This window comes from Natator depressus, chromosome 21 (assembly GCF_965152275.1).
Source record: "Natator depressus isolate rNatDep1 chromosome 21, rNatDep2.hap1, whole genome shotgun sequence".
NCBI lineage: Eukaryota > Metazoa > Chordata > Testudines > Cheloniidae > Natator > Natator depressus.
Genome location: NC_134254.1, coordinates 16126454 through 16264761, shown reverse-complemented (window position 1 = coordinate 16264761; position 138308 = coordinate 16126454). Strand labels below are relative to the sequence as shown.

The following is a 138308-nucleotide window of genomic DNA, read 5'->3' as shown; positions in this document are numbered from 1 at the left end:
TGAATCCACACAGTGGCCTGTGAATTCCCTGCCGTCTGGCTAAGACAAAGGAGCCTAGGTGCAGGCAGGCAGGAGAGCGGTGTTGGAAGGGAAGCCGCTGGGGATCACCACTGCTCTATCACTGGCTTTCTGCCTTTAATTTCTCTTGTTCCTGGGCAGGGAATGTTTGCACAGTGCAGTTTGGTCTGGGTGCTGCTTCCTTTGGCACATAGCAGCTGAGAGCCACGGAGCAAGGCAGGTTTAGAAACCGTCCTGATCCCTGGCGACAAGAGGCAGAAAATGTGACAAGGTTTCTGAGATCAACAGACTCTTTATTGCTCACTGTGCTAACATGCAAACCTGATAATCCAGCCTCTCCCACCCACCAACAGCCACTGGCCTTCACCCGCTCCTCAGCACGGTCACTTCTCCAAAAGCCATTGCAGTTTGTTTGCTTTTCCAGAGTGGGCTGGATTTTCCTGACTGACTTAGGAGTCAATGGGACTTGTGCTCCTAAATCACTCTGGCCCTTTGAAGCTGTCACACCCAGTGTACTGTCAGGAGGGAGAGCACAGTGTGGTGTTATTCACAGGGGATGGGGGCAGGAGCCCAGGAATCTGTTTCTGGCTCTGTCGACCTTGGGCTCATCACACCAAATTTTCAAAGGTAGACGCTGGTTTTGGTGTCAAACTTGAAACACTTCGGGCCTGATTTCCCAAAGTGCTGGGCACCACCAAATCCCAGATGAAGTCAGTGGACCCTGGGGGTGTCTGCATCTCGGAGATCAGGCCCGGGGGGTCTCACAAATTCAAGCACCCTAAACCAGTTTAACCCGTCTGTGCTGCAATTTTCCCCATTACAAATAAGGAAAAATGAGCTCCTGACCTGCTTCCCAGGGGGTTGTGCGACTGAGCCCTCTGTTGGTGAGGTGCTTTGGGATCCCTGTGTGGAAGGCACTATATGAATGATCTAAGGACAGTCTATTAAAACCAATTCTATTTTGCACTTCTATAGCGCGCTCCACCCACAGAGCTCAAAGCATGCTTCAGTATCATCACCCAATGGTACAGATACGGAAACGGAGGGACAGGGAGGTTGGATTAGGCTTGCCCATGGCCACGAAGCAAGCTAATGTCAGAGCTGGGACCAGAGCCCCGGTCTGTCGTTAGTCAAAAGAAGTGAACAAACCATGTTTGTGATGCAGCCCGCTTGATTTGTATGTCAGGCGTTCACAGAGGGTCGGGCCAGAAGGGACCGCTCTGGTGATCTAGTCTGAGCCCCTACACAGCACAGGCCAGAGACCCAGCCCTGGGTTCCCGCATGCAGCCCCTACGCTGTGCTTGAGCTAGAGTAGCTCGGCTAGACGAACGTCCAGGGGGACATGTGGTTTAGCAACGAACTCTCCTGGTCCCTGTTGGCAATCCCAGCCTGGCCGGACACCACAGGATGCAGTCATCGGCTTCCCCGTTGTTGCTGTGAGTTGGGGGGAGTCTCCTGTGAGAAGCGAGGCCGAGGCTGCACTGGACGGGGTACCAGCACAGCTCGATCAGTACAGCTGGACTGGCAAACCCTCCTGGTGGGGATGCAGTATCCACTGGCCAGAAAGCGCCGTTGTCAGTATAGATTGTACCAGTTCCCTGCATGAAATACACCCCAACCCACACTGCTATGGCAGCAAAAATGTCTAGGGTAGCCCTGGCCTTGGATTACAGGTGTTGGCATCTGAGACAAAGCCAGATAAGCTTGGCCTTGCTGTGACTGACATAGCAGGAATGCGGAGAGAAGGGGGCGTCTGTGAACCAATGGGATTGATCCAGTACAAGGGAGCATGTGATCTCCCACGTACAAAGCAGCGCTAAGCAATTGTCCGATTGGCTCATCACCTTGGAACAACCTTGGTTTTATTTAACCAGGCGCTGTCCAAATTGTTTTGCCAACTCCCCTGGAGGGGGAAGAGGGAATCAGGCCAGGCTGGAAACACGAAGAATAAAATCTCAAATCAGCAGCATGAAGTTCCAGGAGATTCCCTGACACCGGCCTAGGGGATCGCCCACCCTGCACTGCAGTGTGGACTGTGGGGGGGTGGGTGAATGATAGTGCACCCAAAGTAGGGAGCTCTAACCGCCCCGTGGGGAGGCTGCTGGACCAAATGAAAAGGTAGCTGGTTTGCACTACCATAGGCCTGTTTGAATGAGGTCTTGTGCACCTAACTCACTTTAGGCACTTTGGGGAAATCCCACCTGCAGTCTCTGTGAGTAATATTTCAGAAGTGCTCGGTGACACTGAAAGGCAATGGGACTTAGGCTCCTCGGTAATTGAGGCACTTCTGAAAAAGTTCCCCATAGAGATGACAGGTGGGATTTTCAAATGCACCCAAGTGAGTTAGGAGCACAAGTTCCATTGACTTTCAGGTACTTTAGCGGTACCTCCCTAGCCCAGACAGGGGTGTCACTGGGCCCACACCCTCAGTGGGGAATCGGAAGTCCTGACCTTTGCACCTTCCGCAAGCGTTCTCTGTAACATCAGCTGTAAGGAACGATAGCGTGTCAGATCTTCAGCCGGTATAAATCAGCATAGCTCCATTGAAGTCTATCGACCTAGACTGGTTTCCACCAACGGAGCATGTAGACCAGGGGTTCTCAAACTGGGGGTTTGACCAGGGTGGGTTGTGAGGTTATTACATGGGGGGGTCACGAGCTGTCAGCCTCCACCTCAAACCCGACTTTGCCTCCAGCATTTATAATGGTGTTAAATATGTAAAGAAGTGTTTTTAATTTAAAAGGGGGGTCGCGCACAGAGGCTTGCTATGTAAAAGGGGCCACCAGTACAAAAGTTTGAGACCCACTGATGTAGACCATAGTCTCCTTTTAAAGTGACCCTGGAGGTATACACCACCTCCACCTGGTGAGCGCCTGGCACTGTGGTATCTGGGCTGCCTTTCTGTGCACAATATAACACCCGTCTGCCCGTGAGAGCAGGGAGCTCGTCCTTTGCACGGCTCTAATGCCCATGTGCACAGTCCCACAGCCCCATTGTCGGTGCAGCTCAAGGCACTCGGGTGCAGAATTCTTCTCTGCTGGCAGAACGTGCGCCTTCTGCTGGCTGCCTCCCCCTTCCTGCTTTGGTCATGGCCACGGACGGGCTTGCTCTCCATGGCCCTCCCAGCGGGGAGGGAGAAGATGTCAGGAAACGCTGGGAGGCCACGCACAGGGTTGGGCTTGGATTGTGTTGCTACTTGTGTCGATCAGGAGTGACTCTGCTGAAGTCACTGGCCTTACACACAGGTAAACCGAGGGTCAGCGAGAGGGGTAAAGCCCCCGCCTGTTCAGATCAGTGGTTGCTGTGGCTTTGGGAGAGCAGAGAAGCTTCTCAGGAGCTTGGGACAGGGCCCATCTTCCTTCTGTTCCCCTTTTCGTTGTCTTCAGTCTCATGGTGACCTGTCCTGCCCATATGAAGGGTACAGCCCCTGTCCCACGTGGCAGTCCACTCAGTGGCACTGACAAGTGCCACAGGCTTTGAGGAACAGCATCAGAACCTTTGCCCCAGTTCCAAACACCGGGAGACCACGGCTCTGGCTCTGCATTTATCTAAGAGCCTCTGTGGCCCTTGGCGCTGGAGTATCTGAGCATCTGCCAGCTATCAATGGGCTCCATCCAAGGCAGGCAAGTGTTATCCCCATTGTATGGCTGAGGAAACTGAGGCACAGCATGGGGAAGTGACCTGTCCAAGAGCTCATGAGACTCTGGGGCTGCCCCAGGAACTGAATCCACAGCTCCACAAGGCCAGCCTTCCTCTCCACCTGAACTCAGTGCTGTCACCCAAGGCTACTCGGCCTCTTTGAAGAGCTCTCTCTCCGGCGCCGACGTTTCATGGTTAGTATTTATTTTCAGCCTTCCCAGAGCATGGTTAATAATCCCTCTGCTGCTGCAACATCCCGACCCGTGTGTCCAGTGCCTGCACCAGACAAGGCTGGGCAGGTCAAGTCTTTGTCTTGGACAACAAGGAAAGTTCTCAGGCCAGAACCCAGCTGTGTTCCTTCTGCGGCTGGCCAGGCATTGGCTGCCCTGGCCCATGGCTGAGTTCTTACCGGAGTGGGTGGGCGGGCTGGTGGGTGGGAAGAAGGCTGGCAGGGATGGCACTAGGGCCAGAAATGTTGGCCAGGGATTTTCAGATGTGCGCACTCATTTTTTTTGGCAGAGCCACTTGAGAAGCCAGGGCCCTTCCGAGGTGCTGCCTGGGTATGTGACTCCATCGAAGTCAGTCACCTCATCGAGTCATCGAATCATCGAGTCATCGAATCTCAGGGCTGGGAGGGACCTCAGGAGGTCATCTAGTCCCACCCCCTGCTCAGAGCAGGACCAATCCCCAACTAAATCATCCCAGCCAGGGCTTTGTCAAGCCGGGCCTTAAACACCTCTAAGGAAGGAGATTCCACCATCTCCCTAGGTAATCCATTCCAGTGTTTCACCACCCTCCTAGTGAAAAAGTTTTCCCTAATATCCAACCTAAACCTCCCCCACTTGAACTTGAGACCATTACTCCTTGTCCTGTCATCAGCTACCACTGAGAACAGTCTAGATCCATCCTCTTTGGAACCCCCTTTCAGGGAGTTGAAAGCAGCTATCAAATCCCCCCCTCATTCTTCTCTTCCGCAGACTAAATAATCCCAATTCCCTCAGCCTCTCCTCATAACTCATGTGTTCCAGCCCCCTCATCATTTTTGTTGCCCTCCGCTGGACTCTTTCCAATTTTTCCACATCCCTCTTGTAGTGTGGGGCCCAAAACTGGACACAGTACTCCAGATGAGTCCTCACCAATGTCGAATAGAGGGGAACGATCACGTCCCTCGATCTGCTGGCAATGCCCCTACTTATACAGCCCAAAATGCCATTGGCCTTCTTGGCAACAAGGGCACACTGTTGACTCATATCCACCTCCTCGTCCACTGTAACCCCTAGGTCCTTTTCTGCAGAACTGCTGCCGAGTCATTTGGTCCCTAGTCTGCAGCAGTGCATGGGATTCTTCCGTCCTAAATGCAGGACTGTGCACTTGTCCTTGTTGAACCTCATCAGATTTCTTTTGGCCCAATCCTCTAATTTGTCTAGGGCCCTCTGTATCCTGTCCCTTATGCTTCTCCCCTCCCATTCCCGCTTATCCCGGCAGAGACGTCTGAAGAGTGCTGCAGAGATGGGCTATACATCCCAGTGTGCTGGACGGGGCACGGGGACTGTGTTTCTGGCCATGTTTGCAGGAGCAGATGTGCTGCTGAGCACGGTTCCTGGGATGTGTGTGGGGTTGGGTATGGTAAAGAAAATCCTTTAACTGGGCATTTCCTTGTTTCGAAGGCCTGCTATGCACACACGCTCTCTGCTGGTATCACTGTCCGGCAGAAGCGTAATTATTTACCAGGAGAGTTATACCACTGCGAGCACTAATGCGGGTGCAGTTATACAAGTATACAGGTGCCTTAAGCCAGGAGAGTCTGTTCCCCCTCCTGGATGGGGATGAGTTAGACCGGTAAGAACACCTTCGTACCAGTATAGTTGTGTCCACACTCGGGGCTTGGACCACTTTAACCCTAATGGCACTGTTACCCAGTACAAGTTCTGTGTGGAGACGAGGGCTAAGGGTTGTGGGGGACTGGTGGCACTTACACACCTGGGCCTGGTTAGTGATGAGAACAACTAATAATCACCCCCCAGTGCCGCCCATCAGTAGCCTGGTTTTCATCCGAGGATCTCAAAGCACATTATAAAGGTTGGTTAATTCAGCCTCCCAGCAGACCAGTCTCACTAGCCCTCTTCTACAGGTGAGGAAGCGAAGTTGTGGGAGGGGAAGTGACTTGCCAGCCAGCCAGTTGAGAGCAGAGGAACCCCTGGGCTCTGCTCTGACCACTAGACTGTACTCCCTGCAGATATATCCTCAGAGAAAAGTCACAGTTCTGTGACCAGTCAGCCCCTTGCAAGGGGCGGCTCCATTCTATGCGACCTCTCGCTCTGGCTATGCAGCTACTGCACGTCCGTCACTGAGCCAGCCTAGACGCCGTCCTGTCTGAAGGAGACAGGTGTGGAGCGTTGTTCCAGCCTCGCCATGGAGGGTTGGTCAGAGATGGTGAATTTCCTTCCATTTGTTTCTGTGACGGGGCTGCACTGAAAGAACCGGGCCCCGTGGCCCAGCTCTGGCAGCTGGCTGGAGTTCCTCTGACTCAGGGTGGGTCTAGCCGAGCGTGTGACTGTAAAAACAACAGCCGCCCAGCGTGGGCACTGATTGCAGCAGAGTGTTTGTGGCAGCGGCAGGATCCCGGCTGTTTGGCAGAGTCTCCACTCCCTGGCCTTTGGAATCCAGCCGCTCAGCGTGATTTCCACGAAACAGAAATCCAGCCCTTCCTTTGTCTTTATCGTGCTGTGCCTGTAGCCCGTGTCTCAGATGTGACATACCTGGACTGTCTGTGTCTGGGTTAGCAGGGGAGCCACTTGGGGAGGGGAATGTTTGTACAGGGCTGAACGCACTGGTGCTGAGTAATTATTAGGCTGTGTGAGGGGTTTTCTTGGCAAATGCTGCAGTGTTGTTATTCTGAGTCAGAGATGGACAGAGACGTTCTCCCACGATGCGCTAGCAAAGGATTCACCCGGCAGCTTGGCTTGCTGCAGCGCTCAGACCCAGGCAGGGTGCCCCAGAAGTTGTGCGCTGCGCCTGTGTGGACACAGCGGCTCCAGTGCTAGTTCTCGGAGCAGGCGCTCCAACTGGAGCCAGCCTGCCACGCGTGCAGTCCGCCATGAAGACAGTCCCTGGCACGGCCAGAATGGCGCCAGGCGGGCTGAGACCCGGCTCTGTCTTTGGTGCTCCCCAGGCCGGTGCTGAGGGAAGGAGCAGTCGTGGCAGAGCTTCTCTTTGCCGAGTTTCCAGCTTAGCTTCATGTTTGTTTGAATCTTTGTTAAGAAGGAGTTTTCTGGGACTGTCACGTTCTTTGCTCACTGGAGGGAAGAACTGCCTCAGTTCTCCTGCTTTTTCAGCTGTTCAGGTGTGTTATGACCAGCTAAGAACCCTGGTCCTGATTCTCCTCTCACACCACTTTCATCTTGGTGTAACCTCACTTCCTTAAATGGGATCACTCCTGTGAGTGAGAGGGGAATCGGGCTCAGTGGGTTACTCCTGATTTACACTGGGTGGAGGGAGAGGGGAATTGGGCTCAGAGGGTTACTCCTGATTTACATCCAGGTGAGTGAGAGGAGGATGGGGGCCAGTGGGTTACTTCTGATTTGCACCAGGGGAGTGAGGGGGATTTGGCCCCCCTGGGTTACGCCTGATTTACACTGTGGGGAGTGAGAGGGGAATCAGGCTCAGTGGGGAGGGAGGAGGGGAGTGAGAGGGGAATCGGATGTGTAGTTTACCCAGGCTGGTCCTGCTCAGAGCTCAGTCAGTTCCCGTATCCCTCTGTGACAGCCACTGCTCCCTGGTGTGCCTCTGGCCAGTTAGGCAAGGCCTGCGTTTGGGAAACAGCGTGCAGGGATTCCCTCCCGCCTCACCCCTGCAGCTGTGGGCTGGTGAGCTCAGATTACCCCTAGCTGAGCTTGCACAATCATAGCACTGTGTGCGGGTGTGCGTGGCTGAGCTTCTCCTGTTGCTGTGGGGCAGTGGGAGGGGTGTAAGTGCTACAGACAGAGCAGGAGGGATCCGCACGCACTGCAGGGTGCAGGCGATGTGCTGTGCTAAGGCCCAGGCCGGTGCCCCAGCTGAGCCTCTGGCTGGGTGGGACAGGCCACTGTGCCCTGGCTGTGCGTCTTGTGTGGTGCAGGTTTCCCACTCAGCTCTTGGAAGAGGGCTTGCTGCTCCCTGCCCCGGGAACGCCTTGTGCCGCTTGCACGCTGCCTCTGCGCCTGGCCCCGCCGCGCCTGGCAGGGCTGGGACGGTGTTGCTCACCTGCCCCTCCTCTCTGACTCACTGGTTCCCCTGGCACGGCCAGAGCCAGCGGAGAGGAGCCAGAGCGAAGACAGAGGCTGGCAGAGGGGACCAGTCGACTGTGTGTGGGGGGATTGGGAGAAACCCGTGAGTTGGATTTAAAATCAAAAGGCAGCTCCACGCTGTTTCTGGGCCGGCGCAGGGTGGAGAAGCCCGCCAGGTAAGGACGGCTCTGCTCCTTCCCGGGGGTCGGTAGGTGAGCTGGGGCGGGGGAATGAATGGAAGGGAAACCCGGGGGCCTGGGGTGGAGAAATTCGCCAGCCCTGCCAGCCCCACTGGGGAAACCAGAGCACATGGCTGTGGCCTGGGAGACATTTCCTTCCTGTGCCATTCTGGGGCCCCTGGTTCCACTGGGGCTGCGGGGAGATGGGGGAAGGAAGAGGCGAAAGGCAGCCTCCTTGTTTACCACAAGCCCTTTGTATTCAAGGAGAGTGGCTCTGGCCCTCCCCTCTCTGGAGGGTGCTAATTACAGCTCCTGGGAGGGAGAGGGCAGCTGCCATGGCAGGGCCTGAGAGGCCCCTCTTTGCTGGTACCCCGCCAGCCCCCCCAGTATGGGACTAGCAGAGTAACCTCGCTCAGCACTAAGCCCGCAGAGAGACACCCAGGGACTTCAGTGGGCTTGGCTTAGCTCCGGGGGGAGTGCCAGCCCCAGCACTCACTACAGGAATATGTTCTCAGTGGAGACAAAACCAACCCCTAGTCCTTTCTCCGGAGCCCCCTCACTTTCCCTCCCCTCGTTGCAGTCTCTGGGGCTGGGGACGCTCCTTGGGGTTTTTTATTTCTGCTAAATCCCCATGGCTCAGAGTTTGCCAGCCCCCGGTGCTGACGTCTGGGCTGGCAGGAGGTTTGTGCTGTTCGGCTGGCAGAGCAGCCAGGACATGGCTCTGATGGACGGACCCGTCCGGAAGATTCACACCCAGCGGCCAGTGAGGCAGCGAACGGGGCCGAGTCACTGCCAGGAGCCCTGTGCTGTCAGGCAAGGAAACTCCAGGGCCCAGGAGTGGGTCAAAGACTACAAGTGTGAGCAGGACTGGAGCAAGGGACTTGGGGCCTCCTAAATGTCCCAGAGCCAGACCCTGAGGGAGCCATTCCTGATACAATATGGGAGGCTCCAAAGATTTAGGGGCCATTGGCCACACGGCCTAGAGCAGTGGTTTTCAAACGGCAGGTCACGACCCAGTACTGGGTCATGTCGGCTCTGGTCAGCACTGCCGACTAGGCCATTAAAAGTCCCGTTGGTGGTGCCACCAGGCTAAGGCAGGCTGGTCCCGACCGGCTCTGGCACCGCACTGCCCCCCAGAAGCGGCCAGCAGCGTGCTGCCCCCGCCCCGAGCACCGGCTCCACACTCCTGGCCAATGGGAGCTGGGGCGGGAGGGGGGGGTGCCTGCACGTGAGAGCTGCGCGGAGCCGCTTGTGCGCCTCTGCCTAGGAGCTGGACCTGTTGCTGGCTGCTTCTGGGGCACAGCGTGGTCCGCGGTGCCAGGACAGGCAGGAAGCTTGACTTAGCGCCCCCGCTACGCCGCTGACCGGGAGCCTCCTGAGGCAACCCCGTGTCCCAATCCCCTGCCCCAGCCCTGAGCCCCCTGCTGCACCCCAAACCACGCATCCCAGGCCCCACCCAAGCCTGCGCCTCCAGCCCAGAGCTCTCACCCCCTCCTGCACCCCAACCTCTGTCCAAGCCCAGAGCCCCCTCCGACACCCTGAACCCCTCATTCCTGGCCCCATCCCACAGCCCTCACCCCCACACCCTAGCCCTGAGCCCCTCCCACACCCCAAACCCCTCTGCCCCAGCTCCGTTGGGTCACAGGCATCAACAAGTTTCTTCAACTGGGTCGCCAGAAAAAAGTTTGAAAACCACTGGCCTACTCAATGGGGCACTACACTGGGACTCAGGAGACCTGTCTTCTTTCCCCGGCTCCTCTGGCCTGCTGGGTGATCCTGGCAAGTCACTACCACTCCCCGTGCCTCAGTTTCCCCATCTGTACAATGGGGATGATGATCCTGACTTGCTTTGTAAAGCACTTTGAGATCTGCTGATGCAAAGCACTAGATAAGAGCAGCTATTATTTATTCATTATGATCTTGCCTTGAGTAGAAGTAGGAATCACTGGAACCTGGGCTAACGCCCATCCAGGCTTCTCTCCGATTTGCCTCGCAGCCCAGGGGTGTTTGAAGAATCAGCCTTTTGTGGTGTTGCCTTTGCTCCGCGCGGGTCCCTCTCCCGCTATAGCTGGTGGCCCCTCGCTGGGACGTGTGAACCGCTCTGCATTGTGTCCTGACCTGAGACCTGGCCTCTCCACTCCCCTCGCCACTGAGCCCAGTGCGGGCGTGTCCTTGCTGGCCCCTGCTCCTCTGCCCTGCCTTGCTCCCCCCATGGGCCTGCCGGGTGAAATGTACAATCAGTGACTTATCGCTCTGCATGAGTAATGAGGAAGGAGACGGCTGCTTCGCCTCCTGTGACTTGCTCCCAGTTAACCCCTTCCCTGACGCCAGCGGGTTCAGGAAGGGGACTTGGCTGTCCCTGGGCGGGAGTGGAGGTGTCATGCCCTGGCCCTGCTGCCTCTCCCTGGGGGTCAGGGAACTTAGCAGCGTCCCTAGCAAACCAACCTGCCTCCCTTCCACAGAGAGCACAGGGCTGTGTGGACGCTGCATTCGTGGCTGTGTGCCCACAACAGAGCCACATGGGCTCTCGGTTTGGAGAGATGCAAGTCCGGATTTTCTGGGAGCCCAGCACGCTGAACGCTTCAGAGAATCCGGGACACACTGTTCATCTTGAGAGTCAGACGGGCAAACACAGCCTGTAAGGGGCTGGCCCTTTGTGCGTGGGCAGAGCAGGGAGGCTGGCATTGGCTTGGAGAAGGCTGCTCATGAAAGAATTGCAGACACTGGCTCAGGACGGCTGCCGAATCAAATGTGAAAACAGAGTGAGCCAGACACTCAGACGGTGTCCTCAGGGGCTGCGCTCATGGCAGATCTTCCGTCAGCAGCAGGGGCTCCTCAGCCTGATCCCCAAAAGGGATCCATGCGTGGGCAGCAGAAGGAGGGGTGGCCGTTGGCATTGGCAGGCAGGTGCCAGATGGAGTGACATGCAGGGCTGCAGCGCACAAATCACAGAGGCAAAGAGCCAAGGTTCCAACGGGCCGGAATACGGATTTCTGGTGAACTTTCCAGAGGACAAGGGGAGGGGCTAGGAAGAGGTGGGTGAGAAATATTATGATTTGTTACGGCTGTGGTGGGAGCAAGGCAGGCTTTGGCCTGGACAGGACAGGGGCATGCAGCCAGCAGGGCTCTGCTCTGCTCATGCACCTGTGGGCTCTGCTCTGTTCTTGTTTATGAATTAATCCTGGCTGACACCTCAGGAAGCTTTTCCAGTTTCTTGTTTTTCCCATTAAGAAAGGGATAGATAATAAGACAGAAAATATCATACTGCCTCTATATAAATCCATGGGACACCCACACCGGGAGTACTGCGTGCAGATGTGGTCACCCCATTTCAGAAAAGATGTATTGGAATTGGAAAAGGTGCAGAGATGGGTAACACAAGTGGCTAGGGGTATGGAACGGCTTCCATATGAGGAGAGATTTAAAAGATTGGGACTGTTCTGCTTGGAAAAGAGACGACTAAGGGGGGATATGATAGAGGTCTATAAAATCATGATTTATGTGGAGAAAGTGACCAGGGAAGTGTTATTTACCCCTTCACATAACACTAGAACCAAGGGTCATCTAGGGAAATTAATAGACAGCAGGTTTAAAACAAACAAAAGGAAGCATTTCTTCACACAATGCACAGTCAACCTGTGGAACTCCTTGCCAGGGGATGTTGTGAAGGCCAAGACTATAACAGGGTTAAAAAAGAGAACTAGATAAGTTTCTGGATAATAGGTCCACCTGTGGCCATTAGCCAGGATGGTCAGGGACACAACCCCATACTCTGGGTGTCCCTAAAGCTCTGACTGCCAGATGCTGGGCATGGATGATAGGATGGTTCACTCCCTCTGCAGCACCTGCCACTGGCTACTGTTGAAAGACCGGAGACTGAGCTAGCTGGACCTTGGGTCTGACCCAGTCTGGCTGTTCGGATGTTCTTATGCTCAGTTCCTGCCCCGGGTGCTGTGCAGCTCACACGCCTCCCCCTGAACCAGGGACTTGGCCGTGAGGGAGCAGGGGTGGATTTGTGGGGCTGCTGAGGTTTGGATGCAAAACCAAGTGGAATCTGGATTGTTGTGCTGGGATTCCCAACTAGCCAGGCTGAACTCAGGGGATGAGGACATGGGGGTGGGAAGAAATGAGGGGGATGGGTCCCTCCCCGGAGCCCATTAAAGTGGGGCCGTAGGCCCCCCACTGACATCGGCAGGTCTGGTGCTGGCCTCACACTGGGCAGCTCTGCACCGTGCCCGTTTCCCAGCTGACAGATGTTAGAGTTAAACAAAACCTGGGCTTGGTGCCCAGAGAAACTGGCCATTCCCTTGACTGAACCTGCCAGGGCCAGGGGGCGAATCCTTTGTCACAGGGAGCGGGAGGGGCCCTTCCCCTGCTGCTGAGGCAGGAGCCTGGGAGCCGGACTAAGTGAGCTCAGGGTGCTGGAGGGGGGAGACACAGACAGCCTGGAGCCGCAGCAAGAGGGAGAGGAGAAAGGAAGAGCTGGCCAGGACCGGGGGAGGGGTGGAGGCATCAGCTGGGGGAGGGGTGGGGGTGCCGGCTGGGAGCAGGCGGAGGGGTGGAATTAGGGAGCCAGCCAGGGGCGGGGGAGGGTATGACATCCCAGTGGACATGGGGTGGGATGGAGCAGGGTTGTTGTCCAGCGGTGGGTGGATGCGGGAGGCAGGACAGAGACCGGCGGGGACTTGAGCTAAACTCTCAGGTTATGTCTACACTGTGATGAACCCGTGGCTGGCCCAGCTAAGCTGCCTTGGGGCCGCGAGGCTCGGGCCATGGGGCTGTAGAATTGCAGGGTAGATGTTTGGGCTCAGGGACACTCCCCACTCCCGAGGTCCCAGAGCCTGGTCTCCAGCCCAAGCCCCGTGAGGTTGCGTCAGCAGAGCCGGGCCAGCTGCGGGTGTTCGTGGCCATGTAGACGTACCTCAGCTGCTACTCAGCAGTGCCCCACGCTCAGCGCTAGCTCTGCCTGTACCAGAGGGGAGCGCCAGAGCAGATCTGCAGGGACCCTGCAACCCCGGAGCCGGCACTGTGCTCCCAGGCATGCTCCTCGGCCGACTCGCAGGGAGCCTGGGGCGGGCACAGTGCCTGAATTTCCCCACTGTGTGACTCGCAGCATACAGCTGGTCTGCCCGGTGACTCTGGGGAATCGGTGCCAGCGGCTGCAGCAGCCTCACCAGTTTCCTCACCACCGTGTGGCCGCTGCTGAGCCTGTGCCAGGGGTTGTGCCCTGGACCCGAGTTCCTGGCATAGCCCCATAGGCAGAACACAGCCTGTGAGTGGTCCCGACAGGGGGGCCCATGTGCAGGGTGGTTCACAGGGGGCTTCTGGGGATTCAGCCAAACAGTTTGGGGCCCAACTTTCCAAGTGACCTCTGATTTGAGGGGCCTCCGCTTTGGGGGTCTCAGTGGATCTGATTTTCGGGGTGCGAGGAAGCTGGGGTGACCTGTGGATGTTCAGCACCTTTGGCCCCAGGCCCTGGCTGGGGGTATTTAGGCTCCTGAAATTCAGAGGCTGCATCTGAGAGCTCGTCGGCTGGAGCAGGATGATACTGGGAGTATCTGCTGTCAGGGCTGGGTGCTCGCACTGGCTAGGCACGTGGCTCAGCCTGTAGCTCCCCTCGGGAAACGGACTGGGTTTCTGCCCTCGCGCCGTTCAGAAGAACTGGCTAAATCAATCAGGGCAGGTCTGCAGGAGTACGCGGAGCCAGCGCCAGTCTGGTGGCTTGTGGTTTCCGCTCACAGTGAGGCGAACGGTGAGCAGCTCGGCTCAGGAACCCGAAAGTGCGAGTGAAACTCGGTGGCTGGGATTCCAGCGTTTTCTGAAACTGCTGGGGGGCTGGGCCCTGTGAACCGAAAGGTGGTGTTCTGCGTGCCGTGCTTGGCTGGCAGACTCGGCTGGGATCTGGCTGGTGAGACACCAGCCAATGGAGCGACTGCGTGAAAGTCACCGGCCCCAGGGTCCCGCTCTCCAGAGCGCTGCACACCAGGAGGCTGGCCAGGGGCCACCCAGAGTGGCTGCACTTTTGCTCCATCGGCGCAGGGACCCGGGGTGTAGTTAGGTGGCTGCTTATGCCAGCTTGCTTTCGTCACCCCAGCAAAGGCCGCGTTTTGCACTGGTGCAGAGGGTCTACCCCAGCAGCGTGCCCTGGGGACCCACAGAGATACAGATACGCAGGGCGGGGGGATTTGCTTCCTTTCTGGGTGGGCTCCCTCCGCCCCTCCCCTAGGGAGCCACCAGTCCCAGGATAAGCTCCAGACAGGAACTCTGGGAGACTTTCAGTTTCTCATGTAACAGGCTGACTCAGCTGGCGGGGGCGGGGAGACAGGCACAAACGCCAGCTCTGCCCCCAGCGGAATAGCTGCAGGGTGAGCAGCAGTGAGTGGGACAGGTGGCCCCCAGGGCTCCACTCTCGCAGGCTGGGGGCCACGCAGTGGGATTGTTCCGTGGGACTGGGGCAGCCAGTGCCTGTGGCCCCTACAGCTCCAGAGGAACAGTGCACTCCAGCTGCCCGCAGGGCTTTCCTGCGCCAGGGGATGGAGGGACGGAGAGGCAGGGAAAGGGCTTGGGGAAGGGGATGAGCTGCCAGTCCCCAGGGGTGCCATCTGAGATGCCCTCTAGGGGCCTCAGCAGCTACCGGCCCCAGCTCCCCCCCATACAGCCTGGTGCAGCATCAGAGAGCTTGGGCCAAAGCTCCGGAGCAGCTAATGTTCTAAGTGAACCCGGGGGGCCTGAGGCAAACCCCGAGCCTCGCCCCAGGGCCAGTCTGCACCGTGGGCCCAGCTCCCTTTGCAGGGCAGCTCAGACGGGAGCTTGGCGAGAAGGCACGAGAAGGAACGTTCCAGCTGAACGAATGCCCCTGTGTGTGTGTGTGTGTGTGTGTATGTGCGCGTGTGCGCGATGGCCTTACACAACTCTGTGTGTGTGTACCAAGTATCAGAGGGGTAGCCGTGCTAGTCTGTATCCACAAGAACAACTGCCACCAGACTCCTCGTTGTTTGTGTGTGTGTGATGGCCTTACACAACTCTGTGTGTGTGTTTCTATGTGCTAACCATGTGTGTGTCTGTGCGATGGCCTTACACAACACTGTGTGTGTGTGTGTGAAGCACTTCTGAGTCTTTGTCTTTTATTTAAACAGTTCCCACTCAGGGTCGCCCACTCCCGGGAGCCCCGGCGTGGGTCTCTGCCCCTCACTATTCCTGCCCCCGGGGTCACCACCGCCCATGGAGAGTAAAGAGGACATCAGCGACTCGGACAGCGGGATCATGCTGCACTCAGGTGGGTGAATGGCAGGGAAAGTCCAGCTGCCGCCCTCTGCGTCGGCCTGGGGCTGGAATGTGAGCCCAGGAAGGCGGGTGTGGGGGGAAAAGCTGTTCTGGGTCAGTGTCTCTTCTGGGGATTCCCCTCCTGGGCCCTTCTCAAGGTAGGTTTCCCTGCATTGAGAGCTGTGTCTGGAGGGGGAGGCCATTTGCCAGGGACACGTGAGCCCTGAAGTGCCTGTATATCACACACATCTGTCCTGTAACTGTAACCATAGGCACGGCTGCGCTAGCAGGGGCTGTGGGTTGGGAGTGAGGGGCACCGGCAGAGCTGTGGGGACCCAGGGCTGGGCTGGCAGGGGCTGCAGGTTGGGAGTGAGGGGCACCAGCAGAACCGGTGGGGAGCCCCAGGCTGGGGTAGCAGAGGGGCTGTGTGTTAGGACGGAGGAGCAGCGGCAGATTGGCCTGTGTGAGGAGAGCCTGGGGTGGCTGAAGATCTGGGAGTGAGTGGAGTCATCAATGTATCTGTGAACTTCCAGTTTTCAGCATTTATTTGGCTAAAATAATCAGCTGATACTGTCACAATCCCCCCTCCCACCCCGCCCTCAGATTTTCCAGTTGAAAATCCTGCTCCCTATGTGCCCAGTCGTTCCCGAAGTCAGTCTAAAGGTGTCCCCCACACCTAGAGATGCTGGTCGGAGGGCAGGGGGAGGTTGAGGATGTCCCCAGCTCCATGGAGGTTGAGACCTTACCTTGAATCCCCTGGGCTGTCAGTGAGCGGCGCACGGTAACCACTGCTAAGATTTACAGCTGGATTCACCGATGAGACCACTGCCTTCAGGATCAGGCCCCCGGTCCAGGACCTTAGCTCTGGCAGGGGCCGGTACCAGCTGTGTCAGAGGAAGCTTCTTAGCTCCAGGCAGCTCAGGAAAGTCTGCAGCATGGAACGGAAATGGCCAGGAGTGGTGACTGCACCCGTGCTACAGACGTGCTGAGCTCTCGGCAAAATCGAGCCCCAAGGGCAGGTGCTGAGCCGTAGGAAATTCTGGGCTAAAAGGAACGTCCTGGTGCGAAGGGGAGACATGGCTCTCTCCTGCCCCTCCATTTGCATTCCGCTCCCAGGACCCAGCTCAGCCCCCGCTGTGGATGAAACCAGCAGTGTTTCCACTCAGAAACCTGCAGTCAGGGCTCCCTGCTTTATCTGATGGCAGTGACCCGGAGCTGGCTGCAGCCTGCTGATGCTCCAGCTAGAAACATTCCAGGCTGGGCTGGGAGCCTGCAGGCCAGCCTGTACTTTGAAGTGCCACTTACCCTGAGATGGGCCATTCCTGCTCTGGGATAGCCCTAAAGGTCAGCCTTTTTAAGTACCAGCCCCACTCCCGCTCCAGGGAGGGCCTGAAGGGCAGCTCTGTCTGGGTCATTAAACATCAGCTGTCAGGGTCACCTGGTTCCAGCAGCGCCCCCGCTCCAGCCCACAGAGGGTGAGGAGTGGCACTGGGCTGACAGGCTGGGGCAGGGAAATAGCCTCAGACGCATTGTGGGAAGTATCAGAGCGGGCTGAAAATTGGAATTTCTGTCCCATGGAAAATTCCGGTATTTCTAAATTAATTTTTATCCCAAATTGGGCTGAAAAGTCAAAAGATTGTGGTCACATGACTTCCATGATGCACTGCCTCGGTTAACTACAGGGTGACCGCAGTGCATGATGGGAGATGTAGCCCAGCCAGGAGCCCAGTCCCTAGAGGCCGGTGGGGGCCCAAGTGCTGGTGAACAGATTAACGTAAAACTGACTCGGAATGAAACCTGGGTTTGACAAACCAGAGCGTCGTCGCTGGGCTGGCCCAGCCCAGACCCGAATCTCCCATTTTGATTTTCCCAATAGAAAATCAACACATTTTGGCAAAATTGAAATTTTTCCTGCCGAAAATTTTGATTTGACAGTTAGTGCATCTTGCATCAAAAAAACACATTTAGATGGGAAATTCCAGACCCCCGAGTAAATCCTCAGTCAGATCAGTGACGCTGGTGGGCTCGGCAGCTGGATCAGCCAACACCTCCCAGCTGCTCACGCGAAGTGAGCAGAATTGGAGGACGCTCGATCCGTCTGGACTGGTGGGGAGCTCTGTGGGGCAGTGCCGTCTCTGGGCTCTTTTTCAGCACAGGGACTAGCATCCTGGGATGCCCTTGAGCAAGCTGTAGAGAGCAGCATAACAACACACAGTGAATCCACTTGTTTAGTTAAATCTTCACAACGGCTCCAACAGCAGATTGGTTTGTGTTGTTATTCAGAGGGAGAAACTGAGGCACAGAGAGGGGCAGTGACTTGTCCGAGGCCACGGGGGGGAGTCACTGTCAGTGACTGGAGTAGAGCCATCGATTTCCTGGTGCCCAGCCCTGCGCATGGCGTGGAGGCTGCCACTCTCATCCTGGAAAGGGGCAGTGTCCCCAGCCAAGGTGACTTGTATGAATGAAGGTGCCCCAGCTGGCTGGGGGAGAAACCAGCTCGGGGTGAGCTGCAGAGATGGCACAAGATATGGTGCCCAAGCCCCAGGCACCTTAGAATCCAAGGCCCCAAGTGGCCCCAGTCTGTGCTCAGGGCTGGCCCTGCGTCTCCCCTCTGGCTGCTGAATCGCGACTCCTGCTCTCATCCCCCACAGGCCAGGACAGCCCCGTGTCTCTGCTGAAGGACCTGACCCAGGCGGTGCGCAAGCAGCAGCAGGAGCTGGCGGTGCGGCTGGAGGCCTGTCTGGTGGAGCTGAGGAAGCTGTGTCTGCGCGAGGCAGTAAGGAGCCCTGGATCTCGTGGGCTGGGCCTGGCGGCGGGTTGGCTGGACGGAGATTGTTCAGCCACCTCTCGTTTGGAGAGGAACCTGGTGGCTTTCCAGGAACTTGGGGATCCCTGCGTGTGACGGAGGGGGCTCCACCAGCTAGCCCAAAGTCACAGCTTCTACCTAGGGCGGCCAGTTTTGGTGGGACTTATTCCTGGAGGTTTCATCACAAGACAGTATCTTTAATTAAAGATTAATATTAATTCCTGGAGACTACAGGCCAGTCCTGGAGGGCTGGCAACCCCCTGGCCTTGATCGCAGGCTGCCACGGCCAGGCCGGATGGCTGGGGCAAACCTTAGCCCTGGCACTGAGGGGTTAGTTTGGGCCCATAGCTGCTCTGGTGTCTGGGCTATCCCGGGAGGACGGGGAATACATGGCAGTGCCAGTCAGTTAGTGCAAAGGTAACAATGTGCTAGGGCCACGTGCGCGTTGGCTGGTGTGCCCGCTCCTCTGGGGCCTGCCCCCCCAGGGCCACGTGCGTGTAGGGTGGGAGCACACTCCTACGCAGGACACGCTCCCCAGTGCGCCCCGGCTCCTCACCCATCTCTGGTGGAAAAGACATGCCATGTGTGATCCCTTCTTCCCCTGGTGGTGCCCTGTGCTGCCCTGGAGGCTGATGTCTGTCCCTGCCCTCCCCAGGAGCTCACGGGCATACTGCCGCAGGAGTACCCCCTGAAGCAGGGGGACAGGCCCCCCATGGTGCGGCGGAGGATTGGCACCGCATTCAAACTGGACGAGAAGACAATCATCTCACGAGGAGTGGTAAGGAGCCTGCTGAAGCCCGGGGATCTCTCCCTGGCGTTAGGCAGGGCACGGATGGGTCACCGCCACCACTGCATGGTGGCTCGTGTGAAATGAGTTTGGAGGGTCTCAGAACAGTTCCACAGTCCCCAGCACCCCCACAGGCCCGGTCTGGTGGGCTCTGGCTCGGTCGGTCCACAGCACAGGAACTGCTCCGGCCCCTTGTGGGCTTTCTCAGTGCGGAGGCCAAAGAGTGAGGAGGCCCTTCCAGGTCAGGGGGAGGCAGCGGTGAAGGGACGGATGCTTCCCTTGCTGTACCCGCCCGGTAGATCAACGGAGTCTCCAGGCTGCCCCACCCCATCGGTACTGAAAACGACCCGGATGCCTGTCCCAGCCGGCTCTGTCTGTCCCTGGCCGTCTCCAAGGGAGGAGAGCCCAGCACTGAGGGGTGGTGCACAGCAAGCTGGAGCTGTCCCAGCTCTTGTGAGGAAGCCCAAAGGTGCTGAGGCTTTGACGCTCAAGCTAGCAGGGTGGGGGAGGGGAAAGGGCGTGGCTCCATCAAATGGGCAGAGTCCATTGATGCTTGATTTGCAAGAGTTCGTTAACATGCCAAACTCTCCACCTCCTGGTGACCTCTGCCTCAGCCTCCTCTGCCAGCCCACGCCCCAAGATAATGACCCAGCGTCCAGAGTGGTGCTGAGGATGAGGGGGATGAGGGGGGGGACGACTGCTCCCTCTGGCGGGAGGGAGAGGTGGGAGCATGTTTCCTCTCCCTTGACTCCAGTCTTGGGGACCAGCCTGTTCAGCCTCTGCCTTAGCGCCTCAGGAGACACAGCCGGAGCCGGGAGCCCAGTGCGCAGCGATTCCCGCACCGGGGGGCAGGCGGGGCTCTCTCCAGAGCCTGAATCGTTCCTGGGACTCCCCGCTAGCTGGGGCTGAGCCTGCCTCGTGTGCAGCGCTCCCAGCCCTGCGGGCCCACGCGGGGGAGAGCACAGGGCGGGGAACCAGCTCAGACTCCGTATGGCTGCCTTGGGGCGAGCCCGGGATCTGGACTTCCCTGGGGCCAGGGTGTTTCCTGATCTGTCCAGTGGGGCAGGGGTGGAGTCGGGGCGGGGCCGGGGCAGAGGGGGGTCGAGCACGCACTGGCACAAACAGAAGTCAGCGCCTATGGAAGCCTCAGGTTTCCCCTGAGCGAAGGCCTAGCTGGACGTGGTTCCCCCTAGCCCCAAGCGCTGTTCCATGGCTTGTGTCCTCCTCCCATCCAGGACCCGCTGAGCACGCTGGAGAGAGACCTGGCCTTGCAGCTGCAGATTGCCGCAGCCACGCATCATCTCTACCGGGAAGAGAACATCAGCAAGCACATCAAGAAGCGGCGGAAGAACATGGTGCTGAAGGAGGAGAAGAAGCTGAAGGAGCTGGAGAATGCCCTCAATGAGTGCCGTTTGAGGGCCGCGCAGGAGCCCAGGCCCAGCCCCATGGCCCTCGGGGGTGAGCTGCATGTGCAGGCCAGATCTTGGCCTACTGCTCCATCAAGGCCTGCCTAGTGCGAGAGAGAGCGGGCGTGATCCAGTGGGAGCCCCTGGCACAGCCCCACTGCTCTCCCAGAGATCAGCTGCCTCTGGCTTGCCTGGCTCCAAGGAGCAAAGGGCCTTGTTTGTAGCCTTGGCGTGACTGGGGCTGGCACTGCGTGGCTCAGCCCGTGTGAGGGTTTGTCCTGCCCGAACGGTTGGCATGTTAACCGTGCCACGGGACGTGTCGGCCGGGGGGTAGGTGGTAACATCCATGACTCCTTGGTAGAGCTGTACAGGGAACGCCAGCACTGCCCCGATCACCGAGACTGGCTGGCCGCTGGGTTATTGCTATAACTTCACACTCCGGCAGGGTCTCCTGTAGCCCCAAAGAGCTCCAAAGAGGGTCTCACTGGTCCGCCAGGGCCAGTCTCCCGGCTCTGCAAATGTTCGGTAATGGCTGTTGCTGAGGAAGGAGAGGGCAGGGCCCCTGAGCTCGGCTGCCCCTTGGAGGTACGTGCGTGGGGGTGAGCTCTCCCCGGCTCCTCTGCTGATGAAGTTAAACCCTTGACCAGAAGATGAAGCTACATTTGTCTCAGCTCCCCAACGAATAGCTGGCGGTTATGGAGCTTTCCCAGGGCTCCTGCAGCAGCCTGTTCCAGAGGTCTCCTCTTCCAGCTAAAAGCACCGAGCTTTGCTTTCCTCCTGCGGTGCCTGAAAGAGGGGAGTCAGACCAGTTACTCCTGAGTGACACCAGTGCAAGTGGGAGAAAAATCAGGCCCACCAACTTGCCCGAGTGGTCATCCCCGGCAGCACCCTGAACTGCCCGCCCCAGTCTGGCTTCACTTGCCTTCCTGGACTCCGTTTCTAAAACTGCTGCTGTCTCTCCTGCATGCTTCTGTCTGTCCCCACCCCAGAGCTCCCGCTGCACTCCCCCACCTCAGGGCTGTGGCAGGCAGGGCAGGAGGTGTTTCCATAGATCATGTGTTCATCCAGAAATGCTGATTTGTGCCAAGCGAAGCCGTTCGTGGAGTCCATTTGGAGTCAGCGAATCTCCTGAATCAGAAAAACGTGTGCACGGGGGGGGGAATGTTTCAAAATTGTTGAAGTGGTTTGTTGTGATATTTTCAAAATGAAAAATTCCAGTTTTCCAATTCCAAAAGACTTTTGGTTTCAAAATTGAAGCTCATTAGACAAAACAAAGATTTTAAAAAGAGAAACAAGTGGAAACTGAAATGAAATGTTTCAAAATGATTAAAATGAAAACAGAATGTTTTCAGTCACTCGAACCAAAACTGTTGCAGTTTTTGGTTAACTCATATTTTCAAGAGTTTGACTTTTTGTCCCAATTCAAAATGGGAACATTTTCAAACTCCTGACAGTTTTGGAGGGCTGAGACATCATGTTGCCTCCACCTCTGGCTGTGAGCAGCGCGAAGGAGAGCGGAAGAATTCAGAATAGTATTTTGCCTTTTTACAGGGCCTTTCAGCTGAGGCCCTCAAAGCTCTTTTCAGACATTAATTAATGAAAGCATCCCAACAGCCCTGAGGCAGGTAGGGGATATCCAGGGCAATTCCAATCCTTGTCGAAATGCAGCCTACTCTGAAGTGGAGCCCAGGGGCTGTTGAACAGCTGAAAGCATCCGTGTAGAACAGGCAGTTAGGATTGTCCCGTTGAAAGCTCAGGAATTTGGGCGGGCTGGTGGAACTTGGCCTGTGGTGCAGGTGAAGGGGAGCCTCTGAGCCACATCTGACATCGGCTGGCTCATCGTCTCCACCCAGGGCTCACCCGACAGACCAGAGGCACAAAGATGAGGGGACTTCCCAGGCACCATGGTCCTCTCCCCACCCAGCCCCTGAGGTGATGCAGGCAGAGTGCAGGGCAGGGAAAGGAGAGTGAAGAGGCTCTCGGTCTCCCCAAAAGGGACTGAGCGTGTGTCTGGGCGTGGGGCTGCTTTCTGAGCCAGCAGGCGGGCTGGGGGCTGTGGCGGAGTGGGGGCAAGAGGCAGCGCACTCGACTTCTCTGCACGGGCCAGGGGACTCTCGCTGCTGCGTGGCCTGGGCTGAGCTCTGGGGTCTACGCTGTGTGCCCTCCCCTCTGGTACCCTGCTTCCCCCCCTCGCCCCCCCGCTGGCATCTCCCTTCCAGAGAGGCGTGGCCGGGGCGCAGCTAGTGAGACCAGGGCAGCGATGGGGGTGCCATCACACCTGCAGTGCTCATGTGCCGGTGCCCTCTGGAGGGCTCCCCGTGTCTGGGGATGGGCGAGGGGAGCTGAAACCCGCAGGAGCAGCTGCTAGGCCCAGCTCAGCAGAGAGGAGCGGGTGGGAAGCCTGTAGGGACATGCCTCCTGCATGGTGCCAGTTAACCCTTCAGGCACCAAAGTGCTCCCTGCCTCCACCAGCTTGATCCTGCCTGGGATGGTCCCACATTCCTTTGATGGTGCAAACCCCACAGGTTCCACCACAGAGGCAGCTGCATTGCAGTGGTGGGTGAGGTGGCCCCGGAGAGGTTGGAGCTCGTGGGACGACAGACACTTTCACTCTTGCTGTGTATAGTTAACCCCAGCTCCTGGAGCCGAGGCAAAGCAGCGGGAGACCCAGCCCCGCTCATGTAGCTGTGTTAGGGGTTTGTGCAGCGCTCGCACAGCACGGCCAGTGCGTCTACGTGCTGCTGGAATCCCAACAATCCCCGCTGACTGAGGCCCCATGGAGAGTCAGTGGGATCTGTGTTACGGCCCCTGGCCGAGCCCAGTGAGCGTCGCTGCCCTTCCTCACCTCTGCCTCTTTCCCCATTGCTTCCCTAGAGCTGAGCTCCTCGGATGACAGCTCCCTCTCCGATGCCGTCCTGCTGGAGGAGGGTAAGGCATGAGCAGGGTTTGGATTTTCCCTTCCTGTGGGCAGGGCATGCGGGCAGGGCAGTGTCTGCACCCCGCCACGTTGGGAAAGGGGTATGAGCCCATCTGCTCCGTTCCCCCAGAGACAAGCATTTGATGTGGGGTGAGCCAGGCAGGGCTGCTGGGGGATGGGCTCTGGGCTGTGTGGGGATCTGAGCCTGGAGGCGGAGGGAAGGTGATGGGCAGACACCGTGATTCCTGCACTGCTTTCACCCCCCTCGTTCTCTTTCAGAAGAAACCCAGCCTCCGAATCATCATGCTGCCCAGCAGCTCATGGTGCCAGTCCAGCCCGGCACACCGCACAGCTCCCCGGCCCTGCCCGCCCGCTCTGCCCCACTCCAGCAGCGTGAGGGGCTGCCACCCACGCAGGGCGAAGTCCTAGAGCTGGAGCGCTCGCCCATCCAGAACAGCCCCTGGAAGGAGACCAGCCTCGATAGGCTCTATGAGAAGCCCAAGAAGCAGGTGGCTGAGCCCTGCAGCCTGCCAAGGTACAGAGCATGGGCAGCACCTATCGCCCCATCTCTGCTCTGGGGAGCCCTGCGGATCAGGGGTCTGGGGGAATAGCCATGGAGAGATGCTGTAACCACAAGGGGCATAGAAACAACTTGGCTTGTAAGGCAGGAGAACCACAGGGGAAGTGCTGGTGGGCTGTTGGTGGCCTCTTCCCTCTAAGCTGGCAGAGACCCAACCTCGCACTGGGGCGCTACAGCTGAGACTGGAAGCCAGAGCGCGGAGACCTGCAGCCATTGCAAATCCAGGGCCCCTGCCTGACGAGTGAACCCAGTGTCCTGGCCAGGTGTCCGCTGGGCCTGATGCTCTTCACGTCCTGGCCTAAGCGGCTGGGTTCTGTGCCATTGCCTGGGGCTCTGGACAGGCTAACGTGTGTCTTTGTCTCTCCCGCTCCTCGGGAGGTCACGCCCTCCCCAGCTTCCATTGCTCGAAACTCCCTGGGACACTGAGCGGGGGATCATCTTTTCCATCCGCTTTTCCTCACCCTTCTGCCCCGCTCTCCCTTCCCTCCCCTCTGGAACGTGATGCCCTGGGTGGTTCGCCGGCCGCAGGAGGGAACCGGGACCCTGCATCTCTTGCGGGAGCTACACGCCGATGCTCTGTGGGTCCCTGCAGCGGGGCAGAGTTGCTGAAGGGCAGGGCATCAATGCAGAGGTTTGGGCACTGTCCCCGTCTCCCCAGGGCCCTGGGCCACTCTGCTCCCACAGAAGGAGCCGTGCAGATGTTGCATTGGAGGGGAGGGATTACAGCTCTCCTGCACTGGTTTCTGTTCACTGTGTTTCTCCCCAGCCGCCCATCCGGGACACCCGTGCCAGCGCCTGCCCGCAGCCCAGCCGCTCAGAGGACACCTGAGACGCCCCCCTACCACTTTGTCCCCATCCGGACCTTGGCCTTGTGGAGGCAGGCTGGTTCCAGTGGGCCCCCGACCCCAGAGATGCAGGCGAGGCGAGGGCAATCTCAGTCCATGAGGTACTGCCCAGCAACGGGCTCTCTCAGCCAGCTGGGTGGCACTGGGCTCAGATGGGGCAGGAGAGGAAGAGAGGCTGTGTGGCCTAGCAGCTCTGACACTGAACGGGGAGAACAGGCTTCTAGTCCTACCTCTGTCACTGCCCTGCTGAGTGACCTGAGGCAAGTCACTTCCTAGCCTCATGCCTCAGTTTCCCCTCCCACCCATTCTCTGTTTGGTCTGTGAGCTCTTTGGGGTGGGGGCTGTCTCTGTGCAGCACAGGTGATAGTGGTTGAGGCCTCCAGGCAGTGCTGGTAGGAAATGATAAGGAGTGTGGGATAAATACAGAATGTGGGTGTGAGACGGGACCCCCAGAAGGGAGACAAATGAGAGGAGATGGGAGCAGCAAGGGAGGGACCTTGGGCCTAGCCCCAGAGTTTCTGCTCAGGAGAGCTTCTGATTTTGGTGCTACTGATCTGTCTTCCCCCGAGTGCAAAGCAGGGATGTGGAACCCAATTAGCGAGTCCACCCTGAGCTGCCCTCGCTCTAGCAGAATCAACTCCAGCTGGCTACCTTAGCATTGACCCTGACACTCATCACTGTTGTGTCTGGGCGCCTGCCACATAAAATCACTAGCAAGAGCCATGTCTCTAGTGGACTCCATGGAGCCTCTGGCTCTGCTCCCTTCTCAAGGTCAAAATTCTGCTGTGGGGGAGGGGGGTTGATTTGTTTTGATGTTATTAATGTCCTTGTTTAGTGTCGGTTAGTTGGGGTATGGAGGTGGAAGGGGGGGGTCAGCTAAGGGGGTGGCTGGAACTAAGGCGTGGGCAGAGCTAAGGTGGTGGGTGGAGCTAAGAAGTGGGCAGGATTAAGGTGGTGGGCAGGGTTAAGAAGGGAGGCAGAGCTCAGGGGGTGGGCAGGGTTAAGGGCATCTGGAAGGATTTCGGGGGTATTCTCCATTGAGGTCTGTGGGGAGGGCTGGTGTGTCTGTACGTTAGAATCATAGAATCTCAGGGTTGGAAGGGACCTCAGGAGGTATCTAGTCCAACCCCCTGCTCAAAGCAGGACCAATCCCCAAATTTTGCCCCAAATGGCCCCTTCAAGGATTGAACTCACAACCCTGGGTTTAGCAGGCCAATGCTCGAACCACTGAGCTATCCCTCCCCCCGCCAAAACTAACCTCCTCTGACCAAGGGAAACATCTGCCAAACCCAGGATCAAACCAGGGACCTTTAGATCTTCAGTCTAACGCTCTCCCAACTGAGCTATTCCAGCTGGTACACATTCCCTGTGTGTACACGGTGCTTTGGATTTCTGAGACCGCTTCTCTCAGCTTCCTTCACTCGCCCCTGGTGCTAGAATACCCCTAAATAGCTTCCCTCTGCCCGCAGGCTGGATGTGTCCCGGGACCGAGCGGAGCCCCGGGGGAGGAGCATGTTGCCAAGGCGGCGCCCCACCTACTACACCGTCACCGTCCCCGTCCCCGTCTCCGACTACTGCTTCCCTTCATCCAAACCGGGCTGGGCCTCCCGCTCCGTCTACCACTCCGGTTCCGAGGACAGCAGCTCGGACGTCTCCAGCATCCCGTGCGCCCCGTCGGCTGGCAGCGGCAGCCCTGACGCCTTCCTGAGGCCGATGCCCCCGCCATCCGCGGAGCCGCCCTCGCCGGAGTTCGGGGGCCCGCGCTCCGTGGGGCCCGAGGCAGCGTACTATTACCAGAGCCCCCACACGCGGCTGCTGCCTCCCGGTTACTTCCCAGCTGTGGAGCATGTGGCTGGGCGGGAGTTCTGCCGGGGCTACCCCTTGCTGCGGGCTGGCAGCCCAGCTCCGTTCCCCTGTGAGCAGGGCGTGGTGCAGCTGCGCTGCCAGGGGCTGGCCCCGGCCCCCAGCAGGCTCCTGCGCACCCCGTCCCTCAAGGACTACACCCCGGGCAGCGGCAGGGCCCTCGCCAAGGCGGCCGTGTCGGAGGAGCTGAAGTCGTGGCATGAGCGCACCAAGCTGCGGACCTTGCGGCCCCACTCGCTGGACAGGCAGGGGGCCTTCCGCGTGCGCAACACGCCGGGCAGGGAGCTGTACGCCTCCCGCTCCGCCGGGCAGCAGCCTCAGGTAGGGCCGGCACATGGCACGGGGTGGGTAGCGACAGCCAGGGCAGGAGGTGCTGCTGTACTGGGAAAGTGCTTGGGGAAGGGGACCATTGACTCTCTACGGCCTGGGGCACTCGGAGAAGCTGGGGGCCCCTTACTGAGCCTCACCTCTCAGTGCCCAGCAAGTAAGGGCGAGCTGGCAAAGGAATGTGCCAGCCTTTCTCCTTTGCAGGCCTAGGTTCAGTCATGTCTTGGGTCATGCACTGTCCTAGCATGGATCATTCCCCAGTTCACACAAATCCCATCAGCAGAGCAGGGTGTGAGGGGAGCCCAGGGCTGGGATTGCAGGGGCTGTGGGTTGAGAGTGAGGGGCACCAGCTGAGCTGTGTGTGGGGGGAGTCCAGGGCTGGGATGACAGGGGGTTGCGGGTTGGGAGTGAGGGGCACCAGCTGAGCTGTGTGTGGGGGGAGTCCAGGGCTGGGATTGCAGGGGCTGTGGGTTGAGAGTGAGGGGCACCAGCTGAGCTGTGTGTGGGGGGAGTCCAGGGCTGGGATGACAGGGGGTTGCGGGTTGGGAGTGAGGGGCACCAGCTGAGCTGTGTGTGGGGGGAGTCCAGGGCTGGGATTGCAGGGGCTGTGGGTTGGGAGTGAGGGGCACCAGCTGAGCTGTGTGTGAGGGGAGCCCAGGGCTGGGATTGCAGGGGCTGCGGGTCGGGAGTGAGGGCTTCGCTGGGAGGGCCCGTTCTGTGGGAATCCCCAGTGATCCCTTCTCAGCGAGGGCAGCTCGTACCAGCTTGGACACCCTCAAAACCCAGCATTTGGGCCCCCAGCAGCTCTCGGCTTTCGACAGCGTTTGGTCACTGCTGCTCTGGGCAGGCCCACGCCAGGGGCCCAGCACCGTCCATCAGCAGCTCCCTCCCGCTGGGCTTCTGCAAAGGGATCAGCCAGGGAGTAAAACGCTCCTCACAGAACGGCCACGCTCAGCCCAGTGTGGGTAACAGGTGGCATGTGGAATGGCAGCACCACAGCCCGCGGGCCAGGCCCTCCCTGGTGTAAATCAGCGTCACCGACTGGGACGATGCAGATTGATACCAGCTGGGGCGCTGGCCCTGCCGACTCCACTGGAGCTCCGGCTGATTGACACCAGCTGCGGCCCTGCCCTCCCCGCTCTCTAAGGTTAATGTCATATTATTGGACTAGTCTTAGCCTGCCCGTTTGGGGGGGAATTGAGTTTATTAATGTTTGAACCCGCCCCCTCCCCGTGCCACACGACCCCCAGCAGCAAGCGGGACCAGCCCTTCCCGGCACGTTTCCCCCAGGTCCGTGCGGGCCGGCCCCGGGGCTGGCGATGCGCTGGAAAGCCTCCAAGTTCAAATCTCGCCCAGCTGGGGGCATCTGAGTGTTGCTGTTTTCCCATGGCCAGCTGAATGTGTTGCTGGTCACATCCAGCTCCCAAGAGCCACGCACAGCCTGGCCCAAGTTACTCCCACGGGCAGCTGCAGAGAGGCGTTGCAGAGGGGTTCCCCGGGCAGAGCAGGGCACACTGCCCTGGCAGTGCGTTCTGGGAAGCCCAGGCCCTTGGCGAGCACACTCAGTGCAGGAAGGGGCTCCAGAGCCCAGGTTTAGCCCGTTGCGCTGTGGAACCGGCAACACTTGTCCAGCAGGCCCTTCCCCGAGCCACGTCCATTCTCCTGCCCGGGCAGCTCCCTGCCTGCAGCAGAGGGCAGTGGCCCACGCCAGGCAGGCTGGGGCTTGTGCCTGGATTCCTCCCATCACCACCCCCGCCAGGAACCAGAGAGCTGCTCTCCGCAATGACACGCAGCCCGGCAGCTGTCCTCGCCCCTGGGAGTGCCGCCTGGGGGAGCACGGCCCTGCACACCACATCGTCCTGCGAGCACCGCAGGGTGGGCAGCATGAGGGGTCACGTCACCCGTGAGCTTAGCAAGAGGGCCAAGGAATCCCTGGGGTAACTCCATGCACACCCAGCCCCTCTCCACCCACACACCAAAGGCCAGGCCTGCAGCAGCTGGCCTTGTCAAAGCAGGGTGCTCTGTGCTGGGGGCAGGGGCCTGGGCACCCCCAGCAGACTGGGGCTGAGCGCCTGGCGCTGCACAGGCTCCCTGTGTGACTTTGGGCCAGTCCCTTCCTCCCACGGGCCTCTGCTCCCTGTGTGCGGTGGGGAATAGTGCCAAACCCCCAGGGGTTGTGAGCGGCTGGGACGGGCTGGCTGTTGAGTCACACGCTTGCTTTGCTGGCTGGGGTGGCTGCCCTGAAAGGCTTTTTCCTTCATGCCCATGCAGGTGTGTCAGATCCATGTCCTGAAGCAGTCCCCCGAGGGAGCTCCTGTGCAGGTCTACGTGCCAGAGAATGGGGAGGTCATCACTCAGGTCTAGAGCCGGCCGGGGCCTGCTGCCAAGCTCTCGCCAAGAGAGCCCCGTGCCCAGCTGGTGAGAAGCGGCAGCAGTGAGCCTGGGCGCGGGGGCTTACTCAGGAAGCCAGCTGGTTGCCCTGGATGGGGCTAGCAAGGGGGCAGGACCCCGGGTGCACCCGTCCTGACCATGTTATTTGGACACTGCCATTTGGAAGAACTGGATTCATTCTGGCATTGTCACCTTCTGAGGCGTTTCTCTTTGGACTATGGGGTGCCTCGTCCCACAAGAACTCCCCTCTGTCTGTCTATGGGTTTGTGTGGGCTGCAGCAGAGGAGGAGGGCCGGCTTAGGGCCACAACCTCCTGTGCGGCTTGGGGCTGGACTGGTTCGGCTGCTGGATATTCGCCAAGGGGTCCTTGCTTCACAGGTGTCATGCAGCTGATAAGAATAGCAGCAGTTGCCTTGTGATCATGCAAGCAGCTGCTGGGGTCATGGTACGTTGCTGATAGAGAGACACCTGCAGGGTCATGCGTTATGTGTCATGGTTCAGGCCAGTGCCAGGGAATTGTCCTCTTGTTGATTCAGCATAGAAGCTGCTGGTTTGCCGAGCACCCCACTACCTCCATGCAAATGGCACATTCCTGGAGAATGCAGCAAGGGCCGTCAAGATCAGAGTGTTTGGGCAATTGGGGAATGGGAGGATTTGATTGGCTATTAGTCTTGCTGCAGTCCCATAAACCATTGCAGCTCTCCCACAGGGGTACGTGCCTTGCCCCTTTCTAGGCTCTAGAGCAGTGGTTCTCAAAGCCGGTCCGCCGCTTGCTCAGGGAAAGCCCCTGGAGGGCCGGGCCGGTTTGTTTACCTGCCGCGTCCGCAGGTTCGGCCCATCGCGGCTCCCACTGGCCGCGGTTCGCCGCTCCAGGCCAATGGGGGCTGTGGAAAGGGCGGCCAGCACATCCCTGCTGTGTCTCCCTGTTCCCTGCAGCAGTCCCCTATTGCTCACTACCCTGTGAGTAGTAGCATTTATAACTGCCCAGGTGTCTTTCTGTGTTAGGCTAGAGAAATTAACCCACTAATTACAGTAGCAGACTGAGTTTATTTTCATAGATTCATAGATACTAAGGTCAGAAGGGACCATTATGATCATCTAGTCCGACCTCCTGCACAACGCAGGCCACAGAATCTCACCCACCCACTCCTGCGAACATCCTCTCATCTATGTCTGAGCTATTGAAGTCCTCAAATCGTGGTTTGAAGACTTCAAGGAGCAGAGAATCCTCCAGCAAGTGACCCGTGCCCCACACTGCAGAGGAAGGATATACAGTGTCTGTGGCACCATTTCTTTATATTAACTTATTTGCAATAAGGTACAGTATTGGGTACCCGCCCTGTGGGTTTGTACCAAACAGCGAGGGCTCAGGTTGGTCTGGATTTATTCCAAGCTCCCTTCTTTAATAAATGCTGTTGTTCTTTGGGGTGCTTTGGTATCTGAGACTTAATTTTTGAGGCATTGGGCCCCCCTCAGTCTCATGAATTTCTTGGGGAAGGTGTGGTGCTGTCACGGGCTTGTTAACACTGCTGGGTGCTTTGTGGGGGTGGGCTGACAGGAGGAGCCAGCAGCGAGAACCCGCTGTGACCGTCAGCCGGGTGCCTGCCCCAGAGCTCAGCGTTTGTCAGGAGACGGCAACGTCACTGGGTAGTGAATGGAGCAGCTCTCCCACCTGGCATTCAGCTCAGTCCTCGGCCAGGAACCCGGCCTTCCAAAGGCCCCTCCTTTAGGGACTTGACTAATGCTGTTGCTATACACGCAGGGTGCCCAGGTGCTATGGTGATGGGCAGCAGGAGAAAAGCCTAAAATAGATCAGTGCCAGCCCAGCTCCTGTGCTGGGGGAGGAGGGCGTCGGAGCTGAGGTTAACTCTTAGTTCCCCAGGGACCAGCCGGAGCAGTGGGTTCTCAACCTTTTCCACCCCAGGATCCCCCATGACAGCAGCAGAATATCATGGGGCCTGGTTGCCAAATGATGAGATTTTGATGCAGGGCCAGAAGCTCCAGCCTGTCAGAAAATTTGAGCCCTCTGACTGGCTGCCTGCCCTAACTGCCCGCCTCGTGGGATAGAGCAGCCAATCAGACCTCTCCCACCCCAGCCCCTCAGCAACCCAAAGCCGCTCTCACGGGAGGGGTTGGGGGGGAAGGGACCACAGAGCCCAGCAGCCCAGAGGGCTCCACTCCCTCCCCCTCCTGTGAGCAACGGGGATGGGACAGCGCTTCTCCGCCCCACTCTCCACCACCACTTTGAGGGAACGGGGCTGAAGAGACCCAGGAGGAGCAGAGGTGAGGCTGGAGTGATGGGGACTGGGTGGGAGCTGGGCAGATCGGGGCTGGGGCTGAACTAAGCGGGGGCTGGGGGAACAAAAAAATGTCCTTTAAAAAAAACCCCTCCCTGCTTTCCAAGCAGCCAAAAGAAAGGGGAAAAAAGTCCTTTTAATATCCTGAGGTTTGTGCTTCTGGTTCAAAATGATCCCACCGCTCTGCCACCATGTCAGGGTTCCCTCCCTACTCTGAACTCTGGGGTACAGATGTAGGGACCCGCATGAAAGACCCCCTAAGCTTATTTCTACCAGCTTAGGTTAAAAACTTCCCCAAGGCACAAATCCTTCCTTGTCCTTGGATGGGTACTTCTGCCACCACCAAGTGAGTTAGACAAAGATTCAGGAAAAGAACAACTTGGAGTTCCTGTTCCCCAAAATATCCCCCCAAGCCCCTTCACCCCCTTTCTTGGGGAGGCTTGAGAATAATATACCAACCAAATAGGTTAACAAGGTGAGCACAGACAGCCCGTTGGGTTTTTAGGATATTAAAAACCAATCAGATTCTTAAAAACTGAACTTTATTGTAAAGAAAAAATAAAAGAAGCAACTCTGTACAATCAGGATGGAATGTAATTTTACAGGGTAATCAGATTCAAAACACAGAGGATTCCCCTCTAGGCAAAACTTTAAAGTTACAAAAAAAAACCCAACAGGAATAAACCTCCCTCTTAGCCTAGGGAAAATTCACAAGCTAAAACAAAAGATAATCTAACGCATTTCCTTCCTATTACTTACAATTTGTAATCTTAGATGCTTAGTTCAGGTATGGCTTCAGGAAATCTATTTTCCCTGCCCTGGTTCCTCGCTGTCCCAGAGAGAACCACAAAGAGCACAAAGCAAAAACCTTCCCCCACAGATCTGAAAGTATCTTCTCCTCGTATTGGTCCTTTTGGTCAGGTGCCAACCAGGTTATTTGAGCTTCTTAACCCTTTACAGGTAAAGGAGGGATTTTATGCTACCCTTAACTATATGATTATGACACTGTCTTAACCACTGTGTCTGGAAAACCACCTCTGAGCGATTTTCCATGACATGGTGGTAATAACTCCTTTGAGCCCTGCCTGCGTTCGTGCCTTAGTACCTGCTGCTGCTGGACCATTCTTCATAGTGTAGAAACACCTAGGTGGATGTCATGTTCACGAGGGGTGTTCTGGTGCAGTTTATTCCTGGCCTGCTCCTCACAGGAGTCTCAAATCTCTCCCCAGTTGCACAGAAATGGTGGACTGAGAAGTAGCTTGTGTATCTGTTGGGAGTTCTTACTGTGCGAAGCAGCTGCCAGGATGCGAGGTTCTAACGTAACTCAGCAAGGCAATATGGATGCGATGCCTTTGAGATGCCTGGATGACGCCAGTTCTTTGTCTTCCCTTCTGTTGCACTCATCAATAAAAGGTGGCTATTGTCCATCACACTATATGAAAGTTAGAATTGTTTTAACCTGGGCTTCTGTTGGGTTTAGCTTTAGGTCAGCTGTTTCAAGTTTCTTACTGGAATTTTAATTCTTAGTTCCTTCCCTCACCCAGATCTCTCAGATATCTTTATTTTTCTGACCATAATGTTTCAAAACTGCATTTGAGTTTTCAATCTGTTGTAACAAAATGCTGGTCCCTTAAGACTTTCGGGTTCTGTCTTTCCAGGTACGAGCAGGTAACTCCTGCTGAGCACCTTTGCTGCAGTATCTGAGCGCCTGGCGGTTGTCATTATGCTGTACTAGGTGTGGTCATTTAACATTGACAAGGACAGCAAGAATAAATCCTGATCCTCTTGCTCCAAAAACACAGGCCCCTACCACTTGAGCAAAAGGAGAACCCCTGTTAGCTAGTGGATTTGCAGGACCTGTGGTTTACAACTCAGCAGTTCTGGTCTATTCCAGGAGAGGGCAGTGATAACACATGCATATTAGCCTATCCATTCTAACATTTGTTTAATCGGCCTCAATGCAGTATTCCTCTGGGTTTCTTCCAAAAACGTTTTACAACTGAGCATGGAAAATAATGTTTTCAAACAATAAATAATACACTGTACCCTTTGATTTGTATTTAAACACAAAGGGAGTTTTTGTGGCATACAAATGCAGTGAAAAGCAGCGGTAAACAACTGGACTGTACCTTTCCCAACAAGGAGGAAGTGAACAGCCAAAAAACCAGCTAACTTCTGGAATTCCAGGAGGCTTATGAAACAGACTCTTACTCCTTCCTGGCTGCCTGAATGGAACTGAGGCTTCGAGAGATAGTGACGTTTTCATGCAGAATAGTCTCTTTCAAACCTCATTCCCAGAGTGTCCCAGCATGCCCCCCTCCCCCTATGAAGGTGCAGTTTGGCACAGATGGAGGGGGAGCGCACACTGGCAATTGTACCCAGGTGGGGAATTAGATATTCTGTCTCTGGGCAGCACCTACAGAGGTGCTTGTTGGAGCCTAGATAAAGGAGTGGGGGTTCCCAGGATAGGTAAGTCTTCTTTGTCAGTTAAGGGATGGGAGAATTGGGGTGCCCTGGCCCACCCCATATGTGTATTGTGGTTTCTTTTAGGTCCCTAACCCTGGGGTGGGGAAGGGGTCAGAAGCGAATCCTGGCCAAAGCCAGAGAATGGGGATTGGGGGAGGGCGGGGGGGGGAGGAGAAGAAAGGAGCCCATGGAACCCTTCTCTCAACCACCTGCTGTGCTCCCACCCCAGCCGCTGTCTCCCTGGGCTCCCTCCCCTTCCCAGCCCCTTACCTGTGCACTCTGGGCCATCCCTCGCACAGCTGTGCGGATCCTCTTACCTGAGGATGGAGCCAGGTCTGCAGGATATGTGGGTTCTACTAGGCTCCGCTCCACTCCCCGGGAGGTCAAAGGAGATGCCCTTCTCCCAGCATGCCTGCAGCCAGATCGGCTTCCCCAGGTGCTCCGTTTCCACCCAGACCGGCAGCCACCCAGCTGGGGCCTGAGGCAGAAGTAGTCGCATAGAACAGCGTGTGGAAGGTGTGGGACACCAGCTCCTCGGGGATGCAGCTCTGCCTGCCAGCCCCAGCACAGAGCACAGGAGCTGGAAGCCCAATCCAGGCAGGAGGTCCTGGCAGTTGAAAGTCAGGTGGTGGAAGAGCTCCTGTAGGTACTGGTCAATCCCTGTGGCCAGCACCACAGCCTTGTCCCCCCCAGAGTCCTGGCTGGCAGTGATGGTGGGAGAGAGCTTGGCAGAGCCAGCAGGTGCTATGCATGGGGGTGGAGGGGCAGGGGCTCTTTCTGGCCATGGAGCTGGCAAGGGATGAGGAAGCACAGTGTGAGGAAGAGGAGGGAGAAGAAATCCCAGGCACCTGGTGGCTGAAACTCCAGTTATATTGATCCCTATAAAAGGTCTTTCATCCACAGAGTTCAAAAGCAGGTCTGGATCATTATCGCCCACTAACTCGCAGGGAAACCGAGGAGGTCAGGGACTCCCCCAGGTCACACAACAGCAGAGCTGGGAACAGAACCCCAAAGCCTCAACTCCCTGCTCCTGAGTGTCAACCGCTAAACCATGCAGCTGCGCAGTTTCCCTGTAGCTAGGCAGCAGACAAGCATGAAAATAACCCCACACAAGCCAGAAGAAGCAGAGAGGAGACAATGGGAAGCTGCAGAAAGGGACAGAGATGCCTCCTGTGAGCTCCTGAGCCGGGAGGCTGCTGCAGACCCCTAGGGAGCCCAGGACTGGCCAAGGCCATTTACAGACCCAAGTGGGGAGGAGCTGTAAGCGCTGACAGAGGCCTTCTTCCCCAATGACCAGGATGATCCTCTGCAGAGCCAAGTACACCCTGAGAGGGACCTGGGAAGTGACCCAGGGGTGGCCGACCGCTGTCTGGCTGCAACACTGCCAGCGAGTGAGTCACCGGGGACAAGGTGAATGGAAAAGATGTTGCTCAGGTAAATGAATGATTAAGAAGGGACGGTCGAGGATGGGGTGTAATGGGGTTAGGAACCGACCCGGGGTTGCGTAAATCTAAAAACAAGCAGTGAGGGGGCTTACACTGTTTATTTTCTGAAAATCTCTCAACAGCTCAACAATGCCTTTCTAGAGGCCTTTGAGACTTTACACATCGGGAGCCCTGTGGAAGTAAATATGTCATGCATCAGCTGTTTTTGCTCATGTCTAAGACACAGATCTCAAGAGGAAAATCCAGAAAAGGACAAAATGGAAGAATGAACCAGCTCAGACTCCCTAATGGTAGGGGTCATGGCATCAATTTTCACAGGCGGCCGTAAAAGGTGGTATTAAACCAGGCGAGTAATAAAACTTGTTTAAATTTGTCAATATGCATGTGTCCCCTCCATACTCATGTTAGTAAAAGACGGTACCAGTAACAGTCATGTCTACGCAGATGGTTCTGTTAAAGAAAATATATTACACTCCCGGGGAATTTGGGAGTTTCGGCGGCGTGAACCCTCTTTTTCAAGTGGCCAAAAAGCACAGTAAAACTTTAAACAGAAGACAGGTAATAGCTTGGCCTTCAGACCAAGATGCTTACACTTTACCATCTTTCTCATCCACACCTATGTATTTACTTAAAACACAAAACCTCATAAAATAACCAAACCAATATGCAAAATATATTTACTGGGCTTCATCCTTTCATCAGCCGTTGAGGCTGGTGAATTTTCCTTTTCAGTTCTTAGAATCATAGAATCATAGAATATCAGGGTTGGAAGGGACCTCAGGAGGTCATCTAGTCCAACCCCCTGCTCAAAGCAGGACCAATCCCCAACTAAATCATCCCAGCCAGGGCTTTGTCAAGCCTGACCTTAAAAATATCTAAGGAAGGAGATTCCACCACCTCCCTAGGTAACGCATTCCAGTGTTTCACCACCCTCCTAGTGAAAAAGTTTTTCCTAATATCCAACCTAAACCTCCCCCACTGCAACTTGAGACCATTACTCCTTGTCCTGTCCTCTTCTACCACTGAGAATAGTCTAGAACCATCCTCTCTGGAACCATCTCTCAGGTAGTTAAAAGCAGCTATCAAATCCCCCCTCATTCTTCTCTTCCGCAGACTAAACAATCCCAGTTCCCTCAGCCTCTCTTCATAACTCATGTGTTCCAGTCCCCTAATCATTTTTGTTGCCCTCCGCTGGACTCTTTCCAATTTTTCCACATCCTTCTTGTAGTGTGGGGCCCAAAACTGGACACCGTACTCCAGATGAGCCCTCACCAATGTCGAATAGAGGGGAACGATCACGTCCCTCGATCTGCTGGCAATGTCCCTACCTATACATCCCAAAATGCCATTGGCCTTCTTGGCAACAAGGGCACACTGTTGACTCATATCCAGCTTCTCGTCCACTGTAACCCCTAGGTCCTTTTCTGCAGAACTGCTGCCGAGCCATTCGGTCCCTAGTCTGCAGTGGTGCATTGGATTCTTCTGTCCTAAGTGCAGGACTCTGTACTTGTCCTCGTTGAACCTCATCAGATTTCTTTTGGCCCAATCCTCTAATTTGTCTAGGGCCCTCTGTATCCTATCCCTACCCTCCAGCATATCTACCTCTCCTCCCAGTTTAGTGTCATCTGCAAACTTGCTGAGGGTGCAGTCCATGCCATCCTCCAGATCATTTATGAAGATATTGAACAAAACCGGCCCGAGGACCAAGCCTTGGGGCACTCCACTTGATCCTGGCTGCCAACTAGACATGGAGCCATTGATCACTATCCATTGAGCCCGACAATCTAGCCAACTTTCTATCCACCTTATAGTCCATTCATCCAGCCCATATTTCTTTAACTTGCTGGCAAGAATACTGTGGGAGACCGTGTCAAAAGCTTAGGAACAAGACGTCCACCGCTTTTCCCTCATCCACAGAGCCAGTTATCTCGTCATAGAAGGCAATTAGATTAGTCAGACATGACTTGCTCTTGGTGAATCCATGCTGACTGTTCCTGATCACTTTCCTCTCCTCTAAGTGTTTCAGAATTGATTCCTTGAGGACCTGCTCCATGGTTTTTCCAGGGACTGAGGTGAGGTTGACTGGCCTGTAGTTCCCAGGATCCTCCTTTTTCCCTTTTTTAAAGATGGGCACTACATTAGCCTTTTTCCAGTCGTCCGGGACTTCCCCCGATCGCCATGAGTTTTCAAAGATAATGGCCAATGGCTCTGCAATCACATCCGCCAACTCCTTTAGCACTCTCGGATGCAGCGCATCCGGCCCATGGACTTGTGCTCGTCCAGCTTTTCTAAATAGTCCCGAACCTCTTCTTTCTCCACAGAGGGCTGGTCACCTCCTCCCCATGCTGTGCTGCCCAGTGCAGAAGTCTGGGAGCTGACCTTGTTCATGAAGACGGAGGCAAAAAAAGCATTGAGTACGTTAGCTTTTTCCACATCCTCTGTCACTAGGTTGCCTCCCTCATTCAGTAAGGGGTCCACACTTTCCTTGACTTTCTTCTTGTTGCTAACATACCTGAAGAAACCCTTCTTGTTACTTTTAACATCTCTTGCTAGCTGCAACTCCAGGTGTGATTTGGCCTTCCTGATTTCACTCCTGCATGCCCGAGCAATATTTTTATACTCTTCCCTGGTCATTTGTCCAATCTTCCGCTTCTTGTAAGCTTCTTTTTTGTGTTTAATATCAGCAAGGATTTTACTGTTAAGCCAAGCTGGTCGCCTGCCATATTTACTATTCTTTCTACACATCGGGATGGTTTGTCCCTGTAACCTCAATAAGGATTCTTTAAAATACAGCCAGCTCTTCTGGACTCCTTTCCCCCTCATGTTATTCTCCCAGGGGATCCTGCCCATCTGTTCCCTGAGGGAGTCAAAGTCTGCTTTTCTGAAGTCCAGGGTCCGTATTCTGCTGCTCTCCTTTCTTCCCTGTGTCAGGATCCTGAACTCGACCATCTCATGGTCACTGCCTCCCAGGTTCCCATCCACTTTTGCTTCCCCTACTAATTCTTCCCAGTTTGTGAGCCGCAGGTCAAGAAGAGCTCTGCCCCTAGTTGGTTCTTCCAGCACTTGCACCAGGAAATTGTCCCCTACACTTTCCAAAAACTTCCTGGATTGTCTGTGCACCATTGTATTGCTCTCTCAACAGATATCAGGGTGATTGAAGTCTCCCATGAGAACCAGGGCCTGCGATCTAGTAATTTCTGTGAGTTGCCAAAGAAAGCCTCGTCCACCTCATCCCCCTGGTCCGGTGGTCTATAGCAGACTCCCACCACGACATCACCCTTGGTGCTCACACTTCTAAACTTAATCCAGATAATCCAGGATGATGAGCTCTGATTAATATGAAATGAAATAAAACCTCAGGAGTCCACAGACGCTATTGGACAGTTTAAATATGACCCCAGGAGTTGGTAGAACTCTATTGGACAGTTTAAATATGACCCCAGGAGTTGGTTGAACGCTATTGGACAGTTTAAATATGACCCCAGGAGTTGGTTGAACGCTATTGGACCGTTTAAATATAACCCAGGAGTAGGTTGAATGCTATGGGTCACTCTTTCTCGCAATAAAAAGTCATAATAATAATATATTTACAAAAATAAACGAGGGTCTAACCCAAAACTGAAATGTTTCAAGAGTTCACAAACCTCCACCATACTTCAGAACAAGCATTTGCTCTGAAGACAATCAAACATTTAAAAGCTGTGGGTATTTGTAGGGTGCTTACTATGGTTGTGATACATCCATTTTATTTCAGAAACAGCCCCCAAACTTTAAGCATGAAAGAAACATGTTTAAAAAACAAACAAGCCCCAAGACATTCATTGATATCTGCAAGGGGCCCCACACTTAGGAATGGGTACAGTAACGTTAAGGATTCTTGTGTATGGTGATTTACTGTTTAATACTGTAAGAAGGCCCTACAGAAAAATGTATTTTAACAAAAAGAAAAAAAATTAGCCAAAAGCAGCCCAGTTGTGCATACAACTTAATTCCCCCACCCCAGATCACAAAAAGGAATGTTAGGGGAGAAGGACCTACAGTCCTTAAGTATCTATTAATTCGGAGTTGTGATGATCAAATCAACCTGCTAACTACAGACTTTTGAAGTCTGTTTGAAACAAAGAGCTTGGATGGTATAAAAACCTCCATTTTTTGGAGACTGTCCTCTTTCAACAGAAACTATCATGAATTGAATTGCTGCTGGACTGCAAGAGGAGGTATCCTCCCTGTTTTTAACTCTGAAAATATATATTATATAATGTCACTCTTTGGCCATGCTGTCCTTACTAAATAATGGTACCTATCGTTATTGCAGTGTGATCTGTTTAGCATGGAACTAGTAACTTTAAGCTGCATTTCACCATCAGGCCAAGGTGAAAAACATTTTGAACTACAGTTGAGCTTAATACTGTTAAATTACCAAAAACAAAACAAAACAAAACAACAACAAAAACCTTCTGGTATTACACAGGTTGCATATGTATTTGGGGGTAATAGTAACTAAAATGTTTGCTTGTTCTTTAACCCAAAGGCCCAAACATACATAGGGGGGAACAGAACAACCATGTTACAGCAACCCTTTATCCTGTGGTAGAAGGTAACTTTCTGCAATTGGCTTTTAAATGCATGTGGGTGTATTGAAAAGTATTTTGTTGCAAACCGTTGGTTTTAAACTGCTGGGGTTTTATGGCTGCAAACTGATGGTATGGTGTGTTTCAAACTAACAGGGGTTTCTGTGCAAAATGGTTTTTAAAAGTTGGTTTTTCAAAGCAGTTTGGTTTTTGTTCTGCAAAAAAAAAGAGAGGTTTTTTGTTTTTTTTTAAATGGGGTTGTTTGTCTTCTTAAAAGAGTTGGCTTTAATGTTTAAATTGTTAGAGATTCAGGGGCCTAAGCTAGAGATAAATGTGGGTGTTTAAAAATATTTTGTTGCAAACTGTTGGTTTGGTGTTTTAAACTGCTGGTGTGTGTGTGTGTAACATACATGTGTTTTTTAAAAAAAGTATATGGCTGCAAACTATTGGTTTGGTGTGTTTCAAACTAACAGGGAGTTTCTGTGCAAAATGTGTTTTAAAAGGAATTTTAAAAGTTGATTTTAAAGCAGTTTGGTTTTTATTCTTCAAAATGAGATGTGTTTTTGAAAATGTTCGTGGTGTTGTTTTTTTTAAAGTGTTAGAAATAAACTCAAAACCTGTGTTTGTTGTACAGCCTAAAATGGATTATTTTGTTTTAAAGCTATGACTTTTTAAATAGAAAAACACCCTAATGAGTATTTCATTTTGTTAAGTTTACAAGACCGTTTCATAATAATAATGTTGTTTGCTTCACAGTACGGCACAAGAGATTCTTACACCAGAGGGTAAACAAACTCAAAAGAAAAAGGAAAGAGACAGCTGAAAAGGAAAATTGACCAGCATCAACGGCTGGTGGATGGATGAAGCCCAGTAAATATATTTTGCATATTGGTTTGGTTATTTTATGAGGTTTTGTGTTTTAAGTAAATACATAGGTGTGGGTGAGAAAGATGGTAAAGTGTAAGCATACTGGTCTGAAGGCCAAGCTATTACCTGTCTTCTGTTTAAAGTTTTACTATGCTTTTTGGCCACTTGAAAAAGAGGGTTCACCCCGCCGAAACTCCCAACTTCCCCGGGAGTGTAATATATTTTCTTTAACAGAACCATTTGCGTAGACATGACTGTTACTGGTACCGTCTTTTACTAACACGAGTATGGAGGGGACACATTCATACTGACAAATTTTATTACTCGCCTGGTTTAACACGACCTTTTACAGCCACCTGTGAAAACTGATGCCATGACTCTTACCATTAGGGAGTCTGAGCTGGTTCATTCTTCCATTTTGTCCTTTTCTGGATTTTCCTCTTGAAATCTGTGTCTCAGACATGAGCAAAAACAGCTGATGCATGATATATTTACTCCCACAGGGCTCCTTATGTATAAAGTCTCAAATGCCTCTAGAAAGGCATTGTTGAGCAGTTGAGAAATTTTTCAGAAAATAAACAGTGTAAGCCCCCCCCCGCTTTTTTTTAGATTTACGCAACCCCGGGTCGGTTCCTAACCCCATTACACCCCATCCTCGACCGTCCCTTCTTAATCTTTCATTTATCTGAGCGACGTCTTTGCCATTTACCTTGTCCATCAGTGACTCCCCCGAGCCGTGGTTGCCTTCCTCCACAGGGGCGGACAACGAGAGGCCGTCACGCTCGTCGGTCTTCCTCACGAGTAGTCGGGTTTCGGGGTCAGGTTCCGGAGTATCCATCAACGGTTGAGTCAAAGGGCCCTCGTCGGAACTGTCGCTGATGGAGCGCTTTCTCCACACCAGTCCATATTGCCTTGCTGAGTTACGTTAGAACCTCGCATCCTGGCAGCTGCTTCGCACAGTAAGAACTCCCAACAGATACACAAGCTACTTCTCAGTCCACCATTTCTGTGCAACTGGGGAGAGATTTGAGACTCCTGTGAGGAGCAGGCCAGGAATAAACTGCACCAGAACACCCCTCGTGAACATGACATCCACCTAGGTGTTTCTACACTATGAAGAATGGTCCAGCAGCAGCAGGTACTAAGGCACGAACGCAGGCAGGGCTCAAAGGAGTTATTACCACCATGTCATGGAAAATCGCTCAGAGGTGGTTTTCCAGACACCGTGGTTAAGACAGCCTGTCTGCTCTAGCGCTCATGTTGTTGCTACTGCCCGTGCAGCTGAACCATTGATAGCAATTGCTGTAACGCTAGTAATTAATGTGTCTAGGATTGACAGGGCTTCCAAGTACGGTGAGTGGGAAACTTAGTTTAGTTGGAAAATGCCAATTTGCTGGAGCAAAATGTTTTATTCAAAGTGTTGCAGATTCAACAAAACATAGGCAGGTTTCCATGGAAAACTGCTGGTGTTGCAGGGTGGACAGCCCCACAGCAGAGAGCCTGGCTGGAGGAGGAGTTCTCACAGCTGTTACATTCCCTGATCTGCAGCAGGGAGCTTGCCAGCCCCCAGAGCTGGGCTGGAGCTAGGGCTCTCCAAGCTGGCTAGGCTCCTAGCTCAGCCAAGCTCCCTGCTGTGGAGCGGTAGCCTAGAAACCCTGAGTGCCCTGGCTCAAGCAGGGGCTCAGAGCTTCCAATTCCTTTCCATGGAGCTGGGAGCCTGGCTCCCAGGGTCTGTGGCCCCAAGGCAGTCCCACCAACAGCCAGGGAACCCAGGGCTTCCAGACTCTCTGCCAGTGTTACTCGTGCCTAATAGGGAGATATCTCTTTAAGAGGCCCATTGGGGGCAGGTAGGAGTGAGTTGTGTCTGGTCACTGGTTTTTTCTGTTGTTGTTGTTTTTTGCGGCTCCTTCTCTTTTTTGCTCGTGCACACGGCGGGGCAGGCTCCAAACAGCTCTGGGAAGGAACCGGTCCAGCCCAGGCCGCTAGTCAGCCATCTGCTTCTCCATGGTGCTCAGCCCCAGGGCGTTGTGGGTAAGCTGCCCATAGGTGTGGCCAGACTGGAACTTGTAGCCTGGGAGGTAGCCTGCGTAGTGGGGCAGCGGCCCCACGTCTGTGGAGTACGACTTCAGCAGCGGAGGAAGGACCGTGCTGCCGTTCCCGGCCTCAGGCCGGCTCCTCTGTTCTGGCCAAACTCCACCAGGGCGCGGTGGGGAGTCAGCGGGTAGCCTGCCCCGATCAGGAAGCGGGCACGGGGCACAAAGCCGGTGAAACCCGAGATGAAGCACTTGTGGGGGTTGTTGTCCTCCATGGAGTAGGGGGAGCCCTGCGGTTGGAAGGCGAAGGGCGATACATACGGGGCAGCTGCTGCCAGGCCTGCCGGGACCGGAGTCCTGTACTTGGCAGTGAGGAGTTTGCCCTTGGTGCCCTGGGGCAGCCACCCTGCGTTCTGCAGCTCCTGCTCCTGGCCTGCGGCTCTCAGCCGCTGCCTGGCAAAGTCACTCCTGGCCTCCTTGCAGATCTCGGGGTAGGTCTTGGCGAAGAGGTTCTGGGCCCTGGGAATGAATCCCGGGGCCGTGGTGCGGGTCCGGGCTCACCAGGCTCCGGCTGAGCTTGGGTGCGAAGGCGGCGGCCATGGATGCTGTTGCGAGGCAGATTAAGCACTCCACATCCGGAAGCTTCTGGACTTGGGGGTGGTAGTTTTGGGTCTGCTCCCATAGGTTCCCTGTTGCTGGGGTCAGACTCCAGGAGGGCGAGCGGGCAGGGCAGCTGCTTTGCAGAAGGCCAGGTGCCCTGGGTGAGTTGGGAGAAGCTGAGCCCAGGAGCAGGAAGCAGGCTGCTGTCCCTGCCTCGGAAGGATTTTGCAGCAGGTTAGTGATATTGTGAACCCTCAGCTGGAAGCCTGGGAAATGCTAATTATAGCCAGGTGAAATTGGGAGGGAAAATAACTTCTATTTTAATTGTATGTTTTGAATGTTGTTTTGATTTTAGCCAAACTGTTCTAGTTACATTCTCTCAACTCGTCTGAGTTGCCAACTTTTCTTTCAATGCAGTAATGGGGAAGGAGTCATTTCTAGTTTGCTATTCTCAGTTGTGTATTTTCTTGTAACCGGGTTTTCTTTAACTCTAGACAGGTAACTGAGTGGTTGGTTAATCAGTCAGCTGACTGGCTAGCAGTGATTTCAGCAGAGGAAGAGCATGGATCCAACTGAAGATTCCTACAAGCAAGTGGAGGGAAGATGATGTTTTAGACTCAGCAGACTGTCTAGATTTGGTGATCAAAGACTCTAATGGAGACTTAGGTAAACAAAACCTAAGCTTTTGGGAACTTTGTTTCTTCTCACTATTTCTGTGGGGATTGAACTGTTCAGATTTTAATTTTTCTTTGTGTTTATGTAAAACTGTGAAGGTAATGACTAAAATTTATTTGAGCATAAGCTTTCGTGAGCTACAGCTCACTTCATCGGATGCATTCAGTGGAAAATACTGAATGCATCCGATGAAGTGAGCTGTAGCTCACGAAAGCTTATGCTCAAATAAATTGGTTAGTCTCTAAGGTGCCACAAGTCCTCCTTTTCTTTTTACGGATACAGACGAACACGTCTGGGACTCTGAAACCTGTGAAGGTAATGTCTGTGGATTATAAAATAGCCATGTCATGCTGTAAACATTAAATTATAAAATCTTGTGGTAAAGAAACAAATAATAAAGTTATTTAATTAAATTTATTTCTTTAGTTCCTGTTGGGACTTGAATGTGGGGAGGTTGACCTGGTGCAATCCTTGCTGAAAATCCTTAGAGACTGAACTCTGGGTCTCCAGCTACTTTCTGTGGGAGTTGGGTGTTCTTTTTAAGGCACTGGAGATGGGCAATGAAGTGAACTCTAGCCCACCCAAAGGTTACACCAGCTCAGGAGTTGGGCAGCCCAGAGAGCCAGGTAGGCTGGGAGTCCAGAAGCCCTGGGGTCTCTGGCCCAGGGATAGCCTGTATGGCAGGGCTGCCCTGAAGCCACAGACCCGGGGAGCGCAGGCAGCTGCTCGGTGAAACTGACTGTCTTCTCATTTTCATAGCTAGTATTTATTCAATAGCAGTTCTGTAATCAACAACAATGTCAGTGTCTCATTTCATTTTAGAAACACCCTGTTTAAGTATTTCTGAAATGAATTTTTTTAATTTGCAAAGAAATGTTGGCAAATTTGGTTTCATTCTGTTCCAGAGTGAACCCAGATTCCAAAAAAACCCCCAAATGTCTCCCAAACTGGAGATCACGAGATCTGCTTTTGAGTCAGCGATGAACCAATGCCCAGGCATTGTTTTAGGAGCGCTCTGCGACTAGTGATGCCATGTTTTAGATGAGGCTTTGAATCACATCCTGTGTTCATTTAAAGATTTCAAGCACTTAGAGCCCAATCCTGCTCTCCTGGAACCAATGGGACTTTTACCACTGTCTTCACTAGGAGCTGGATCAGACACACAAAGAGGTAGATTAGATCATCAGAGGAGAGAGCTATTTCCCTTTACATTACCCCTATGGGCAGGAAGCACCAACTTCTCACCTCCGTGAGCTAAAGGAGTAATTCCACTAGTTCAGGGGTGGGCAAACTTTTTGGCCCAAGGGCCACATCTGGGTATGGAAATTGTAGGGCGGGCCATGAATGCTCATGACATTAGGGGCTGGGGTGCAGGAGGGGGTGAGGGCTCTGGGGTGGGGCCAGAAATGGGGAGTTCAGGGTGCAGGAGTGTGCTCTGGGCTGGGGCAGGGGGTTGGGGTGGGGGGGTGAGGGCTCCAGCTGTGGGTGCAAGCTCTGGAGTGGGGCTGGGGATGAGGGGTTGGGGGTGCAGGAGGGTTCGAGGAGGGGAGGGGGATCAGGGCTGGGGTTGGGGCGTGGGAGGGGGTCGGGGTGCAGGCTCTGGGTGGCGCTTACCTCAAGCAGCTCCTGGAAGCAGTGGCATGTCCCCACTCTGGCTCCTACGCGGAGGTGCGGCCAGGCGTCTCTGTGCGCTGCTTGGTCTGCAGGCGCCGCCCCTGCAGCTCCCATTGGCCACAGTTCCTAGCCAATGGGAGCTGTGGGGGTGGTGCTTGGGGTGGAGCCAGCGTACGGAACTCCCTGGCTGCCCCATGTGTAGGAGCCAGACAGGGGACATGCCGCTGTTTCTGAGAGCCATGCAAAGCCACAGCAGGAGCTCGAAAGCCAGATTAAAACATCTGAAGGTGTGGTCCCCGGGCCGTAGTTTGCCCACCCCTGCACTAGTTGGTAACAATAGTTTACCCCTAGAGTGGGATTCAAGAATCTCTGGTAGCATCAGAAAAACTAAAAACTTTTAGAAACAAAGTGAAACCGATTGGTCTAGTCTGCAGGAAGCAAGGTGCAAAAAAGGAAACAGCAAAAATGGTGGAAAGTAAACCAGAATGTCTGAGAACTCTTGGCCCTTTTAATCTAATAGTAAGCTAGGTGAGGAACTGAGAGAAAAGGGTTATGTGATTTATCGTGATCGTGTCTTTTTGTATGTCCTTGGGTCATCTCAGTATAAAACAGTCTGTGTGGGGGGCCCCCCAAGCAAGCACTAATCTGGCAGACTCCAGGGGAACGAGACCATCTAATATGCCCGTTTTTTATTTTATTTTATTTTATTTTATTATAACAGATTTATATGGAATCTGCTGGGGCTGGAATAATTTTGCAATAAAATACAGCGTTTGCGGCATAAGCAGCATAATGAGACATCTGAAATACCTTTAAATTGTCCCATTTACCAGGCTCTCATCTACCTTGATGTCCCATGGTCTAGATCAGGGATCGGCAACTTTTGGCACGCAACCCATCAGGGAAATCCACTGGAGGGCTGGGACGGTTTGTTTACCTGCAGCGTCCACAGTTTTGGCCGATCGCAGCTCCCACTGGCCGCGGTTCACTGTTCCAGGTCAATGGGGGCTGCGGGAAGCCGCGAGGGCTGAGGGATGTGCTTGGCTTCGATCTTCCACGAAGCTTATGGCAAACCCTAAACTGCATCCACTCAAACCATGGCAGGTGCGGATCCTTGATGCACAAATGGAAAATTAAAAATTCTCCAGAGTGCGGCTGTGGCCACCCAGAACAGACCATGGAACCTATAACAACTCAATGCCCAATTTGCAAATACGAAGGCAGCATCATAGCGATACACTCTGCTACTCTTGACATAGAAGAAGAAGAAGACCGCATCCTCCATATCTGAATATTGCCACTCCCTTGTTCTGGCTGTCTGCCTCCTTCTCTGTCTACACTGCTTCATGTGAAGCTTATTCCGGCTGGAGGTAGGCTAGGCTCTGCTTATCGCATATGCTCCCAACCCTAGCCACTTCTGTTTGCTGGCTTTAAAATCTCTATCTTCCATCAAAGGGTGTCACAGAATGGACTGGGCCCTTTAATAGGAAACTGGTCCAGCTCATCTGTGCCTCATGAACAGCCTCTCAATCGGGCCTGAGAGAGGGCAGCTGCCCTGTAGGAACAGCCAGCATGGCTGAGAGGAAGCTGTGCTATAGTGAAGCTGCAGGGAAGAAGAACGCTCTGTAGAGAGCAGGAGGTTGTAGGCGAGTTTGAGACACAGGGACCAAAAGACTCCAGCCAGGTAGGGCTGGGAGTGTCCCAGGGGCATGGGAGGATCCTGTCCTGGGGGGAGCACAAGCACTGAGTGTTTTGAATTGTATGTAAATAAACTAGACCCTGAAGGTAAATGTTCTAAGGACTTTGGATGGGTGGAGCTCTAAAGAAGGGAAACTGAGGCAGGATACTGGTTAGCTGCCCTGGCCTTGAGGGGGCACTCAGGTGGCGGCTGCCTGTTACGGTGTGTTAGTGATTAGACCAGTGACTGTAAAGATGAGTTTCCTGAACTGGTTTTATTCCCCCGCCTCAGCTCATTCCCCAGCTCAGTTTCTAGCTTCTGTCTGGTATTGCCAAGCTGAGCTCTCTCTGCTGCCTCAAGCATCCACTGCAGTGAAGACACTGGCATTGACCTTTAGCTGGTAACTCGGCCAACACACTAAGCGGAATTGAATCCAGCTCGATTCTCCCTGGCAGCAAGAATCATGATGTTGCCAGAGATGATGGGGAACTGAATGCGCCTGGATCCACCAAAAGTGGCCCCCACTCCCAAAGTCCTTGCTCAGCTGATCCCCTTCAGCAGCATCTCTGAGGCTGTTACAATAAAATCTCTCCCACACACACTGCATCATAGAGTAGGTTGAAAAACTAAGCAGGCTCCCATAACATTGAGCAATAAATCACAGTGGCCAAGTAACCTGGCAGACTTAGTGTTGATAGAGGAAAGAGAACATGTATTGGAGGAAAAGGCAGCTAATAGAAAAGGATCCAAGGTTCTGCTGCCAGCATCTATCCAACACCATGACAACCCTCTCTCATCTTGGCACACGAGGTTCAGAGCAGGAGGTCCGGTGCCAGATCTGAGCATGTCTATGCAGAGGAGCGATGGGAGTGAACTTTTGGCACATTGAACCTCTAGTGCTCCTGGAGGGGAGATCTGCCTGCTGGCCACCCATTTACAATGCATCCACTTCCCCCGTGGCTATGGACGCTTCACAGAGGTCTGGATAACAGGCAGAAGCTTAAGGTCAACTGGTTCCTGCTCCTTGATATGCTGTGACGAAGCCAGGAGCAGTCTGGGTTCTGGCCAGGGCTGGGTCACTCTGGTCCCTGCACACAGGCTGGTCTGGGGGCAGTGCAGCGCTGGGCTGTTCAGAGAAGGCAAACAGAGTTTCTCAAATGATTTCCAAGGAAGGTTGAAAAGTGCCCTGCCCCACAGCAAATAATGAAAAACTTAACAGAATTTTTGAATCAAAAATCTAGTTTCTGATGTGACAGGGTCGGGCCAGATAGCTACAGGAGAGTGATAGAAGGCAGATATATTAGCCCCAGGTTAAGTAGGTCCCTTTTCCCTGGGTAAGGTAATAGAGAAGGTTCCAGAACAATTGGGAACCTTCTGGAGACAAGACAGACAGGCTGATTGGCTGCAGGTGTTCTAATCAAGAAGCTGCTAGAATCAATTAAGGCAGGCTAATCAGGGCGCCTGGGTTTAAAAGGGAGCTCACTTCAGTTTGTGGTGTGCGTGTGAGGAGCTGGGAGCAAGAGGCACTAGGAGCGGAGAGTGAGAACGTGGACTGTTGGAGGACTGAGGAGTACAAGTATTATCAGACACCAGGAGGAAGGTCCTATGGTGAGGATAAAGAAGGTGTTGGGAGGAGGCCATGGGGAAGTAGCCCAGGGAGTTGTAGCTGTTGCACAGCTGTTCCAGGAGGCACTCTAAACAGCTGCATACCACAGGGCCCTGGGCTGGAACCCGGAGTAGAGGGCGGGCCCGGGTCCCCCCAAACCTCCCAACTCCTGGTCAGACACAGGAGGAGTTGACCTGGACTGTGGGCTCATGAAAACAGCCAAACTGAGCGCTGCCGTGAAGCTCCAAGGTGAGCAAATCCGCCAATAAGTGCAAGACCCACCAAGATAGAGGAGGAACTTTGTCACACTGACTAACACACCTGTAATCAAGCGTTTGATGTTGGGGTGGGGGGGGAGGGCAAGCCTTGGGATTTTTTCCATAGACAATTGCTACAACATCAATAATATTCATTGAACACTTCTGCCTTGTCTGCATTCTTGATAATTCTACCATTTCCATCTAGTAATGGACCAATACCATTGTCCACATTTTGTTTCTTCCTAATATATTTTAAAAACTCCTTATTGTCCTTAACTCTGTTGGCCATAGAGGTCTTCTTGTGTCCCCTGGCTTCCCTTATCAATTTTCTACAATTCCTAGCTTCTGATTTATATTTGGAAAACCATTCCCAGAGAGCAGTTATCAGTGGTTCACAGTCATACTGGAAGGGCGTAACAAGTGGGATCCCACAGGCATCAGTTCTGGGTCCAGTTCTGTTTAATATCTTCATCAATGATTTAGATAATGGCATAGAGAGCACACTTATAAAGTTTGCAGATGATACCAAGCTGGGTGGGGTTGCAAGTGCTTTGGAGGATAGGATTATAATTCAAAATGATCTGGACAAACTGGAGAAATGGTCTGAAGTAAATAGGATGAAATTCAAGAAGGACAAATGCAAAGTACTCCACTTGCACACATACAAAATGGGGAATGACTGCCTAGGAAGGAGTACTGTGGAAAGGGATCTGGGGGTCATTGTGGATCACAAGCTAAATATGAGTCAACAGTATAACGCTGTTGCAAAAAAAGCAAACCTCATTCTGGGCTGTATTAGCAGGAGTATCGTAAGCAAGACACGAGAAGTAATTATTCCACTCTACTCCGCGCTGATTAGGCCTCAACTGGAGTATTGTGTCCAGTTCTGGGTGCCACATTTCAGGAAAGATGTGGACAAATTGGAGAAAGGCCAGAGAAGAGCAACAAAAATGATGAAAGGTCTAGAAAACATGACCTATGAGGGAAGATTGAAAAAATTGGGTTTGTTTAGTCTGGAGAAGAGAAGACTGAGAGGGGACATGAGAACAGTTTTCAAGTACATAAAAGGTTGTTACAAGGAGGAGAGAGAAAAATTGTTCTTCTTAACCGCTGAGGATAGGACAAGACGAAATGAGCTTAAATTGCAGCAAGGGAGGTTTAGGTTGGACATCAGGAAAAACTTCCTAACTGTCAGGGTGGTTAAGCACTGGAATAAATTGCCTAGGGAGGTTGTGGAATCCCCAACATTGGACATTTTTAAGAGCAGTTTGGACAAACACCTGTCAGGGATGGTCTAGATAATACTTAATCCTGCCATGAGTGCAGGGGACTGGACTAGATGATCTCTTGAGGTCCCTTCCAGTTCTATGATTTTTTACTATCAACTTCCCCTTTCTTCCATTTGTTGTTGGGTTTTTTGTTTTTTTGTTTTTTACAGCTCCCTTCGCTTACCCTCTGTACCAGGTTGGTTTTTTAACCAGCACATCAGAAGAACCTTCTTCCTTCATTGTGGGATTGTGGCTTTTAGAGCATCTAGTAAGGTGTCCTTAAATGATTCCCAATTATCATTCACATTTTTCTGATTAAATCCTTCCTCCCAGCTGTTTTAGCTCATAATTGTTTTCAGCTTTGTGAAACCGACCCTATTCAAGCGTCAAGTATTTATATATTACTGGTCTGGATTTTATTCTGCTTGTACATTATAAATGTGAACAAGTCTTGATCACTTGTACCTAAGCTACCATTAACTTTTAGTTCTGTGATCAGTTCCTCTTTATCTGGCAGGACAAGGTCTAATGTAGAGTTCCCCCGTGTTGGCTGCAACACTTTTTGAGTTAGGAAATTGTCCTCTATAATGTTTAGAAATTCCAAGAATGTTTTCGTACTGACAGCATGAGACCTCCAGCAGATGTCACTCAAATTGAAGTCCCCATGGTTTTTTCCCTACACATTATAGATAGGTGTGTGAAGAGGTGGTCATCCTGTTCCCTGGTGTGATTTGATGATCTGTAGCAGACACCAATGAATACCCCATCTTGTGCTTTCTCTGTTAGAACATTGATCCATAAGCATTCAAGATCATTATCTTCCCAGTGATCAGTGACTCGGAAACAGATAATACCATTTTTGACATAGAGTGCCACTCCCCCTCCGCTTCTGCCCACCTGATCCTTTCTAAAGAGGTTATAACAATTGGTTTTAACATTACAGTCATGTGAATCATCCCGCCAGGTTTCAGTAATATTAACTAGATGGAATAAATGAACAGTTCCAATTCCTCTTGTTGTTACCCAGGCTTCTAGCATCCATGTATAGGCAAATTCAAGAATTTATTCTCTTCTGCCCTTTAGTGCCTTGATTCATTTTGTTCTCAACATCTTGATTTTTGTGCTGAGCACTCATATCTTTGCTCTTTTTACCCTTCCCTTTTGTGATTAGTTTAACCCTGTCCTGACTACTCTAGCCACAGGAGAGTGAGGGGGAAAGAATAGGAGGGGCAAATAAGAGTGGGAAGGGGCAGGGATGGGGGAGGTGAGGGTGAGTGTTATGGGGAGGGGCAGTGGGAGGAGAAGGACAGAGGGTGTGGGACACGGTCTGCAGTCTGAGGCCAGCCCTCCCCCCAATCTGCAGTGCTACTAAACCCCTGATGGAGAAGCCAAGGCTTCTGTATAATCTCCAGGCACCCCTGTGGTGCTTTGCCCCGCCTGTGCTGGGGTTTGGGGGAGGCTGAGTTGCTGGGATCTGTATTTGCTGGTTGTCAGGAGAACAAGGGAGGTGCTGTCCTCACAACTAAACCAAGAAGGTCTGTCCAAGGTCCACACTATCAACAAGGCATCTCTGTGGAGAAAGGAAGGCCAGGGAAGAGCCCTGGACGTGTCTTGAGGGGTGGAGACCAGGAGCCTGAGGGTAAACAGAGAGGGAGGGGTCCTATCCAGGACTGGAGAGGACAGCGCTGGAGACACTGGATTGCTGGGAGGTGACTGGGAAAGGCAGAGTGAGGAGGGAGCTGTGCTGAAGAACCAGCAGGCGGTGGGGCTGGGTTTGGTTTGGAGAAGCCCCCTCCGGCAGGGGTGAATAGCTTGCCAGGGAGGGGGCTGTGAGCCCGAATTCAGAATAAACCACAGGTGGAATGGATCTAGTGAACGAATCCCCCGGCGGCGTCACAAAACCAGCATGTGATCCGCAAGCAGCCAGTGCTGGAGTGGCAAAGTGGGTCAGGACTCAGGGGCACTGCCAGAGCGATGCCGGGAGCTCAGCGCTGTGCGAGGAGGAAGCGCTGGAGGGCAGGATGTTCACAGGAGGGGGGCCAGCAGAGCTGTGCGTGAGGGTCATGGCATTGTGGGAGGGGAGGGTCTGCTGTGCAGGGATCTCCGGAGCTGGGTTAGTCAGGGTGCTGACAATGGGGGTGGAGGTTCCTGGACAGAGCTGGGTGAGGGTCCGCTCTGAAGCTGCTGTAGCCTAGGATTACTATGCGTCGGCAGGGACCTGCAGGGTTGATGATTTCCCTATGCGAGAGAGCAAAGAGCAGCAGGCGTGGTCCCTGCGTCAGAAGCCAGATGAGATTATTATGATTCACTCCCTCTGGGTCCAGTTACCAAGAGAGTGAGTCCAGAGCTGGGGAGATCAAAGTCTGCAGTCGGAGCCGTAGACTGTCCAAGCCGCAGCTCCTGGCCCCCTCCTCTTCCCCTGAGTTTCTCCAGGAGAGAATGCCCCTGTGATCGCCCACTGGGAACTGGTAGGAGCCATCGCCCGACAACCTGCCAGGTAACCAACTTGCAGTATTCCCTCGACGCCAGCTTCTGGCTCCAAGCCTTAGCGAGGGAGGAGTAAGCAGCAGGCAGGTCCAGGTGATGATGGCTCCCCAGGGAGAAGACTCTGTGAGGAGCAGCTAATTGCTCGGGGAAAGGCCCTGCTCTCTGGGTCCGGCGGGCAGGCAGTGCTGGTGTGCTGCGACGTGCGGCTCTGGAAGGGGATCGATGTGAGCTGGGGTTAACCAGCAGCAACTCAGACACATGGTTACTAAGGGGGAGCTCCCTCTCAAGCCAGGCGAGTTGCCCTCCCTCCAGCATTTCAAGCCCTGCAGGGAAAATGCCTGACCTGGGGCTTCTTAAAAGCAAGATGGCTGTCAAGGCCGTGACGCCACAAACTTCCTGGTGCTCTTCGCTAGAGCCAGGGCGGTGGGGAGGCGGCTGGCCAGGAAGGGCTTGGATTGATCGCAGCCCTTGTCTGATAAGTGGCATCGGCGGCTGTGAGGAGACAGGGCGGGCGAGAATGGAAGCCTGATTAGCCACAGGGCTCAGTCGAGACCAAGATTTGTGACACACGAGCACAGGGATCAGAGCAGGGGCCCATCTAGCCTAGTCTCCTGGCTCTGGCCCTGCCCAGCGCCAGCTACTTCAGAGGGAGGTGCAAGAAACCCCCCTCCCCAGCGGACAATTGTGAAATAGCCTGACCCCGTTTATTAAAGGGTAGCTCATGCCCTGAAGCAGGAGAGTTTATAGTCCCTCCAAACATCCAGGGGATCTATTTTCAGGAGGGGAGGCATTTGGGGTAATTGTGGGAGCTGGCCTCGCATTGTCCCTGCCCCTGCGGGGCAGATCCAGCCCGCGATGCAGCAGGTAAGAGTTTGAGGCGTGGAGGCTGGGGAAGAAGACAGGGAGAGAGTTTAGCTGAAGCCCTTTAGTGAAGGCTAAATCATAAGCTTGCCTCCCTGGGCTCCCCCACTGGAAAATGGTGGTTCCAGTCTCCAACCCTCCCGGAGTCCCCAAACCTCACTCTTTGGAAGCCCCTTATTCCCTGCAGCAGGGCTGCATGGCTGGGCAGGATCAGGGTGTGCCCATGTACTGAGGGAGGTGATCAGTGATTCGTGTGCATTGGAGCCGAGGGGGCAGAGGTTGTGGCGGGGGGGGGAAGGAAAGCCGTGCAATTAGGGCTCTGACACTGGAACCAGCACCGCTACTGTGTAGGTGACCATATTTCCCAACGGCAAAATGGGTCACCCTGTGGGGCTAGCCCGAGCCCTCTTGTGGCCCGAGCCACTTGCCCGAGGTCCCCTCCCTGCATGGGGCTGGCGTCACTGCTCGCTGGAGCCCTGCCTGCCCCCCATCTGAGGCTGGGACTGGTGTCGCTGCTCACTCGAGCCCTGCCTCTCCCCCTGCGTGGGGCTGGCATCACCACTCACCGCCAGGCACGTTCCTCCGCACCCACGCTTTTGACAGAAGTGGGCATTTGGCCCATTTGCTCTTGCCAACTGATCAGCTTTGCAAGAGCAATCGAGACAAATGCCCACCCTGGCCAGAAAAGTCAGGACGGCCGGGACAGGGCTTAAAAAAGGGACTGTCCCGGCCAAAATGGGACATATGATCATCCTACTACTGTGGCTCTGCCTCCTTTCAGCTCCCTCTGCCTTGCCCTCCGGCAGCTGATCCCACCCTTGGGTGTGGGCTCTGATGTTTCTGTTTTGCAGGGCCTGCCCTCTGGGACAACGGTGATGGAGCCCTTTGGCCACAGGACCGAATCTGAGTACAAGTGAGTGCCCGTCTCTCTTAGGGCTCTGGGGGTGCCCCCTACCCTGCTGTGGTGAGCTCTGGGGGCTGTACTCCCCCACCCCACAGGCACACAGTACAATCAATGCTCCATCTGACAACTGCTTCTCTGACCATCCCCAGGGCTCTTGGGCAGAGCAGCCTACCTGGGAGACAGGGAGCATCTTCCAAACAGGGCCCAGGCACTGCTCTCTCTGCATCTCCCCATCTGGGTGAGGAGGCAACCCCTGAGATTCCTCACGGGCCAGTGGGGGCCAGGCAAAGGCCGACTGTTGTCAAACCCCACTCACCCAGCTCCGGTGCACAACCTGGCATGTGCCAGCAGGTCCCTGCACTGGGGAGCAAGGGCCCAAGCTCGGGGGGGAGGGAGCAGGGTCCTTGGGATCCTGGCAGATCTTATGACCCAGGTGTCTGTATGTTTGTCTGTCCTCTCTACAGTGAGTTCAGCAATGGCAGCCCAGACCTCATCAGAGCCAACAGCACATCCAGGCCCAGCAGCAAAGCCATTTACCGTAAGAACAGTGTCCCCCTCCCTTCAGCCTACCCATCCCCTTCCCCTCCCTCATGTCTCTGCACCTCCCGTTCAGGAGTGCAAGTAGGGTGGTACACTCCAGTATGCTAGCAAGATTTTTAGCGGGTACGGGGTACCGGAAAGACTTAGCTAGCTAGCCTTAAAGGAGCAGAACGCAGCTAGGGAGAGCATTCATTCTTTATATGGGTTTAACAGCACAATACATATGCTAACAAACTTAAACAAAAGAAAAGGAGTACTTGTGGCACCTTAGAGATTAACCAATTTATTTGAGCATAAGCTTTCGTGAGCTACAGCTCACTTCATCGGATGCATACTGTGGAAAATACATAAGATTGTTTTTATACACACAAATCATGAAAAAATGGGTGTTTATCACTACAAAAGGTTTTCTCTCCCCCCACCCCACTCTCCTGCTGGTAATAGCTTATGTAAAGTGACCACTCTCCTTACAGTGTGTATGATAATCAAGGTGGGCCATTTCCAGCACAAATCCAGGGTTTAACAAGAACGTCGGGGGGGGGGGTAGGAAAACAAGGGGAAATAGGTTACCTTGCATAATGACTTAGCCACTCCCAGTCTCTATTCAAGCCTAAGTTAATTGTATCCAATTTGCACATGAATTCCAATTCAGCAGTCTCTCGCTGGAGTCTGGATTTGGAGTTTTTCTGTTGTAATATCGCAACTTTCATGTCTGTAATCGCGTGACCAGAGAGATTAAAGTGTTCTCCGACTGGTTTATGAATGTTATAATTCTTGACATCTGATTTGTGTCCATTTATTCTTTTACGTAGAGACTGTCCAGTTTGACCAATGTACATGGCAGAGGGGCATTGCTGGCACATGATGGCATATATCACATTGGTGGATGTGCAGGTGAACGAGCTTCTGATAGTGTGACTGATGTTATTAGGCCCTGTGATGGTGTCCCCTGAATAGATATGTGGGCACAGTTGGCAACAGGCTTTGTTGCAAGGATAGGTTCCTGGGTTAGTGGTTCTGTTGTGTGGTATGTGGTTGCTGGTGAGTATTTGCTTCAGGTTGGGGGGCTGTCTGTAGGCAAGGACTGGCCTGTCTCCCAAGATTTGTGAGAGTGTTGGGTCATCCTTCAGGATAGGTTGTAGATCCTTGATAATGCGTTGGAGGGGTTTTAGTTGGGAGCTGAAGGTGACGGCTAGTGGCGTTCTGTTATTTTCTTTGTTAGGCCTGTCCTGTAGTAGGTGACTTCTGGGAGCTCTTCTGGCTTTATCAATCTGTTTCTTCACTTCCGCAGGTGGGTATTGTAGTTGTAAGAATGCTTGAAAGAGATCTTGTAGGTGTTTGTCTCTGTCTGAGGGGTTGGAGCAAATGCGGTTGTATAGCAGAGATTGGCTGTAGACAATGGATCGTGTGGTGTGGTCAGGGTGAAAGCTGGAGGCATGTAGGTAGGAATAGCGGTCAGTAGGTTTCCGGTATAGGGTGGTGTTTTTGTGACCATCGTTTATAAGCACTGTAGTGTCCAGGAAGTAGATCTCTTGTGTGGACTGGACCAGGTTGAGGTTGATGGTGGGATGGAAATTGTTGAAATCATGGTGGAATTCCTTAAGAGCTTCTTTTCCATGGGTCCAGATGATGAAGATGTCATCAATATAGCGCAAGTAGAGTAGGGGCATTAGGGGACGAGAGCTGAGGAAGCATTGTTCTAAGTCAGCCATAAAAATGTTGGCATACTGTGGGGCCATGCGGGTACCCATAGCAGTGCCGCTGATTTGAAGGTATACATTGTCCCCAAATGTAAAATAGTTAAGGGTAAGGACAAAGTCACAAAGTTCAGCCACCAGGTTAGCCGTGACATTATCCTGGCCACTATGGATGTAGAAGCCCTCTACACCAACATTCCACACAAAGATGGACTACAAGCCGTCAAGAACACTATCCCCGATAATAGAAAAGGAGTACTTGTGGCACCTTAGAGACTAACCAATTTATTTGAGCATAAGCTTTCGTGAGCTACAGCTCACTTCATCGGATGCATACTGTGGAAAGTGTAGAAGATCTTTTATACACACAAAGCATGAAAAAATACCTCCTCCCACCCCACTCTCCTGCTGGCAATAGCTTATCTAAAGTCATCACTCTCCTTACAATGTGTATGATCATCAAGTTGGGCTTTGTGTGTATAAAAGATCTTCTACACTTTCCACAGTATGCATCCGATGAAGTGAGCTGTAGCTCACGAAAGCTTATGCTCAAATAAATTGGTAAGTCTCTAAGGTGCCACAAGTACTCCTTTATCTTTTTGCGAATACAGACTAACAGGGCTGTTACTCTGAAACTTGTCATTAAACAAAAGCTTTGTTTAAGTTTGTTAGCATATGTATTGTGCTGTTAAGTTGGTCAGGAGTCATAGAATCGTAGCGTATCAGGGTTGGAAGGGACCTCAGGAGGTCATCTAGTCCAACCCCCTGCTCAAAGCAGGACCGATCCCCAATTAAATTATCCCAGCCAGGGCTTTGTCAAGCCTGACCTTAAAAACTTCTAAGGAAGGAGATTCCACCACCTCCCTAGGTAACGCATTCCAGTGTTTCACCACCCTCCTAGTGAAAAAGTTTTTCCTAATATCCAACCTAAACCTCCCCCACTGCAACTTGAGACCATTACTCCTTGTCCTGTCCTCTTCTACCACTGAGAATAGTCTAGAACCATCCTCTCTGGAACCATCTCTCAGGTAGTTAAAAGCAGCTATCAAATCCCCCCTCATTCTTCTCTTCCGCAGACTAAACAATCCCAGTTCCCTCAGCCTCTCTTCATAACTCATGTGTTCCAGTCCCCTAATCATTTTTGTTGCCCTCCGCTGGACTCTTTCCAATTTTTCCACATCCTTCTTGTAGTGTGGGGCCCAAAACTGGACACAGTACTCCAGATGAGGCCTCACCAGTGTCGAATAGAGGGGAACGATCACGTCCCTCCATCTGCTGGCAATGCCCCTACGTATACATCCCAAAATGCCATTGGCCTTCTTGGCAACAAGGGCACACTGTTGACTCATATCCAGCTTCTCGTCCAGTGTAACCCCTAGGTCCTTTTCTGCCGAACTGCTGCCGAGCCATTCGGTCCCTAGTCTGTAGCGGTGCATGGGATTCTTCCGTCCTAAGTGCAGGACTCTGCACTTGTCCTTGTTGAACCTCATCAGATTTCTTTTGGCCCAATCCTCTAATTTGTCTAGGGCCCTCTGTATCCTATCCCTATCCTCCAGCGTATCTACCTCTCCTCCCAGTTTAGTGTCATCTGCAAACTTGCTGGGGGTGCAATCCACACCATCCTCCAGATCATTTATGAAGATATTGAACAAAACCGGCCTCAGGACCGACCCTTGGGGCACTCCACTTGATACCGGCTGCCAACTAGACATGGAGCCATTGATCACTACCCGCTGAGTCCGACAATCTAGCCAGCTTTCTATCCACCTTATAGTCCATTCATCCAGCCCTTACTTCTTTAACTTACTGGCAAGAATACTGTGGGAGACAGTGTCAAAAGCTTTGCTAAAGTCAAGGAACAATACGTCCACTGCTTTTCCTTCATCCACAGAACCAGTTATCTCGTCATAGAAGGCAATTAGATTAGTCAGGCATGACTTGCCCTTGGTGAATCCATGCTGACTGTTCCTGATCACTTTCCTCTCCTCTAAGTGCTTCAGAATTGATTCCTTGAGGACCTGCTCCATGATTTTTCTAGGGACTGAGGTGAGGCTGACTGGCCTGTAGTTCCCAGGATCCTCCTTCTTCCCTTTTTTAAAGATGGGCACTACATTAGCCTTTTTCCAGTCGTCCGGGACTTCCCCCGATCGCCATGAGTTTTCAAAGATAATGGCCAATGGCTCTGCAATCACATCCGCCAACTCCTTTAGCACTCTCGGATGCAACGCATCCGGCCCCATGGACTTGTGCACGTCCAGTTTTTCTAAATAGTCCCGAACCACTTCTTTCTCCACAGAGGGCTGGTCATCTCCTCCCCATACTGTGCTGCCCAGTGCAGTAGTCTGGGAGCTGAGGGGAAGGGTGGGGGGACGGAAGGTGTTTAGACAGTGTTTTTGATTCCTGCTCCCGCCTCTGGACTATGAACATATATTGATGGGAGCATTCTAACCAAGGGACTGAGGACTTTAAGGTAATCTGGATCCTTCATATTTCCTTGATCCTTTGCAGATGGCCTTATGAGTTGGATATGGTACAGAGACTGTTCTAGCCTCATTGATTGCTGATTTCTCCCTTGCAATGGACAAAGATCAGATCTCTGCTGACTTTCTCACATGAGTCAGCAGCCTTTGACAGCTGTGGTATAAGCAACATAGCCCTTGCTTGAGTGATTTTGTTCTTTCCTCTCCAAATGTCAAAGCCTGTTCCCATTGAACTCAATAGCAAAACTCCTTTTGATTTCAATGGGAACAGGATTTGGTCCCAAGAGATTAGAGAATGTACTTTTGATCAATTGCTTATCTGTCCAGAGATAGTTCTCATGCATGTTCTGCCAGGCTGATTTTGATTGCCCGTCCTGTACGTCATGCTGAGGAAAATAATAAAACAATTTGGGCTGTAGTTCTATCCAGATGTACATGGTACACACAGTTCTATGCCTCTTTTGCATCATACCCAGATGGTGCAGAATCTTTGCTTGCCTAGTGCCTGGCAGAGAGCAATACTTAGGCCTTGTCTACACTGCCACTTTACAGTGCTGAAAATTTCTCACTCAGGAGTGTGAAAAAACACCCCCCTGCGAGCGATGCAAGTTTCAGCGCTGTAATGTGCCAGTGTAGATAGTGCCCCAGCGCTGGAAGCTACTCCCCCGCAACTCCACAGCCACGTTAAAGCGTGGGTTAAAGTCACATTAAAGGGAAAGTGGGTGATTGTCCTTCCTATCCTTCTTTCATTTAAAAAGTTTTCAATTTGGGGTGCTGCTGGAAGTACAGGTGGCACCAGGGGCCCAAAGCATCATTTTACAATCACATCTGTTTAATGGAGTTGTAAAATTTTAGACAAGTAAGGGGGGTGTCGGAGGGGACGGGGAGAGCGTGGGGGCCCCGGGCTGGGGGTGGGGTGGGGAGGAGTCACATGGAGGGTTACGTGGGGAGGTCACGTGACATCCCTGCTGTGTCCCTCCCATGAGTGCAAGAAATGATTTCTCCTTGCACCACGTCTCCTGTCAGCCAGCCCCTTCTTCTCCCCAGATTTTTGCCTCACCCTTTCATTCCTCTTGCCCCTCTCCGCCTGCAGGCCAGCGCAAGAATTACGCCCTCTCCACACTGAAGCAGCAAAGCAATTTCCAGCACCGCGTGGAGGTAGGAGAAGCCCAGGTGGCCTGTTTTCCCGCCCTGGAGAAAATGCCCTGTGCCCCCCCGCTCATCAGAGCCCGACCAGCTGCCCCCGCGCTGTCACCTCCCCTCAGCGGGGAGGGGCCTTCCCAGCATGCTCCGGTGCGCCAGGATGGGCAATGCAGGTGCATGCTGCTTCCTCTGGGCTTGCACCGTGGCTGGGTTCCCCACCGCCCAGCAAAGCCCTGATTGCAGACGAGACATCCCAGCCTCGTGCTCTGCACTGGCCAGTACCACCCACCGCCCCCTCGCTCAGCCACGTCACGCGGTCCCCTCTCCTGTGGTCGGGGCCGGGGTCGGGGGCACTGGGGAAGGCCTGGACTCTGTACTGTGTGTCCCCAGCACCTGCTCACCGCCCACGTGGACTCCAAGGACATCCGTGGCGTGGACGACTGTGTGGCACAGCTGAAGATGATGGATGCGCAGGGACGGGTCTGGGGACAGGACATGATCCTGCAAGTGAAGGGCCCTGAGCTGCTGTTGAGCGACATCGAGACCAAGGTGCATGGGGGTTTCCCAGCCCATCTCAGCCACCTCCCCTCCTCCCAGCACGGCCCAGCCCCACCCTGCAGCATGCACTCTCTTTAGGGTCCTGGGGGAGATAGCAGAGTGCATCGGGGGGCTTACTCTTTTCCTGCAAGCCCTATGGGAGGGGATATGCTGCCTCTGGCCCATTGGGTTCCCCACACACCCCATGTTCATGGGAGAGGAGCTTGGATCCCCAGCAGAGCAGAGACACCCACTGTCCTGCTGATCGGCCCCTGTTCCCTCCCCCTCCCCTCCGCTGCAGGAGGAGCTGGAGAGCTACCCCCTTGAGAGTGTCCAGGAGTGCGCTGCCATACTCAGCCACTGTGTCTACAATTCCATCCTGGCCGTCACCGTGAGGGAGCAGAGCCAGCACGGGAGCAGCATCCTCCTCTTCCAGTGCGAGCAGCTTGGGGTAAGCAGCACGGGCCGGCTACACAGAACCACCTCGGGAGGGCGGCAGCAGGTCTAAGGACAGCTTCAGCCAGCGGCTTGGCCCCCTCCTCGGAGCACGGGAATGGGAGACTTGTTAGCATGGGGTGCATGTGACACTGCAGCCCTGTACTGGATGGAATCAGGATGGCGTTTCATTGTCCCCACACTGCTAGGGAGAGTCTCCTATAGCTCCAGTAGCAGTTGCTTTCAGAGCTGGATGCTCTGGGGTCTATCCCCACTATTGGCAGGAAGTTCTGCATGGCTGCGGCGTGCGGTGTAGGGACTGCAGCTCTCGACTGCAGGGCTGTGGAGGGGAACTCACGGTTCTGCTGTTTCCTCTTCCCTTCCCATCAGGCAGAGCTGATGAAAGCCAACCTGGAGAAGGCCATCAAGGAGTGGAAAGGGGAACGGGAGAGTCAGGACATGCTCAGGTAATGGGGTGCAGAGAGCCTGTCTCCAGCAGGGTAAGTTAGGTGCAACCCCCCAACCACTGTCTCCTGATGGGGCACTTCCAGGTCTGACACAGTCCCACAACCCTGGATTCCCAGGAGCCCCCCTCTCCCCCTCCATACCCCCCTGGATTTCCAGTAAGGAATCCCCCCATAAAGGTACAAAAAATTCCCCACCTTTTGAGGTCCCCAAGGGATACAGCCCACATCCTAGCTCTAGACAGGGGCCCTCAGTCCTTCCATAGAGTTGGGGTGCTCCTAGGGTTGAGCCACACAGAGCCCTCGTGGATGGGATGTGTCCTCCCCACCCCTCTTCCTAGGGGACACCAGGGATTTCTCCTCCAGTGTCCCCAGGGGGTGTAATGCAGTCCCTTCTCTATGGCAGAAGAAGCCTTCTCCCAGCCCCCAGTGACCTGATCCCCCACCCCTTCTGCAGGGATAGCACTCAGTGCTGCATGACTAGAAGACGCCCTCTTTGTTCCCTTTCTCAGGAGCAGTTTGGAGACCATGCTGTCCCAGCAGAGCCGAGGGTCCTTCCACAGCAGCCCCCCACGGATCAGCCAGGATAGGTGGGCTGGACTGTCAGAGCCAGACCCCTTTATTCCTCCCACACCACAAGGGTGGCAGAGCCAAGACCAGGTGCCTCGGAATCCTCCAGCCTTCATGGATTATGGTAAACAGGCTTGGGTGTGGCAGGGAGGGGGTAGTGAGTGGGGGAGGGTTGGCACGGAGGAGGGGCAGGCCAGGGAGGTATAGGTTCGGAGCAGGATTTGGACTCAGGACTCCTGGATTCCCTTCCCAGCTCTGCCACTGACTCTCTGTAACATGGGGCTCATGATACTGACTCCCCTTAGCCAGGCTGCATTCACTGATGTCTGCAGAGCGCTGGAGGTGCTGTGAGAGGGTGCAGAGGGCAATGGGGGGGACAGAGTTGGGGGAGGAGCTGTAAGTCTGAGCCCTGACGGAGCGGGGCGTGGAATGGAAACCCCACCACAAACCCCTGCCTACTGTGACTGACCCCAGCCTCCTGGGTATTGCAGGGCCTGGCCAGCCGCGGCCCCCAAAGCCGAGAGACGAGTGGACAGATCCCAGCTTGCAGGCAATGCAGGACTTGGACAGAGACACTGTAAGTGCCCCAGGACTGCTCCAGCTGCTTCCCTGACACCAGCTTTTCCTGGGACTGCTGCAGCCCCCCTCATCGCCTAGTGGAGCCTGCCCCCAAGAATAGGCTTGGCCCCTGGTGCATCACCAGGCAAACTTGCAGTAGGGCAGAGCTTGTTTGGGTTTGGTACTGACACGCTTCTGACCCTCTCGGGGGCTGCGGTGTTGGGCTGGGACCTGCATGGGAAGGAACTCTCCAAGTGCCCTGCCACACCCGAGAAGAATGGCCTCTGCCTTAGAAAGGCCTAGAGAGCAGCTGGCAGAAGAGGGAGGGGAAGTAGCTGCCAGGGGGTAGCTGGGTGGATTTTTAGCCTCTGCAGCTCTGCTAGCTGGCTTAGGGGACAAGATGTGTCCCAGCCCTGCCCAGAAGGAGCTGTGGGCCGGCCGGCGAGTGGAAGTGGGGATACAGCCAAAGGAGGAGCTGGGGAAATCAGGTTTGCTCGCCTCAGAGGTTCACAGCAGCCCTCAGTTTGGCCACTTTTGCTAGTGGCTCAAACCGGCTATTCACTCAGCTAACCTCATCACTGGCCAGCATAGGGAAACAGAAGGAGAACAATCCCCACAGTCTCTGCTGATCCACCCAGTAGGTTGGGGGACAGGCCAGGGACCTTCCCCTCTGGTGGGACCCACAGTCCAGGAGAACTCCTCCTCTAGCCGATGGGGGGATGGGGGGAACCCAGGCCCACCCTCTACTCCGGGTTCCAGCCCAGGGCCCTGTGGATCACAGATATCTACAGTGTTTCTTGTAACAGCTGTGTGACAGCTACAACTCCCTGGGCTACTCCCCCATGGCCTTCCCCCTAGCACCTTCTGTATCCTCACTGCAGGAACTTCCTCCTGACGCCAGATAGCGTTTGTACTCCTCAGTCCTCCAACAGCACGCCCTCTCACTCTCAGCTCCTTGCGTGCCCCTCACTGACTGAAGTGAGATCCTTTTCAAACCAGATGCCCTGATTAGTCTGCCTGTCTTAATTGATTCTAGCAAGTTCCTCATTGTTCTGGAACCGCCCCTGTTACCTTATCCAGGGAAAAAGGACCTGCTTAACCTGGAGCTAATATATCTCCCTCTATCGCTTTCCTGTAGCCATCTGGCCTGACCCTGTCACAAGCTGATGACTCTTGGCTATGGGCGGTGTTCCTTCCAGGGAGCTCACAATGCAATTAGACTGCTTCAGTATTTTGGATATCAATCAAGGACTTACTACTAGAATTGGTCTGATAACTGCTGAGCTGGATGTGTGCAGGTGTGGGTTCATTAACATCTGGAGCAGAGATCCCCCAGGATGCAGTGCTTCCCTGCTTTTCTGGTCCCAGAGTTCAGTGCAGTTCTTGCCTTGGAATCTCCGTTCTCCATTCTGTATGCTAATGAGGATGCCTCCCTGTCCCATCTTTGATGCAGATGAGGCTGGGGGAGTTGCCTTAATCTTGTCACCCTTGTCAGGAGGGGTGTAGGTGTGTCTCCCACCGCCCTTCACTGCTCTCTGTAAGTCTTTTCTCTGATCAGTTTTGGTTCCAGCAGAGGCTTGCGGGGGGTGTCCTTTCATGAGTCAGACAGGCTGGATACTGTGCCCTGGTTCCCCAAGAACACAGAGCTGACTGGTATCACCTTGCTCTGTGCTCTGGCTGCAGTTAGGCCTGGGCGTTCTCCCCAGAGATAGAGGCTGGCCTGGGGCCCTGCCATGCCTCAGATACATCCCGGCTGCTTCTGTGTCGGCAGGAAATCCTGAACCATGTGCTGAGTGACATCGAGCTCTTTGTGGGGAAGCTGAAGGAGACGAGCGGCTCGGTGAGCAGCAAGAAGAAGTCGAAGAAAAAGGACAAGGAGAGAGGAGGTGAGGGAGGGAGGGAGGGGGAAAGGTTCTGTGGAAAGAAGGGGGCCTGGGACTCCTAGGAGAAGCAGGGTCCGTCTCTGCGTGGTCCCTCCAGGGGAAAGGTGACCTGGGGAGGTCTCTGAGGGGACATCTCCGCAGCTGTGGAGTGAGCCTCCCAGCCTCGGTAGGCAGATGCACGAGCTCTGCTTCAGCGAATGCACTTCAGAGTAGCCGTGTGCATGTTGCAGCGTGCGCATGGCACAGGTTGCTCACCCTATCGTGGAGCCAGGGGCTCGGGCAGGCTTGGACTCCATGTCCCCGCCTGTGCTGAGCATCCACAATGCTATTTATGTGGTATGTGTCCGTCTACCTGGGGTGGGACACTCACTCCCAGCTGTAGTGAGTGTAGACACACCCTGTGATGGGAGAGGAGGATCTGGGGGGCAGGTCTCTGTGGGGGGCCCCTGGGGAGAGGTGGATCTGGGGGGCAGGTCTCTGTGGGGGCCCCCAGGGGAAGGAAGTGTCTCATGAGGCTAGGATCCGTGCCCCTGGCTAGCATATCCATATCTCCAGCCTGCGGTGGGCAGCGGAGAGCATGCGGCTTTCATGACATTGGGGCGGGCGAGGAATTACCCCATGAACAGAGCTCCGTGCCCTTTGGCACAGCCTCTGCCCCTTCCGAATGGCTAGGCGGGGTCCCGGGGCCTGGGCTGCTCCTGCCCCGGCTCAGTCCCCAGGCCTGTTCTGCCTCTCTGAGAGCCAGTTCCAAAGCTGGGGCTGGGGCCCGTCTCTTGAGGCTCCCTGCTGTTCTCAGCTGTTAGGAGGTGGGATGGGGAGGGAGGCGGGCGGTGGACGGATGGATGGACGGATGGACAGGGCCCACTCTTGAGAGCGAAGCTGCCTGCCCTGAGAGGCGTGGGTGGAGAGGCTGATCTGTCTGTGGGCATCTGGCTATCTGCTTGCTGCGATGTGGGAGAGGTGGGCGAAGCGCCCAGCTACCAGGCTGACAGCTCCCTTCTGTCTCTCCCGTCTCTCCCTCCCATCTCTCCCAGTGCTGCCCCCAGAGCCTGAGTGGGAGACCTGCTTCCAGAAGATCAAATATGCCTTAAACCTGCTGGTAGGTCCGGGCTACTGGCTGGGTGGGCAGAGCTGGCTGGGGGTTGAAGAGGGGTGCCCATGGCAGCACCACACAGGGCCCATTGACACCGCCCGGCCCAATTAGCAGAGGGCACGAGGCCAGCGGGGGAACCTATCCCCTCCCCGCAAGAGGCTGAGCACTGGGATACAGTGGAGATGAGCATGGTATAAATGCCTGGATGCAGAGACCCTGTGCACCCAACCCCCTGTGGCCCACTCCCCTCAGCGCCGCCAGGGAATCACGTTAGTTATTGAAACAAAACAGGATCTGGGATGGAGGGATCTGGGGGTGGAGGGCGGGGTCAGAGGGCCTGTAATGCCGGGATAAATCTATGGCTACTTGGCAGCCTCCTGGAGCCAGGAAACCCCTGGCGCTGCTCGGGCCCTATTGCTTGAGTTGAAGAAGTTTCCGTCAGCCGCCATGGGACTCGCGGGGTCATTGGTCTGACCTGGCACAAGCAGTGAGGGCTGGGGGACTGGTCTGGTCTTGCAAGGCAGTTCCCCTGGGGTTCCTCTGCTGAGGCGCTCAGAAACGTTGGTGATGAGTGTGGCATGAGAACCGATATAGAGAAGAGTATCTGGAGCTGACTGTGTTGTATGTCCCTGGCTGTCCCTCCTGCAGGATCGTAAGCCAGGGCAGTGGGGGTATGGTCGGGGGCTGCGTCTGTAGGCTTGGCAGAATTCAGGTTTTATTGTCTCTAATTTCGATGATAATGATTTTTTTCTATTTTTAGTTATTTTAATTGTTAAGGTTGCTGTAAATGAAGTGGGGGGACTGGCTGGAGCTAGGGCTAGGGTAGTGCTGGCAGTGGGGCTGCAGGGGGCTCCCCACATGGCCAAGGGGCCCAAGGCGCCAGAGCACAAGGTGCTGGAGAGGCTGCAGTCGTCTTGGCCTGGAGGGGCAGAGATCCCCAGCCAGGCCTACAAGGAGGAAGAAGAGTCCCCAGCCGTAGGGCAGGCCATCTGGTTGCTGAATGGCTCCTACCTGGGACAGACCATTGGGTGGACTCCCCCATGGCTGGGGTGCTCATCCTCTAGTCCTCACAGTCCTGGCCAGGCGTCTCTGCCCTGCCAAGATCGCAGCCTGCCCACACTTTGTACCTGCAGGGGTCAGATGTCTCACAGCTAGAGTAAGAACACTGCAGACGGCGTAGGTCCTATCCTTGCAGCAGGGAGCTCCTGGGTGCCGGGGGCTCTGCGGCCAACTCCCCTGCTCTACCAGGGCCAGCCACACTTGTTACAGAGCACATGCTGCAGCCAAGTTTGCAACCCCTCTGCATTGCTCCTCCTTGCATTAGCCGCCCAGGGTGCAGCTACCTCCCTGGCGGTGGGGCCAAGGCAGAGGGGTGAAAAGCTTCACCTGTGTTTTGTCTCTGCCCAGGGGAAGCTGAAACCTAAGCTGCAGCAGCAGCCCAGTGCCCCGGAACTGGTTCAACTCATCTTCTCCACCCTCTCCTTTGTGAGTATCCCAGACCGTTCGGATCCATCTCATTGACCCCCAATGGGCTGGCAGGCTGGAAAATACCAGGATGCGAATTGCAGTCTCCGAATGACACCATTATTCCAAATTGATCCTGCTCTCCTTGGGAAATGCTTACGGGAATGCAGGCCAGATCCGCAACTGGTGTCAATTGGTAGAGCTCCATCAGCTTTGGTGGAGCTGCCTCCATCTCCATGACTTCAATGGCACTAAGCCAGCTTATCCCAGGTGAAGAACTGCCCCCAAAACTCATACTCTGGGAGTTGGATTGAGGGCTCCAGAAAAACTGATTGTTGACTGAGCCCAAAGCCCAGGTCTCTGAGCCTCACAAAATAAGGAAAGCTCATAAGCACAGTGCTTTCCTCAGCTGCAAACCTACACAAAGGGAAGGAAACACTGTCCTCGCGTTTCACTGGTGCTTGTAAGGTTCTGTCGTTTACCTTTGCTGTATCCCACATGCTCATTGCAGCAGCAAAGAGAAACCTTGGGAGACAGAGCGCCAAACACCCAGCCTAGGGAACGATCAGCTCCTTTAGCAAGCAGCGGCATTCTTCAGGGGTAGGTGTAACGACTGCCATTGTGGCTTCTGCCAGAAATTCCAGATCTAAGCCCCTTTGTCCTATGTGGGCACAGAGTGGGACCAGCTCACAGTGGACAATGGGTTGCAGGCAGATTTTTCCCCACCACAGGAATCTGAGAGACCCCAGATTTTCCCTGGCAGTAAAATTCTCAGGACATAGCCTTGTGGCTACCAGGAGAGGGCATGGGCTAGTGATTCAAGCACAGGCCTGGGAGTCAGGACTCCTGGCTTTTGTTCCCACCTTTGCCGCTGGCTCGCTTTGTGACCTTGAGCAAGTCACTTCCCCTCTCTCTGGTTCCATGTCCCGATCTGTAAAACTGGCATCCGCCCGCCGCCCCCCAGGGCTGTGTGGATGGGCTCTGTTCATAGAGCACTTTGGAGCTCCGCTGCACAGTGATCGTGTGAATCGTTCCCCCGCACTCAGCGCTGTGCGCTTCCGAGTTACAGATCCCCCTGCAAACATCTGACCACCAGTGACTCATCACCCCCAGCTGCACCCAAAGCAGGTGTGAGCGAGGCACCCTGACAACACAGCTGCCCTCGGACATGACCGTCAGAGCGGGGAGGTACTGGGCTGACCTGACTTATCACTGTCATTCCTCCCCATCTGCCCAATATCCAGATTTTGTCCAACTGTCCCTGGCCCAGCCTGGCCTCCTCCATTGTTTCCCCTCTGCTGACCGAGGCAGCCATCGACCTGGTGGACGAGTCTTTGGAGAAAAAGGATTGTGACACCTGGAAGAGTCTGGGCAAGGCTTGGCACACCACGAGGTGAGGAGAATCCCTCGGCCATCCAGGCCATTCCCTCTGCCGAGCCGGCAGGGCGCGGAGCAGCCGCTTGGAATGTGCACCGTCCGTTGCTGTTAACGGGGAGGATCTTAAGCCGGCGAATGTGGAAAGAACTTGGACTGGGATCCAGTGGAGCCATCTCCCCCTTTAATGTTAATCCAGATTGTGGTTGCTGGTCTGAAGTCCACTCTTTAGCCCCAGGCAACAGCTTCCCCGCATTACCCAGCCCTGTCTGGATCTGAGAGGAGATGTCGAGCCCCATTGGGCTGAGATGGGGAGAGAAGCTGTGCTGAGGGCTTCTGTGTCAGCTCCTCCCAGACGGGCATCAGACACCCAGGAATAGTGTCTGTCTCTCTACCAGCCCAAGCCGGATCTGAACCAGCAGCCTCCACTGGGGTTGTAAGAGACTGTTCTCCCCTTACCAAGTCACTGAGCTTTCCATCATCCCCTCCACCCCCACATGTACCCTCCCGCAGGGCTATGACTGGTGCCTCCCTTCCCAGCCTGAGCCCCTTGACCTGTTCTTTGCTCGCTGCAGCCATTGCTTGTTGTCAGAGCTATGGGTCCCCCTGCGAGTCGCTTCTACCCACCCTGTGCAGCTGCCGGTGGTTAGAGACGTGTTTATGGTCCTGTCTGGAGACCAGCATTGCAAAGTCTTCTCTTTCTTCCCCACCCCAGGGCAGAGTACCCAGACAGACAGTTCATCCCTCCCTACATCCCCATCTTCTCAGATGGGTGGGTGCCCCCCCTGCCGACCCAGAGGGAGACTGCCACTCATGTGGAGAGGGTGAGTCTTGACTGCCAGGCTGTTCGTGGCGGCACAAATTAAAATTTGAGCTGGGTGGCTGAGGGGCGCACTTTAAGTACTATCTTCCCAAAGCTGCTACTCCCCGATTATGATTGATTCCCCTCACATCACTAAGACCACTTTAAGCACTATCACTGGGAATGGGGAATAGCACAAGGGACATCTAATGGGCTCATCTCACAGAAGCAAAGCTAATGAGGCAGTGTGGCCCCAGATCCCTTGTAAGAGAGGGAGGGTTGTCTAGTGGTTAGAGCACTAGCCTGGGCCCTGGGAGACCCGGGTTCAAGCTCCTGCTCTGCCACTGACTGCCCATATGACCTTGGGCAAGCTACTTAGGCACAGAGCCTCAAAGGTATTCAGGTACTTAACTTCCATAGGTGTTAGATGCCTAAATACCTTTGAGGACCTGTGTCTTCATTTCCCATCTTCAAAATGGGATAGTAGCACTGCTCTGTCTCACCATGGGAGTCTTAGGACAGCCTCATTAATGGTTATCAGGCACTCAGATGTTATAGGGTTGGGTGCCATAGACAGACATCGGAACTCCGAGTCCAGGGGAGGGGAAGATGGTTTGCACTGCTGTAAGCCCATCCTTCCCTTGAAACACTGAACAGTAGGTTGTAGCCAGGCCGTGACTTGGCCCCTTGTGCAGTGAATGAGTCTCTGGGAAAGGATTACGTCCCCTACCAGGGGATTTAGTGCATGCAGACTTTGCTGTGTGTGGACTGCTTCCTCCTGCCTCCCCCAAGGGTCTAGCAGTGATAAAAGCCCTACTATTGCTAACAGCTGAGGGAGATTCTTCTGTAGCTTGGAAAGACAGGCTTATGTTTGCAGAGCAGAAGCTGCTGGGGTCACACGTGCTGCATAGCCTCTCCAGGATGTCTCTCTGGCTCTGGGGGTTATCACCCATCTGTTCAGTGGGAGCCATGAAGGGCTCTTGTGCCACCCTCAGCTTCCCTGGAATGCCCCCCTTGGATGTAACTAAAGCATGTTTGCCTTCTCTCCATGCAGCAGCCCCTGGGAAGCCAGCACCATGCCACGTCCAGGTACGTGCTCCTGTCTCCAGGCTGGCCTGGCTTCCTATTGGGGTTCTGAGAAATGTCCCAATGCGCTGTATGCAGGGCGGCCCCTTGGACTTCAGTGTGCATGAATGAACAAGGGCAGCACAGGGCCCCTGGCTATGAGGGGCAAATAACTCCTGCTCAGAACTTTCTGGGATCCCCTCTTGAGACCGCACGTGCTCAACACAGTCCCTGTTCCCCAAATCCTACACACGCTACACACATACTCCCACTGCTGTTGCTACACACACAAGGTTCTTTCTGACCTACCAGCAGAAGAATCTGCCACAGCTGACTGGTTTCAGCCTGCCAGCAGAGCCGGGCTTCCATCCTGGGATGTCTCTGAGCCCGTGGGTGGGGGCAAGGGCAGCTCATTACAAAGGGGCCCTGTTGTCAGCCCTGTTGGCACAGGCTGCAGTGATGCCAGGGAGAGAAACCCAAGGTGGGGGCTTTGGCCACCGTTGGGTTCAGCAGTTCACACTGTGTCAGAAGTGGGGGAAGCATCCCTGGAACAAAAGGGGGTCTGTGTGAGACAGGAAGGCCAAACCCGCTGGGGACAGCAAATGAGTAGCTCATTTGGCTCCCTTGTCGAGTATCTTAATTGCTCACTGCAGTATTGCCTCTGAAAGTGGGTCACCCTGTCCTGTCCCCCCCATATGGTCTGAGAGCTCTCTCCATGCCAGCCTGCCACTCCTGACTGCTGTCTATGCCATCTCTGTGGGCACAGCCCCTCCCGAGCCCCTGCTGTTCACCTTTGGGCCACCTGGCCCCAGCCGGTTGCTCTTTCCCCTTGAGTGTGTCAGGGTAGCCGAGTGGCTCTGTTCTCCCAACCCTGACCCTGCAAGGCGCTGAGCACTTCCTGGGGGCGGGTGGGGGCAGCACCCGCAACTCCCATGGCGAGGGTGACGAGAGCTGAGGGTGCTCAGCACCCTTCAGGATCAGGCCCTCTCGCTGTGTCTAGACAAAAATCCTATGGGACTAGACCTGCTTTTGGTGACTGGAGTAGTACTGAAATCAACAGTTACCTGCCATGCAGAGCTTTGTGAGAGAGATCAGGATGGGGTTCTCTTTTTGTAAGCAGCAGCTGGATCTCTTAGCTGGGTCCCTAGGGATCTAGGACTGAGATGGTCACAGATCTCCATTCTCCTGGGCTCTAACTCCATACATGGTCTCCTCCTTCCAGAGCTCCTTCTAGTCCCCCGCAGCTCATGCAAGCCATGTACGAATTCCAGGCCAGGAACAACAAGGAGCTGACTGTCATGAAAGGGGAACTGCTGGAGGTAAGGCAGAAACTGTCCTATGAAGCCAGGGAATTGTTCACACTCTCTGTAAAGCACAGTGCATTCCTCTGGGACTACTTACAGATATAGAGGGAGGGCGGCTACTAGGGACTGGTGGATCAAGGTGAATGGAGATTGGACAACAGGCAGACAGGGCTTAAAGCACCAAGGCACAGAATGACCTTTGATTGCTGACTATGGCTAAATGCCACCAGCCCAGAGGCTGCACAGTGATCAAAGCACAGCAGTGGCACGGCTGGGAACAAGGACTAAATATCATGCACAGGATCGGCCGGTGGGGGGTTGCTTCTACCGACGGTACTGTGCCCAGTAGAGGAGTTGGGTTTTCAGACATCTACTAAAATGAAGCCCGCTAATAATGCATGCTCAGGTCTCACGAGAGTGGAAGTTGGATGTCACGGATTTTGGGAAGGTAGGCAGGGGATAGGAAGGAAATGTCGCCCCCTCCCTGGGCACGTCTGGCTAGATGCAATCTTGGAGGAGGCTCTTTGTTTTCATCTGGAAACAGAACACTGGACTTGATGGCTGTGACGAAGAGGGACTGTTCTTAATGTTTCCTCTGAATAGTGTGGGGGTGCCTCAGTTTCCCCAACGCAGTTCTTAAGTATCTAGGTGATGGGGCAAGGGTGTATGATCATTGCAGAGCCCTAGAGGGCAGGTGTGTGCAGGGGTCTGGACACAGAGAATGGCCGACACCCTGTTTCCTGGCAACTGATGGCCTGGCCCTTCCCCCCTGCAAGGTGAGAGCTAAAGGGTTGGAGAACAAAGGAATGAGGTGACTTCCTGGCCCGGGAAAGGGACAAAGCCCAGAGGAGGAGGGGCTGGAGGGAGTTTCAGTTTGGGGCTGGCTGGGTCATGGAGTGAAGTGCAGACGTGGTTGTCTGGCTCACTGCCCTCCAAAATGGACCCAGCTGAGGGGTCCTGTTCTCTGCACCTACAAGCTCTGTGTTAGACCATGTTCCTGTCATCTAATAAACCTCTGTTTTACTGGCTGGCTGAGAGTCACGTCTGACTGCGAAGTTGGGGTGCAGGACCCTCTGGCTTCCCCAGGAGCCTGCCTGAGTGGACTCGCTGTGGGAAGCGCATGGAGGGGTAGAGGATGCTGAATGCTCTGAGGTCAGACCCAGGAAGGTGGAAGCTGTGTGAGCTTTGTGTCCTGCAGACAGGCTGCTCACAGAAAGGAGACTGCCCCAGAGTCCTGACTGGCTTCATGGGGAGCAGTTCCAGAGCCCAGGGACTCCGTGACAATGGCCCAGTAGTGTGACACATTACAGCAGGGACTAGACACTGTGCACAATTCTCTGGGCTGGGCTACGAAGGAGGTCAGATGATGGTGAGAGGGGGCCTTTCTGGCCTTTGGATTGATGGATCTATATAGCACACAGTGTCATGTGTGGGACGATAGCACTGCATTACACAGCAGGCACCTGGAGTTGTCTCCCCAGGAACCCAGTCCAATCAGTCCAGAATCTTGTGTGATATTTATTTAATTTGATCCTCAGCTGGTGTCAGCCAGGAATCAGGGGGTGACCCTCTCTGGCCTGTGCTCTGCAGGAGATCAGATTGGGTGATCAGAATGGTCCTGTCTGGCCTTAGTCTCTAGGACTCTAATTGCCAAGAGATGCCCTAGACAGTCCCCGTGCCATGAGGGTGACCCCCCTGCTCTGGTAGCCAGGGTGATGGCTTTCACACATTTCACCGCCTCGGCTCCTGGGGGCGGATTTGAATTATGCTGTGTCCTTTGGCTCAGATTCTAGACCAGCGGAAGAAGTGGTGGCTTGCTAGAAACAGAGCAGGCGAGAGGGGCTATATCCCGAACAACATCGTGGGGCCAGTGGATCAGAAGCCTGCAGAGAACAGCATGAACCAAGTAGGTCGCCCTGTTCCACTCCAAGATGTAGCAACGCAGTGACTGGGCTGGGCCTTTGCCCCCCCGAGCGGTGGTGCTGTCTCCCCCCCCTTTGGGGGATGGGGTTATGGGAACTAGCTTGCTCTCAGTTCAGCGCATGCTGGCTGTAGAATAAAGGTTTCCTGATCTCATCCCCTGCACTGAGCTAACGGCTCCTGATCTCCCAGACACCAGCTCTGAGATGAAAGCTTGTCCCCTGCAGGCAGTGGCTTGCGGGGTGGCTGGGAGGGGGAAGAGGGAAGTGTTCCCTTGTCTGTTTTGGGGGATCGGTGGTTTGATTAGCGCTCTCATTTGCCGTGAGACGCCTCAGTCCCCTCCTCTCTTTTGGATCTAGGCGCCAAGCAGCTCCCCTGGTCTCCAGCAGAACTCCACGCCGGCGGAGGTGACAGCCTGGCTGAGGGACATGGGCTTCTCCAAGATGTAGGTCCCCTCAGTCGCTAACCCTGGAAACTGGCCTCTCTCTGAGAAAGGCCCCTCCCTGCCATCACGCCCTGGTCTCCCTGAGTCACATCGGCCCAATCCTGAAGCCCTGGGGGCTGATCCTGTGCCCATGGACTTCAATGGCACAGAATTGGTAAAGCCACCGTTGGGCAGTTTGGGGTTAGGCCCAGAGCTGTGTGGGTCAAGGACACTGATACCTAGCCGGGGCGGGGGGGGGGGGAGGAGGAGGAACAACCCCCTCCCCTTCCAACCCAGGGGAAGGAAGCACGATCAAAGAAAATATTCTCTTCTTATGCCCTAGAAGGGGCAGGTGGCCACTCCCAGGCATGAAACTGACTAGTGCCTCTTGCTCCAATTAGTGCTTCCCTATGGTACTGGTACCAGCTCGCCACATCTTGGATAGTACATTTCAGCAAATGCCCCCTGCCCCACACCGTCAATCTGCATCTCCCCTGGTGCAGATCTGCCTGTGTCCAGCTCCAGCTGCTGCTAGACCAGAGACCGCGCCCACCAGGCCAGTCTCCCCTGCTGCTGGTCTGACTGGGGAGCAGTTGCCATTTCTTCAGTCCATGGTTTTTCTTTGCAATCCTGCCCTTCACCAGGGAGCTGATCTCCAGGGGTTACTCCAGGAGTTACTTCCCCTGAGCACCCATTGACCCCTCCCTCACCATCTGTCTGTCTGTCTCCCCGCAGCACAGTGAAGTGCCTTGGCGTGCTCAATGGCAACCAGCTGCTGGGGATGAGCCAGGAGGAGATGAAAACTGTCTGCCCGGAAGAGGGGAGACGTGTCTTCTTCAAGCTCTCTGCTGTTAAATCGTCCCTGGGGGTGAGTCTGCTACAGGCTTGCTAGATACATAGCCAGCATCCCAGGGCCCTGCCTGGGCCATCACTGGACATTCTGTAGGGGTCTCCCCAAACATACAGAGGGCTAGTGTGCGGGGGAGAGATGAGCATAGGGGGGCCTAGCTCAGGTATTCATATCTGACTTATGGGAAGGCCACAGTCTTCCAAGGTTGGGTGCTTTAGGGTTCCTTTTGAGACCCTTCAGCCCAGATCCACAAAGGTACTTATTGCCCAGTTTTAGGCACCACTGCACTTTACAAAACCCTGCTTGGCAGCCACCAAACCCCATAGGCACCTAAACTCAGAGCCTAAATTTTTGCTGTAAAAGTTCCCTAGGCCTTTAAGTTTCTGCCTCTGGGCATACGCACTGGTGTCTCCCTCTAAGCTCTGGCCTAGCTCCTGCCTGCACCCCGGTGCCATCTGCAGACCCGGGGAAGCCAGGCAGAGGAGCACCTAGCATAGGGGGCGGTGAGGATAAATACTCTAAGGAGTGCGAGGTGCTTAGATTCTCTGCTGCTAGGGGCTAGGGAAGTACCAGAGCTAGCTGTCTGAAAGCTACTGAAGATCAGTAGCATGGAACTGAGCAAAAATGTTCAAACACTATTTGTCAAAAAAGGGCTTTTCAAACCCCTGTACAAGTTTCCATTTAGAAAATTAATTTTGATAAACTAGGAAAAAACCGAGCAGCTTTTCCAGTTGTTTGAAATGTGGGAGGGGGGAACCCAGTGGTAAAATGCAGTTGGTGGGGGGATGGAAAACCAAAAAAACAGACAAAACTGGGGAGCGGGGTGAAGGAAGTTTCCCAAAATGTGCAGGGGAGGAGAGGGGCACATCCGTGAAAGGTTCCCCCTGAAAACTGGAGAGTGGCACCGACTGACCTTTTCTTCCCACTCTGCTAGCTCTGTGGGGATCAGTCCCGCTGCGCAGAGCGCTAGCCTGGCCCCTGGGCTCCGCAGGGCACAGCCCGAGGCCCAAGGTTTGTCCATCCAGCAGCCTCTGGAACCTCAGCACCCTGCACTTCTCTTCCTTGTTGCAGATTGGCCCTCACGATTAGCTGGCTCCCTTCCACACCATCTCCGGTCTGGCAGAAGCAGCACAGGGACCAGAGACTGAACAGAGGGACAGCAGGTCTCTCCCAGCATTAGCCCTACTGCTCTTCTAGGAGGCTTCTGAGTCTCTTCCCCTGCCTCTTGTGCCCAGTGCAGAGAGTGGGTGCAGTGATCCCCGAAAGCCATGTGTCACCTACTTGTCATGGACTGTTTCTGTTCAGTGTTTGTACAGCACCTCACACAGGGGGGTCCTGGTCCATGACTGGGGCTGCTAGATACTCCTGCACTACAAATCATGCTATTTATTCTTAGAGCTACATACGCTCCAGCTAAGCATGGACTTCAGCATTCTGGTCAAAGGCAGATAAGTTTAGCTCCCCAACAGGCTTTGTCCAATTCTCCCAGTTGTACAGCATCTGCTCTAGAATTTAATACATATCACCCAAGAAGATACACCCCCTAGCATGCTTGGCTTTCTTTCCCTACTATTCTCCCTTTGCAGAGCTGGGTAAGTCTCACGTAGAAAGTTTTTCTTTTAGATGCAATAAGATCAAGCCTGCAGAGCCAAGATGCTCCTCAAAAGCATTTACTGTTCTCCCAGGTTCTTCTAGCCAGGAGCAATTTAAGCAGTTATTAGGTAAAGGTTGTTTAATGGTCTGTAAAGAAAGTTCTTGACTACAAATAAAGTGATTGAATCAAATGCTCTTTCCTAGCCCCTTTTAGGAGCTGACTTTGGAAGAGTCTTGGGAATAGGGGACAGCCTCTTACCTCCCTCTTCCGCGGACACCGGGGATGGTAAAATGGTTTTGATGAAGTGGAGCTTAAGATGAGGAAGGGGAGATAGGCACGTGTGTGTCAAGTTGTTTGGCACCCATCAAGCTGAAAATTTCAGTTTGGGGAAAATTCACAACATAGTGAAGTGACTGACACTGATCTAGCCACTAAAGAACTGGGTTATGAACTGCACAGGACCAGAAGTCCTCAAGCCTTGGGTAGCTTACATTCTACATTGTATGTGAAGCACTTTGTATTGGATGAGTGACTTCCCTCCCCATTGGCTCTGTGTGTATGGTGACGGGTGGACAGCAGCCTCTTTAAAGAGGGCATTTGTCCGTGCAACCTTAATCCATGCAGCTACTTAGGGTATGTCTACACTACGAAATTAGGTCGAATTTATAGAAGTCTTTTTTTTATAGTTTTATAGTCGTTTTTATATAGTCGATTGTGTGTCCCCACACAAAATGTTCTAAGTGCATTAACTCGGCAGAGTGCTTCCTCAGGACCGAGGCTAGCGTCGCCTTCCGGAGTGTTGCACTGTGGGTAGCTATCCCACAGTTCCCGCAGTCTCTGCCGCCCATTGGAATTCTGGGTTGAGATCCCAATGCCTGATGGGGCAAAAACATTGTCGCGGGTGGTTCTGGGTACATGTCGTCAGGCCCTCCCTCACGCCGTGTAAGCAACGGTAGACAATCGTTTTGCGCCTTTTTTCCTGAGTTACCCGTGCAGACGCCATACCACGGCAAGCATGGAGCCCACTCGGCTCACTGTCACCGTATGTCTCCTGGGTGCTGGCAGATGTGGTACTGCATTGCTACGCAGCAGCAGCAGCAACCCATTGCCTTGTGGCAGTAGACGGTGCAATAGGCCTGAAAACCATCCTCATCATGTCCTAGGTGCTCTTGGCCGCCTTGGTGAGGAGCGCCTGGGCAGACATGGGTGCAGGGACTGAAATAGGAGTGACTTGACCAGGTCATTCGCTTTAGCCCTGCCGGCAGTTGTATTGCACCGTCTTCTAGTGAGCAGCCAGGAGATGCGGATGGCTAGCAGTCCTACTGCACCGTCTGCTGCCAGCCAAGGATGTAAAAGATAGATGGAGTGGATCAAAACAAGAAATAGACCAGATTTGTTTTGTATTCATTTGCTCCCCTCTCCCTCTGTGAAATCAACGGCCAACAATTGTTTTGGTGCGGTCTGTCAGGGGCACCTTGAAAACTTTAATGGAGATTGAGTCCTGCCTGAACTAACCAAGGGAGGGATAGCTCAGTGGGTTGAGCATTGGCCTGCTAAACCCAGAGTTTTGAGTTCAATCCTTGAGGGGGCCATTCTGTGTGACAGTGGTTTTTGTTTCTCCTTGATGTAAAGCCACCCCCTTTGTTGATTTTAATTTCCTGCAAGCCAACCCTGTAAGCCATGTCATCAGTTGCCCCTCGCAACGGCAGACAATCATTCCGCACCTTTTATCCATGCAGATGCCATACCACGGCAAGCATGGAGCCCGCTCAGATCACTTTGGCAATTAGGAGCACATTGAACACCACTCGCATTATCCAGTAGTATATGCAGCACCAGAAGCTGCCAAAGCAAAACCGGGCAAGTAGGCGACATCAGTGCGGTGATGAGAGTGATGAGGACTTGGACAGAGACTTCTCCCAAAGCACAGGCCCTGGCAATGTGGGCATCATGGTGCTAATGGGGCAGGTTCATGCGGTGGAACGCTGATTCTGTGCCCGGGAAACAAGCACAGACTGGTGGGACCACATAGTGTTGCAAGTCTGGGATGATTCCCAGTGGCTGCAAAACTTTCACATGCGTAAGGGCACTTTCATGGAACTTTGTGACTTGCTTTCCCCTGCCCTGAAGCACCAGAATACCAAGATGAGAGCAGCCCTCAAAGTTGACAAGCGAGTGGCAATAGCCCTGTGGAAGCTTGCAATGCCAAACAGCTACCGGTCAGTCGGGAATCAATTTGGAATGGGGAAATCAACTGTGGGGCTGCTGTGATGCAAGTAGCCAATGCAATCAAAGATCTGCTGATATCAAGGGTAGTGACCCTGGGAAATGTGCAGCTCATAGTGGATGGCTTTGCTGCAATGGGAGTCCCTAACTGTGGTGGGGCCATAGATGGAACCCATATCCCTCTCTTGGCACTGGAGCACCAAGCCGGCGAGTACATAAACTGCAAGGGGTACTTTTCAATAGTGCTGCAGGCACTGGTGGATCACCAGGGACGTTTCACCAACATCAACATGGGATGGCCGGGAAAGGTACATGATGCTTGGATTTTCAGGAACTCTAGTCTGTTTCCCACTGTTATTACTGCTTGCTGTGCACTCCACAATATCTGTGAGAGCAAGGGGGAGACGTTTATGGTGGGGTGGGAGGTTGAGGCAAATCGCCTGGCCACTGGTTATGCGCAGCCAGACACGAGGGCAGTTAGAAGAGCACAGGAGGGCACAGTGCACATCACAGAAGCTTTGAAAACCAGTTTCATGACTGGCCAGGCTACGGTGTGAAAGTTCAGTTTGTTTCTCCTTGATTAACACCCCTCCCTGCCCCCACCCCTTGGTTCATTCTACTTCCCTGTAAGCATAAAACCTATCTCAAGATAGTTAAAACTAAGATACATTAGAGCTCATATCTCATCATGGAAGAGGGATTATAAATTCTAATTCTAGAGTATGAGACAATATATTCATGTAATGTTTAAGAAAAGTTTTGTAAATGAGTTCCAATAGTTCATGGATTAGGGACCCAATTTTATGGGGTTCCAGGGGCTTCTGTATAGAAAGATTAACCTAAATCATTTATCAACCCAATGGGACTCAGTGCTCAGTCTAGAAGATACCATCAGAGATGCTTAGTTTTGCAGTTCTCAAGCTGTGGATTTGTGTCTCCAGAGGTAACATGCTTTTTAACAGCAAAAATGTTTTTAAATAAATAGAGAGGTGAGAAATAAGAGACCTCAACTCTATTTGTCCCTCTGCAAATTTGTGTACAAAGAGTTAGTCCCTTACCTATCTCTAAAAGGTAGAAAGTTTCAAAAAGTTCAGTGAATAGAAGATTGTTGGGGGCAGAATAGATCTGGACAAGGAGAAGAACTCTGGAGATAAATATGAGAAGCGAGGGACTTATGCTTGTTTTGTTAAATTATATGTCTGCTGTTGAAGAAAAGAATCCAGAATATTTAATGTTTTAGTTAAATAAAACAATTGAAATGTCTGGTGATGTTCTCCTCCTAATACAGCATGGCAAGAAAATCCTCCAAATATTAATGATTAACCTGTTGAATTGGAGATATTTATGAAGTCATTGGGAGGTGAACTATCTGTTTCAATTACCTTTGGTAAAGGAAATAACCAAACAATTGTTTGTTTTCTGACCCAGTATAGCTGTAAAAAACTAATCTGAAAAGTTTTCAGAATAAATTACTGTTTAAAAATGTATAGTGTGTACCTTCTAAAAATGAAACCACAACTCAGATTGTAGAAGAATATGTATGAAGGTTATAACCACCAACAAGAATGCACTTTTATGTAGAAAACCATGATTAAATCAAGTCTTCCTGACTAGTGGTTTAAATCAAATCCACCCTGTTCCTAGACCAGTCCATCTACATCCAGGCTAGACATAGCTTCCCTTCTTCCAGAAGACTAAAGCAGATCTAGATCACTGGGGCCTTGACAACCTGTTTACTGATGTAGTATTAAGTCTTTCACCAACAGCTGGACTGTCCCAAACCCCCAGTTTACTAAAGCTACCTAGTTTAAATAGCATTAAGTATCTGCAGAGGAATTGATGGGGCACAGGAAACCTCCCTGCAAGTTCAGATGATGCTGGTCCTTGAGTTGCCAGAGCCATGGCAACCCAGCCTGTGGCATCACTCCCCCACATAACCTCTAAGGCCAGGGACATCAGGGTAGAGTACCGCAGGAAAGTGGTTGGTTGCCAGGAGACAAGGCTTTTAAGCACCAACAAGGATGGAATGGGAAACAGGCCAGAGCCTCTTCCCTTGGAGAGGATCTACAGTAACAGCAGCCCCCTAAATCCACTAAGCAACACAGATCGGCACCAAATGAGTGTCAGGCTGTTAGCTTGGTTCAGACACCTCTCAGCCTAAAGTTCACCCTCGCCACCCAGGCAGGTGTATCACCAGCACAATTCCCCCATGAGCAGGGGTTGGGGGAAATGGGGTCATGCTCCACCTTTGCCACTCCACTGACAACTGCAGAGGCGTAAAAGCCAAGGCAGGATTTGGTCTTAATGCCCTGGAGGAGACATGATGGGGTGCTGGATACATGGCTATTCCCAGCTGTGTTAACTGAACAGACATGGGGAAGAGGCTGGTTTCCTCCCAGGGAGGCTACGGCAGTTCAGCAAGAGGGAGCCATTGTGCAATTACTAAACATTTATTGGCTGGGCATTTCAGAGTAGGGTTACTACACATGTTTAGTGATGGTTCCACTGAGAGCAATTCACTAAAGCTGCCACTTAGAGTCAACCGTTCACCCCCTCACAACATCCAATCTGAGGGAGTCCATACACAGACAGCAAGTGGGGGCTCTGGATTATTCCTCTCCAGCCCCTCCCCTCCACACAAATCTACTTCTTCTGGTTGCTCCATTTGGCCATCCTGTTGTTGATGGGAGTCTTCATGAAGCGGCTAGAGCTCATATAGACTGCAATCTTCTCCAGGGCCTGGGGGGGAGGAGAGAGCAGAGGAAGAGCCCTGAGCAGAGGGAAGACACAGTCTGCTTCCCAGACCACCTCACAACACAGCCTCAACCCCCTGAAACATGAACATGAAGCCTGAGCCTCTTCTGGGCCACACCAAAGGAGGTCCCCTATGCCCCTGGGTCAGGAGTCTGATCAGTGTTATGTCTAGCAAGCCCCTGAGGAACCAGTTATACCTGATGGCATGGTGGGACATTTTCTGCCCTCCTCCCTTTGTGCTGCTCAAGGAGTGACCACACCCCTAACTAGATAGGTTTTCCCCCGGCACTGAAGAGTGGTGAACCCCTGAGTGCAAAGTTGGCTCCTGTACTTCCTCCCTACAGTCCCCAGGGCAGGAGTGGCCAGAGCACGTCCTCCGTTTTAAGATAACCTTTTAGGGACTGTTGCCTCCTGCCACAGGTTAGAGAAGCCCCAGTGCTGCTCTCTGCTCAGGCCAGGCCAAAGGTAGGAATCCATAACCAGCTCCCGGATACTGCCTTGTACCTTAGCAGGCTGGAGGCTGGCCCATTGCTCCTGATCCACATACGAGGACTCTCTCCTGCTTCACCAAAGCTATGGCTGAAGTCAGGCAGGAATAATACAGCAAACTACCAATGGCAGGTATGGACTTTCTGTCCCAGTGCCTATTTCCCCCTGGAGCCTGCCACTTCAGCCATTTCTAGAGCAGCTCATGACCAACAACCTACAGAGCAAGGGCTAAGCAGAACAGGAGCAAATGCGCTTTGGGAATCTCAAGAGACATTGCTTAGGAGAGCTCACAGGGTAGGAGTGTCCCATCCCAGCTTGCCAGTGCCACCTGAAGAGTGTCTGCCAAGATCACCAAGCAAGCAGGGCACCAAGAAGTGGCTACCTCTCCATTAGAGAAGGAGGTAGCCAGCCCTCAGAGGCCAGCAGAGAGCCCATCAGATACATGGCCAAGGAGAGAGACTCCCTTTCTCTCAGAGGAAGGCCTCAGAGTCGGGGCTGAAGCACATCTATAGGGCACTGGGGAGGGGGAGAAACCTGTGTGGCTACAGAGCAGAGGAGACTTCACTCTCTCCAGAGTTGTCAGACTGCCCCTCTCTGGCACCAATAGGGCAGACATCTCCATTACCACCAGAAGCACTAACAAGTACTTGTTAGCAATAACTCCGGCAGCTGCTGTATCTGTTAGAAAATAAACTCTTTGCCTGTTGCTAGAAGCTTGGGAGGCCAAGTTCTCTGCAAAGGAGTTAATGTTTGCAGCTGGAATGGAGAAACTGGTTACACCAAGCGGAATGGGTCACAGCCCCATGCCCCCGCAGCAAGCTGGGCTATCCCTGGGTAACCAGAGTACTGCGTTACAGGAGTCAGGGCAAACCTCACCTCAAAGTGGTCAAGAAAATCCTTCAGGTTTTGGAACTGATCCAGGCACTTGGGCTCAAGCATGCGGTTCTGGTCCAGGACATCATACATGAGAAAGTCAACAAAAGTGATCTGGAGACAGAGACAGAGGTGATACAGGGCAGTAGAGTTTGTTCCCATGCCCCTCCCCGAATCACACCCCCACCACGTACCTTCTCCCCAGCAAACCACTTCCTCTTCCCCAGAAACTGGGAGAACAGCTTCAGCTTCCCAGGCAGCTGCTCCAAGTAGCCAGGCTTCAGTTTCTCCTGCAGAGAGGAAGAGGGAAAGATTTCAGAGACAGCTGTGGATTAGACCAAGGCAACCCTGTGCCCACCCAAGCTACAGTAAATTCTTCTAGTGGGAAGGGCACCTAGAGTTTGCCATTGTCATAATAGGAATCTAAGGCCCGGTCTACACTGGGGGGGATGGACCTAAGATACGCAACTTCAGCTACGAGAATAGCGTAGCTGAAGTCGACGCATCTTAGGTCGACTTCCCTCGTGTCCTCACAGCGCGGGGTCGACGGCCGCCACTCCCCCGTCGACTCTGCTTCCGCCTCTCGCCACGGTGGAGTACAGGAGTCGACGGCAGAGCGATCAGGGATTGATTTATTGTGTCTACACTAGATGCAATAAATAGATCCCCGATAGATCGATCACTACCCGCCAATCTGACGGCTAGTGTAGACGTACCCTAAGGGTGAGCAGCATCAAGCTTCAGGGCAGGTCACTGGGAGGGCCAGGAAGGAATCCCCCAGGTACAGCATTATGCAAGTGACAGAGACCGTTATTCACCTGCCCTGAAGGATTAAGTATTGGACCAGAAAAAGAATACCAGCTAAACAGACCCAATCTAGTAAGGAAAACCCTGTGGTGCCAATAGCATTGTGCTGGAGTGGGATTTGTCGTGGCAGCAACAGGGTCTTGTTGCAGCCCCCCCAGGACACCATGGATGAACTCACGAAGTCGGGATTGTAGCAGATCATTACGAGGCTCACACGGAAATCCATGGCCTGGTTCTCCAGCATGTCCACTCGCAGCATCTCCTCCTCTGTCTCGCCACCTGTGAGACGGAACAAATGTCAGAGTGCTCACTGGCAGCTACCCAGCCAAATCCCAGCCCCTTGATCATTAGTGAGGTCCAGACCTTCCCCACTGATACTCACACAACTTGTGCTTGCGGGCAATGTACCGGAGGATGGCATTGCTCTGCGTAAGCTTGTTCTTGCCATCAATGAGGTAGGGCAGCTGGAAGGGCAGTCAGAGGCAGGGTTAGTAAGCAACCTCTTCCCACTTCTCCGGCTCCCACACTCCCTCATCTGGACACACTCCCTGACTCTTCATCGCCTCCCTGCTACAGCTGCACAAGAACCCCACTGATACCCCGGCGTTGGTCCCAACCCAGAATCCATCTTGATCAGTGAAACCCCCAAACCCACCACACCCCAAGGAAGGATCTGCCTGCCTGCCCGCCCACCCAGAGCAATTCTACATACATTTGGGAAATCCAGTCCCAGCTTCTCCTTCTCATTAATCCACTGGCTTTTGTCATAGTCTGGAGCTGGAAGGAGAACAGAGGATAGATCACAGGCCACTGCCAAAATATCCACCTAATTCCTTCCCCTGGCATCTTAGGGCAGCATGCCACACACCTGTGGTGCAGATTCTCCGTGGTGCTGAGCAACATCAGCTCACTGAAGGCGGAGAACATACCAGGGGCTCAGCACTCCTGAAAGTCAGGTCCTAAGTCAAAGATGGCCTGAGCCTGAATCCTTCCAGGCCAGCTCTCTTCCAGCCATCAAGTAGCCATATCTACACAAGAAGGCTGCTTTGGTGGTTTAACCTGGTGCAGGTTAAACTGGTGCAAAAAGCTGCGTGGCTCCCCTTTACTCTGGTTTAAGTCAGGTGTATTTCATTTTAGCATAACTATAAGCCTGGTCTGAACTGAAATCAAAAGGTCTACATAGCCCTTTGCACCAGTTTAGCTAAGCCAGTTTAAAAAAATTGCACCCTAAGACAGATGCAGTTTTCTTTAGAACAGGTGCACAGTTTCAGGACCTGTTGTAATTTGAACCGGCTGCCAATTAACTTGAGTCCACCCTGTTTATTATTTACAGCTCTGTCAATAACTTAACTCAAAGTCCACTGTCAGCCAAACTCAACTTGCAGTGCATCCAAAAACTCTGGCCTGGATAACAAGCGTGGAACTACACCTGCTGGGAATACAGGTTAAAAGAGCCTACACCAGAAAAGAGGAAATAAGCTCTCTCGGTTTCTAGAGGGCAATGTTGAGTGCAAAACCTCACAGCCAACTGGGGCTTTATTTGGCAGATAAGAGCAGTCATCCATGCACACTTACTGCCCCTCGTGTGAGATGGGGCAGCCCCATGAGCTCCCCACAACCCTATGCAACACATTAGGGCACAATGCAGGGCATTCTCCATTTAGTTGGTCGTCCTCTACGGTTTCACCTTGGTAGAATGTGGAGACGAGTCAGAATTTGGCCAGGGCACGAGGAGAACACGAAAGGTGTTTTCACACCAAGAGAAAGCGTTCTTACCACAAGTTAAAATCCTAGTGACGGCAGACGTGGCAGTTGTAGTTTTAACTCAACCTGTCGACCAGTGGTCAAGACTAGAGGGGAGTCTGGTGTTTAAGTCTATTTGCTACCTTACATTAGACAACTGCCTTAACTAGGAAGTGAAGGCAACTAGAGTTAGCCAGCCCAGACAAACACTTTTTGCAGGGCGACATGCCCAAATTACTACTGGCACTCAGTGGAGCACTTGGGGGGAATGACCCAGATTCACTGTTCACCCTGGAGGTCAGCAGTACCAAGTTCTGCCTCACCCCTGAAGAGGGAACCAGCCCAGCTTCACTTCCCCGGATCCTACATGCTCCCAACCTAAGACCGTACAGCTGCATGCAACAGATGTCCGCTGCAGTCCACACTACTGCTCAGCATCTGCTGTTAGAGCTGCATGCAAGGAGGTGTCAGAACATACACACCCAACCCCATGGTACAGGATAAAATGGTGGCTTCTCCATCAGAGCAATAACCTGCCACACAAGAGCAGGGAAGATATTTGGGGAGGTCATCTGGAGCAATACCCTTTATGCTGAAAGCACTCAGGCACCAAGAGAATCCAGAGCACACGCCAGGGATGGAGGATTAGAAGCCCAAGCTAATGAGCATGCAACTTTCTGGGGAGTTTGTTCTGGGAAAGCATTCCTTGCAATAGGTAGTTTTCTAGCCGTCTTTAAAGACAGACTATTAGCACACTCACTAAGCTGGATTCGAGAGAATCCAATGCAATGGGATTTGCTGAGAGCTAGGAGCAGGTGTTTGAGCAGAATGGTAAAACAGGACGCAGTCCTGAAATTAATGAATTAAGAGTTCTCTAATGACCTAGCCACTAGGAAACAACAGGCTAGACATCAGAGGATTAGCAGCCCTAGGCTGGCTCAGGCCTCATTGGTATGTTGGTTAATCCAGCCCTGACTACATGGTTTGTCAGATACCAATCCAACAGCCAAGGACTGTGGGATCCACTCCCTATTTCCTTAGTGTAAACATTACCCCATCAAACACCAGGTCAGCATGTTGCAGCATACGACCCTCTGGAATGCATGGCACGCCACTGAAGGAGATTCATGCTAAGAATTTCTTGTGGGACCAGGAAGCCCCTTTACTCTCTGGAAACTCAGACTGCACAGAGCTGGGACTAGTCCAAGTCAGCCAAGCAAAAAGCCCTCAAAGCTACCAGCAGGCTCACTAGAGCCTTTTGCCTAGGCAAGGAAAAGGGGTGCCTCTGTAGAGCCAGGAACAGAACTCCTACACAAACCAGCAATTCCTGGCCCCTTTGAATGCTTTCCACTCAGTGAGCCAGGGGAGGGCTAGCTTTGCTCCCTGCTGCAGCACTCACCTTCCCCACAGCTGTACATCTTGTCCTCATATGCTGTGCCCGTGTATTCCAGCAGCAGTCGGATGGAGTGAGCAAGCTGCAGGGAGAAGACCATGGCAACGTGAGAGCCTGCATGTATCCGTGTTAGAGCAGGGAGATTCCGACCTCAGGGGTCAAGTTAGCCATCAGCTTTACCCAGAAGAGCCACAGGGGTGTGAATACATGATTTCATCTACTACAGTACTAGAGAGTCATACTGAGAGAGTGTGACAGGAAACATCTCGTGACTATATTAGTCTCACAGCAAAATGACGGTGCAAGTATTAATTTATCGACTACAATCGGCTACCATAGCAAAAGCATCCTGATTGGTTAATAATTAAATCTGTGTTTTAATAATGTGCTGCAAAGAGCCACAGAAGACATGACAAAGAGTCACTGGCAGCCTGCAAGCCTGAGTCTGAGTCTTACTGGTCTAAAGTAATTAGAATAATAGAAGATTAGGGTTGGAAGAGGCCTCAAGAGGTCATCTAGGCCACCATCCCCACAGGCTCAGACCTGGCTCCCTGAGCTAGGGTCTCTGCAGCTTATAACATCCCACCACCTTCATCAAAGGAATCTCTTGGGGTTGAATTTCCAGGCTTTTTTGGGGGTGGGGTACAGGAGGCGAGGACCCATCACAGAGGGCAGCACTCATGTCACCCCTTGGTTTGTCTTTCAGGAGCCAGGTCACTGTGGTTGCAGCAACGAACGGGAGCAGTGACTTCTCCTCTTTCACCTGTCAGTACCCTCCCTGGTGACAGTCACTACAGCACTTGTCCTCAAGTGCCTTAGACACCTCTTAGCCCATACAAAAGGCAGGTCAGTCTCACACACCCTTTACAGATAGGAAAACTGAGGCACAGATTAAGATCTAGTGTCTAAAGAATGGTCTTAATTTTGGGCATCACCTGAAAACCAGGGCCCAACCGTCACAAATTGGGCACTCAAACAATGGGAAAAACCCTGCATGAAGCCAACATTCCTGCCTGAGGACATGTAGTCAGTGAGAGGAGTTAGATTAGAACTCAGCACCACCAGAGCAGCACCCTGCCCGCAGAGACAGGCAGCTCCACACTCCTGTCAGCTGCCCAGAAACACTACATCAGTTCCACCAACACCAAAGAGGCTGCATAACTCACAAAGCTGTAGTAAGATGAAGCCCTGAAACAGAAACCCTTGGTATCAGAGGCCCAGTGGGAGGCCTAAAGCCTGAGCTAAAGGAATGGTCAAGACTCTGCTGACATAAAGCAAAGTTAAGCTGGGAGCCAGAGGCAGGCCCTGCTCACAGACGCTGGCAAGGAAGGGCTGATGCTGCAAGAAGATACAGACCTAGAAGGTCCTGGAGGCTAGATACCAGAACACTCCGATACTTGCACGTTCCACACACATAACAAGCAACAGGCCGACCCATCCTACAGACAGGGGCAAAAGGGTACTATGATGGATGGGGTTGTTTTGTTCGAACCAACATGTACAAGGTGAGAGGTGGCACCTTGCTACGTAGAGGGGATGCACCTCAATACGTCAGGAATTATGTATAACTTGTTTGTACCTATATATAAGATGCATCCCTGGGGCAGTGTCTTTGTCTGGCCTAGGGGGCAGTGGAGAGTCCCACCACTGACTGAGCCGGTCCACTGTCGGGGGCACATATTCGTAGTATGCCCTGTAGAGTCTACGGGGAACTATTACTGTGCTTTGTTTGACAATAAACCTGGCCAGGTGCCTTCATACCTTATCGGAGTCTGTGGTCATTGGGGGTTCTCTCGGGGTCTGCTGGGTCAGCTATCTGCAGAGCCAGGGCAGCACACAGAGGGAACACACGCATGCAGCCAACTGTTATCAACACTGAACAGAGCAGAACACCACACCGGTGGTGTCTGACAACACAAGGCAGGCTCAAACAAGCCCAGGCAGAGCAGTTTGGTGCCCAGTGCCAACCGAGCCTCAAAACCTACCACCCCCAGCTGCACACAGGGCTTGTACATGTAACAGTTTTGCAATCCAGCCCTTCCCACATGGACACCATGCAAGGCACGAGGGCTACAGCGCACAGCGCCACGCGCATGGGAGCAGGAGATGGCATGCTCGGGGTAAGGCCGTTTCTGCCTTCCAGTGGCGTGGAACAGTTTGAGACCATCCCTGTTCTGAGCAGCCAGTTGTCCCCTTGGGGTGGGAAGGGAAATAGATAATGGAGCAAGATCTCCCCCACCTCCAATCTTGAGTCAGGTGCTTTGGCCCTCTACTTGCCCCTTCCTCCCTCTTCACTGTGGCGAGCGAACAGAGGCCACTTCCCCAGCACCTGTCCCACCGCTCTGAAGCCGCCTAGGGATCCCGAGACACCCCCTGGGACAAAAGCACAGGGCAACCTTATTTGTTTTTTCTGGGTGCTCATCTACAGAGACTCTTGCAAAAGCAGAGGGCTCTGTTGAAAGCCATGCAGGAAAACAGCAGGGCCCACAGGCTGCGTTCACTGCAAGGAGGGGCAGGTGGGCTTCAGGGCATAATTAACAAGCAGGGGCAGCATCAGCTCCATCAATAGGGCCCAACCAAATTCACAGCCCACTTTGGTCAATTTCACAGTCCTAGGATTTTTAAAAACTGCAAGTTTCATGATTCCAGCTATTTAAATCTGAAATGTCACAATGTTGTAGGGGTCCTGATCCAACAAGTGGGGGGGGGGGGGGGAGAGACAGCAGTCACAAGGTTATGTGGGGGGGGTACTACTTCTCCAGAGCTAGACAGCAGCCCAGAAGTAAGCATGGCAGGGTACGGCATGGCCACCCATAGGTCTGCACCGCTGCGGGTGGGGTGCTGCCTTCAGAGCTGGGTGCCCAGCAAACAGCCGCCGCTCTCCGGCCACCCAGCTCTGCAGGCGGCTCAGAAGTAAGGGTGGCCATACCATAACCCCTAAAGTTACCTTGTGACCCCCCCTGCAACTCCCCTTTGGGTCAGGGCCCCCAGTTTGAGACACGCTGGTCTCCCAGTGAGATCTGTGGAGTGGAGGGTAACAGCAAGCACGCACACACACGCCAGATGTCACAGTCGGTGACACGTTTTTCCTGGGGGTGAATTTGGTGGGGCCCCACGCAGAGACAGGACCCGGAGAGTCAGGCCCGGGGGGGCCCATGATTGCCCAGAGGAGGGAGAAGTGAAAACAGCAGCTTTTGCTAGACAGCCCCCCCAGAGCCTGGGCTGCGGCACGGACTGACTCACCCCGCGGATGTCCCAGTACCCGAGAACCGCCGGCATCCTGCGCTGCTTTCCCGGGCGCTTTCCGCTGCTGCTCCGGCGGCTGCACCTGGCGGGGAACTGGTCACACGAGCGCGGCGGCAGGTTTATAACCTGCCCAGCAAGGGGCGCGGCTGCGGAGCAAAACCGAATTGGGCGGAAGGAGGGGGAGGGGGGTTAAAGGGAACGCGCCGCCCGAATCGTTCTCGCCCGGCTTTTGTTTTACACGGGGCAGTGCCTTTTTAAATGAATCAACTCCCGGCAAGGGTGGAGCCTGGGCAGAAAGGGAGGAGGAGGGAGCGGCTGGAAAACGGCTCGAGCCGCTCGCAGAGGAGATGGGGCTCGAAGCAAGGGGACTGCACGGAGAGTTAATCCGAAGCCAAGCTGGCGCTCAGCCTCCCGGAAAACAGCGGGCCCGAGTCTCCTCTTGTTCACCCAGTTTAGCACCAAGGCAGCTCCCCTGACCTAAATGGAGTTACTCCTGATTTACCCCGGGTGAGGGAGAGGGAATGGGGCCCAATGGAGTTACTCCTGATTTACCCCGGGTGAGGGAGAGGGAATGGGGCCCAATGGAGTTACTCCTGATTTACTCCTGGGTGAGGGAGAGGGAATGGGGCCCAATGGAGTTACTCCTGATTTACCCCGGGTGAGGGAGAGGGAATGGGGCCCAGTGGAGTTACTCCTGACTTACCCCTGGGTGAGGGAGAGGGAATGGGGCCCAATGGAGTTACTCCTGATTTACTCCTGGGTGAGGGAGAGGGAATGGGGCCCAGCAGGGTTACTCCTGACTTACACCTGGGTGAGTGAGAGAATTGGGCCCAGCGGGGTTACTCCTGATTTACACCAGGGTGTGATCAGAATCAGGCCCCTGCTTCCCAGCTAGGGGAGATGTCTCTACTATGTGCTGCAAACAGGAGAAGCAAGAGGAAGAAAACAAGCGCCCCCGAAATTGAGAGGGGCGCTGCCCGTGGCACCAGCGGGCCTCAGCCATGGTTGCACTGAGCACCAACTGCCAGGGCAAAGAGGGGACTGGGCCGAGCTGGCATCCTCCCAATGCAGTACTCCAGGAACAGTACTCTGGGCGGGCAGTCGATCCCTCCCCATCCCCACGCAGGGGTTTCCAAAAGGCCCAGGCCCCACTTACATCCCCCAAGGTTTTCTTCTCCTCCCACCAGCATCACTTCTTCCCTGCTGCTCCCCCTCTCCTTCCCCATTAGCACCTCACCCTCTGCCCCCCAGGGTCACCATTTCGCCATGCTAGTGTCAGGGTAGCTGGCCCTTGTGTTCAGGCACAGGGCAGAGCCATGTTGTGTGATCGTTGTGGGGAACAAAGGGCGTACACTCCCGGTTTGCTAGAGATTGGAGGAAGAAACACAGGGACCCCCTGGCTCACACGGTGCTCAGCAAGGGAGATATAGTCACAAACGTTGCCGTGAACACTGGCGCTCACTGTGTAATGTACTGGCTCTGTGTACCCAGGAGCAAGTGTGTGATGGTGTCCTCGAGTAGCTGAACCCAAAGGAAGATAAAGGACCTATTACATCTGCCAGCCAGGGGAGATCTCCTTTAGCTTAAGCAGCGGAGGCCTGTGGCTTTGGAGGTTGAAAGGTCAGGGATTTACGTTAGCCTCAAACCCTCCACCTGATTGGAATGACTGGGTCCCTCTCTGCTACTCTCCACAAATTCCCTGTGGGTTCTTTGCAGTTGCACAAATCCAGACTTCTCCCTAACCCTGCTCACAACTGTGGCTCCCAGTACATACAAGCATTGCATTACTTGTTCTCACAGCTGTGTGCAACCCGGCAGCAGTTCAGTGCTTTGGACCCCAGCTTCCAGACAGCTCAGCTCTGCTGCAGGCACCTAAAGGAGGGCCCAGACTGAGTTCTCTTGGGGATCTGGCCCTCTGTGTCAGAACAGGGGCTGCAGGGTGCAGCACACTTAGAAACCTGATTGGGTGCGTCCCGCTTTCTCTCCCCTCTACCTGGCTGAGCTGTCCTGTCAGAGGGGAGGATCATGATTTAATTAGTACCTTGATTATGCATTGGATATGACAACTGGGCTTTCTCTCGATGGCCCCCAGGAACTAGCCAACTTCTTATAAGTCTCTAGTCACAAAAGGGACTGAAGATTTCCCCTTTGGAACATCATGTTCTTTCTGTGGGTGTGATCACAAGCCGGTGTGTGTAGGGTGGCTCCAGGAGAGAGCAGGTGTAAGGGGATGGGAGAATTATCCTTCTATTTATATTTTCAAATGCTCATGGGCTCAAAGGAGTGATGGGTGTTCAACACCTCTGAAATTCAAAGCCCTTTGTCAGAGAGCCACTTGGCCATCTGGGGAGCACCAGTGGAAGCAGGAATTGGCCTGCATGCTGCGATAAATGCTGAAACTCAGAAGAGGTTCAAAAGTAGAACTAAGGCTTGATGAGTACCTGCTATTCAGAACTCCCGAGAGACCTACTTGTTTTTAAAAAACGGAAACCAGGAAGGTCAATAAGCAGAGACAACTGTACAGTCACCAAAATGTTTTCATTAGCCAGTAACTGGGAAATCGCAGAGCTAGCTTAGCGGGAAGGATTACAATAGGGCTTGGGGATTTCAGCTATTGCTGATTTGCTGTTCAATGGGACTTTGCAAGCTAGAGGGGTCCCAGGGGTCTCCAGCTCCTTTTCAGATGCTGCAGTGGGTCCATGCCAAGAGACTTGTTTGACGTTTGCTGAGCTCCAGTTGAGCCTACTCCTTTCTGTTGCTCCACTGGGCAGCTATCCAGAAAACGGGAGCCTTCATGCAGCGGCCAGAACTCATGTAGGCAGCGATCTTCTCCAGGGCCTACAGGGAAAGCAAAAGAAGATCCATCAACGTAAAGAGACATCATCAGCTCCTCACATGCCCCCTACCTGTCGTCACAGCCAGAAATTCAGCACAGGCCGCAGCCAAACAGCTCCTTGGGAATCGCTCCCCATGGCAAACCAGAAAGGCATGCAGCCACGGCTTGTCAGATGTGTCCCTATGGCCCAGTTCATAGAATATCAGGGTTGGAAGAGACCTCAGGAGGTCATCTAGTCCAACCCCCTGCTCAAAGCAGGACCAACCCCAACTAAATCATCCCAGCCAGGGCTTTGTCAAGCCTGACCTTAAAAACCTCTAAGGAAAGAGATTCCACCACCTCCCTAGGTAACGCATTCCAGTGTCTCACCACCCTCCTAGTGAAAAAGTTTTTCCTAATATCCAACCTAAACCTCCCCCCATTGCAACAGTTCTTCTGGAGGACCAAGGGCCTGAGCCAAAGTATGCTGAAATCAATGGGAGTCTTGACACAGACTTCACAAGGCTTTGGATCAGGTCCCGAGGATGTGCTTTTTCAAAGCTGTTGACCATTCACATCTCCGATTGATTTCACTCAGCACTTCTAAAAGCCAGGCCCTTATGTTGCTGAGCTGCTCTAGGTTTAGGAGCCCATAAAGCACTTTCTAAGAGCAGGAAGTCCTGTAACTTCTCAAAGCTCCATCTCTCAAAAGCAGTTTGTCTGGTTCCAAACTCACTCTGCTCTTCAAAATCTCCTCTGCCCAAGATCCAAGCTTGAGAAATTCAGGACTGTAAATGATGTGCACGTGCAATATATTATTCAGCTACTAGCTGTTCACCAGTTCCCTGTCTGGAGTGCTTCATAAGGGAGACAATGCTGGAACTTGAGCTGTGTGGAAACTTGTTTGTGTGTCTTTAGTGTGTGATTGTCTTCTATAGTGAAGACCTCCTTTTTAAGGTGAACTCCGATTCCATATATTGTGAAAAGGACCAAGAGGTGGGTTATTGTTTTGACAAGACAAAGGGTGCAGAAGGCTTAGAATGGAAACCATCTATTAACCTTAATTGGGAAAAGTAACTTGACCAAAGGTCACATGCTGCAGACACTGCAGACCTGGAACTAGCTTGGCCAGCCCTGGAGATCCAGAGAGCAGCATGTCACAGGTGAGTCAGGGCCAAGCTCACCTCAAATTGGTCAAGAAAATCCTTCAGGTTCTTCAGCTGATCCAGGCACTTGGGTGCGAACATGCGGTGCTGCTCCAGGACGTCGTACGCAAGGAAGTCGACATAGGTGAGCTGGGAAATTAGAATGAAAATAAGCAGAGCGTCAGATCAGAACCATCCAGATCTGCACTTCCCATCTCTGGCCTCTCTCTAACACGGAGCAGCTACGTCCTCAGTCCCTCTGTAGCCACATACCTTCTCCCCAGCAAACCACTTCCTGTCCCCCAGGAACTGGGAGAACAGCTTCAGCTTCCCGGGCAGCTGCTCCAAGTACTCCAGCTTCAGTTTCTCCTGCAAAAGGGAAAATAGAAGCAAGGGAGCTGTGGGTCAAATCCTCACAATCCCCACCACCCTGGAGCAACTCGGAGTTTCGGCTTTCTGGTGCAGCCGAAGGCAGCGACAAGGGTAATTCAGTCCCAGCCTTTGGGGCATAAATTGATCATCTGAAGGGATCTCCCATCCCAGACACTCTCTTCCCTCCCATGTCAGTATCGGGTAACTAGTCAGGTGCACGATAGAAATTATTCACCTTCCTTTAAAGGAAGAGGCTGTGGCTAAAGATGGGCCGCGGGTAATAGACTTCACAGACTGGTCTGCTCTGGCACAATCCCTGTGACCAGCAATCCCACCTCTCTTTGTCTGTGAGGCACCATGGGTCGGGGGAACAGGCAGTGTTGAATCTAGGGAGGTCTCAAATTCTAATCCTACCTCTGCTACTGGTTTACTGTGGGACCTCAGGCAAGTCACATCACACCTCTCTCTCCCCCGCCTCTGTAAAATGGGGATAACACCACTTCTTCCCAGGTAATTAATGGAGGCTTGTAATGCTCTGGATTATATCTACACCTGTTATCCCCATGTGACCCTCCAGAGCCATTTGTTGCACTCCAGCTCTCACCCACACCCCCAGGGGAGCAGGCATGCACTCACAAAGTCAGGGTCGTAGCAAATCCTTGCAAAGGCCAGGCGGAAATCCATCACCTGGTTCTCCAGCATGTCCACTCTCTGTATCTCCTCCTCACTCTCGCCAGCTGGGAGTCAGAAAACACACAGGGGCAGAGAGGCTCAGCAACCCTGGTTTAAATCTCAACTAGCCTCTAAGGGCTTGTCTTCACCAGAGGGAACTGACCAGCACAGCTATTCTGAATGACCTAGGTCTCCTAGAATAATGGCCCATCACTTTTACTCTGGACAAGGGACCTACTCCAGAAGAGCTGGTCCTGTCAACTTCCCCGTGCAGACAAGCCTTCGACTCGCAGCGATACTCACCCATCTTGTGTTTGCGCGCTATGTAGCGGAGGATAGCATTGCTCTGCGTGAGCTTTGTCTGGCCATCAATGAGATAGGGGAGCTGGGAGGGCAAAGACAGGATGTTAGGGGATAAGTTCTCCCCACCCATTTATCCTGCTCTTGGAGGGCACTGCAGCCACCAAGCTACTTGTGCCGCCTAGTCGGCGGGAGGTCAAAGAGCAGAGCCAAGTGTCTCATGAGCAGGCCCTGCACATTGCTGGAGTCCACCTGTGCTCAGAGACAGCCTCTCCCTGCCCCTTTTTACCCTGCTTGGGAGAGCAGGTGGACACCAGGGCCCCAGATTCCCTGTTCAGTGCCTGGCATTTAACCTCATGGCCATGCACAACCACTGATCCCACTGAGGCTGGGCGCGGCTGCGTGGTCACTGCCGCGAAGACCGCAAGGCCTGAGACTCCTGCGCCAGCCAAGGGGGCACTGGAGAGCCGGGAGCTCTTCTCCAGCCAACAGCCTGGCTCCAGCTCAGAGCCAGCTGCTAGTCTCCAACCACTTCCCCCTCTGACCCTGTCCTCCCTGGTGACACACGGGTAAGGGCAAAGGAGGCTGCTACATACGTTCGGGAAATCCAGCCCCAGCTTCTCTTTCTCGTTAGTCCATTGGCTTATATCATAATCAGGACCTGGAGGTAAAGAACAGGATGGTAAGTCCTATGGCACGGAGACCTGCCCCCCACCCCCCACACACACTGCATCTCCCTCACCACCAACCCCCCGCCCCACTGCATCTCCTAATCAACATCACCTCCCCACCGCTGCATCTCCCACCCCACTCCCCACACCCACTCACTGCATCCCAACCCCTTCACTGCATCTCCAACCAGCACTGCCACCCCACAAACACCCTCACCACTGCATCTCTCCCCTGCCATCCACACACTCACTGTATTCCTTTCCCTCCCATCCTCTTCACCCCCAACCCTACATCTTCCCTTCCCCTCGTCTCCTTCCTTCCCCATCCCCTGCCGCGGCTGTAGGCTGAGAGTCCTCACTTTTAGTCAGATAGGCAATTGGAGATTGAGTCTTTCTTCCAGTGCAGAGCTCCCCTGCTCTCTCCCTCTCCCCACACCCCAGGAGCAGAGGGGAGAAGGCCCTGGCCCATGACTCGCCTCTAACCAACACTTCTCCAAGTCCAGGGCTAGAAAAAGACTTAGGTCCCCAAGGTGGCCCCTTTTCACCACTCGAGCAGCAGAAAAGGGCCAGAACCCAGACAGAGCTTCCCACCAGGGAAACCCCTGGACAGCTCTATACTTGGGACAGCAGGTTTGTATAATTTTTGGTGGTGCCCAAAATGGGTCCAAGTCCCACCCCCACCCTACCCCTACCTAAGGCTCTGGGAGGGAGTTTGGGTGCGGGAGGGGTGCTGGCTCCAGGAGGGAGTTTGGGTGTAGGCTCTGGGCTGGGGCAAGGGTGCAGAACAGGGTGAGGGGTCTGGCCAATGGGAGGTGCTGAGTCTGCGCTCAGGGCCGGGGCAGCGCACGGAGACACCATCCCTCCCCTCTCAGGATCATAGGGCCATGCCGGCCGCTTCCAAGAGTGCAAGGAGCGAGGCCGGGCAGGAAGCCACCTTAGCCCCACTGCACTGCTGATGGTGGTGGCAGCAGCCGCCAGGGTCCCCCAGACCCTTTTAAATCCCCTGGGGGCAGCAGGCAGGGCCAGGGGAGAGACCCGGCCCCAAACATTGGTGGAGCACAGGCACCATGGGCCCTGAATATTCCTGGAGCCCGGGCACCACGGGCCCATACAACTCATCACCCCTGCCCTATACCACACTTCTGCTCAGCTCCTGGCACGGGGCATGCCTGTTCTGACAAAACAGAGCAGCCACTCAAGGCTATGGCAGCTCAGAGCACCCTCTGGGCTGCTCTAACACTGTGGGCCAGGCCACTTTGAAAGTCACCTGTGTTCCCCCTCCCATTCCTGAGCTGTGCCATTCCAGACATGCAGCTTGGCATCTGGGCCTAGAAAAAACAGGGAAAAGCCCCAGGACATCTAAGCATGAAGGAGCAGTGCTGCAGTGATAGATACTTAACGGCCACAATTTTCACCACTGGCCTCTGATTTTCAGAAGTACCGAGCACCCCTTGCTCCCATCGAAATCCCTGGGAGTTGCAGCTGCTCTGAGAAAATTCACGCTGCTCATTTACGTGCCTAACATCAAGTCCCACATTCTGATCCTTTCGGCCAACACTCCCGCCCACGCTGGCCTCTCGTTCCCTGACAGTGCCATTTACCAACCTTCCAGAAACAGAATGAAACGGCTCAGTGCCAAGGCTAGACACCATGATCACAATATGGTGCTTCTTACTTGAGTGTCTGAGGCTAGCTGAGAATGGAGGTGGGGGAGTGGTTCCATACAAACACAGAATCAAAGCCCTTCTCTAATAAGATGGTGCAGTAGTTAACAGCATGAGCCTGGGGAGACTGAAGTTCAAATCTCTGCTCTGCTCCAGACTCCCTGGGTTCCCTTGGGGAAATCACAAAGCCGCTCCGAGCCCGAGTTCCCCATCTGTAACACACAGATCCAAGACTTGCCGCACTTCCCTACCACACTGGGGGATCATGAGGCTAAATACGGTCAAAACTGTGAGGTACTCAGATACTATGATTCTGGGGGCCATATAGGCCCCCAGGATAGGTGGTATTAACAGGGATTTTCTATGGATCCTACAGAAACCTCAGCTGTATTTGGATCCCATAGAAACCTTGCTCTAGGCCACCTTAAAACTGCACTTTCCTCCTAGGACTTGGCAGCTAGTATGAATAGTCCAGCTCACCGTGCTCTGCTCTGCGTCTGGATTTAACCGCTTCCCTCCTGGCTCAGGTCCCCTCTAAAATCAGGCAGGGTGCCCACAAGCCCGAATGATATGAAACCCTCACCACTTAGTCTGACACAGGGCGATAAGCAAAGCATAACTGGCCACATGCAATCCAGCTTTGCTTATCAGTGCTCAAAGGGCTATTTACCTGCAGGTGCCATGCGAGCGATGAAATAAAACACGCAGCAAATCCATCCCTTCTAGTGCAGCCTGAACTGGGATATAAGCTGGCTGTCCTCCAACCCCGGGGACATAGGGTCTGTCTGGAGTGCAACCTAGGGTGTAACTGCAACACATGTAGACACACCCGAACTAGCTTTGATCTCGACCGTGCGGGTACCGACAGCGGAAAAGCTGCGTCAGCACGGGCCAGCTGCCCAAGTACCTAGCCAGGGTCCCCGGGGAGCTTGTCCAGCCGGCACTGCCATTGGCATGCACGCTAGCCAGAGGCACGTGCTGCAGTTACACCTCCAACTGCAATGTAGACAGACCCTGAGAGGATTTACTGGGAGGGCAGGGAGAGTACAAAACCAGCCGAATCAGAGGGGAGAGGCAAGACACGAGTTCCTGAGAATACTCATAGGGCCCCATGGGCCACTTACCCTGATACAAACCTAAGGTCTTACCCTCAGTTTCTGTACATCCATGCAGATTCGTTTACACCAGCTGAGAATCTCCCTCTCCCCAGCCATGAAAGGCAGGTATTGTAATTCTTACGGTCTTGAATCAAGACAAATGATGCTAGTGCTTGTGACAAGCCCCTCCTGGTACAGGTTCCAGCCAGGGTCCCGCGTCCCAGCCAGAGGATAGGCTCTGTGATTGTCCTTATACTGAGGATAATCTGCAAGAACTGGATTTCCCTGTCCAGTGCACAGCTAGTTCTTTTCCAAAAAGAGAGCACAGTCTAGTGGTTAGAGCACAGACTTGGCGTGAGGACACCTGGGTTCCACGCCCAGCTCTGTCACTCACTCACTGTGGCTTGGTCTTCACTGCAAGAAAGGGTGTTTTTACACAGCGATAGCGGTCTCGATGCAATATGCTGGCGGAGCCAAGGCACTGCAGTTCTTACCTGGATGTAGCTCAGTGGTTCTCAACCTGTGGCTCAATCAGCACAGAGCTGCGGCCCATGTGCCATCCTCAGGGCCATACAGGTAGCTTTGGGATGTGGCCCACCACGGTAAACAGGGTGAGAACGGCTGATTGAGGCCTAGGTGGACTACAGGGCAGACCTTAACTAGCTGCATCAAGGTAAAAACTCCAGGCTCTTGTCTCCGCCATGAGTTTAGAGCGAGAGAAATAACTATGTAAAAACCACACCTTTTTGTAGTGAGGACAAAGCCGCTGTGACCTTAACGCAAAGTCACTCGCCCTTTCTGAGTCTCAGTTGAAAGGGGAATTTTACTTTCATGGTGCCCCGGGAAGTTGTGAGGTGGAATTTTATCGTGGTTCTAAAGGGTCAGAAATGTGGAATGTCATTGTAATAGAGCATCCGTGCCCAAAAGCAACCTGACCTCATCACTCCTCCCCTCGCCACTCCCTGCCCCTGCACTAATCCAGCTGCACTTTCTGCTCGGGGAGAATGTGTTGCTTTGACACAACTGGGGTTTCTTATCGCTCACTGTGATAAAGAGCAGCCCTGTGACCTTCAGAATTATATAACCAAATCTGGGGATGCGTGACTCAGCAAAAAAAAAAAAAAAAAAAAAAAGGTGGGAACTTAGTCCAAGCCAAGAGAGTCACAGAATCTCTCTGCAGCCACGGAAGAGTTAACCCAAGCCCATGGGAGAGCGGAGATAGGAAGTGGCTGTTACAAAACTGCCTTCTAGAAATAGGCTGGTGAGGGTTGAGCAACACCCCCAGCTCCCATTGACTCCAGCTGGCGTTGGGCCCCTCAAAGTCCGTCCCTTACAGCGGCACAGAGGCCAGCTCGGAGAGAGGGCACTGTCTCAATACAGGGCAGATCCCTGCTCTCGCTGAACGCAAGGGGAGTTCTGCTATCCACTGCCACGGGAGCAGGACCGGGCCCTGTAAGCAACAGCAAATAGAAGCCGATACAGGCCAGGCCGAACCAGACTTTGGAGGAGGAGCGACCTAAGGCAGGAGGGAGAAGAGGGTCTGACCCTCCTCCCCATTAATGCACCTCCCTTCCAGCCATCCTGCCCCACTCTGCACCATTCCCCAACCCCCACTGCACGCACACGCACGCACACACACCCCACCCCACCCCACCCACCCCCCACCTTCTTGAGTCTAACAGCCCAAGAGCCAAATACTCCACCCAGTCCCACCAGTGCTGACTGCAAAAGTGGCACTGGGGTAATCCCGGAGGGGCTGTACAGACGGGCCTCCAGAACTGACCTCGCTAGCTGACAAATCCTCACCTCCCATTCCCAGCCAGAGAGTAAACGGCAGTTTCTAACACAGCTGCTGAAACCTGAGCACCTCCAGGGAGCTCATTGCTAACAACAAGTCTAAGGTTACAGCCTGCTCAGAACTGGTTTCTACCCCTAGCCCGGCAGAGTTCTCCTGGTTAACTTCAGGGGTGGCAGCAAACGCTGCTGTTCTCCTGCCTGGTGCGATCTGCAAACTGCAACTTGATCGATTTTTGCCGTGGGAAAAAATCTGGCCTGTGTCAATGATTTCCTTGCAATTTCCAGCAGCAATCTGGGCTTGATCCAGCATCAGCCTCTCTATTGCCTTCAACAAGTTTAGACCCCAAGTGAAGGGCCTGCTCAAAGGTGACTCGGGATCCAAGATGGCATCATTCAGTGCTGTTAAAGGACCTGGACACTTATTGCTATTTAACACTGTTCAGCATGGATCTTAAAGCATTCCCTAGCCCTAACGAGAACAGCGCACCCCTCTCTCACAATGTGATCTCCAGTGCATTGATACAGACCCAACTACTTCTGTATCCTTCCCCAACACCAGTTCTGATCTCCACACAGGTTCCCTGCCAAGATTGCAAAAGACAATGCACGTTGCAAGTGTCCATCTCACACTCCACAGGCCAAGGCAGCCCGGGGTGTGATCTCCACCCTTGACACCTTACCTTCTCCGCTGGCGCAGTATTTCTTGTCCTCATAGGGAGTGTTCGTGTATTCCAACAGCAGTCGGATGGCGTGAGCAAGCTGCAAAGAGGAGCAAGAGAGCATTTACATCCCAGGACCCCTCCAGTTCCATTGGGTGAGCCCAGAGCTTGCCCCTCTCCAAGAAAGCAAGATAAATTGACCTTCCTCCCAATTCTGCTCACAGCTGCTGGAGCCTAGAACTATACACAGATCAAGCATGACGGCTTCTATCTTAGCCAACGCACCAAACAGGATTGAACCAGGGAACCTCCATTGCTCAGACTTGAAGACCAGAAGGGACCATCACAATTATCTAGTCTGACCTCCTGCACATCGCAGGCCACAGAACCTCATCCACCCACTCCTGTAACAGACCCCTAACCTCTGGCTGAGTAACTGAAGTCCTCCAATCATGATTTAAAAACTTCAAGTTACTGAGAATCCACCATTGATACTAGTTTAAACTTGCAAGTGACCCATGCTGCAGAGGAAGGTAAAAAGAACCACAGGGTCTCTGCTAATCTGACCTGGGGGGAAATTCCTTCTCGCCCCCAAATATGGTGATCTGTTGAACCCTGAGTATGTGGGAAGACCCACCAGCCAGTCACCTGGGAAAGAATCCTCTGGAGTAACTCACAGCCCTCCCCATCTAGCGTCCCATCTCCAGCCATTGTGGATTTTTGCTACTAGCAGTTTCAGATGGGCCACTGTAGTCAGCCTCATCACATCATCCCCTCCATAAACTCATCAGGCTCAGTCTTGAAGTCAGTTTGGTGGTTTGCCCCCACTGCTCCCCTTGCGAGGCTGCTCCAGAACTTCACTCCTCTGATGGTCAGAAACCTTCATCTAGTTTCAAGGCTCAGCTTGTTGATGGGCAATTTATAGCCATTTGTTCTTGTGTCCACCTTGGCGCTTAACTTAAATAACTCCTCTCCCTCCCCAAATGTATTAATAGAGAACGATCCTATCTCCCCTCAGCCTTCGTTTGGTCAGACTCAGCAAGCCCGGTCCTTGAGTCGCCTCTTGTACAGTAAGTTTTCCATTTCTCTGATTATCCTAGTAGCCCTTCTCTGCCCCTATTTCAGTTTGAATTCATCCTTCTTAACCATGGGAGACCAGACCTGCACACAGTGTTCCAGGGGAGGTCTCCCCAGTGCCTTGTAGAACGGCACTGACACTTCCCTGTCTCTACTGGGAATACCTCACCTGATGCATCCTAGGACTGCACTAGCCTTTTTCACGGCCACATCACATCGGGGGGCTCATAGTCATCCTGTGATCAAGCAATATACTCAGGTCTTTTAGTTCCTCTGTTGCTTCCAGCAGATACATCCCCAGCTTATAGCAAATATTCTTGTTGTTAGTCCCTAAATTCATGACCTTGCACTTTGCTCTATTAAATTTCATCCCATTTCTATTCCTTCAGTTTTCAAGGTCCTCCAGATCTTCTTGTGCGATATTCCGGTCCGCCTCCATATTGGCAATACCTCCCAGCTTTGTGTTGCTCACACATTTTATTAGCACACTCCCGCTTTTTGTGCCAAGGTCATGAATGAAAATGTTAAATAAGATCAGTCCCAAGTCCGATCCCTGAGTGGGACACCCCTAGGAACCTCCTGGCAGTTCACCTTTCAGTATGGCCAGTTCTAGACTCCCCTTTAACCCGTTCTTTATCCACCTTTCAATTAATCCCCATCTTCTCCAATTTAATGAATAATGTTCCCATGGGGACCTGTAAAAGCACAAGCTGCTGTAGCTTGAGCTAAAGCTCTATCAGACTCCAATCCACCATGGAGCGCAGACGTACGTGTGAGGGGAGACTGACAACACACCTGCCCCACGGCGTTCACATGCTCGGGGGAGTTTCAGTAGCCTGATTTGTTTCTATTCATTGGCTCTGGGCTTTCAGGAGCCTGCGTTAGGTGCTGCCAAGCTTGGAACCCTGCGTTGCACTGTGGACCCCAAGAGAGACTTTTTTGATGAGACCTGTGGCAACTAATGCAAAATTGCAGTGGGGCTCCTTTCCTCAAGCCCCTGGGGGGACTACACCCACCAGTGACGTTCCTCCCCTCCCCCAAGACACCTGCTATTGGGAAACAAAACTTTTTTAAAAAAGGAGGACTTGTGGCACCTTAGAGACAAACAAAGTTATTTGAGCAGAAGCTTTCGTGAGCTACATCCGATGAAGTGAGCTGTAGCTCACAAAAGCTCATGCTCAAATAAATTTGTTCGTCTCTAAGGTGCCACAAGTCCTCCTGTTCTTTCTGCGGATACAGACTAACACGGCTGCTACTCTGAAAACTTGTAAAGACTGTTACAAATGAAGGGCGCAGTCAGGGCCTGGCAGTGGGACGGGTCCATCAGAGTTTCCCTGCAGAGAGGGGCAGGAATGTGGTGGGCTTTCTGCAGGGACGCATGTGGGCACTGGCTGGGGCAGTGTCCCCAACCTTGCTGTGGGAATAGCATATTCCTATTCCCAGGAGACTGTGGTGGGCGCCAGACACCCCGCCGCCGAGAAACGGCAACGCATTCCGGCGGGCGGTTCTGCGGGGGCCGCGCCCGGTGTCCTGCTGGCGCACACAACGGCCCCAGCGACCGCATTGGGGACCCCTGGGCTAGGGTGACCAGACAGCAAATGTGAAAAATCGGGACGGGGGTGGGGGGTAATAGGAGCCTATATAAGACAAAGACCCAAAAATCGGGACATCTGGTCACCCTAGCACTGGCTGCCCTGCAGGGACGACTCTCCCCCAGCCCCACCCTTGGGGAGGGGATGAGGGTGGGGGAGGGACCGGTTCACGGGATGGAGCCCTGCTCTGCTAGGGCTCACAGCAAAAAGTCAACTGACCTGCTTGCCAGAGCCCATTCCCCTCTCCCAGGCAAATCTTGGCTACCATGACATGTGACCCCAAGGAAACCTGATAGAGCTAACCCATACATTCCCCTACAGAGACCTCCCCCATAGCTGGGGGGCTGCCTGCTCCTCTCTTTTACCCCTCCCCCATAGCTGGGGGGCTGCCTGCTCCTCTCTTTTACCCCTCCCCCATAGCTGGGGGGCTGCCTGCCCCACTCCTGCACCCTCACCACTCCCCCATAGCTAGGAGGCTGCCTGCCCCACTCCTGCAGCCCCACCCCTCCCACATAACTAGGGCCGCCTGCCCCACTCCTGCAGCCCCACCCCTCCCGCATAACTAGGGCCGTCTGCCCCACTCCTGTACCCTCACCACTCCCCCATAGCTAGGGCTGCCTGCCCCACTCCTGCAGCCCCACCCGTCCCGCATAACTAGGGCCGCCTGCCCCACTCCTGCACCCTCACCACTCCCCCATAGATAGGGCTGCCTGCCCCACTCCTTTACCCTTCCCCCATAGCTGGGGGGCTACTTGCCCCGCTCCGGCACCCCAGCTTCTCCCCCATAGCTGGGGGGCCGCCCGCCCCTCCCGCATAGCTGGGGGGCCGCCCGCCCCACTGCTGCAGCCACGCCCCTCCCCACGGCTGGGGGGCCGCCCGCACTCACCCCGCGGATGTCCCAGTAGCCCAGCGTGACCCCCATGCTGCCCCTGCTCCGCTCCCGCTGCGGCTGCCTCGACGCGATGCGCTCGGGTGAGGACGCGGGGGCGGGGATCCGAGTCCAGCCCCGGAACCCGGTTACTTGCCCGTCCGGTCAAACTCGCTTTCCCAAGCCCCAGCTGGTCGTGGGGGTGGGGGGGAGAGACGGATCCTGAATCCTGCGGACCGCCTGTTAACCCTGCCCTGGCGGCCTGCACTCCGGGCAGCCCCCCAAGCTCCCTGCCCCCCGGGAGGACCGACCCCACATCTCTGGGGGGCTGGGGTTAATTTAGCTGGTCGCTGAGCTGGCGGCTCCCTGCAGTGTTATGCCCTGGTGCTGGCCAACCTGCGGAGCTCCCTGCCGCAGGATGGCGCTCTCTCCATCGCGTCCTGGGGGTCAGTGGGGCAGTGTGTGTGTTGGGGGGGAGGGGTTGACTTGGCAGGACTCTGAGCTGGTGTGACTGACCCTTCCTTCCCTGGTCACCTGGGCCTCTTCATTCGCACCCTGCCCATCCAGCTTTGGGCAGTCGTTTTGCTCAGCTCCGCTGGGTGCAGAAAATAGAGCCCAGGAGGCAGCAGAGGTGGCTCTGGCATCCATAACCACTGTCCCCTTCCTGTCGCAGATAGGGAGATGGTGGTGAGACTGGGACCAGAGAAGAGGGGGCACCGGAGGCACTAGGTCCTTACCTCCTGCTGAAAAGGGCCTGAGTGTAGCCGTTGAAGGGATCTGGTGGTCTGGAGCCCCTGAGAGGGACTTTTTGTTACTTTACTTCTTCATTTCTGTTGGGTCCGTATTGAAGGTGTGGGCGCACCATGGATTTATATAGAGGCATTATGATATTTACTGTTTTATTATCTATCCCTTTCCTAATGATTCCCGACATTGTGTTAGCTTTTTGGACTGCCGCTGCACACTGAGTGGATGTTTGCAGAGAACTATCCACAGTGACTCCAAGATCTCTTTCTCGCATGGTAACAGCTAATTTAGACCCCACCATTTTATATGTATCGTTGGGATTATGGTTTCCAATGTGTCTTACTTTGCATTTATCAACCCAGTCCTTTCGCCAGGGATGCATGGAAGAACATGCAGCCTCTGGGCCAGGGCCAGAAGACACTTTTTTCTGCTTTAAATGAAATGGAGACGGAACATGTAGAAAACCCAAGGGTATTTGACGTGGAGCCTGGACTCTCTGTGGACATGGATGAATGAAGGGGACCCCTGCTTACCCCTTCCTGAGGTTAGAACTTCATCTGTTTGGCTTTGGCTCGGTTTCTGCCGTGGGAAATGTAAGGCCTTGCTATGTCCGCTAATCCCCGACACTGGTGTCTGTCCTAGCCAGCCACCAGCGGAAGATGTCACAATAATCAGATTTGCCCCAGTGGCAACTACATATGAAATAATACAGGTTTCCCTAATACTCCCCTTCTAGGGTTTTAAAATCTCATTCCCCCTCCCTACTTTCTGCCTAAAACTCCTATTCCCCCCCCCCACCACACACACACTTTTTAAAATTATTATTGAAAGGCATGAAATGTAAAACTGAGTGAAGGAAATAGTCTTTTTACACTGTGCATAATGAGACCCTGCAACTCATTGCCACAATATGCAATTGAGGCCAAGACTGCAGAAGGACCCAAACCAGGATTATCCGTTTTTGTGGCTAGTGAGACCATCCACAGTTACATTACACAGGGTGACTACCTCCTGCTTCTGGGCACAGACCATCCTCTGACTGAGGGGGTTTAGGAAGGAGAAGCTGCCTCTAGAGCAGTTCTGGAACTGCTCAGCTCAGGATTCTGTCCCCTTTGCTCTGAAATGTCTGCTGTTGGCTAGCGTCACAGACAGGACACTAGCTCAGATGGCTCACGGGTCTGATCCTGCCCACTGGACAATCCCTACGCTAGAAACCCTTCTGGGGAAGTGGTAGAAAACTCCACATCCTAGTGCACCCTTCTGCCCTGACCCAGGATTTCCAAGGCAAGGAGTGGAAGGGTCCTGAGAACAACAACAACTATAAAACCAAGAGCCAGGGGAACACTGGAGACCTCGGACTTTCATCCAAAGGGTGCTTCTATTGTATCTGGAAAGGAAATCAAATAGTACAACCTCCAAAGCCAAGGATCTTTGACCTGGAGTCCGGGTTCCGTAGATGGCAGTGAGCTTCCTATTCCAAACTCTAGAGCTAAGATACTAACTCTGCTCAGACTCTAACACACTGCAGACTTGAAGGTATTTAGTTCTCGCCAAGCTCTCTAGGACTCAATTCCTTGGCTCAGCTTCCTCCAGAGACAAATCCAAGCCCCCTGCTCTGTCAGAGTCAAACCTGACACAGACATTGTTGCCACACAAAGCCCCTGTAGTGGGTTGTATTGCAATAGACGGCTTGCTACAGCTGACCTGAAAACTAGCTAATGATTCTCCCAAGGGAGAAGAATTGACCGAGTCTGGAGTAAATCAAGTTTCCCTAATACTGAATTTTACTGGATGGTTCAAATCCCATAGGTGCTGGAAGTAGGGGTGCTGGGGGTGCTGCAGCACCCCCTGATTTTAAGTGGTTTCCATTATATACAGGGTTTACAGTTTGGTTCAACAACTCTCAGCAGCCACACTATAAAAAATGTTCCAGTACCACTGTCAGATCCTGTCCTACCCTAGGGCAGCCTTCTAAGACCTTCAGGGGTCACAGAAAGCCCTTTTATTCCCAGCGGTTTCTCTGGTTCCCATTTGCAGTGCTGCTGACAGGGTTAGTAGGACTGTCAGAGGATCCTATTGATTCACATTCCTCCATCTTTTGCAAGGGTAGAGCAGGGGTTCCCGAACTGTCTCCATGTGTGATCCCAGAACCATCCAATAGTGAGGATTCCATGTCCCACAATCCTCTGCACCCTTACTGCAAAGTTTCTCACACATCCAGAGAGCATTAATGCACTTCACCCTCCACCTCTTCCTCTCTTTCCTCTTCTGCATGAAGGAAAGTTCAAAGGTGTAGTCGCAGACCCCAAAATGCCTGTAGAAAGGGACCCAAGAGAGCCTACTGCCATAAGTGTCATAACAGGCTGAGTCAGTGTTGATGGGGTGGAACCAGACAGGGATGCTGGGTCAAAGCTGGGCCGAAGGAAGATGAGAATGGCCACGAGAAGGGGAAATTACCAGTTGCATGCAGCGGTGGGTAGCCATTGTCCTCCTGTTGACCAGTGCTCTGCAGCAGCTACTACTCATGGTTGGCTAAACAAATCTTGCTTCTCAACTTAGCTGAGTGATCCCGAGCAGTAACTGACCTCCAGCAGCAAGCCCAGCTCCCTGAGGTGTGGACAGCTAGATGGTACTCCCGTTGATTGCTTCCAAGCCTCTTGTATCGGCCTGGAGTTAAAGAGGAGTGGAAACAGAACCCAGCTCTCCAGACTGCACCCTCTCCACTGGCCTGCATGGCATCTTGTTATCCTGAGCTACTTCGTCATCGTAGCCAAGCCACAGCAAAAGGTGCGACTGGCTGGCATGTGTTTGGCAGCCATAAGATGCTGAGCTCAACATTTTCCCTTATCGTGGGGTCAAGTCCTCACCATCTCTGTCCAGCAACAGCTGCTCCCAGGGCCTCTTCCTCGTACCGCGGCAGAGCCGTGTACCGATGTGCAGAGGTTAACCCGCAAGCGGGGGACAGCCTCCGTCATCTGCAGGCATTCCAGCTTTGTGGGAATCTACTTGGTGTCTCATCCCACCCTCATCCTGGTGGTGTCGGAGCACTGTGCGGCTGTGCATTAAGCAGCGTGAATCCCGTGTGTTTTGTTCTCTCGGCGTCTCCCCAGGGGGAGGGTTGGGTGCGCAGTGTAGTGGTTTGTTTTGGTAGGGCTGGCTGGCGGTTGAGTTTTTGAACAATTGCACTGCTCTGTACTGGTGTTCGAGGAGGCCGGCTGGAGATGTGTACCTGGCACTGGGAGCCGGAGCTGGGGAGGCCTGTGATGGTCCTTGGCTCCTGGACAGGGGGTTCCACAGTCTCTGAGGGGCCCCAAGGAAGCTCTGCCTCCTCCACCAATGAGCTTGTGATGGTCCCTTGTGGTGGACGGCTGGATGAGCAGAGCTATCGACCTTTGTGCTCGTCCTGGAGCTTTACTAGGGAGCTTGGGACCCAGGCTGGTGAGCGCCTTGAAGGGAAGGACTGAGCCCTTGACATGGACTTGTTCTATGGCGAGCAGGGTTGAGAGCGCTGGCCAGATGAGGGGTGTGATGGTCCAGCGACTAGACCCCTGGAGTGGGAATGGGGAGACCCTGTCAGTGCCACTGACCTACTGCATGACCTGGGGTAGGCTGGCGTTAACTCACCCGTTACACCCCTGCGGGACACTTAACGCAGGGTTCTGGTTAGCTGGAGCGTATACCGTTACTCAGTGTTCTCCTGGGTATTAGGTTGCAGAGCGTCTCTCTCCCCTGGTTAAACCAAGTCCCCATCCTCCCTGCCTACCTGCCCCATGTTCCAAGCCCAACCCATCCCCCACGGTGCTTTTTATTCCACACAGCTGCTGAGGCTGCCTGAAGACAGGGAGGGGGGAAAACTTCTGAACATTCACAGCTGCAAGGCCTCCACGGGACTGGGTTCCTCTGGCCAAAAGCAGTTTTCTCCTGAGACCGGAACCGAAGTGTTCTCAGGCGGCGTCCTGGCTGCGAATACAGCTGTGGTTACAGGTCAAGCCAAGAAGCACAATTACCACAGGCCCCTGTTTATTTTCACAGCTGCTCCGGCCGGGTTGTGACCTTCGGGATCTCCAGCTGCTTGTCTCTAGGCTCAGGGACACTCTTGGGCTCCGGATCCTGCTGCACCCCAGGTCTGAGCCAGGTCGTGCCACTGTTTGAAGCCTTCATTTCAGAGCACCATTCACCTTGGATTGTCCTCCGCATTGCGGCCTCTGTGGTGAGGGCAGGAAGTGTCCGGCTGTTGGAATGCTCACAAAGCGTGTTAGGGGAATGGGGTGTTCACTGAAAGCATCGCTCCCCATCCATAAGGGATGCCAGGAGATTTGAGGGCCTCCTGTATGTTTTGCCACCCAGCAGTCTGCAGTGAAATAAACACCTAGCCTGGACTGGCAGGGGGCCGTGAACCCTGCAGCTTCAGCACTAAAGCACGTTTCTACACGTGAACCATAGGGGTAACTCAATTAGCTGATTGCAGCAGGTTCTCTCTGGCCACTAGCTGGATCCACAACATTAGATGGAACCATGCCGCTAAACCCGGGAGAGTTCTGATCCAGGATATTTGTTTATGACTCTCCATAAATTTTAAATAGATTTATTTTGCTGCAGCAACAGACTAGCCTCAGGGAACAGACACAGGGCAGCGGTAGTGAATTTCACGCTGAGGACGCAGATGCAAGTACAGGAAAGAAATTTAGCTTGTAAAAGACAGGTGCGCCTGAGCCTGCGAGTAGGATGATATGAAAGCCTGTTAGATGGATGGGGCCATATTTATCCCTGGTGTAACACCAAGCCATGGCTGCCTGTCGCCCATGGTCCCCAGAAAAGCGCTGATGAGACCTTTGCTGTTTTTTTGTGGGATCCAGGCATGCAGGCCCAAAATAAACCAGGAGGGCTCTTTATATTTTGGGTGACAGTGTATATTTCGGTAGCCCTCTGCAGGATCCAGTCCTAAGTACCCCTGCGAGGTATTCTCCCACCCTCCAATACCACTGAAGTCAAAGCAGTTTCTCAGCACCTTTTGGGATTAGGCCCTTAGCCAACAGCCTAGAAGCTGAGGTCAGAAGGCGCTCTTCTGATGATTGAGTCTCCCCTCCTGCAAGCCCTGCACATCAGCTGAGCCTGGGAAGACGTTTCACATAAGGCTGGGAGAGCACAGGGAAATGTTGGGTTATATTTATATTCCCTTCCCCCAGCCGCCAATACCACCTATTGCCCCCCCCTTCTCCTCTCCCCCTCCCACCCAGCCGCAATTAATTTTGCTCTGAAAACCTGCTGTCCACAGCCTAGCACAGAATATTTTAATTCTTACATAAGAAAAGTATCCAGTTAAAAAAAGCCACTCAAGTGACACACTCCCTTGTTTCTGCTTAAAGAAGGGATGCTACATGATAACAAAACTCAAGCACTTAGCAAACTCTCTTGATGAGAAAAGAAACCGGAATAACAGATGAATAAATACACTAATGAATTACTTTGCTTTCTCACGCTCAGCAGAAATAGTTACCATAGTCAAAGATCTCAGACGGTTTTTTATGCATTACAGAAACTAAAGTGCATCTTTAGTACATGTTCAGGGCTGTGTGATCCAGAGAGCAGGAGGGGCTTCGGTTCCAGACCTGCTAAACATAGCGAAACCTTTGTTCTAAAGTCTCATTGACGCTAATGGCCCTGTGCCTCGCTCTGCCAAGGGCCTGAAAGTGGATCGAAGTGTAACTTACTCCCACTGTGCAGGGGCAGGGCTAAAGTGGAGTAAAATGGCCTCAGTGTAAATGAGAATCAGGCCTTTTTTCCTCCGTCCACCCCTCCGGGGCTTCTTGGGTTGTTAGTACCCAACACTCCTCAATTTCACAGCACACAGTTAGACAGAAGGCTCAGGTGCCAGACTGCGATCTCAGCAACGTGGGTGTAGATCTGGAGAGACCCCCCTGACACCAGTGGAATCACTGTAGATTTACACCAGAGTAAATGAGAGCAGCAGCTGAATCCAAAGGCCTGGATTCTCCTCTCATCCACACCAGTGCAAATCTTAACACTGGTGCCAATGAGAGGAGAACCAGGCCTCTTGTGTGCAGAGCAGCATCCCTACAGAAAAGGCTCTGGGACCAGATCTTCCACGGATGTCAATGAAGGTAGCTCTACTGAGCTTAGTGGAACGATGCCAATTTACACCAGGAGAGGGTCTGGCTCCCTGTAGTACACGGTAGACTGTTTGGTACCCTGCCATGGAGTAGAACTGTGAGACAATGTAAATAATATCAATAAATAATCCCACCTCCTATTGAAAATGAGCTCTACGGGAGGACAAGCTGCATCTTAGCTCCCACATGTACAGAACTGGCTTATTTCATACAGCACAAACACAAACTTTCTTCCCTTGTGGTTTCTCTGGGTTCGCAGCCCCTCAGCTAAGGCCAGGGGGCTTTGTGTCTTGACGGCACAGTGACCGAACAGGTTTGGCAGAAGCCAAGTGCTGAGGTATCTGTCTCCCTGTGTAAGCCAGGAATGGGCTGAAACCAGCTTTGTTTCATTAAATAGTTTTCTCTGAATTCTCCAGGCTGCAGATTGTTACACAATAGCTCAAACAAAGAGACAGAGGGACGAGGATTCCCTAGTGATTACAATGCCCTCGCTCAAGGCTATTTCATGCCACGTGACATGCTTCAGGAGAGGGGCATGCAAAGCGCCAAATGCAGGCAAGGGTGTTTGAAATCTGGGTCCCACATTTGCCACATCTTGCAGCCAGCAGAAGCGACAGGTCCCGGCATGCAGCGCTCTGTGTCAAGATAGAGCAGTACGCGCCAGGAGCTGTAGTCTCTGCCAGTCTCCTTATTAAGGATGGCAGTGGCTGCACCGGGATTCCTCTGGGGCCATTTGAGGGCAGTTGTCAATGGGGCCCTCAGCTGGGCAAAGCTCAGGGTGCCTCTGGCTTAGGCTGCAAAGGGGGCAGGGGGCACAGTCATGGGCAGGCACTTTGGCCTTGTTTGCTCTGTGAAAGCCAATACACCGGGGAGGAAGGGATGGGGGGCTCAAACTAAACACTTAGGGGGTCCTATTGGGTGAGATAGACATGGCCTATCCCCGCTTCGCTGCCTGTCCCCAGCAGACCGTCACTGCAAGCCTGGCTTGCTCTAGCTCAGCATCTTGTGCCTGTCAAAAACCGTCTTCCTCTGCTCCTGCACCTGGCGCTTCCACCGCTGCTGGGCTCCTTCCACCCTCTCCAGCACCGTGTTGGCTTTGGCGCCGGCGGGAGCTGCTGCCAATGAGCGGGCCTCCTGCAATGCAAAGAGAAGGAACCAGGAGGTCAGAGGGGTGAGTGGGGTGGAGGAGTGATATCTCTAATACAGAAAGAGGCTGCTCAGCATTGGGAGACACTCTTACACGAAGAGCTATTTCGGGACGGAGTTTTCCTTGCAGAGAGAGGGCCTGGTTTTCAGAGGTGCCCAGCTCCCACTGACTCAAACTGGAGGGGTGGGTCCTCAGTGTAACTGGGCTTGAAGCTGGGACCATCCGTGCTAAAAGCACAGGCCTCCAGCACTGGAGCTAAAGGAGCAGCTCCCCTAGGAGGTAGCTGCAGTAGGCTCTTATCCTCTCCTGTAGGCCAGCAACTAGGAGGGCCAGCGCTCCACACTGCTAATGTGAATTGCATCAGCACTGCTAAAAATTTGGCCCATGCTTACCACTTGTGCGTGGGGGGACCCACTCATACATCTGCAGGGTGAAATTTCAAACCAAAAGGCAATCATTATTGGGTTTGGGTCCCACTGAGAGGGAGAACGTAAGAAAGGGCTGGAGCAAGAGCTCCTTATGCCAAAGCACAGGGTCTGATCTTCAGCCGGTGTAAATTGGTGTAGCCAATTGGTGTAGCTCTCAGTGTTTATCATGCACCGATTTCCAGCTGAGCTATTGGGACTGATCTAACCATGTGCCCTTGTCATTTAGTATTTATGCTGCAGCGGTGCCCAAAGGCCCTATTGTGCTAGGTGCTGTACGACCGTGGGGGAAGACAAAGAGCTTACACTCTAATGTCCTGGTATTTATATCATGCTTATCACGGGGTTAGCAAAGTGCCTTAAAGAATTATGCAAATCTGTATTAGTGGACTACATGCAGAACCTGATTCCCTCTCACTCTTCCTGGGTGTAAACCAGGAGTAACTCCATTGGCCCTGATCCCTCCCTCCCTCACCCTGGGGTAAATCAAGAGTAACTCCCCTGGCCCTGATCCCCCCTCACTCCCCCAGGAGTAACTCCCCTGGCCCTGATCCCCCCTCACTCCCCCAGGAGTAACTCCAGTGTAACCAGTGAAGATCCCTGATGAGGTTTTGCAAACACCAAACCAACAGCCCCCTCAGCCCAGCCCATTTCCGATACTGAACCTGCCCAGAAACAGCCTGGCAGAGCGAGCGAGGGAGCAATACTGTTACTGAGCTACCGTCCACCCGAGCCCCTCCCATCTCTGCTGGACATAACAGAGAGAGAGCAGTGTTAGGTGAAACCCAATAAAAATACCCATGGGGAACAGCTGTCCCTCAAACCAGGCACCAGGAGAAGGAACAGCCTGAGGACTAGCTGGGAGAGCAGTGGAGGGAGATGGAGCTGATTTCCTCCCCTCAAACTCCTCGCATTCCACTCCCTCGCACACATTCCACTACCCTTGCTGCCCTTCCCCTCCCAGGAATCTCCCCCTGCCCTCTGTGTCTTGGGACTGCTGCATTTCAGTCCTTCCCAGCCACATCTCTCCATCAAAAGGGAGCGTTACTTCCTGTAACTGCAGGGAGATGCTGGGGCTGGCTCTGTGCTGAAGCTCAGCATGGCTCCCCAGTTCCTGGAGGGATTTCCGAAGAGCTCCGGGCCCCTCTCCTCTGCTGCCACATACCTCGAAGGGATTACCATGCCTCATTCACCTCGCTGAGAGCCTCCTGCTAAATGCACCTTCCTTTGCAGCGCCCTGAGCTGGCAGGCTTCTAAGGCCGCAGAGCTGCCATGCTTAGCAGGGAGCAGACCAGGGGTGTGTGGGGAACCAGTCAGTGATTAACTCCTTGGCTTCCGCCCACTGTCAGATCCAGCCGATGGTCCACTGAGCTCACAGCAGCACAGGTGCTGCCGGACCAGCACTGAAGGGGTTGAAGTGCCTGGCTGTTCATCCCGGCTTTGCTCCCAATGAAGTCAGTGATCCAACTCTCGTTTGCTCTAATGGGACCAGGCTTTGCTCCATGCTCAGTGTGTTGCTCATGACTCTGGAGGATGTCATATCAGCGGGAAGGAGGGGTGGACCCCCAACCAGGGCTATCCCACCAGCAGATTCAGATGCCCTCTGAGCATGTGTCCGGCTGCACCCTTGCTAGCCAGACCCCTCATGCTCTGCAGCAGCTGCTCTCCAAGCTGGCCTCTTCCCCAGCCAACAGGGGCTGGGCTAAACTCCTCCCAGGTGTAAGCAGCTGGGAAGCAGAACAAGTGACCATGGCCCTCTGAGCCACAGCACTGAGCCTGCTGCCATTGTGGGTTCAGTGCAAATGCAGCATGTTACAGAGGAGACACACACACTGCGCTCGCTCGCTCTCAGATATGGTGCTTGTCATTCCTCCATTAGAAGGAAGCATGTGTCTGTTTTTTGTGGGTGAAAGGCAGCTTCAGAGTTTAGGTGCAAAAAACCCATTGCTGGGAGAACGCAGGGACAAAGCAGAGCTGGAAAGGGGCTAGGGGATGGGCGTGAAGTCCTCTGGGTTGGGAACTTGGGACAGGGAGTCGTTTCTGGCTGTCTGCAGACTCAGGCAGATATCACTGCACTGGTTACACTTGGGGCCCATATGAAGGGTTCATGCAGCCATGAATCCTAGACACTTACTGGTTTTAAAATGAAGGATTCTGGACAGCTGCATAGGTCATGCCGGCCACGTAACTGCAGCATACAAGTTGGATCTGGCCTACAGGCCATATATTTGACAACTCTGGCCTCAGACACCCAGTTCCGGTGACAGTGCTTTCCTGCAGATCGAGGTTTGTGTCCTGTGGCTGCCACTAGCCTGATTCTGGGGTGGGGAGCCGGTGACTAACAGGTTTTCCACTGGTGATCTTGGCCTGATTCTCCTCTCACACCAGTATCACACCTATGTGATTACAGTGAGGTCAGCAGAGTTACTCCTTATTTACACCGGGTGAGTGAGAAGGGAATCAGGCCCCATGGAGTGTGGAACAGGACACAGAAGGCTCCATGCAAGGCAGGAAGGGGTTAATGAACTCCTGGCAGCCCAATTAGCTCAAACAGAGTCACCTGGAGCAGAAGGGAGGCATCCAGGGAGGGGCTGAATAAAAAGAAGAGCCGTGAGCAGCTGGAGAGGTATGAGGCTAGCAAAGGGTCAGGACTGGGATTGGCTGATGCCTTGCAGATCTCCTGGGACGAGTATGTGTTGTTTCACGCTTGTTTTGGACTTTGAGAGCCCTGGGAGAAGTAAGCCACATAGGAGCCGGGGGGAGGGCTCACCCTCTGGAAGCCAGAAGGCTTTGGAGGTAGAGCAGTGGATGGGAGGGATGACAAGCTGGGAAGCGGAGGTGGAGGGGCTGTTGCACTGGGGGGGGTGCTCTGGAAAGGCAGTGGGGCTATAACAGTTACACCAGTGTGTAAAGGAGAAGAATGGGGCCCCGTACTCGCAGCACTGAATAGATTTCTGGGCTCTGCATAGACCAAAGCTTCCCCCATGGGTGCTTCAGTCAGTCACCATGTGAGTGCCCCGTGATCAGTCCCAGGGTGGGTGGAGTGTTTCTGAGCATGTCCAGGCCAAGCTCAGGGCTCCCTTCATCACACCCCATCTCTGCAAACACACTGGCTTCCTCTCTTCAAAGCATGTCTGAGCATCTGGATTACAGCTAATCCCTGGGGTGGTGATGTGCCCAGCAGCTAGGCTGGGGCCCTGCGTGGCCTGCAAGCCGGTTCAAAGGAAGGCAGGTGTCTTTTGTCTTGCTCCTGAGAGGCGCCCTCCTAGCGCACAAGGGCAGGTACAGCGAGGAAGGTCCCCTCAAAGCAAACAGCTACAGGGACACCTGGGCAAGGGCCCATGAGCTCTACCGAGTGCTCGGGGCACATCCTGTCCTGTAGAACCATCCCTGGCTGGGACAGGGAAGGGGGCTCTCCCCCAAGTTCCCCTGCCCCACTGAAGACCAGGCTGTGCTCTAAGGGCACAACTGCCATCACAGGGAGCTGGGCTTGTGTCCTGCCTTCAGCCATCAGTGATAGAGCCTGGGTTCAAAGCTCTTCCTCCTCCCGCCTGACTCCTTAAGGCCCCATATCCTGGTAATTCTCTGCCTGACCTAGGGTGGGCTTCTCCAGGGCCAGTTAACACTGAGGCGAGGGTCCTGGACATGCTGCATGCAATCCATCCCTCGGGCCGTTCCCCCTGCAGAGCTGGGAGAGTGACTGGTGAATGCCGAAGGCCCAGTGCTGCCGGTGACATGCCGTATCTCACACCAGAGCTCAGCATGGCTGAGCAGATCCAGCTTCCACTAGCCTGGGGGCAGAGACTCACCTCTGGCTGAGGGCAGCTGGGAGTTTTCAGCGCCCGAGGCACAGCGAGTTCTGCCACCTCGCAAGGTCTCGGCACCATCCCTTCAATGGCTGTTCTCTCTCGCCTGTCCGCGTCCCCTCCCTATCCTCCTCGTGCCCCTGCTGGTAGTAACCAGGCCGTTGGCTGAGGAGGGTGGCTGCCTAGGGAACCCAGAAGGGGTTGTCTAGAAGGGTCTGAGATGGCTCCTCCTGCCAAGGGGGCTGCCTCACCCCACTTCTCTGGACCTTGGCTCCCAGGAGAGAGACGAGGCAACCTCAGAACCTGGGCATGCACCATGGCAGTGAAATGGCGAGCCGCTCGGCTCCTGGGCCAGCACTTGTTTGGGTAGTCTGCTCAGGACTGAGCTGGCCTGGCGACTGCAGCCAGGTGGCTCCTAGAGGCCACGATGACCTCAGCCCAGAAGCTCCACTGATTGGGAAGGGATCATCTAGCGATCAACACAACTCCAGCTTGTCCAGCACCATGGTCCCAGCTCACAGAGCAGGACCAAACAGCCGACACCTAAAGGAAATGCTGGGTCCCAGAGCTGCATGTTCCACCTTCCATAATCAGCCCCCTGCATCTCTCAATTATAGCGTGAGCCAGGGCTACAATTAGCTCATCACTGTGTGTGCATCAGCTCCACTACCCTGCCACCTGGAATACCATTACTGCACACTAACCAGCTTTATCTGCGTTTCCTCTGGGAGGCCACCATGTCCCAGCCCCCTGCTCAAGCGCTGGGAGCTGGGGGGGACAGAGAAAACAGGATAGATAGGGCCTAATCCTGGTGCCCTTGCTCTGAAATCCCCACGGAAGTCCATGGAAGCGTTGCTTGAGTCTGGAACTGGGGCTCAGGAGAGGATCAGTGGCTTTTGGACAGAAATGTGGCAGCAAGACCATGTGTGACCTGATAGCTGTTTGCCAATCTCATGCATGCTGATCCTTCTCTAAAATCCACCTGAGCTAAAGGAGGTCCCCCTGAGCTGCGAGCAGTAGCAGGTCCTTTATCCTCACCTCACTCCCTGGCTCATACACAAAGCTAGGACGTTACCGCGGGAAACACCCAAAGCCGATTTGAAAACCAAGCCCGTGTGTAGGGCTAGCAAGACCAGTCAGAGTTGCTGAGGGATGGGCGTTCCCTGGCTTAGAAAGTCACCTCCAAAAGGAAGAACAATTGTATTAATGGGGCACACGCATCCCCTCACCCCGGAGCCCAGGGCACTGTATGGATGCAGGGATCTGGCAGGGGAAAGATTAAACAATACAGGGCTTGGCCGTGGGGACAGAGTAAAAAACCACCAACCCTCTCCCCAGCATGAGACAAGTTGAGGTGTGAGTGAAAGCAGGCAGGTGTGACTGGATGTTAAGGGGGAGTCAATGGCCAATTGAGGCCTATCAGCACAAAGGCCCAATCAACTGCTGACCCCTAAGATGCAACAAAGTGGGATCTGTCAAAGGTGGGTGTAGTCCGAGTGCAGCTCCTGGTCCAGAGGGGCCCATGGAGTAGGGGGTCTGGGGTGCAGCCCTTGGCACCCCTGCAGTGTCAAAGGCACCATCTCTAGCTTTAAATCAGCTCCTCTATGCAGCTCTCCTGCCTCCCAGCGCTGTCTGGGCCTTCACCAAAAAACCATCCTCCTGCACCCCTCTAGATGGGTGTTGCCAGGCGGGGGCTGCCAGGGCTGCACACAGATGGGAACAGTTTGCATTTTGTTTGGATCCGATCCACAATTCAGCAAATGAAAATCAGTCCTATCAGGACCACAAAATTCCCCTGCTAACCGCCCCGGGCAGGCCAACTCTGGGCCCCGGGAAACCTGCAGCTGCAGGCTTCACATTTCAGAGCTTCACGTGGACCAAGATCAGAGATTTAAAAAATAAAACAGAATGACATATTCTACATTTCTAGTTGGCATGTAAAAAGGGCCAGCCCCAGCAGGACCCAGGTGGGATGGGAGATGAGAAACATCAGCCATAATGATCCCTGGTGCCTGCCTGCCCGCCCTAGTTCCCAGGAGCTAACCCTGCTCTCTCTCCTCTTCTAGGTTTTCCTACCATGTCCATCACCCTCCATATCACCCGCCGCAGCCCCCTTACCTCGTTCTCCTCTTCGTTGTGCAGGGGCTGGGTGTAGGCATCTGGCTTCCGGATCAAGGGGTCGACCAGCATGAGGAAGGCCATGTAGAGCAGCAGCGCCCCCACCACCGAGAGGTAGATGATGATGATGATCTGTGGGCACATCAAAAGGGACTCTGAGCCATCAGGGGCGATTGCAGGGTTGGGGGCCACCCAGCCTCCTCCCCAAGCCAAGCCAAGGCAACCCGCCGACTGATGGGCTCAGGAGGAAACATCCCCCCCACCATAGGCAGCTCAGTCCATAACTATCCACAGGATGGAGGGCAGGGGCACTGTCGGAGCCAAGATACCAGGCTAGAGGGGCCCCTGCTGTGCTGCAGTCTGGCAATGCCTCAGGGAGGTGGACTGGGACTCCCGTCCCAGGCTCCATCCTGGGCTCCCTCCCAGACAGCTCCGCTGGGCTGGGCTGCCTCCCTGTACAGATCTGTCCCTGTCTGCCCAGCTGGGGCGTGACAGCCGGGGAAGCAGGGGAGGACCCAGCAGGGTGGCTGGCAGGCCTGAAAGCAGGCATCTGGGGATGGCCCGGAGCAGGCTGGTGCTAAGAGTGGAGGGGAGTGAGGCTGGGCTGATTTCTTTAGGGAGGAAAGGGGAGCCAGGAGGACAGGGGGCTGTGCATGGAGGGCTCGGCAGGGAGGATGAGGAGACTGGCGCAGTGTTTGGGAAAGGGAGCCATGGGAGGAGCCTGGCCAACCTCCCAAGCTGCCCCACAGCTGAGCTCCCTGCTCCATCTCCCAATGTCGACACCCTTCACAAAGGGGAAGGGGTCAGTGTCGTCATCCCCAGACCAGAGCCAACAAGGGGAAGGGGTGTGGAAAAGGGGGGTAGGGGTGTGGAAAGTCTTTGCTATGCCCCTCCCCAAGCTGGCCGACAAGAAAGAATCCAAGTGAGGAATCCTTTCCTCCCCCATAGCATGGAGAACTGGTACCAGGCCCCCAGAGCAATCTCCTTTGTCCCACGTCCCGCCCCTGCGGTTTTGCCCCAGGCCTGGGTGGTGCAGGGGTGGGAGCGGCCCAGCTTTACCTTGATGGTGGTGGTGCTGCGCTCCTCGTACTTGCACTCACACAGCAGGCAGTAGGCTTCCACGTCGTTCCCCGGCACCGGCATCGGCTCCACCACGTGCAGGCAGTTGCTGCATCACAAAGGAACCGGTGTCAGTGGCGGGGTGGGGCAGGTGGCTGAGCTCCGGGCAGGTGCCTGTATTCTGGGGCCCGGAGCGCGGTCAGCGGTCATGGAGAACCCTAGTGGTGATGCTAGGCAGCGCCGACAGCTTGGTGGAGAACCACCAGGCCTGTCTGCATCCAGCAGCCCCCTTTGCGCTCAGCCCAGCTGGGAGAGCTCAGCAGTTGCTCAGATCAGTTTACATGGGAGCGTGGGAGGTGGCCGCTGGCTGGCTAAAGCTCTGGGTGCTCCAGATACTCGCCCCCGGAGCTGGGGCTGGAGGAGGATGGCCTCAGCCAGTGCCTTGGAGTCAGGTGGCTGTGCCTCTAAAGCCACCCCACGCTAATTAGCCCTCTGAGGAAAGAGGCCAAGGACTGAATGGGCCCTGGAAGCTGATCTCCCCCAGAGGGGGGCTGGGCTGAGGTGCAGGGGTGGCTTGGGGGGGGAAACTTGCCCTGTTCCTGTCCCTGCTCTGGGGTTAAACAGATCCCTCAGGCTCCAGTCAGGCCAGCCATGTGACTGGCTCCACTTGCTCAGAGATCTGAGCCTGCTCCAGCTTCTAGGCACCCCCAGGAGCACACGGGTGCAAACCCTGGGTTAGGTCACAAGTGCAATGAGTTTTCTGGCCTCAGCCTAGTCAATGAATGATGTATGGTCACATGACACAGCACCATGACACGACAGTCTTTGGGGGAGAACAAGGCCTGGCACTGTAGCTTATGTGGGGACTGAGGAGCATTGGCAGAGCAATGTGTGTGGGGAGTGGGGTGGAGTCCAGGGCTGGGCTAGCAGGGGGGTTGTGGGGCAGGACTGAAGGACACCAGCAGAGCTGTATGGCACAATGCAGACAGATGCACTGTGCCTTGCTCTCGTCAGTGCAAGGGCCTTTAATTCCCCATCCCTGACAAAAGCATTAAATTCCAGTGCACTGTAGGAAGAGAGAAGCGGCTTTGGCAGGGCTCCCTTTGCTCCCTCGCAAACAAATGTTGAAGCCTAGCTGTGGCCCCAGATTATCATGTTAGCAGCACAAAGTGGGGGCAGACAGCCTGGCGCGTCACTTTCCGCTGATTCCCACGAACCAATAAGCACGCACACCGGGAAAAAGCCTTGACGGTGTCTAGTCACTGCCGTCTGGCATGTGGGGAGGAGCACGTACTTCTTGTACATGGTGGGTTGCAGGGCTGCTACTAGCAGGTGTCAGATATGGACTGGCTACAGAGCTTCCTCCTCACAGAGAGCCCCACCAGCTGTGTTCAGTGCCAGGGCCTTTCCTTCCCCGCCGCGCCAGCCTCGCTGAGGTTCGGTTACATAAGGAGAAAAGGAGGACTTGTGGCACCTTAGAGACTAACCAATTTATTTGAGCATGAGCTTTTTACATAAGGCACGTCACACACTGCGCCACCTAGTGGCTGGACAGTATCACACAAATCAGCATCCCATTGCCGGGAGGAGAGTCCGGGGGCAGACCCCCAGCGGGTGTAAATCAGTAGAGCTCTGGTGATCGCCACAGAGCTATGATGATTTACACCCGTTGAGGCTCTGGCCCAGAACCATTTGTTCTGGTCTCTTGTGCTCCTTCCTGTTTTGTTCCGTGCACCCGGTGTGGCTGCCGCCCTCTCAGTATCAAGGTGCGTGTATTGGTATAGTTATGTCCCTACAAGAAAAGGAAGAAGCTACCCACCTGTATAGCTGGGTCTACACTAGGGGTTGCTCCGATTTAACTAGTTCTGGAGGAAAATACCCTCTTCCCCCTTGTGGAAATAGTCAAATCAGTGAAAAGAAACTGTAGATGTGGCCTATGCCAAGAGACAACTGGTGCAGACAGACAGGCTCCTGGTGAGAAACTAGCTTCATTGAACTGATGAGTAGAAAGGATGAGGCTAAGTAGCTCTAACTTACTCCGTTAATGGCCCATCATTGTAATTTTCAGCCCCCCCGTCCTGTCGCTCTCCTGAGATAAACTAACCAATCTCTGTGCCAGGCTTGGCACCATTTAATGTTTATTTTTTTATAATCTTGACAGATAATATCAATGTTGATTTTTTCAATTTTAGGGATGTAAATGTTCACAGGTGTGGGAAATCCTGGAGGGAGGCAGACAATAATTATTTAATGACCGTAGATGTTGAGATTCAAAAAGTTAAAGCTACCTAACTGGTGCCCGCTCTAACTCCAGCTTCACAACACAGTGTAAGGTGGGAGTCTAATGAGTGCTCTAGGAGAATTTTTCTTACTTTGCCTGTCTGTACATTTCAATTACTATGGATGGAAATATTTTGTCCTTGGTGTGTGTGTGTGTCTGGCGAAACTGATGTTTCCTTACATTTACTGAGAAGAAATGACATTTACAGATAAGCAAAGTAAGAAAAACGGCCCTTGAGAACGGATTAAAGTCCCGCCTTCTGAATGTGTATAAAACGTGTTGTAAAGCTGGAAATCAAAGGAGACGGAATGACAAGGAAATGGAAATGATTCAGCAAAATGCCTCCCTGTAAATGATTCAGCAAAATGCCCCATATTTTAACAGAATAAAATCTCACCCCACGCCCCCAAGGCGTGAAATATACACTGCTATGTAAACCAGCCTGAATACAAGCACAAAGAGGTCATTAGGAAGGAACAGACTGCTCACTGATGCTTAAGGGCCTTTGTTCAATCCAGGTTGCAGCTTCAAAGTGACCAAGGCCCTGTGCAGACACCCACAGAGGACACCCCCGCAGCGCGGACACTTTCTTCATAGCCCTGGGATTTGGCAAATGGCCTTAGCGCTCAGGAACGAGCCAATTACAGATTTGCTGAGAGTGCAGGTATGGGTTGGTTAGGTTCTCGGCTGGTTTTTCCTCTTCCACCCCCAGCTCCGCCAGTGTCCCAGCCCACAACCCCTCGATATGCCAATCATGGGCCATTGCAAGACTGCAAAACCCACAGATGTGCATTATCCGAACAAATGGACTGCAGGGAAAATGACTAATTCTGAACATAAGCAAGGGAGCAGATCTGATTCTCTGCTCAGGGTTACTGAAGTCAGTGGAGTTATCCCTCTATTACAGAGCAGAGAGCCAGGCTTGTGGCAAAGCGTGAATTGCTCCTGAAAGCCATGAATTTATCCCTCTCTCTACTTATGGGATCCTCACAACTGCAGCATCTGTCACGCAGGGTGAATGTAACCCCACTGTCACCTGGGAGGTAGGGAAATATTATCCCCATTGTACAGGTGGGGAACCAAGGCCCAGAGAGATAAGTGACTTGCTCAAGGTCACCAGGAGAGTCCGTGGCAGAACAGAGACTTGAACCCTGGTTTCCTGACCCGCCCGTGTAGGGTGTTTGGGGATCACCAGTGGTTAAAGTGTCTGCAAGAGCTGTACTTTGTTCAGCATCCAGTTCCCAGCCCTTAGAGGCACAGCCTCAACCACCACACAATCTAGCGCCTTACTCACAATGCCATGAAGAAGCTGAAGTTGGTTCTTTGCTTCCTTACTTCACCTCCCGTTTGCAACAGAAAGCTGATGACTTCAAGTGGGAGGTGATTCTTCTGCTGTTATAGAGGGCACCCTGTGCACAGGACAATGCCCTGCAGCTGTGTAAGACAGAGATGCTGGGGAAGTGGCCAGCCTGCCAACTTCAGTAACCAAAGAGCAACCCAGAGAAGGAAAGGCCCTGTGGCTTTAGGGCATGGCATAGATACACTTATTGTAGTGGTGCATTGTGGGTATTTTAAACCAATCAGGTGGATGCATCACACATGTTTAGGTTCTTTCTTCTCTCATTCTTTATTATGCAAGGTGGTCTAGTGGTCAATCCAGGGGATTAAGACTCAGGACTCCTGGGTTCTGTTCCCAGCTCTGCCACTGACTCGCTATGTGACATTGGCAAGTCACTTCCCAGCTTAATGCCTCAGCTTCCCTATCTGCAATATCTGGCTAATGATACTTTGTAAAGTGCTTTGAGAACTACGCTAAGAGCTCAGCTGTTCCAGGGGAGGGGGTTAAAAAGGTACTAAAGCCTTTCCGTTGTCATCCTCAGCAGGGAGTAGACGGAGCTGCAGAGCACAAGGACAACAGGTTACTAGACTCTCCAGAGGGTGCAGGGCCAGCCTCCTATCTGCCAGCCTCCTATCTCTCCCTAGATGAGCAGAGTGCCCATCACTATGCGGTACAGAGACGTAAATAGCCAGCAAGGGCTCAGCTAAGCAGCTCCACCCAGCAAGAGCTGTTACACATGATCTCTGACCTATTTCCATTGCAGAAGGACAGAACCTCGGGGTGTCAGATCCAGGTCTGGGCTTCCTGGGTCAAGCCCCTCGGTATTTTGACAGGGGAACCCCACAAGCCTCCCAGAAGAGGGTAACTCACCAGTCTTTCTGTGACACGTTCTTGTTGTAAATGTGCCCACTGATGTTCCGGTACGGGGGGCAGATGCACTTGCAGCGGATGTCCTCTGAGCTCTGCATGGGGAGAGGAGTTGGCATTAGTGACTGGCACGCGAGCCGCTGTTCAATGAGTCCCCCCCCCCATGGCGTGAGAAGGGCGAGATGTTCCCCAATGGGCGTTAACTTTCCTTCATGTCTCTTCTTCCTGCTCTGCATGTTTCGCAGCAATGACGTCTTTCAGCCAGACGCCAGGAGCTCTCCAAACGGATTGTTCTAGGGACTGAATCGCCCATTACCCTGGCCGTTCAGAGCTTCAGTGACAGCGGGGCTAGAACGCAAATCCTCCAGCTCCAAAAGCACAGGCTGAAGGAGAATCTCCACTCGCTGTTTGTGGTATAGGGCACATGACACAAAAGGTGACTAGCTCCAATTCCATCCTGAAGAAGGCAGTGCCATACACCCCTCCCCCCACCCCCACACAAGCCAATTTGTTGCAATACCCACCACCTTTCCAAACTTCCATAAAAAAGCACACTCCCTATCGTCCCTGTTTCAGTTGGATGTGGCACCTTAGGCTGGTGACTGCATCCGTAGCTGCTCCCCACTCTCCACCCCTCACCTTGCTGGCCTGCGCCGGAGGTGCTAGGACACACCACGCCACCACTGCCAGCCACAAGATCTTCATATTTTCCCAGCTGTGCCGTGTCAACATCCCAAAAGCCTGAAACGAGGAAATAAAAGAGTGTGTTGGGGGAAGGATTCCCATCTTAAAGGGTTTCAGAGGAGGAGCCATGTTAGTCTGTATTCGCAAAAAGAAAAGGAGTACTTGTGGCACCTTAGAGATGAACAAATTTATTTGAGCATAAGCTTTCGTGAGCTACAGCTCACCTCATTGGATGCATTCTTAAAGGGGACAGCCACGCTGTAATATTTAGTTCCCTCATCTTCCCCAATCTATCCACCCTGCGCCCAGACTGCAGGATGTCCCCAGATTAGTATTTAAATTACAGTAACACCCAGATCAGGGCCTTGTTGTGCTAGGTGCTGTACATACACAGCGAGACAGGCGCTGTCATGAAGAGCTTTTACAATGTCAAACAGACAAGAGAGGCTAAGGATGGGAGGGAAAACTGAGGCAGGGCAGTGTGTCCAACTTTTGTGACTCTGTGGCAAGCCTTGCAATATTTGGTGCTTTTCTTACAGTCTCAGCTCCTGTAGTCCTGGGATGATGAGGGGCTCTCAGTTTGCTTTTATTATAAAGGGAAGTTCTGAGCCCTTGAGCTCCTGGAGAAAAACTCAAAAATGTGACCCCCTAAAGTCTCTAACTCCAGAAACAAAACAAAAAATCATTTAAAAAACATCATGATTTTAAGCCAACCTCATTTGGGAGAGTGGGGGCAGAGGGACCTGACTTGTGATTTCTGAATACTTGTGTCACGGGCTGGCTAGTTCCTTTAAATGATGCAGGTCCAGCGCTCCTGTACCTGAACAGGTGCTCCCAGTTTGGCCAGTTAAGAAGGTGGGGCAGCACCTGGGCTATAAAGGATCAAGGAGCAGCAGAGAGGGAGAAGGTCTGGGGGGAGGAGGTTGAAGAGCAGTAAGAGGACCTGACCTGACAGTAGACCAGTAGCAGATTTGTTACCTAGTGATGTCTCTGTGCTAGAGGAGGCTGCCAGAGGGACAGTGGCAGGGTCTCCTGTTGGAGGTGAGATCTTAATAGAACAGGGGCGGTGAGGGATGATCTCCTAGGGAGACTAAACTCCCAACAGAGAGGCTGGGGCGGGTTCCTGCTGGGAGGAATGGGGCACATTCTAGGTGGAAGGACTGTAGCTGAGTCCACGTGTGGTGAAAGACGCTGGAGCATGGTATGTGCTATGCTGAGGGAAGATGGTGTGGGGTTTCCGAGGGCTATATACACTGGAGATGATAAATGGACTGTGTTTGGGGACTTTGGTTATGGATAATGTGCACTGTAGTTCAGTAATAAACTGGTCCCAAAGAGGGATATTTATTGTGGTGGAGCCCTCTGGGGCTCAAGAAGGGGGGTGGGAGGGTAACCCTGGTGTTAGGGTGCCCAGTTGCTAGGCAGTGCTCTGGGATGAGGGGGAAATCATTCACCATGGGACTGGTGGTTCCGAATGTGACTGTACCAGACGAGGTTGCCCTGCTGGCCACTGGCAGGGTGAGGAATAGAACCCAGGGTCTCTGGTCTCCCACTAGACTGCACTGCCTCCCCTGAGCCACACTGTCTCTAGGGGATGTTCAGGAACCCAGAACTAGCTCCGAGTCCAAGCCCTGCATCTGAACTGCCACGGGCTTGGGGACCATTTGGACCTAGTTGCCTGTAAACTCTAGCAGAGTCCTAGCTCTGCTGTAGTTAAGGCTAAGAACTCCTTTCTGTCTAAAGACTTGCTCTTCTCGGCACTCTAACATCACTGTGGAATTGCAAAGTGTCTCCCAACTCCCCGTGGCAAGGAGGGTTCTTGCTTCCAAAAATCTCACTCCATAGTTTCCTGACAGGAGTTGTCTGTGGGGTTTGTTTTAGGGCTGCGAAAACAAAGCAACCCTGCAGAGTTTGCATTATCAACCCGGTGATGACCAGTCACTAGTGGCTTCACACGTAGAGACTCTTTCCCACAGACATGAGAACGGGACTAGGAAGACCAGGAAATCAGAATAAAATAAGCTAGTTCAATGGGGCTCCTACCAGGATGGCCTCCAGCTGCTACTGCAACAGACGTGTTCAATATGGGCCCAGTCCTGCCACTGGGCTCCTTGACTGCAGATCCAATTGCAGGAGGGAGACCTACTCTCATACTGCATTGATCATATGATCAATGGAGAGCCAGAGCTGAACATATTCTGCTTACAACAAGGTCCTGTGATCATACCCCAGAGCTGACACTTGGATCGGTCGCCATGATTCTGTCTTGGTTTAATTTGCTGTCTTGTTTCTCGTGACTCTCTATTGCAGTTGCTCTCCTCACTAGTGATGTCTATAGCATAGCTTAGCAGAACAGTTTATAACACAACCCCCGCCCCACGCTAGCCAAGCAGGCCACATGAGCGATGTGGGCCTGATCTATCCCTATTACAGCCACTGGGAGTCTTTCCGTTGGTGTTGTTGGATTTTGAATTAGGGCCCCCGGCAGCACAGAACTGCATTTAACATGGTCCGACATGTATGGGAGACACAGCCCTGTGAATTAGTGCCACAGCCCTGATCCATCACCCACCAACTTCCCTTCCTCCTTTAGCTTCCAGGCTTTTTGCAATAGTCACTGCACAATGCAGCTAGTGTTTGAGTCTCTGCTTAAGTAACACGGAAAGTCTTGTGTCCCTATGAAAGTTAGTCACCTCCCCGGGGCATGAGAGGCACCAGCACGGCACCCCCCGCCAGCTCCATGCCGAGATGGGCTAGGTACTAAGTTACCCGCACTGCTTGGTACATGGCTGAGCTTTCTTGGGAGATCTTACATCCACATAATGACCAGCCCTGACCTTCCTTAGTCTCTGGTTTCTCCTTTAAGATCCATTGGTGTTTCCTAGAACCTCAGACTCCCTGGCCATTGAGTAGGGGAAATAGATCCCACCAACCAGCGTGGATGGACCACGCAGTGTTCGCTTATTGCTGGGGAGGATTTTTCTAGAAGGGACGATGTGGACCCAAAATGGCCAAGTTAGAAACATTAACACACGCAGGAGGAGGCTGTGAAGCATAGCAGGAAGAGCCAATGGCTGTGATCTTGGGGCCCCAGCGCAGACTCACTTGCCTCTTTGGACTCAGCCTGCCAGATGGGAACCTGGGGCTGCACCCCTGTGTGTGCCAGGCTGTGCTCTGGCTTACAGCAGAATGTGGGGCAGCTGGGAGCAGCCTTTGGCCCTGCCTGTCTGTGCTAGGGATAAGCAGATGCCAGGGATGGAGGAACCACCCACCTTGGAGCAGGGTTCTGTATCTCTAGCCTATTAAGTTTAGTCTTCTGTCCCTTTGATTAGCAGGTGCACAGCATCCTGATAAAATGCTGCAAGACCTCCCAAGGGAAGGGGCGAGCATCCATGTGGTCGCACCTACTCAGACAGGAAACCAGTCCCCCCCTCGCCCTTTCTCCACTCTATAAAGTGAGGCGTTGCCCCAGCCTTATCAGCCAGCAGAAGCAGGGTAGCCATTGCTTCCAAGGCCAGAAGGGACCCTTGTGATCATCCAGTCTGACTTCTTGCATAGCATGGGTCAGAGTAGGGAGCCCACAGCTTGCAGCTGAATGAAGGCCCCCCCCCCCCAAGCAATGAGGTCTAAAACAGACTGGCAGCTGAGCACCTCCCTGCAGAGAGACACAGGGTGCTGCAATGCAAGACCAGAGCCTAGAAACTGAACCCTTTGTTCCTTGTTCAAATGTAGGTCACTCTCCCTCGCTTGGTGCTGTGGGGGCTATTATGCCCCTTCTCCCTCATTTAATAAAAGGTAGGGTGACCAGATGTCCCGTTTTTAAAGGGACAGTCCCATTTTTGGGGACTTTTTCTTATATAGGTGCCTATTCCCGCCCCCCCCCCTCCTGTTTTTTCACAGTTGCTATCCGGTCACCCTAACAAAAGGGGCCTCTCTCACACTACAGAAATTGCAGCCTTCATCCTAAAAAGCACTGATCAGCTTTGGGAAAAATCTCCAAGCTGGGTGGCGTTGCATCTCTGAAGACTGTCTAGGCTGCGTGTGCTGTCAGGAAGGCTGGCACGCTCACAGGCCCTGAGAATCCAGTCCACGTGACAGCTAATAAGAAACTCACCTGAGCAATGACCACGGTGTACATAGCGATCCACAGACCTCTGTTGCAGAACCTGCTCTAGAGCCATTAGACAGGTATCAAACCGCCATCAATCCTTGTGCCTTTGACGCATGAGTCCCCTGCTAAGCAAGGACCTACCCTGCGGTACTTCTGGCAGGGAAGTGCAATGCCTAATAAAGGCAGCAACTCCAGCTAATAAGTTTGCAATTAATGTGCTGATTAAAATTCTACTTGAATCCATTACATCCTCCTGCACAATCCCACCAGACAGTCTGCAGGTGGCTCAGCACAGCCCACGGCGCAGGCCCGCCGTTACCCTAACCAGCAGTCAGCATTAAGGATTGCAAACCAAAATGCCAAGTGCTGTACACAGGTCTAGTTTGCATTTTTTTTTTAAAAAAAAATTAGGATCATAAGACTCACCTTGCAGCCGAATTGATACCCACCCCAGCAGCTGCTCCTACCAATGATGGAAGCCTCGCTCCCTCACCACTGATTGGCTCCCTGCACTGATACTCTCTGGTCTGTGTCATAACAGACATCATCTGCTACCAGCCAGAAGTCCCGGCCTAGGGCTGAGCTAAGGGACCATGGATCATTTCTCAACCCTCGTGTGGCAAGAAAAGGAATAGCTGCAAAATGTGAAGCACCAGTGCAAAAGCGCCGTGTGAATGTAGATGTCCAAATGCCACAAGGGGAGTGGGAGGACCAATCATCAGGGAATCGTTGCATGAAGTAAGGGTGAAAGGATGGTCTTGTTAAAGCACCAGCATGGGAGTCAGGATGAGGCTCGCCACCTGTCCAGGTTTTCCCCTCATCCCTTTTTTGAGGTAGCTGTCCTGGGAACTTGGTCGGGATGCTCAATACACAGTCCCCTGGCCAGTTCTATGGATTCAGGGTCGTTCCTGCTGCCCCAGCATTTTGTACCTCAGAGGTGGCAAGTCCAGTCGTGACTCATAGATGCTAAGGCTCAAGGGACTGTGTGATCATCTTGCATGTAACGGAGGCCAGGGAACTTCCCTGGATTAATTCTTGTTTGCGCGTCTGGCTTCTACTCCCAGCTCCGCTACAGACTCTGCGTGTGACCTTGGGCAAGTCACTGCCCCTCACTTCCCTCCTCTGCACAAGAGGAGACTGATCCTGAGCTACTCCCAAGGGGCAGGGTGTGAAGTGATCTGTGCACCTGCTTTAAATGGGTGCGGAATCTGCTTCCTTCTGTGGCAATGGAGAGTTTTCAGCCCAGCTCCTCAAAGGTATTTAGGTGCCTGACATCAATGGGAGTTAAGTGCCTAAATACCTTCGAGGAGCTGGGCCTTAGTGCTTGAGCCAGGGCTGGCTGACACTTGCAGAGACTGACACCTCCCACCCCTCGCACAGAACAGGGACTAGCAGAGCCCCCTTCCCACCCCACAAGTTAACCTCAGCCCCGGCCTGGCAGGAGGGGGGAGAGACAGCTGGTAGTTTCAAAGGAGTCAAAGGGAGTTAGCCCCCACCATCCTAGGGAAAGTCACAGAGAGTTGGGCTCGCTGTGTTTACTCTTGTGTCTTTGGAAATCCCACTCTCCATGGTGCTCCTGGCCTCTCCGCTGTAGCTAAACCAGGGCACTAAGTGAGGGGGTAGGAAACGCCCCCACCCAGGAATGGGTCTGAGCCCCACCAAACTCCTTGTCACCCTGTGGCCAGGGAACAGCTCTGGGGTGGGACCCGCGGTCGTCAGCGCCCAACTAGGGCCTGTCCGTGTTGGTTGCCTAGAAGGGAAGGCGCCCAGAGCCCCTGGCCCGGGGAGTGCAAATGGGGGACCCGGCCGGGGGCGGAGGGTGAGGCCAATTCTCCACGCTCTGGGCAAGCTGCCTGCTGGGGGCGCGCGAAGGGTTAATGGTGCTGGGAAGTGATGTCACCCAGCTTGGGGGGGGCAGGGGGAGAGTGGGGGTGGGAGTGGCTGTGTGTGGGGCAGGGCGGCTGGGGGGGGCATGGCTGCCGCGGGAGCTGCTTCGTGGTGCATGGAGCAGGGTCGGAGGCAGCCCTGCCGGGGTCCGGGGAGCTCGCCCGGCGCAGTCCGGCCCCGTTCTCACCCATCCCAAGGCACAAACCCCAATGAGCTCAGCCCAGTGCAGATTCGAGACAGGGAACGAGTCTCGGTCTCAAGGACACGGAGGGCTGCAGGGGTCTTCCCATTGCTGATTCCAGGAACACCCAGGATGGCGAGACATGAGAGCCCCTAGAGGAGGGAAGAGTCTCTGTTCCTTGGTCAAGCTCACGGCAGTCCCCTAGGGAGGCAGGTGTCTACACTGCACTACACACGTGTCTCCATGTAAGAATCATGGAATATCAGGTTTCAGAGTAGCAGCCCTGTTGGTCTGTATCCGCAAAAAGAACAGGAGGACTTGTGGCACCTTAGAGACTAACAAATTTATTTGAGCATAAGCTTTCGTGGGCTACAGGGTTGGAAGGGACCTCAGGAGATCATCTAGTCCAACCCCCTGCTCAAAGCAGGACCAATCCCCAACTAAATCATCCCAGCCAGGGCTTTGTCAAGCCAGGCCTTAAAAACCTCTAAGGACGGAGATTCCACCACCTCCCTAGGGAACCCATTCCAGTGTTTCACCACCCTCCCAGTGAAAACGTTTTTCCTAATATCCAACCTAGACTGCCCCACTGCAACTTGAGACCATTGCTTCTCGTTCTGTATAGAGTTGTGTATAGAACCGAAGAGTCCTGATTTCTTGTCCCACGCGCTAACTACTAGCCACTGCGCCTTATTTTATTGGAGCGTGTGCTATGACTGTATCTGCTAGGGATTTTTAACTTTATCTTAGTTTCTATGAGGTGGGGGTCATGATTTCCCTGAAACCTGTCTCCCATTCCCTTCTGATTTACCTTCTTTGCTTTACGTTCCTCCCAGAATTTAAAACACAATCTCATAAAAAATCAGCTCCAGACGACTTCTGGAGTCAGTCTTCCCTCACTGGCAAGAGGGGTTGGTTATGTGACACCATAGCCCTGTAGCTCTTCCAGCTGTGCTCGACTACAGAATAAGAAGAAACTGAAAATAAGCAAACGCCTTCCTTATCATAATGCCTATAGCCACAGAGTGAGTACACGTGTTTTAAAATACTGACCAAGAAAACCAGCGTGTTTACATTCAAAACAAACCCACCAAACCGAAACTCTAGTATAAGAAGACCAGATGATACATTGGGTTAATAGAGTGGCCTTCTGTCTTGAGGCCTGGGTTCAAATTTGTTTTGCTTTGGGTTGTTCGTGATAAGACTTTAGTGGTGCCATCTTAGGTTGTTTGTACATAGAATCATAGAATATCAGGGTTGGAAGGGACCTCAGGAGGTCATCTAGTCCAATCCCCTGCTCAAAGCAGGACCCATCCCCAATTTTTGCCCCAGATCCCTAAATGGCCCCCTCAAGGATTGAACTCACAACCCTGGGTTTAGCAGGCCAATGCTCAAACCACTGAGCTATCCCTCCCTCCTGGCATAATGACAGGGAGGGTGTTCCTAGCCTCTGTTTGCCAGAATCTGAGAATGGGCGACAGGGGATGGGTCACTTGATGATGACCTGTTCTGTTCATTCCCTCTGGGGCACCTGGCACTGGCCACTGTCGGAAGACAGGACACTGGGCTAGATAGACGTTTGGTCTGACCCAGTATGGCCGTTCTTATCCAAGCATCCACACTTCATTGTAAACCCAGGGTCTGCAGGACCCAGGCTTGTGGAGTCCGTGTTTCCAAGCATCCACACTGCATTGTAAACCTGGGCTTACAGTTGCCGGGCCTAGGTCTCGCAGCTGTGCTAACACATCCACGCTGCACTACGCAGATCTTGTGACTCGGGTCTGCGGTTTGACCGATGTCCACACTGCAAAATGACAGAGCTTGGCCCTGAGTCACAGCGGGACTCACACTCTGACCACCCCCTGCAGCAAGCTCCTAGGACCAGGGTCCTGAGTGCTTGCTGACCTGAGTCAGACTAATCTATGTGTGGATGGAAGAGTGACTGGGGCTCCACCGTGAACCAGACATACCCTGAGTTAGGTCACTGTGGTGTGGGTCTCTCAGGTCTAAGGAGCTTTGGATGGGACCTGAGGGTAGGAGTGGACAGTGGAAGGGGAGGGATGGGCATAAAATTAGTTATAAGGAGGCTTGGGGACAAAGGAAGGGGATTTTTGGATGAGGGTGGCTATTCCAAGAATAACAGGCAGTGTGAAAAGAGGCCTGGAGGTCGGAATCTAGATGTCGAGGTTGAGGGGCATCAGTGGAGCAGTGGGATGGAGTGAGCCCAAGCTTGCCATGAAGTAAGTTTGTATAGGCAAGCCTTAAGTGCTCGAGAACTGGGTGCTGTGATTGGGCAACTTCTCCATAGCCAGCAGTGTCTGCCCACTGTTACCTCTGTGATAGCAGCCTCCAGACAAACCCTGGTGATGCAGTCTCAATACGCTGAACGCAACATCCAGCTCTGCTCGGTGTTCCCACCAAAGACAATATGCTTTTGTGGCACTAATGCAAAGGTAGACATTGCAAAGCCCCTGTCATAGTAGATGGGCCCAGGAGTCTACCCAGCCTAGCTATCTGTAAGGCGCCCAGTAACTGCAACCCACAAAAGCTTATGCTGTAATAAATTTGTGAGTCTTTAAGGTGTCACAAGTACTTCTGTTCTTTTTGCAGATACAGACTAACACAGCTGCTACTCTGAAACAATACTTAGCCCTGTATCCTGCCCTGGTCAGCCCCCTCCCCTCCCCTCCCCTCCCCCCCCCACTCTGGGAAGCTGGCTCCACAAGCTGCCAGTATCTGATATTCCAGGGGAAGATGGCACCTCTTGCCCAATGCCAGATCGCTGGCCGTGCAATGCTGCAAGGCAGGCATGAGGGAGGGGATCCATCTCTGCCCGGTGGTTGTCAGTCACTGTGAGATCGAGGCTAGAAGGGCGCTTGGACCCTGGCATACCCAGGCTTGTCAGGTCTGCTTATCTCTGGGTCACTGGGAGGGTGACCGCTCACCCAACAACATCTACTGCACTGCCATGGGTTGGGTGCTCCCCTGTGTGCGGCTGGCAGCCAATGGCTCAGGGCACTTGCCCACCATCCTGCTATGGGTACACCACGTGTGTCGGTGTGGGCATCTCCTCACACTGGGCATGCTGGGTTGAGGAATTAGTGGGACTGAGTGGGATCTAGCCTGCCCTTACCCCCTCACCCTGGGCCTTCTTACTACTCCGCTTCTTCTATGATCTTCCTGGACCCAGCATGTTCCTTTCTGACTTGGCACAAGTGGGAGGGAGGTGCCAGAAGTGACTAAATCCTGCAGATGCCTCTGGGAGGGTGCCAGGCCCTGCCAACCAGATGTCTGGCAGACTCATCGCAGGATGGCATGGGCACTGTGCACTAGGGAACTGGGTTGAAGTGAATAAATTGAGCAAATGGGCCAGGTATATCTTGGTCTGAACATTCTAGGGTCACATTTTTGGTGGCCTGCAGCCATTTTGCCTCAAGCTGCAATCCAGAAACCTTGCAGACTGTGTAGGGATGGGCTGGGTTAGGACTTGGATGGGAGGCCACCAAAGAAAACCCAATGTGCTGGTGAGTCAGGAGGGGGCGTTCTTCCTTTTGTTCCAAGATTGGAGCAATGCCCCAGGGGTGCCGCCCTTTGGATGCACTGTAAAACCAAAGCCCTTGTGGTCATTACAGATCCCTTAGCACTTTTGGCAGGAGTAAGGGTGTCAGGCCAGGTGTCCTGGCCAGATTCCACCTTGGGCAGTTGCATTCTGCCTCCCTACAATCCCTGTGTGTTTCAGTTGCATACGGGATTTTTCCTCACTTCTTCCCCGGTCCTGTCACGATGTCTTGCTGTGCTGTACCAAATTGCTGCCCCATCTCCGGGCACACTGGCTTGGATAAGGACCTCAAGGACTGTCAATCATCATGCTTCAGGTCATATGCTAATCAGCAGCCGGGATCAGGAACTAATATTTCCTGCTGCACTACATAATACACAACTGATCAGCTGTTTTATAGGGGTTTGGCTGAAGCATCCAAGGGTGGCCGTGTTTGGGAGCAGGATAACAGTCTAGATGGACCATTGGGCTGTTTCTTTAGGATGATTCTGATGTTCCTAAAATTGTTCTTGGGATTTTCATCCTTCAGCAAATGTGTTATGCTCTGGCTCTATCACTGCTTTAATAGATAATAAGAACACACTTTGCACATCTCTAGCCTAGTGTCTTCCAACATTAATGATCAAATTTGCAAGTCTGCCATCCCCATTGTGTGTGTGAATTCTCCATTATTCTCCAGCGTGTGGTATTGTTTTGGGATTTTCTATTGATCTTAATGAGAGCTCCTGGATGCTGAACTGTTCTTGAAATCTGGCTCTAATGAATTAAGCAACATCATCCCTAGTCCATTTGCCACAAAGGGAGTTGGTGGCAAAGACATGTTAAGAACCTAGGATTTCTTGGCTCCTTGTCCTATAAGCATCCACTTAATGCATCCTCCTAATCCACTTTTTCTAGAATTCATGGGCTAGATTTGCAATTGTGTCCAGTGGACACAGGGTCCAGCTGTGGTACGGGCCCAGTGGATGCAGGGTCCATTGGAAGTAGTGGAGGCCCTGTGGAGCCATTTGTGACTCTCAGATCTCAGAGCTGGTTCTGCCTTGGCCCTGCGGTAATATGAGAGCAGATTTGAGGCTACTGTGAAGTATACTGGTGGTTACGGTCCTGGATTGGGCCTTGGGAGATACAGGTTCATTTCCAGGCTCAGCCAACAAGTGGCTCCTTGTGTGACCTTTGGGCAAGTCACTAAATCTTGCTGTACCTCAGTTTCCTTTTCTAGTGGGAACTGGGAATGATACCACCTCCTTTCTCCCACCTTTTGTCTGCTTTGTCTATTTAGACTGGAAGCGCTTGAAGGCAGAGACCATCTCATGCTGTGTCCTTCTCATCTCGCGGAGCAGCATGTCCATCCCTCTCTTTCTAGGGTAATTTTCCAGTAAGGCAATGTTATTATTTATGGGTTGGGCAACCAACAACAGGCTTAGAGCTGTGCATGGCGGGCCCTCTCTGACGCACTCGCTTTCCAGAAGACAGACACCGGGGCCTCAGTGCTGCTGACGCTCATAATTTTACTGCAAGTCTTTTGCTTTTTGACAGTTTTCTTAAAGGCCCAGCTCCTGGTATCATGTGATGATGTGAGCATCTCCGCTTTTGGTTAAAAAGTGAATTTCTGTCCCTTGTGGTTGTATAGAAAAGGTTGAAAATGTGGCCCAAGTGCACTAAAAAAGTTCAGAAATCAAACAGCAAAGGAAAAGGCTTACAAAAATCAGGAAATCCGTAGAAAAGCAATCTCACGATTTCGGAGGCCTGACTAATGAGTTTTGGCAGTACTGAGTCCTGGGCCATACCAGCTTATCCATATCGGTTAAATCAGCCTCTGTAGGCTTGGTGCATTTAGACTGATGTAAAGGTGCTCATCTTGGTAGAGCCAATTCCTGTATGTTTCAGAAAGATGAACTGGGAATCTCAGAGAAGGGTGTCCCATGAGAGAACCCCTTATTTCCCTTTATTTATTTTTTTCCAGCTAAGCTTTTCATCAGAGATTTTCCTGTGCCATGACAGTGCCTGTCATTTGACTGGTCAATGAAGTTAACTGTTACCTATAAGTTTTAGAAGGGAGTGTGACTTAGTGGTTAGAGCAGGGCCCCAGCACTCAGGATCCTTGGGTTCTATTTGTGGTTCTGGGAGGGAGTGTGTTCTAGTGAGTAGAGCAAGGGTGTTGTGTGTCAGGGCCCCTGCTTCTATTCCCACCTCTGGGTGGCAGTGTTGTCTTGTGGTTAGAGAAGGGTCCTGGGAATCAAGACTCCCGGATTCTAGTCCTTACTTTGTTGCTGTCATTGCCTCAGTTTCCCCACCTTTCAAATGGGAATAATGACACTGACCTCGGAGGAGTATTTTGAGGCATAATTCACTCACTGCAAAGTACGATGAGATTCTCCTATGAAAACTTCTGTGCAAATATTTCAATAACCGTGGCAACGATGCTTAGTAAAGGCCCCTCTCAGTCATGTCAGCAGGGCAACCATGTGTGGGTGGCAGGGAGCATGTGCAGGGTCACTCATTGCATTCTCTGCATGTTGCAGCCTTTCTTAAGCACGAGGGACCATTTGCAGCTTCCAAAACTCCTGTCTCCTGTGGGTTTATATCTCTGG

General features: G+C 53.4%; 6 protein-coding genes and 1 non-coding gene across 8 annotated transcripts in view; 2 read left to right on the top strand and 5 right to left on the bottom strand.

Annotated features, from left to right (window-relative positions):
- Window positions 1-44346, top strand: part of INAVA (innate immunity activator) — a 46845-nt gene extending 2499 nt beyond the window's left edge. Inside the window, exons 2-11 of the mRNA XM_074936327.1 lie at window positions 15238-15377; window positions 18016-18140; window positions 18826-18948; window positions 20193-20415; window positions 23238-23291; window positions 23560-23815; window positions 24627-24806; window positions 26175-26889; window positions 29167-29313; window positions 44060-44346. Coding sequence (XP_074792428.1) covers window positions 15323-15377; window positions 18016-18140; window positions 18826-18948; window positions 20193-20415; window positions 23238-23291; window positions 23560-23815; window positions 24627-24806; window positions 26175-26889; window positions 29167-29259 — 1824 coding nt within the window. The 5' untranslated portion in view covers window positions 15238-15322 and the 3' untranslated portion in view covers window positions 29260-29313; window positions 44060-44346. The remainder of the gene's footprint in view (window positions 1-15237; window positions 15378-18015; window positions 18141-18825; window positions 18949-20192; window positions 20416-23237; window positions 23292-23559; window positions 23816-24626; window positions 24807-26174; window positions 26890-29166; window positions 29314-44059) is intronic.
- Window positions 25987-26058, bottom strand: TRNAF-GAA (transfer RNA phenylalanine (anticodon GAA)). Its single transcript has one exon. It is a non-coding gene; the product is annotated as a tRNA-Phe (tRNA).
- LOC141975824 (ciliary microtubule inner protein 2B-like) lies at window positions 42915-46712 on the bottom strand. Its single transcript, XM_074936486.1, is given in 3 exon segments — window positions 42915-43105; window positions 43108-43521; window positions 46700-46712. Coding segments are annotated over 3 exon segments (618 nt in total).
- Window positions 46713-52326: 5614 nt separating this feature from the next.
- On the top strand, window positions 52327-80828 carry EPS8L3 (EPS8 signaling adaptor L3). The gene is made up of 21 exons (XM_074936325.1): window positions 52327-52375; window positions 52991-53163; window positions 54866-54927; window positions 55383-55456; window positions 60729-60793; window positions 61169-61327; window positions 61617-61766; window positions 62141-62217; window positions 62727-62908; window positions 63276-63361; window positions 65114-65228; window positions 66260-66324; window positions 67726-67803; window positions 69027-69175; window positions 69872-69980; window positions 71013-71047; window positions 72246-72342; window positions 74114-74233; window positions 74607-74692; window positions 75407-75539; window positions 76593-80828. The coding sequence occupies exons 3-21, from the start codon at window positions 54890-54892 to the stop codon at window positions 76608-76610; spliced, it is 1836 nt and encodes a 611-aa protein (XP_074792426.1). The 5' UTR covers window positions 52327-52375; window positions 52991-53163; window positions 54866-54889; the 3' UTR covers window positions 76611-80828.
- A 939-nt stretch (window positions 80829-81767) lies between these two features.
- On the bottom strand, window positions 81768-90822 carry LOC141975733 (glutathione S-transferase Mu 1-like). The gene is made up of 8 exons (XM_074936334.1): window positions 90644-90822; window positions 87407-87482; window positions 84977-85041; window positions 84647-84728; window positions 84443-84543; window positions 83652-83747; window positions 83461-83571; window positions 81768-82080 (listed from the first exon to the last, which is right to left on the bottom strand). The coding sequence occupies exons 1-8, from the start codon at window positions 90677-90679 to the stop codon at window positions 81985-81987; spliced, it is 663 nt and encodes a 220-aa protein (XP_074792435.1). The 5' UTR covers window positions 90680-90822; the 3' UTR covers window positions 81768-81984.
- A 2370-nt stretch (window positions 90823-93192) lies between these two features.
- On the bottom strand, window positions 93193-105547 carry LOC141975732 (glutathione S-transferase 2-like). Its single transcript, XM_074936333.1, has 8 exons — window positions 105394-105547; window positions 101860-101938; window positions 96547-96611; window positions 95954-96035; window positions 95615-95715; window positions 94880-94975; window positions 94646-94756; window positions 93193-93484 (listed from the first exon to the last, which is right to left on the bottom strand). Exons 1-8 carry the CDS (start codon window positions 105427-105429, stop codon window positions 93389-93391), a joined length of 666 nt encoding a protein of 221 aa, XP_074792434.1. The 5' UTR covers window positions 105430-105547; the 3' UTR covers window positions 93193-93388.
- Window positions 105548-112730: 7183 nt separating this feature from the next.
- Window positions 112731-130646, bottom strand: TMEM9 (transmembrane protein 9). Of its 2 annotated transcripts, none has more exons than XM_074936150.1 (6): window positions 130517-130646; window positions 125935-126036; window positions 125299-125390; window positions 120809-120917; window positions 119750-119881; window positions 112731-113387 (listed from the first exon to the last, which is right to left on the bottom strand). In XM_074936150.1, the coding sequence occupies exons 2-6, from the start codon at window positions 126025-126027 to the stop codon at window positions 113244-113246; spliced, it is 570 nt and encodes a 189-aa protein (XP_074792251.1). In that variant the 5' UTR covers window positions 126028-126036; window positions 130517-130646; the 3' UTR covers window positions 112731-113243. The 2 variants fall into 2 exon arrangements, with proteins under 2 accessions (XP_074792251.1, XP_074792250.1); XM_074936149.1 differs by lacking the exon at window positions 130517-130646 and adding an exon at window positions 130094-130244.
- Between the last annotated feature and the right edge of the window lie 7662 nt (window positions 130647-138308).

What these genes read in the sequence shown, in the direction of transcription:
- LOC141975732 (XM_074936333.1), bottom strand. Translation starts at nt 105,429, where the DNA reads ATGGGGGTCACGCTGGGCTACTGGGACATCCGCGGG. An exon ending in ATACTGCGCCAGCGGAGAAG is followed by an intron (nt 96,612 to 101,859) that starts GTAAGGTGTCAA and finishes CTTTACCTCCAG; the next exon opens with GTCCTGATTATGATATAAGC. An exon ending in TGGGGCTGGATTTCCCGAAC is followed by an intron (nt 96,036 to 96,546) that starts GTATGTAGCAGC and finishes TTGCCCTCCCAG; the next exon opens with CTCCCCTATCTCATTGATGG.
- LOC141975733 (XM_074936334.1), bottom strand. Translation starts at nt 90,679, where the DNA reads ATGCCGGCGGTTCTCGGGTACTGGGACATCCGCGGG. An exon ending in GGTACTGGGACATCCGCGGG is followed by an intron (nt 87,483 to 90,643) that starts GTGAGTCAGTCC and finishes TTCTCCCTGCAG; the next exon opens with CTTGCTCACTCCATCCGACT. An exon ending in AGTGGTTTGCTGGGGAGAAG is followed by an intron (nt 83,572 to 83,651) that starts GTACGTGGTGGG and finishes CTCTGTCTCCAG; the next exon opens with ATCACTTTTGTTGACTTTCT.
- EPS8L3 (XM_074936325.1), top strand. Translation starts at nt 54,890, where the DNA reads ATGGAGCCCTTTGGCCACAGGACCGAATCTGAGTACAA. An exon ending in TCCAGCCTTCATGGATTATG is followed by an intron (nt 62,909 to 63,275) that starts GTAAACAGGCTT and finishes TGGGTATTGCAG; the next exon opens with GGCCTGGCCAGCCGCGGCCC. An exon ending in AAAGGACAAGGAGAGAGGAG is followed by an intron (nt 65,229 to 66,259) that starts GTGAGGGAGGGA and finishes CATCTCTCCCAG; the next exon opens with TGCTGCCCCCAGAGCCTGAG.
- TMEM9 (XM_074936149.1), bottom strand. Translation starts at nt 130,117, where the DNA reads ATGTACACCGTGGTCATTGCTCAG. An exon ending in CTCCGGCGCAGGCCAGCAAG is followed by an intron (nt 125,391 to 125,934) that starts GTGAGGGGTGGA and finishes CTCCCCATGCAG; the next exon opens with AGCTCAGAGGACATCCGCTG. An exon ending in ACAACGAAGAGGAGAACGAG is followed by an intron (nt 113,388 to 119,749) that starts GTAAGGGGGCTG and finishes TTTGCATTGCAG; the next exon opens with GAGGCCCGCTCATTGGCAGC.